General features: G+C 43.9%; 1 protein-coding gene and 2 non-coding genes across 13 annotated transcripts; 1 reads left to right on the top strand and 2 right to left on the bottom strand.

Annotated features, from left to right (window-relative positions):
• Positions 1 to 33036: 33036 nt before the first annotated feature.
• Positions 33037 to 121296, top strand: MAB21L3 (mab-21 like 3). Of its 11 annotated transcripts, XR_012075879.1 has the most exons (12): positions 33037 to 33166; positions 33298 to 33421; positions 33968 to 34032; positions 34902 to 35142; positions 44143 to 44283; positions 46934 to 47225; positions 50928 to 51106; positions 51574 to 51768; positions 56346 to 58007; positions 89123 to 89355; positions 111417 to 111479; positions 118110 to 121296. XR_012075879.1 is itself a non-coding variant. In XM_072967943.1 (9 exons), exons 3-8 carry the CDS (start codon positions 35095 to 35097, stop codon positions 111441 to 111443), a joined length of 882 nt encoding a protein of 293 aa, XP_072824044.1. In that variant the 5' UTR covers positions 33123 to 33421; positions 33968 to 34032; positions 34902 to 35094; the 3' UTR covers positions 111444 to 111479; positions 118110 to 121296. The 11 variants fall into 11 exon arrangements, 7 of the variants coding, with proteins under 7 accessions (XP_072824044.1, XP_072824045.1, XP_072824043.1 ...); XR_012075876.1 differs by having other exon boundaries at positions 33123 to 33421; positions 33822 to 34032; XR_012075877.1 differs by lacking the exon at positions 89123 to 89355 and having other exon boundaries at positions 33123 to 33421; positions 33822 to 34032.
• TRNAT-GGU (transfer RNA threonine (anticodon GGU)) lies at positions 97013 to 97085 on the bottom strand. Its single transcript has one exon. It is a non-coding gene; the product is annotated as a tRNA-Thr (tRNA).
• Positions 121297 to 121584: 288 nt separating the features above from the next.
• TRNAI-AAU (transfer RNA isoleucine (anticodon AAU)) lies at positions 121585 to 121658 on the bottom strand. Its single transcript has one exon. It is a non-coding gene; the product is annotated as a tRNA-Ile (tRNA).
• Positions 121659 to 144179: the final 22521 nt, after the last annotated feature.

Raw genomic sequence — 144179 nt, 5'->3', positions numbered from 1 at the left:
TATGAAAACTGGCTCCATGTCTTTCTCTTTTCCTACAACAGGCCAGCCTATAGGACTGAACCCAGTGTGTCAATAGGCACTTGGAGATTTTTGAAGGAATGCGTGAATCCCTCACCACTCTTTCATGTGAGCTTAGTTGCTACATTAAACTCAAAAAAGCAAACAAGGACTGTATCTTATTCATTTTAGTAACTCTAAGAACTGGCACGGTATTTGGGACATGGTAGGCACTTGTTAAATTTTTGAATGAATCGAATACGTAGACGCAAGACAGTCAAGGCTGGCTTATCTGGCCTATCAAGGAATGTGCTCCAATGGGATACTCTTCCCCAAGATCAATTTGAGAAGAGGGTCTGTGGATTACTTAGCTCTGGGAAAGCTACTTACAGGTGGCTAGAAAAACCTTCATTCCACACTAACATCTGTATTACCTAATCTCACTATTTTGTGCAAAAGGGAGAGTTAGGATTAGAATATGTTCAACAGAGAAATGGTCCCTTTTAACAAGGTCTAAAGTGTCTGCCTTAAAAATAGAAGTAAGCAAACAAATATGGATTATCAAGTAGTGATCTTGCTCACGTATTTATAGACATTACCAAAATACCATTTATCCTACTGAGTGGTAGAATAAATAAATTAGGTGATTTTTTTTTTAACCAAGACATCTCCCTGACCCCATAGGGAGGCAATCTACCGTATGATTTTCTTTGGAGGAATTTTGGTGTAACCATCAATGTTGTAACGTTCAAATCACCTAAAATAGTTCATCTAGTGGAAACAACATGTAAAAGATTCAGAAATGCTGTCAATTTTATTCTAGGCATTTGCGAGACCAGCATATTAAGAATGAAAGTCGTTTGGAGTTAGATCAACGTCTAGATTTCCGTGTTTGCTAGGTGTTCAGAAGCTGGCTCTCACATGTTGACTAAAACATAAGTTGCCCTTATTTGTCAGAGGAATGCTATTTCAGAGAAATGAATAAATACCCAAAAACAACTCAGAGTAAAGCCTAAGGGGAAAGTTGGACAGTTAGGCTACTTGTATTTGCTTCTCCATCCTGCCATGTACAGAAGCTATTTATTAATTGGTAAGTAGGTTCCAAAATGTCTTCAAGGCCAGAAAGTGCATTCAGATGCCGTTGAGCTGTAGGATTCTATAGTGATTGATTTGCCAATATCAAAGAAGAGTCATAGCAAAGCAAATGCATTTCTCACAGTGAAAGAATTTATGATCTTCCCAATCCAGCCCATCAGGGGGGAGATGAGGCTTGATAAAGGTTCAGCTGATAGAGGAAAGAATAAATAGGTAAAAAGTTGAAGACCTGGACAGTGGCAGAGAATTTAGGGGGGTTGGGGGGCAAAGGTAGTGTTGTTTTGTGGAACAAAGTATTTGAGTTAAGCAGAGGTATAAAACATGAACAAATTTAGTTGACACAGGTGTCATAAAATGACATCTGATGTGAAATGAAGTAACTACCTAGGCTTTGTATTTCTTTCAAACCACCCCCAAAAGTTTCAAGTTTATCCTAGAAAATGCACACAAAAAATTTCATTAATTAGTTTCTTATATTCAAGAGATTATTTCAGGGAAAAAAATCATTTACTCATGAGTACCTACTGTGTACTATGTCTTATTCTCGGTGCTGAGTTAAAAAAGAGAATATGTATTGAGCAACATTCTAAATAGTTTCTATTTCTTGGCACATCCAGTCCTCAGAAGAAAACTATGAACTGTGTATTATTATTGAATCCATTTTATGGATGAGAAAACTGAGGCCCAAGTTAAGTCACCTTCCCAAGTCAGGCAACTAATAGTTGGCAAGGCCTGGATTATCTGATTTCAGAGGTCACTTGTGAAGTGACTAAGCTATACTGCTATGATTCTGGAAGGGTTCTTGAATTTTAGCCAGGCCTTGTTTTTACCATGGGCTGTTTGATGATAATGGTGCTGACTACCATGCATGGAGTGTCACTGTATTAATACATTGTATGGTTATATCCTACAAGTCTCATGACAGTGCTGTTAGGTCAGTGTGTATAATCCGTGCTCTGCTGATGAAAACAACGAAGCTTGGGGGCATTTAAGTAACTTTCTCAAGGTCACAGCTAGTCAGAGGTGGTACTGGGTCTAGATCCCATTTTGTCTCTTAATTCAAGAGATGAGGAGGCATTCTGTTTCAAGGTCTATTAGAAGCAGCTCCCCTTTCTCTCTGGGTTTCTGGACAAGCACAGTGAATTGAAAAGAACAGATGCTGGTGGAACCCTTACGAAGCCAAGGCTCAGACATTTCGATTAGGCTCTTTCTGGAGGCAGATCATTTTAAGGGTTCTAATTAGTTAATAAATTCTCCCTGTACTCTAGAACCATCAAGACTTTTTTCTTCTTTCCAGAACTACATCAGTAAAGGAATACATGTCTGCCAAGTCAAAAATATGGATTGAAAAGCTCATGGAGATGCAGACTCCTCATTCATGAGCCAAATCCAGTTCTGATCTCATAGAGAAGATGGACAAATTCTCCACATCTCTGGAGTACCCTTTGGGATTACTTACTTTGGGGCACCTATTAACCTACCATTCCACCAAATACATTTGAGAAAAATTCACTGAGCTCCTACTGTGCACCAGGCATTGTCGTAGGCTCGGAGTTGTCAAAGATCAGTGAGGTGGGTTTTCCAAGCTGTCAGCTTTTCCAGAGTCTTTGACCTAAATGTGATATAGGAGGATTTAATTAAGTATTACAAAGGTGAAAGGGCTTTGGTGAAATTAGAGCCTCTGGGATCCCAGTTTGGGAAACTGGCTAGTGACAGAAATGGATTTCTTTTCCAATGAAGAGCTTCTTGAGAAGTGAGGTCTTAGGCTGAGACTTTTGATAGTGATTTCAAGGAAGTCTAAATAAGTCACATAACTTCTAAGCTATCTCTCACCCTATGCTTTTATTTATGCCAATAATTAATTAACAGCCTGTTATCCAGGGAGAAGAAGTTTCCTATCAGCAAAGGGACACATAAACGTTTCCTCTTGCAAACACTCCCTTTATCAGATTAGCCACATTTCAAAGTCCAGTGCAAAGACAGGGCCTTCCCTACTGCTACCATTTTTTCCCCCACGTACCTCATTAAACATCTTTATTTGATACTTAATGACTTAGTTTTGGAATAGTTCAAAATTGTCCCCAAAGAAATTTTAAGTAGCCTCTGAAGTCTTCACGGTCTCACATGAATATGGTTTCAGAATCAGAGACATTTCTCATTTTCCTCTTCTTTAACATAAAATGTTAATAATACCATCTTTATTTTAAGTCCTTGTGCTGATTACTAAGTAATATATATGTAAAACTCCAGCCACCAAATAGGGAAGACTTCAATAAATTCTATCACTTAGAAACTGTCAAAGAATTTAAAACAAGGATTCAATACACATTTTTTCAAGTGTTTAAAAAACAGTGAACTCTCATGGTGCCGTATGTTTTTGTCCCAAGAACGAAATTGACATGGAGTGTTTCAAAAAAACATATTTTAAATCTGCTCCAGTTCATTTGCTGCCTAATTATGTAACTGGGGAAGGAAGACCACTTCCTTCTTTATCGTCCTTGAAGATCTGTAAGTGCCCTTCCCCCATTCCCCTCCCACTTGCCTGAGGAATCTTGGGTTGAGGAGGAGGCAGTAGCCTCCTCTTGGGAGGAGAGGAAGGACTATAAAAACCATTTTCTCCAGCCCTGGATAGCAGATCTTTTTCCCTTTTGGAACCAGCTTGGAAGGGTAAGTGTGGGAGAGAGGTAATTGGGGGTGGGGGGGGGGTGTGCGTACACGTCTGTGTGTGTTGTTTCCCATCTAGAGCTTTACGAGGGAACTGGGGAGAGGAATAGAGGAATGCCCGCTGCACCGTTCTCTGGGCCAAAAAAGGAGAGAAAAAGATCCTTGAAGATTCTTTCTGGCTGCAGGTATGCTCGGAAAGAGTGTCATCTGGTCTGAGTGCCCTCAGTGTGTAAATCATGGAAGCCCAAGGGAGCCTTAGGTGAACCAACAGGAAGCAAATGCAATTACACATTGTACAGACCACCCTTAAGGTTGATGGACAGGTCTTACTGTTTTGAGAACAAACAAATGTTGCCAGAGTCACTTGTATCTAGTTGTTCACAAGGATTCTGTCCCCTGTCCTTTTCCCTTTTCACTTTATATATTCTCCCTGAGCAATCGCAACATCATACACTCCAAATGTTGAGTTTTATTATTTATAGCGTATCCTTTTTTCTGATTATAAAAATAGCAATCTATTAATTGTAAAGAAAAACCAGTGAAAACCAGCTAACATGGAAAATAAAAATTAGATGCAATTTCGACACCCAGAGAAAGCCATTTTTAACCTTTTCTCCATGTTTGGGTAATGATTTGTGACGTCCTTTTTTCCATGTGTCAATATATCACAAACATTTTTCTGATATTAAATGTTCTTTTACTATGTAATTTTTAAAGACTGCAAAGTCTTTCATCACAGAAATGTATTAGAACTTACTAGCCAATGTCCAATTGCTAGATATTTAGTTTGGGTCCATTTTTTCCTATTATAAACAAGGCATACAGAGAGTTGATGTACCTCTTCTGTTTCTTCTATATAAATTTTAAGATACAGGCTTATTGAGTCAAGGGGCATGATATTTTAAGGTTTTGATGAAAATTGTCCTGTCAGTTTCCACTGCCATCGTTAATATATGAGAGCCAGATTCCCCACTGGCTTCTAAGCACATTACCTTTTTCTAATTTTTGCCAAATTATGAAATTGAGGGAGAGGCCAGGTGAAAGGAGTATCTCATTGTTAAGAGTTTTTTAATTTGCATGTTTTTGGAATTAGTTTTGAAATAGTTTCGTGTTTATTAACCATTGCGTTTCTTCTGTGCATTGCCTGTTTGGGGTCTCTGCTTATTCTATATTGTGAAATTGTGTTTTCTAATTGTGAAGTCTGGAGTTCTTAATTAAGGTTTTCAGGACCTTCAGCATCTGTTCTTCATATCCACAAGTTTAGATAAATGTTCATCTCCTTTCTCTTCTGGTTCCTCTTGTGATTCGTTTTTATATTTAATTCCTTAGTTTACTTGGACTTTATCTCGGTGTAAGAGGGGATAAAGGGACCTGGCTTGATTTTTTTTTTTAATCTTTCCTGAACTGCTGAGCATTTTTCTTTCATCTCAGTCGCTCATAGTGTCCCTACAGATTAAAAATGCCACTTTATCTCAGGATCTGTCAGAATCCAGAATCCATGGTCAGGGTTGTTTGGGCAGAAGACGGAAGTGGGTGGGAGGAAACGGGGCTTGGGAAGACAATAAGGAAACTTCAACTTTATGAACAGTATTGTGTTAATTATACGTTTTTAAAAAGATCAGCAGCAAAAATGACAAATACTTTCATTTGTAAAGTCTGGACGTATGGGCCTAGAAATATTTTTCATTTGCTCTGTAAAAAATTTATGGGAACTGTATATTCCCTGGAAAATTAAAAGAATCACTAGTAATCTGAGCCTAGCACCTTCTTAGCAATTTTATCATTTTATCTGTAAATGTTCTTAAAATGTTCTTACTTCTTTTAAATGAATTTTCCTCATTAATTTTATCCTAGGACACCATCCACTTTATTCATATGTTTAATTAGCATATAGTTCAGCAGATTAATCTCTCCATGTATGTGACTCTATCTTTCTGGTTCCTGTTTTGTATATTGTAATTGTCTTCTTAGTTGATGGGGTTAACTAAAGTGTCTTTGTGTTTCTCTTTCTCTTGTTTTTAGTTTTGTTTTTTTTTTTAAACTTCTAAGTAGTTTAGAAGTATTTTGTATATAAACATTTTTTGTTTTTGTTTTGTACTGGTCAAAAGATGTAGCCAGCACAATTTCTTTTTAGAATATTTAAGATTCTCTTTGCCATGATTTTTCTACATTTTTTATGAACAATGGATAAGACCATGTTTCTATTTTAGTTTTTGCCTAATTGATCTACCAAGGTCTGAGAATGGTATGTTAAAACCTTCTACCACTATTGTGTTTTTGCCAGCTTCTTTTCATACTTCTAGTAGTTTATGCTTTATATGATTATGCTTAATGTCATTAATAGTAAAGAAGGATTCCTTCTTGACTATTACATCATCATATTGTATATTAAAAACAGCAGAAAATTGAAATCATTGTGTTCCATCTGAGAGTCTATAAAGGAGTTTAATCCACGTATTTTTTTTTTTGTCATAATTGATATTCTGGGCTTCTGTCATGTTTTCTGGCTTTTATATTTCCTTACTGTATTATATACTTTCTACCTTTTTCTATATGGATTGTGTTTTTTTATTGTGATAAAATACACATAACATAAAACTTACCATTTTAATCATTTTAAGTGTACTGTTTTGTGGCATTAAGTACATTCACATTGTTGTACAACATCACCACCATCCATCTCAAGAATTTTTTCATCTTCCAAATCTATTAAACTCTATTCAATAAACACTAAATCCCCATTCTTTCTCTCCCCAGCCCCTAGGAACCCATGTTCCACTTCTGACTCTGAATTTGACTACTTAAGTACCTCATAAAGCAGATTTGTCCTTTTGTCACTGGCTTGTTTGACTCAGCAAGATGACTTCAAAGTTCATTGTTGCATGTTGTCAGAATTTCCTTACTTTCTAAGGTTGTATAATATTCCATTGCATGTATATACCGTATTTTGTTTATCCATTCATCTGTTGATGGACACTTGGATTGCTTCTGCCTTTCAGCTGTTGTGAGTAATGCTGCTATGAACTTGGGTGTACAGTATCTATCCAAGTCCCTACTTTGATTTCTTTTGAGTACAATTTGTAGCTCTTCTTTAAAGAAATGACTTTTGAAGTCCAATGCCCATTTTTTACTTGAATTGTTGTTGTTGAGTTGTAGGAGTTCTTTATATGTGCTGTATATCAATCACCGATAGGTATATGATTTGCAAATATTTTCTCTTATTCTGTATTTTGTCTTTTCAGTTTCTTGACAATGTTTTTTTGATGCACAAGTTTTTAACACTGATGTAGTCCAATTTCTTTTTACTTTTGTCACCTATGCTTTTGGTGTCATACCCAAGAAACCATTGCCAAATCCAATGTCATGAAGCTTTTCCCCTGTGTTTTCTGCTAAGAGTTTTATGGTTTTAATGCTTATGTTTGGGTCATTGATCCATTTTGAGTTAATTTTTGTATGTTATCTAAGATAGGGGTCCAACTTCATTCTTTTGCATGTGGAAATCCAGTTATTCTCATGAATTTGAGTAAATTTTTCAGGATGGCTCTGTAATTATATACTTTCTAAATTCTTATATATCTTCTTCATGCTGAATAAAAACATTTTCCCCCCAGACTTTGTCAGTTTGCTTGATTGTAGTCTGTCACTTACTGCCATAGAGAAGTCTGTGGCCATCCCACTTTTGGCCCCTTTTCAGGTTGTTTGTCTCCATCCTGGATATTGGTAGAGTTCTTTACTTATTTAAATTGTAAGGATTTCCTTGAACACATCTAGCTAATCTTGTTCTCTTCATTTACATTGTATGGAATGTGTGAGTCCTTTATCCTCTGGATTCGGGTCTTTTTTCACTGGAGGAAGCTTCCTGTGGTTTTTTATTTAATTACTGTCTGTTCTGTTTGTTCTGCCCTCTTCTTAAGGTGCACCATGTGTTGTTTCTGTTTTCTTTTCTTCATTTTCATCATCTTCCCATCATTTTAATATTTTTGTCCTTTTCCTTTGCGTTAGAGGAGGTTTCTCATATTTGTTCACATGATTAATTTGACTTACAGTAATGCAGATTCTCCTCTTTCTGCTTTTAATTCTGTTTTAAATTTATTTTTGATTATTATTATATTCCTCACAGCCTTTCTTTAACTTAGTCCAGCCAGATCCTTGTTTGTCTACCTATTGCCTTAGAGTTTTATTGTTCATCTTTTATTTAATCAATTCCATGCTTTTTTGAATTTTATATACACCATGAAAATAGAAACTACCTAAATCTTCTTTCTTATAGTAAATACTTTTACAAATATCCTCATGCTCCATTCCTTGAATGATGGTTTTCCTCCATGTTTTGGGATTATATACTATCTTCACAACCCCGTGTTAACTTTTTACTGATGAAGGACAAATCCAGTCCTGATGCTTGTCAGCAAACTTGTTGGATTCTTATTGGATCCCCTCACCTGGAAACTATTAGAATTTTACTCCCTGATTTTAACTTTGGGAGTTGGTTGATAGAAGTTTGCCTGAGTAGTTCAATGTCCCAGGACCTGGGTTTGGGGGAGACTGAGCTGGGGCTGCAGGCTGTCTCAGCAGGGAAGTCTGTCTCCTTCAGGCTGGGCAAATCCTCTGAACCAGGGTCTGGTCTGCCACATTGAATTTTCTGTTTGGCTTGGCTACCATCCCAGATGGTATGTATGCTTGTATCTGGGTTCTTAAAAGTTTATCTTCCCAGCTCTAACAGAGTCACCATCTGGTTGTCTTCCTCCCACCCAGGAAGAAATACAACACCTTCTGAGACTAGTTCCCCACGACTGGACCTGGGAACTGGAAGAGGTGGAGCACCTCTCCTCTGGCTGATGTCCTCTTTCCAAATTAGGGAATATTAATGGATTTTGGCATAACCCATGCCTACTGACTATAACACACATCCCACCCTATCATGACAGGGAATTGGTGCCTTCTAGGTTGTGTGCATCTGCAGTTTGTGACATATCAATACTATCACCCCTTAGTTCCAATGTGAATAAAAAAGAAGCGTCTTTTTCTTTTTCAGTGGGCATTTCATTTGGCTTGAGGGTAAGGGTAGAGGATGGCTTTTGATGCCTGGGCTTGTTTTGTCATTTGATTGGAAGTCTAGTCATTTAGTGCCTCCTAACTTAATATCGCCATTGTTGCTGTCTTTCTTTCTGTGGTTAGAAGGATTTCTTTCTGGATGCAAATGTTGTCATTTTATTTACCAGCTTAAAAACTTGGTGGTCCCCCAGTAGCTACAGGACAGAGTCCAGATGCCTCATGTTAGTCGCCACCATTATCTGGACACTGCTGACCTCTAGGGTCTCAGATCATACCACTTTCCACAGCAACAAACTCATTCTAGTTTCTTAAATGCTTTAGGTTGTATATATATTTCTCTTTTCTAAAATATTAATTTAAGCCTACTTTTTGCTATGCATTATGCTGGACCTTGGGAAACAGTCTTTCTAATAAATTCTAACTTCAGGTGATCTTTTAAGAGTGGTTGAGGAGACAGAGAAGTGTGTCATAAACAATCCAGTTTTGATAACTCTTATCATGTAGGTTAGCAGGAAGCATACAGAGAATGCTTTAGGAAAGTTGTTATGCCCCCCCAATGTTTCTTTTATTTTTTTGTTGCGATATAATTCATATACCATAAAATCTGCTCTTTTAAAATGTATGGTTCATTGTTTTTTTTTTAGCATATTCACAAAATGGTGTAACCATCACCGCTATCTGATTCCAGAATATTTTCATCATCTCCGAAAGAAATTTTGTACCCATTAGCAGTTGTTCCCCATTCCCACTTGTCCCCAGCCACTGTCAATTACAAATTTATTTTCTGTCTCTATAGATTTATCTATTACAGATAACTTCATATAATTCATGGCCCTTTACGTCTGTTTTTTTTTTTTTAACTTAGCATAATGTTTTTGAGCTTTGTCCATATTGTAGCATGCATGTATCAGCATTTCACTCCTTTTTATTGCCAAATAATATTCCATTGGGTGGATATACCACATTTTATTTATTCATTCATTAGTCAGTAGACAATTAGGTGGTTTCTACTTTTTAGCTATTATTGATCATGCTGTTATGAACATTTATGTACAGATTTTAATATGGATGTATGTTTTCATTTCTCTTGGGTATATACCTAGGAGTAGAGTTGCTGACTCTCTGTTCAACTTTTTGAGTACTATAAAATTGTTTCCCAATGTGGCTGTACCATGTTACATTCCCACCAGCAATTTATGAAGGTTGTAACTTCTCCACATCCTCACAACATTTGTTGTTGTCTGCCTTTTTGATTATAGCCATCCTACTGGATATGTAGTGGCACCTCATTGTGGTTTTAATTTGCATTTTTCTAATGTCTAATGATGTTGAACATTATTTCATGTGTTTATTGGCTTATTTGTATGTCTTATTTATTGAAATGTGTATTCAGATCCTTTGCCCATTTCTTAGTTGATTTAATTGTCTTTTTATTGTTGTGTTTTAAGACTTCTCTTATGTACTCCAGATACCAGACTCTATCAGAAATATAATTTGCAAATATATTCTCCAATTCTATGGGTTATTTTTTCACATTTTGATGGTGATCTTTGAAGCACAATAGTTTTTAATTTTTATAAAACCTTACTTATCTATTTTTCTTTGATTGCTTGTTCTTTAGATGTCATATGTAAGAAATAATTGCTATTCCAAGGTCATGAAGATTTATACCTGTATTTTCTTCTAAGAGTTCTATAGTTCTTACAATTAGGTCTTCCATTTTTATTTAATTTTTTATATGGTATTATGTAGGGATCCAAATTCATTCTTTTGCATATGAATATCCATTGTTTCTAGCACCATTTTTGAAAGGATTGTTCTTTCCCATCAAATTGTCTTGACACTTCCATTGAAAAGCAATTGGTGATAGATGTATGGATTTTTCCCCTGATACTCTATGCCAGTATCATACAGTCATGCTTATAGTTGCTTTGTAATAAGTTTTGATCAGGAAGCGTGAGTCCTTCAACTTTGTTTTTCACTTTCAAGGTTTTTATTTTGGCTATTCTTTGTCCCTTTTATTTGCATATAAATTTTAGAATCAACTTGTTAATATCTGCCCCAAGAGGTAGCCAGAATTTTTGTAGATATTGTGCTGAATTTGTAAACTATTCTGGGGAGTATTGCCATCTTAACAATAGTGAGTCTTCCATTTAATGAATATGAAATATCTTTCTAACCTACTTAAGTCTTATTTAATTTCTGTCCATGTTTTTAAATTTTCAGTGTACAAGTCTTACACTTTTTTGTCAAATTTATTTCTAACTATTTTATTCTCTTTTATGCTACTATAAATAGAATTATTTTCATAATATCATTTTCAGATTATTTATTTCTAAGTACATAGTAATAAAACTGACAACTGATTTTGTATATTGGTCTGGGTCTTATAGCCACCAGCTTTACTGAACTTGTTTGTTAGAACTAATAGGTTTGTTGGGTATGCGGATTCCTTGATTTTCTATATACAAGATTATGTGATCTTCAAATAGAGATCATTTCATATCTTCCTTTCCAATCTGAATGCTTTTTTTTTTTCTTTTTCTTGCCTAGTTACCCTGGCTAGAACCTCCAGAATAATGTTGAATAGAAGCAGTTGAGAGTGAACTCCTTGTTTTCTTCCTAACCTTAAGGAGAAAGCTTTTAGTCTTTCACCATCAAATATGATGTTAGCTGTGGGTTTTTAAACAGGTAGCTTTATCAAACATAGATGGCCTAACAAACTATAATTTGTTGATTTTTTTTTCATGATATGTTGAAATAAGCTTGCTTTTCTGCCATAAATCCCTTTTGGTCATGATAGACGGTCCTTGCTACATATTGGTGGATTGGTTTGCTAGCATTTTGAGGATTTTTGAATCTGTATTCATAAAGGATATTGGTCTATAGTTTTCTTCGATTGTGATGTCCCCTATCTAGTTTTGGTATTAGGGTAATATTAACCTCATAAAGTAAATTAAGAAGTGTTCAGAAGAGTTTGTGAATGGTTAGTATTAATTCTTCTTTAATTATTTGGTAGGATCCACCTGTGAAGCCATCTGGTCCTGAGTTTTTTTTCTGGAAGGTTGTTTGATTACTAATTTAAACTCTTTAATTGTTGTATGTCTCTTCAAATGTTCCATTTCTTCTGGAGTCAGTTTTGGCAGGTTTTTTTTTTTTTCTGTCTTTTATAGATATTTGTCCATTTAGGCTATGTGGTTTGTTGGCATACAGTTGGTCATAGTGTTCCCTTATTATTCCGTTTGTGTTTCTGTGTGGTCACTAGAGACGCTCCTATTTTATTGTTGATTTTTGGTGCTTTGAATCTTCTCCCTTTTTTTCTTGCTCATTCTAGCTAAAGGCTTGTCAATTTCATTGATCTTTTCAAACAACCAACTTGTCGTTTCATTGATTTTTTTTTCTGTATTTTTTCTATTTCACTGATTTCCATTCTAATCTTTATTACTATTTTCAGTGTTCTTTAGGTTTAGTTTGCTCTTCTTTTTCTAGTTTCTTCAGGTAGAAGTTATTTATTTGATATCTTTCTTTGTTTTTATTGTAGGCATTTACAGCTACAAATTTCCCTCTAAGCATTGTTTTACCTGCATTCCGTGTTAGTATGTTGCGCTTTCATTTTCATTCACTTCAAAATATTTTCTAATTTCATTTTGGCCCATTTGTTATTTAGGAGTGTGTTTTTTAATTTTTACATATTTGTGAATTTTCCAAATGTCTTACTATTATAGATTTCTAATTCAATTTTATTGAGATTGGAGAATATACTTTATATGACTTATGTCCTTTTAAATTTATTGAGATTTTTATAGCCATACATATGGTCTTTCCTAGAAAATGTTCTATGTGCACTTGAGAAGAATGTATATTCTGCTGTAGTTAGGTGAGTGTTCTGTAGATGTTTATTAGGTCAATTGGTTTACAGTTGTTGTTCAAGTCTCTTATTTCCTTGTTGATTTTTTGTCTGGTTCTTCTACCCATTACTGAAAGTGGGGTATTGGAGTTTTCAACTATTATTGTTGAATTTTCCTTTTCTCCTCTAAATTCTGCCAGTTATTGCTTCATTTGTGTTGGGTCTTATTGTTAGAGATGTGTATATGTTTATAATTGTTACATCTTTTTGATGAGTTGACCCTTTTTTACTTTAAAATATTCTTCTTTGTCTCTAGTAACAGTCTTTATTTTAAAGTCTATTTTGCCTGATATTGGTATATCCAGCTCTTACTGTTTCTTTTTCCATTCATTTAATTTCAGCCTGTTTATGTCTTCGAATCCAAAGTGTCTCTCTCATAAAGCATAGAGTTGGAGTATGTTTTTCTAAAAACTTATTGTGTCAATATCTGCTTTTTAATTAGTGTGTTTAATCCATTTGTGTTTAATGTAATTACTGATAAGTTAGGATTTACATTTACCATTTTGTTATTTGTTTTCTATATATCATGTCTTTTTTCTTCTGCTCCTCCATTAGTGCCTTTTCTGTGCTAGGTATTTTCTGGTATACCATTTTATTTCCTTCTTATTTCATTTACTATGTATTTTTCATTTATTTACTTTCTGGTTACCCTGGGATTACAGTTAACATCTTAGCTCATAATAACTTAATTCAGATTGATGCTAACTTAACTTGAATTGTATACAAAAACTTTGTTCCTGAATAGTTCTATTCCTTACCCCCTCCTTTTGTGCTATTATTGACATACAAATTACATCTTTATACTTTGTGTGCCCATCAACAGATTTATAATTATTGCTTTATAGAGTTGAATTCTTAATCAGATAGAAGAAAAAAGAGAAAATACATATCCATTTATACTCTATTTTATATTTATCTTTATAGTTGCATTTACTGATGTTCCTTATTTTTTATATGGGTTCGAGCTACTGCCTAATGTCCTTTTATATTAGCTTGAAGACTCTTCTTAGTATTTCTTATAAGATCAGTCTGCTAGTGATAGCTATTTTTTTTATTATCTGTGGATATCTTTATTTTTTTCATTTTTTGAAGGATAACATTACTTAATACAGAATTCTTGGTTGACAGGTTTGGTGTTTTTTTGTTTTGGTTTGGGTTTTTTTGGTACCTTGTATATGTCATTCTGCTTCCTGGTCTCCATGGCTTCTGCTGAGAAATCAGCAGTTAATCTTATTGAGAATTCCCTGTACATGATGAGTCACTTCTCTCTTGAGGCTTTCAAGATACTTTGTCTTTCAGTAGTTTGATTATGATGTGTCTAAGTGTGAATCTATTTGGATTTTTCCTACTTGGAGTTTATTTGGCTTCTTGGATATATAGAATAATGTTTTTCATCAAGTTTAGGAATTCTTCAAATATCTGTTCTGTTTCTTTTTCTCTTTTTCCTCTTCTTCTGGGGTTCCTTTGTTTATATATTTAATTGTGTCCCACAGGTCTCTGAGGCTCTTTCCATTTTTATTTATTCTTTCTTTTTCTTTCTATTTATCAGGCTGTATAATTTCAATTGACCTATGTTCAAGTTTGCTGATTCTTCTTCCTGCTCCAATATTATATTAATCTCCTCTAGTGAATTTTCCATTTTAGTTATTGTACATTACAACTCCAGAACTTCTATTTGATTCCTGTTCGTAAATTATATCTCTTTATTAAATAACTTGATGAGGCATTGTTCTTATACTTTTCTTCAGGTTTTAGACATGACTTTCTTTTGTTCTTTGAACATATTTACGATAACAGGCTTAAAATCTTTGTCTGATAAATCCAATGTCTAGGCTTCCTCAAGGACAGTTTCTATTTACTGCTTTCTTTTTCTTGATCATGTGCTATCATTTCTTATTTCTTTGCATGTCACATAATTTTTTGTTGTTGAAAACTAGACATCTTAAATACATAACATGGCAGCTGAAAAAATCAGATTCCTCTTATCCCCAGGGCTTGTCATTGTTTCTATTTGTTACAATTATCGTTGGGTTTTTGGTGACTTCTGAACTAATCCTGTAGTCTGTGTTCTTTGTTGTCTGTGGCCACTGAGATCTCTGCTTACTTAACTTAGTGGTCAGCTAATGATTAGACAGAGGTTTTTCTAACTACCTGGAATCAATATGAGTCTCAGTCTCTGCCAAGGGACCCTGATGTGTGTTAGGGCATGCCTTCAACAAACAGCCAGGGAATTTACAACTCTCCCTTAGCCTTCACTTCCTGCTGGTGCAAAGCCTCAAGTCAGCCAGAGTTGAGAGCTTAGGGCCTTCTCAGGTCTTTTCCTGAGCATGTTTATAGCCCTGGAAATGTGAAAAACCCTATGTACAGGCATAGCCTTCTAGGTTGCCAGAAATTTGTAGAAGCTTTCCAAAACGCCTATGAACATCTCATTCCTCAGCTCTTTTAAGCTGTTGGTAGGTCTTTTGTTTGCCTCAACTATTATTCACCTCTTTAGGTAGTCATAAAGTTAAATAATTGACCATAATTGTTTTACCAAATGCCCTTAGGGAAGTCTGTTTACACTAGGAGAGCTCTGAGTCAGTCAAATATAGACAGCAAGGGAGGTCTCCCAGGGAACTACTAGCCAGATCAAATAATGATAATTCTCTGGAAATGCAGGAACTCCACCCCTGTTCTACTTCCTCTGCAGGCTGCCAAGCTGTTGGTTTTCACAGGGTGTATGGGCTGTTAATTTCCAAGCCTGCTGCGGAACTGGAAAGTGAAATACTGGAGAAGTGAAAAACACCACAAAACTCTCTCTTCTTACCAAGATTCAGCTGTTTTTCTTGAATAAATGCTCCCCAGGTTGCTGCAAGCCTTTAGTTAATTTCCTGATTTCTGAAAAAGTTGATTCTGCTCTTTTTTGACAGTTTTCTCATTACTTTCATGGAGGAGAGAATTTTTGAAAGTTTTTACTCTGCGGTTTTCACAGACGTCACTTGCTTCTGTGCTTTTTAACCTACTGTTTTCTTTTCCTGGAGCACCTTTCCCTTGCTAAATGCCCTCATGGGGTTCTTTTCACCTTTCAACACCCAGTCTAAATGCTCCTTCTTCAGTGAGCTTTTCTTTAACCTGCCAGACAATATTGATCATATCTGCCTTAGCACCATTGAGCAGTGGTCTTGCTTGTAGTTATCACTGTTGTACTTTTTATCATCCTGTATTGCAGTTAGGTGTGTTTCTCTAAACATCACTAAAGCGGGCTCTTTTTGTTTCTCGTCCATAAGTTTGGAACTCTTCAGTGTGGTGCCATGTTTAATGTAAAGAAAAGTGTTCTCAATGTTCTATAACTTAAGTTCACACAACTACTCTGAGAGGTTTTACTAAAGACTTTAAAGTAGAAAGCACAAAATCCACTTATTAAGAGATTAAAACCAACTTATTAATAGACCTCCAAATAGCAAACAGATTTGTCAATTAGGTGCTCTTCTGTCTATCTTACAAAGCAATCTTGCTGGTAGTGGTTGACTTTTACTCAATTCAGGGTTGCAAACTATATGGAGAATAATTACTATGCCCCCAGCTTGTAGAGAAAAGCTATTATAATTCCCTCATGATTACAGCTGTCCTTGTTTTATCTCTAACTGAGTCATCTCAATTAATTTGAAATATTTATAACAGATATTTTGGTTTAGGAAGCTTCTAGAAGTAGTTAATCAAAAGGAATTATGTTGAGCTGTACTGGGCACCCACACTGAAGTACCAAGAGCTTATAGACATGGTTTGTTTTTATGCCATTTCTTTCATTTCCTTTTTGATAGGGCCTTTGTTTGATCAATTTGTTGCCTAGTGTCATTCAGCATTGTCTTTTGTCTTAGATCATTTTAGTCTTATTTAATGATTGAAGTATAGTTAGACTGAGCTGGGAAGCTGAGGATTTACGTAATCTTGCCCTTGATTGGGTATTGAAGAGGAAACCAGAATCTAAGCAGTTTCTGGTGCCAAGAGCCCCAAAGCCCTTAGATCTGTCCAGTGCTAATGATTGGCTATTCGATGTTGTAATAAGGCAAGAATTTACTGAGAAATAAGGTCATTATTTGAAATAAACCACATGAGCTGGGGATGAAGGCTTACTCTTTATTCTTGGTTGATAGTATTCTGGCTGCTTATGACTGATGGGGGTTATCATGGTGATGGGAGAGAATGGATTGGGAGGTGGCTGTGATAGGCACTGCAGTGTGGCAGAAGGGGACTTAATCTACATGTCCTTTTTAATAGGACTTTGTTATGACCTTCCTCTGAATAGGGCTTGTAATATCACATTGCCTTTCCTCATGCTAGGGTCTAAAATGAAGGCAGTAAAAGTATCCTATGGTTCTGCAAATCAGACTTGTCTCTGGGTCAACTCCATCTTCCCACAACCCTAAGGAGGCTTACATACTGATGCAGAGACTTGGTAGTAAGAAAAATTTTAGTGTTTATATGATAAATTTAGAAACTAAAGCAAAATGTAAAGGAGTTATTTCAATTGGTAACACTCATTTGGTACTTTATTCCACTAATTTTTCTTTTTTAAATGAAATGTTTAATAATAAAGACTAACAAAGTTTAGTTATCAAATTTCATTCATTCTTTTCTATTCTTTCTTCGTCTTGTTATTGTTTTCTCTGGATGGGTTGACCTTGATCCCTTTTATTGAAGGAACACCTGCCCAAAAGAACAAATTTAATTTTTGCAACATCAACTGTAGATTATAAACTGCCATAAACCTATGGTAAAAAGCCACATTTTCCTTGGCAATTGGTTTCCTTAATCATATTTCAAGAATAAATATTGTGGTTTCTGAGTAGTGAAGCAGAGAAGTGGGGTCTGAGTGTCTCTCTTGCTGATGAAGCCTCCCGCAGGTGCTCTGGGAGGTTTTACGTTTCTCAGAGGAAGGACAGGGGTTGTCCCGACTCCTCTGTAGCCTTTGTAGTTTTCAACATTTCCTAAAGTCCTGAAGGAATGCTGGAAAGATTTTACTTTAGCAGGTTCCTGATTTGGAGGCCTAAATCAAGAATGCTGTGTTATTAAGACTCATTTGAAGAGCACTACCTGCCAGGTGTCTTGAAGAAAAGTAACAAAGAGGGAATCGGTGGTGGTAAGAGTAAGCCTCCTGTGGTCCCAGGATTGAAAATCCTGAGTAAAGAGGAAAGATAAAGCTGTCCCCAGCTGCTGGTAGAGGTGGAAAGAGCAGCAGAAAAATGTCCCAGGAAAGCAAGAAACTCACCCTTCAGAAGACATCAGCTGAAAGGTTGCTGCCCTTCCTGGGGCAGTCAAGTGACTGGTTTCAGGGAGTTCAACACAGGGTGGTGCCTCTAAGATGCCTGTCTAGCCATGGGAAACACACTGAGGTCTTCAACAGAGGTGTACTAGTGTGCTGTGGCTGCGTAACAAAATACCACAGACTGGGTGGCTTAAACAATGAAATTTATTTTCTCACGGTTCTGGAGGTTAGAAGTCCAAGATCAAGGTGTCAGTAGTAAGTTTCTCCTGAGGCCTCTCCTGAGCTTGCAGATGCCCACCTTCTCACTGTGTCCTCACACGGTTTTTCCCCTGTGCACATGCATCCCTGATGTCTCTCCCTCTTTTTATAAGGACACCAGTCAGATTGGGTTAGGGCCCCAGTCAAATGGCCTCATTTTAACTTTATTACCTTTTTAAAGACTGATTCCAAGTACAGTCCATTCTGAGATAGCAGAGGTTAGAAACTCAATATGTGAATTTGAGGGGAACATAATTCAGTTTATCATAAGAGGGGACAGTAAACGCCACCATTGGCAGGTGGAGAAGAGGAAAGCCCACAAAATAGGACCTGTAATTTACTTGGCAACCAATGACCATCTAAGTATAGTCAAAAGAGCTGAAGTGTAGTTGAAAGAACTGAAACCTCTGGGTTACTTTGGAATTTTATCCCAATTTATCTTTCACCCAGAGCAGCAGGAGAAGGTGACAGCAGCAGGGGCATGATAGGAAAAATGCTAATACTCTTGGGGAAACCAAGGGTTATCAACATATCAAATCAGCCAGAGATCTGTGGGGCACTCAAGAATGTAAGACAGCCGCCAACATCAGAGACTGCAGAGTCTCATTAAAGTACAAGGTAGGAACATGTGGGAAGTTATTAAATTCAGAGAAATGGTCCAAGCATTTACCAAGGTTTTTTGATGCCTCTGTGTGTCCAGCACTGGGGAATTCATTGGAGAGCCAAGCAGACCCTTGGTCCCTGACCTCTTGTGGCTTCCACTCTAGAGCAGGGAACAGATATTGTTCTAAATGCCACACATTTAATCTCAAACTGTGATAAGTGCTCTAAAAGCTGAGGACCGTGGGACGGGATTGAGTGTGATGGAGAGAACGAATTTTGACCCATTGTAAAGGAGTTCCCAGGAACTCACATTGTAGGCTGAGGCTTTCAGGATAAGGAAGAGTTAGCCAAGCAAAGCATTAGAGGGGCATTGTTGCAGCAGAGAGCACTGTGTGTGTTACAACCATAAGCAAAACACATCTTAAAAAGAAAAAAAAACTGCAATGCGAAAGTTTTTTTCTGATTATATAAATGATGCATGCTTATGGCAAAAAATTTTAATTGAAGTATAGTCAATTTGCAATGTTGTGTTAGTTTCTGGTGTACAGCATGGTGATTCAATTATACATATATTGTATTGCTTTTCATCATCTTTTTCATTATAGATTATTAGAAGATATTGAGTATAGTTCCCTGTGCTATACAGTAGGACCCTGTTGTTTATCTATTTTATATAGTAATTTGGATCTCCAAATCCTGAACTCCCAGTTTATTCCTCCCCTCCCTCCCTACTCCCATAACCGTAAGTGTGTTTTCTGTCTATGATTCAGCTTCTGTTTTGTAAATAAATTCTTTTGTGTCTTATAAAAAATGTTTTTCACACAGGAAAATATTTTAAAAATTACCTGAAACTTCACTTCCTTGAGGTAACTGCTATGAGAATATATGCTGTTTTATATGGTGAACAGCAACTTTAAGCTTCTTTTTCCTTTCTAGTTTCTTCCCATCTTCCCTCTGCCTCTTCCCTCTGTCTCCCACCCATGAGCCATCTGTACCTCATTTTGTAATTAATAACAACAATGTGCGTATATTTCCATACTTTTTTTGTGTTAACAAATATATTATACTTTTCCCATGTGTTATTATATGTTATACTGTATATAATATATGGTATTTTATATACAGGACTTAGTATATTATTATATCTATCTCTATATTGTGTGTATATAGATCTATACACTAAATATAAATATAGCATAAAGGTATAGATACACACACACAGATATTAGGTTGTTTGTATGTCTCTGGTTTCAAAAATAGCATTATAGTATGTATCCTCCTTGGCACCGTTAGCGATTTGTTACGGACATTCCCCCCAAGTTAACTGCCAAGTACCTAACTCAATGACTCTCACCCTAATTGACCCCAGGGGACTGAGTTAATTGGTTTGGGGTGGGTCCCAAGCATCTGTGTTTTTCCAAAGCTATCCAGATGATTCTGTGTGTAAACAGGATTGAGAACTTATCCAAATCATTCTTGTAGAGAGTTGCGTCCTGTTGTACGATACAGGTGATCACATTTTATTCAACTGTTCCACCAACGATAGGCAGTCCCTTTGTCTTTATTAGAAATAATGCTGTACTTATATTTCCTGGCCCATTTGTAAAATGGGAGAAGTAATAGTACTTACCTCATTGGGTTGTCATGTAGATACAGTGGCTTCATATTTATAAAATATTTTCAACAGTATCTGGCAGGTAAAATGTGTTTAGTATGTGTTACCTGATGTTATGATCATTATGACTTGTATGTGATGATCCTTATATATGATTATTTATTTCTTTGGATTAGGTTTCCAAGGGTGAGACTTCTGAGTTATATGTTTTAAATATGACAAATATTGCCAGATTACTTTTCTAAAAGGTAACAATGCTTTACCCTTATACTAACAATGTTTCAGATGTACCGCTTCCCCCAGATCTTTGCCAGCAACAAGATTTTCTACTCTTTTTAACATTTGCCAGTCAGATGGATAAAAAGTGATATTCCTTCTTTTCCTGCACTGCAAGATGAGCTGAACACTTTTCCTACTGGTCATTTTGATTTGGGTAGTGGTGGTGGTGGATGTGTGTATGTAAGAGAGAAAGAGAGATTCTTCTTTTATTATCCTTTGCCTATATTTTCGTTTTTATTTAACATTTTTAAAATTGAGTTATAGTCATTTTACAATGTCGTGTCAAATTCCAGTGTAGAGCACAATTTTTTGGTTATACATGAACATACATATATTCATTGTCACATTTTTTTCTCCGTGAGCTACCACAAGATTTTGTATATATTTCCCTGTGCTATACAGTATAATCTTGTTTACTTTGCCTATATTTTCTGTTGGGATATTTATCTTTTCCTCATCATTTGTAACAACTCTTTGTTGACACAACTCTTTTTTCTCTTCATTTCCCTTGTAAATATTTTATCCCAAACTATTATTTACCTTTTTATGTTTTTTTCAGTATCTTTTGTTCACATAATCAGTTTTAATGTTTGAATTATCAAATATATCTCTCTTTTCTTATGTAGCTTCTTGCTTTCTTGATTGAAACCCAATTTCTAGATTATACATAAATTCTCTTAAAATTTATTTCAAGATTAAAAATTGAATTTATTTTACATTAAAAATATGGTGAGGCATGGTGAAGAAAACTTAATTTTCCCCAGGATAAAGGTCTAGTTTTTACAGCACCACTTATTAAATAAGCCATTTTTCTAGCTTAGTGCTTTTAGAGAAATTAAAAAAGGTCGTTGGGGCTAAATCTTCAAAAGAATGTGGGAAAAGAGCAGTGAGGGATGAGAGTTGAAAAGTAGGCAGGAATCAAGTCACATGGGGTCATAGGCATAAAAAAGGGCTTTGGAACTTATTCTAACAATGCAAGTTAAAGAGTTTTGAGCAGGAGTGACATGATCCAATCAAAATTTTAAGGTTAGCCCCCACCCAAGAGTCTCATATCTTTGTGGGGCTCCCATACATATGTACATAATAAAAATTTTTTTTTCTCTCTAGTTTAAAAAAAAAACAAAAAATTGCTCGCTCTCCCTAGTGTGGAAATGGTGCAGAGAGGTGCAGGGGAGGAACTGGAGGAACAACTGAAAGGCATTGTAATAGTCCAGGGGAGATGTGACACTGAGGCAGAGAAGCAGTGGGGATGGCAGTCAGGAGGAATGGGTGGATGGACCCAAGAGCTAATTTAGAGGCCGACAAGATTGAACGGAAGATTGAATGCGGGAGGTGAAGTGCAGCAAAGAGTCAGAAATGACTTTAAATTTGAGATGACGATGGTTCCTTTTTCTGATCGCCATAAAACTGGACAAACAGCAGATCTGGGAGATATTTCAGGAGTTTAGTATGAAGAGATGACAGTAATCATAAAGGAATATAATTATGTGAAAGTCTGTGGCAATAAGCTTGAAAAGTTAGAGGAAATGGATGATCTTTGAGTCAAACATAAACTGCCAGTGTTGACCCTAAAAGAGGTAGAAAAGTTAAACATGGCAGTAGCCTTAGATGTTCAAAAAAAGATTCTTTCACTTCTAAAAAAAACCAGGCCAAAATGCTTTGGCAGCTGAGTTGTATCTAAGCTTTGAAGAAAAGATATTTCTTACATTATTTAAGCCATTCTAAACTATTGAAAAATATAGGTGAATTGCGGCATGGTTTGTTTCCAGGCAGAAACCTTGAAACAAAGGAAACCCCATCAGAAGTGGAGTAAATTGTGATATACTTGTCCTGTGGGCTATTATATAACTATTTGAAGAGTGAATTCTGTCTATAGCAGTAAACATGGCAGGTAAGGGGGTGGGAATTTCCACACTATATTGTTAGGGAGCGAGATACAGAGGAAGTGTAAATAACATTATCCTATTTTTGTAAAAAGAAGTAAAACAGAAGCTGAAATGTCTGTGTGTGCAAATGCAGTGACGATGTAGAAGCTTTTACTTTTCATATTTCAAATGGTTTCACTTGTTACTAGGAGAATACATTACTTTTATGATTAAAAAAATCAAAATGAATCCAGTAAGCTTTAGATATGTTGATTTTGAGAAATCTCCAAGATATCTAAAAGGAGATGCCAAGTGGTCAAGATGCTGTAAAGTCTGATGTTTGAAAGAGAGATGTGGACTGGAGGTCGTCAGTGAGCGTCATGGCAACAGTGGCATTTGAAGTAGTGGAAGTGGATAGGATGGCTCAATGGGGTGTGCAAAGGGAGTGAAAGATAAAATCCAAGACCAAGCCAGAAAAAACTCCAGCAAAGAGATGTTCAGTGAGAGAGGAAGCACCAATGAAAGAGACAAAGATGGGGCAACCTGAAATGCCACAAAGGAAGCAAGTATTTCTGGGATAGCAGACATTGAGTGGTATGAGGTTAATATGAACCTCACTTTGATAGAAGTGTTCTTTGTGGAATCTCAGAAACCCATAAGGGAAAGCCTCTCCCTCCTCCTCCTTATTTCCTTTCCCCTCAAGAACATTATTGCCAACAAATAGTTCAACATCCATCCCAGCTTCTTTCGAATACAGCATGAGGACAGGTATGAGGTACCATTAACTCAGAAAAACATGAATCTTTCTTGGTTAAGCTCACACTGTTACCTGTGAATGGAAGAAACTGACACCAATCTATGTCTCCACAGCCAATGCCTTTGGAAGCAGAACTTTCTAGCAGAGGCATCACTGAGGATATGAATGGAGAAAATTTGTTAGAAAGGCCTGTGTTTGTGATGGACAATACCTGGAATCCCTCAGTGAAGCCATTCTAGTTAAAGTGCAAGAGAGTATGTCCCTTGGACCTTCCCTCTTCTTTCCAGCCCCACTTCCTCATCCTAGTTCTGTGCCTCATCTGGTCCTCTATCTGTGGTTGCTCAGGGTCTCCACCTCATGTAATGCAGGTTGTGTACTGCACCAGGATGCCTGAGTGAGGGGCACGTGGGGCTGGAATCTAGCATGCTCTGCTCACTAAGCCATGAACCTTTGTGAAGGTTGCTTCTTCCTGGAAGATCTTTTTCACGCAGGTATGGTCAGCTCACCAAGCACTGGCCGTGTAGAACTGAGTCTATCCAGAGAGGCCAGCCTTTGTGGCTTGCACAATGGCACTGAAGCAGCTAGTATCAGTCTTGAGTCCCGTGACGACCGTGAACCAGACACAGTGTCTGCCAGGCTACGGGCAATCCCATAGACAACCGGCTGCAGAGTGAATCACTTTAAAGAACAATTTCTATCACATCAGTGTGTTGTACAGTATCTTTCAAAGGCTCTCCATTGCCTACAAGGAAAAATCAAAATATCTTAGCCTTGAATTCAGCGCCTTGTGTAATCTCTTCAAACTAATCTGGCATCTTTCAGGTGTATTGCTCTGATTGTAGCCCCTGCCTATGTCTCTATACCTGTTACCCTGGCTTAGGACGCCCCTCCCACCTACCTCTCAGAGTATTCATCTCCTCGGTGTACATGCTTCCCAGGCCTCACTATAGCAATTCCTGTCTTCGTCCCTCGGGCCTTGACCCTTCAGTACAGGGCTGATGATGACCACTCTTTATACTATGGCCTTGACTCTCCAACTTTACCCAAGGGAGGAACATTTGGAATCAGTAGGACCTTTGCATTTCATGCACCCAAGCACAGGACTTGTACAAAGCAGGAGGCTGATGAGTTTGGTAGTATAGTCTGAAGATTCTTTTAAAATTTCCCAGTATACTTCCAAATATTAAATGCTTGCCCTTGAAATTGTGTAGCTACCTTGAAGATAGACATGTACTGCAAAATGATTTATGAAATGTTCTCTTACTGCCTCTGACCCACATAGATTTTTGTTTCTTTTTCTGATTGTATCTTTCCTGCCCCAGCATGATACATCTTAATAAAACCAACACAGTAATATATATGTTACAGTTGAGCTAATAGTATTTTCCTATTTTCAGAACACTTATAAGGTTGAGTCTATTTTCTAATTATGCAGAATAATATTGGCCAAACTGGAAAGCAAAGACAAAAGAAATATCAAGAAATGAATTCTTTTTGTTTTATTTTAAATAGCACTTAAAGTATTTACACCTTTTTCTGATCATAAATAGTATATGCTCATTGTGAAAAATGTATAAAAACAAATTTGCAAAAAGATATAAGCTCATAATTTTTCCACCATCCAAAAATAACAGGTGTCAATTTCATCTTGTGTTTTTCTGTCCCCCCCTTTTTTTCCTACATACTCTCAAGGATTCCCAAAATATCTGTTTATTAAAATGTATCATTCAGAAAGGCCACTGTCTTACAGTAATAGAACATTTACATATCCAGAGTGGCCACCTGATCTTTCACTCATAATATTAGACTTATTTAAATCTGATATGTTACCTGTATCATTTTAAAATGTAAAGTTACCATTAGCATTTTAATAATTAGCAATATTTGAAATCTAATAATGAGAGTTAAAAACATTCAGTATTGGATTTCTGGTCTCTGATTCCACATATAAGGAGCTTGGAAGTTGCCACTCCATCCTCACAACAATGACAAAAAAGGCTGAACAGACTGAAAAATCAACAACTCTTCTTGGATTTGTAGGGAAGAGATAACACAAGGCAGACCAGTCTCCCCCAAATTAAAGAGACAAGGAAGCTAACACAGGGAGTTACCAAGCAGAGGCATGGAGGTAGAAACCGCCAGAACCAGCACCAGGGTAGGGAAACCTGAACTGTAACTGACGAATTGCTGGGGACACAGTGAGGAAACGCCAGGGACCCAGTCATGGGTGGTGGGGGGGGGACTCCACAATTTTGTGAGATTTACCTCTGGGTTCTCTACCAGATCCTCACAGTAAATGCCAGGAAAACAAACTGCCCTCATGCTTCCTGCAGCGGAGGGGAAAGGAAGCATTCTTAAATACACCAGAGAAATCAATTGTTAACGAGGCCTGTCCTCAGCAGAAACTGGTCAACCAAAGCCTAACCTGCTTGGATGTTATCAGCCCTGGAAGAAGGGAGATACTCAACTGTAGTGAGCACTAGCCTTCCGCAGGAGGGAAGGAGAACAGCCACCTCCAGCCCACTAGCCATCCTGTCCCACTTCCGGACGGAGAAACAAACCTGAGTAGTGAGGTTCACAGTCCAGAAGCACAGGCTCCCTAAAAGGCTGAAACCTGATTACAGGACTAGAGAACGTTTCCCCACCGCCACATTGCTAAAGCCTATTTACATCAGTTCCTTTTAAGCAGAGCATTATGTCTGATTGTCAAGAAAAAATTACAAGGCAGATGAGAATGCAGAAAACACGGTTTTAATCAGACATGGCAGAGATGTTGGAAATATCCGATGGGGAATTTAAAACAACTATGATTAATATACCAAGGGTTCTCGTGAATAAAGTAGACAAGATACAGTAACAGATGGGCAATGTAAGCACAGAGATGGAAATCCTAAAAAATAACCAAAAAGAAATGCAGAGATGAAAAGAGCCTCTGAAAGAGAAATGAATTATACCTTTGACAGGCTTATTAGTAGACTGGACAGTCTCTAACTCAGAGATTTTTTTTTCTTCAACTATCTCAATAGAAACCTGCAAAACTGAAAAATAAAGAGAACAAAGATTGTAAATAATAAAAAAAAAAATCTAAGGACTGTGGGACAACTACAAAAGGTATAAAATACACAGAAGGAGAACACCCGAAGGAGAAGAAACAAAGAAAGGAACAGAATAAATATTTGAAACAATAACGACTGGAATTTCCTCCACCATACCACAGATCCAGGAAGCACAGAGAATGCTAAGCAGAATAAATGCCATGAAAACTACACCCACACATACTACATATGAATTACAGAAAATCAAACATAAGGGGAAAATGTTAAAAGAAGGAAAAAGAACACCTACCTGTAAAGGAACAAAGGTAGGAATTACATCTGACTTCTCAGAAGTGATACAAGCAAGAAAAGGGTGGAGTGAAATATTTAAAGTACTGAGGGAATCGTGTTCTGTACCCTATAAAATTATTCTTCAAAAGTGAAGGAGAAAGACTTTCTCAGACAAAAAATGAGAGACTATGATGCCATTAGACTTGTCTTGCAAAAAATGTTATAAGAACTTCTTTAAGAGGGAAAATAAAATAGTTCAGAAATTTGGATCTACATAAAGAAAAGAGCACTGAAGAAGGAATAAGTGAAGGTAAAATTAAAACTTACTTTTCTTATTCTTAATTGATCTAACATAAAACAAAATAATAATATCAACAATGTATTTGTTTCTATATAGTATATATATATATATAAAAGTGTATATATATATATAATAAATTTATATATACACACACTTACGTATACTTATATATAAGTGAAAGAATGATAGCAATGATATAAGAGATGGAAGTAATGAGATAAATAATTAGGATCATTTTGTTATTATAAGGTACTCACACCACCTGTGAAGTAATATAGTGTTATTTGAAAGTAGACTTGGGTTAGTTATAAAAGTATATTACAAGCTACTAAAAAAATTGTAAAATAAGTTAACTTATTAATTAACTGATAAGCTAAAAAAGGAGAGAAAATGAAATCACATAAAATGCTCAATTACAACCCCAAAAGGCAGAGAAAAGAGTGGAAGACAAAAACAGGCATAAAGAATAAGGGCAATAAATAGAAAACAGTAACAAATATGATAGATATGAATCCAACTATATCAATAATCACTTCAAATGTAAATGGTCTAAATTCACCAATTAAAAGAATCTCAGAGTGGATCAAAAATTAAGACCTAAGGCCTAAAAATACGTTGTCTATGAGAAGTCCACTTTAAGTATAAAGATAAAAGATAAATATATAAGGAAAAATACTCCATGCCTACATTAATCAAAAGAAAGCAGAAATAATTATATTAATTTCAGACAGAGCAAACTTCAAAGCAAGGAACGTTATCAGGGATAAAGAAGGACATTACCTAATGATAAAGGAGTTAATTCTCCAAGAAGACATAGTAATCCTTAACATGTATGCCCCTAACAACAGAGTGTCAAACTATGTGAGACAAAACCCAATAGGACTGCAAGGAGAAATAGATGAACCCATCATCGTAGTTGGAGACATCAGTACCCCTCTATCAGAGAGGGACAGACCCAGCAAGCAGAAAGTCAGCAAGGACAGAGTAGAACTTAACGTCACCATCAATACTGGATACAATTTCCAGAAAGGGGAAGGGGGGTGGAGGGAGTGAAATAAGTGAAGGAGATTAAGAGGTACAAACCTCCAGTTATATCGTAAATGTCACAGCATCAGGAATATGGTCAATAATATTATAATAACTTTCTACAGGGCAGATGGTTACCGGACTCATCATGGTGGTCATTTCATAATGTGTGCAAATGTTCAATTGTTATGTAGTGAACCTGAAATTAACATAATACTGTACATCGCCTATATTTCAATAAAAATGAAACAACCTAAACACTTATCTAACAAAAATACTGAATATAATTGATATCTATAGGCTATTTTATCCAACAATAGCCGAATACACATTCTTCTTAAACTCACATGGAGCAGTCACCAAGATAGACCACATTCTGGACCATAAAACACAAGTTGACAAATTTAGAAGGTCAGGAATCATATAATGTCTGCTGTCAAATGATAATGAAATTAAACTTGAAATGAATAACGGAAAGATAACTGGAAAATCCCCTGATGAATGGAGATTAAACAACACACCTCTAAATAATACATGTAGTCTATCTGGGTGACTGTCCCCAGGCCCAGATGGATGCACTGGAAAATTCTACTAAACATTTAAGGAAAAAATTTTACCAGCTCTCCACAATCTCTTTCAGAAGACAGAAGCAGAAGGAATACTTCCTAACTCATTCTATGAGGCCAGCATTACCCTAATAATCAAATTAGACAAACACATTACAAGGAAAGGAAACTACAAACCAATATCTCAATACTCAAGAGTCAATGGCTTTCCTATATATCAGCAATGAGCAAATGGAATTTGAAATTAAAAATACAATGCCATTTACATTAGCACCCCCCCAAAACAGAATACTTAGGTACAAGATCTATATGAGGAAAACTATAAAACTATGATGAACAAAACCAAAGAACTAAACAAATAGAGTTATTCTATGTTCAGGTATAGGAGACTCAATATTGTCCCAATCTCAGTTTTTCCCAACTTGATTAAATGCAATCCCAATCCAAATCCCAGCAAGTCATTTTGTGGATATTGAGAAACTGATTCTGAGGTCTATATGGAAAGGCAAAAGACCTAGAATAGCTACCACAATGTTGAAGAAGAACAAAGTTGAAGGACAGACAGTATCTGACTTCAAGACTTACTGTAGAGCTACATTAATCAAGACAGTGTAGTATTGGCAAAAGAATTGACAAATAGATTGATGGAACACAATGGAGAACCCAGATATAGGCTCCTAAAAATATAATCAATTGATCTTTAACAAAAGAGCGAAGACAATACAATGGAATCTAGTCTCTTCAACAAATAGTGCTGGGACAACGGGACGTCCACGTGAACACACACACACAAAATCTAGACGTGTACCCTACACTCTTCACAAAAACTAACTCAAGGTGGACCACAGATCTAAATGTAAAACACAAAACTATGAAACCCCTTGAATACAACATAAGACAAAACCTGAATGACTCTGGGTATGGTGATGACTTTTTACATACAATACCAAAGGCAACATCCATGAAAGAACTAATAGATAAGCTGGACTTCATTAAAGTAAAAGCTTCTGTTCTGCAAAAGACAATGTCAAGTGAATGAGAAGACAAGCCACAGACTGGGAGAAAATATTTGTCAAAGACACATCTGATAAAGGACTATTATCCAAAATATACAAAGAACTCAAAACTTAACAATGAGAAAACAAAAATCCCAATTAAAAAACGGGCCAAAGTCCTTAACAAGACGCCTCACCGCTGCCAAACAGGTGGCAAACAAACATGTGAGAAGATGCTCTACCTTACATGTCATCAGGGAAATGCAAATTATAACAATGAGATGCCACTGTACACCTATGGGAATGGCCAAAATCTGAAACACTCACTGACACCACTAAATGCTGGGGACGATGTGAAGCAGCAGAAACTCTCAGTCATTGCTGGTGGAAATACAAAATGGTACAGCCACTTTGAAAGACAGTTTGATGAGTTCTTATGAAACTAAATATATCCTTACCACATGATCCAGCAATTGCCCTTGGTATTTTCCCAAAGGAGCTGGATACTTATATTCACATAAAAACCTGTAACTGGATGTTTGTAGCAGCTTTATTCATAATTTCCAAAACTTGGAAGCAACCACGAAGTCCTTCAGTAGGTGATGGATAAATAAACTTTGGAACATCTAGACAATGGAATATTATTCAGTGCTAAAAAGAAATGAGTTATCAGGTCATGAAAAGACATGGAGGAGCCTTAAGGCATATTACTAAGTGAAAGAAGCCAATCTGTAAAGGCTAAATACTGTATGACATTCTGGAAAGGGTGAAACTATGGAGACAGTAAAAAAAGATCAGTGGTTGCCAGTAGTTCAGAGTGGTTGGGGATGGAAAAGGGATAAACAGGCAAAACACAGAGTATTTTTAGGGCAGTGGAAATACTTTGTACGATGTAATGATGAATACGTTTGTTCAAACCCATGAATGTGCAATACCAAGAGTGAACCATAATGTAAACTAAAACTTTGGGTGATAATGAGGTGACAATGTAGGTTTATCAACTGCAATAATGCCAAATTAATGGAATCATTCAATATGTAACCTTTTGAAACTAGGTTCTCTCACTCAGCATAATTCTTAAATTATGCTTAAATTCAAAGTTTTAAATTCTTACATCCAAGTTGTATGTATCAATAGTTTGCTTCTTTTTATTGTTGTGTGTTATTTTCTAGTATAAATGTACCACAGTTTGTGTTTATCTGTTTGCTTGTTAAAGAAATTTCCAAACCATTTTCCATTCCCCTCAGAAATGTATGAGAGTTTTAGTTGCTCTGTATTCTTGTCGGTGCTTGATATTGTCAGTATTTTTTTTCATTTTCACCATTCAAATAAGAATGTAAGTAATCGTATCTTATTGTGTTTTAATTTGCATTTCCCTAGTGAGTAATGGTATTGACTATCTTTATGTGCTAATGTACAATCCTTGTATCCTCTTTGGTGAAATATCTATTCAGGTCTTTTGCCCATTTTTTGATCGAGTTGTTTTCTTATAGCTGACTTGGAGAGTTCTTTATATATTCTGGATACAAGTCCTTTGTTGGGTATGCAGTTTTTTTCAAATATATTCTCTTAGTCCATATCTGATCTCTTCATTCTCATGACAGTATCTTTGGAAGAACAAATTTTAAAACTTGATGAATTCTAATTTATCAATTTTTTAAAACAGATAATCCATTTGCTGTCATTTCTAAGAACCGTTGACCTAACCTCAGGTCACAAGGATTTAGTTCATGTTTGTCATTTAGACCTATGATCCATTTTGAGTCCATCTTTATGTAAGGTATAAACTTTGTATCCAGGTTTATTTCTTTTCCTGTAATGACCAATTGTTCCAATACACATTTGTGGAAAAAACGTGTCTTCCCTTTGCTGACTTGTGTTTACACTTTATCAAAGATCAAATGGCTAGGTTTGTGTGAGTCTATTTCTGGACTTTCTATTTTGTTCCATCAGTCTTGATGCCTTTATCTTCTCGCTGAGTCTCTTTTAACTAGGAAAAAAAACCAACAACAACAAAAACAGACAAATTTGTCATGTGTCCTGAGCACTAGAGGCTAGAAGGAAAAGAGTCCCCTCTGTGCCCAAGAACAAGCAATAATTAATTCCTCCCATCACCTATTTCTTGCCATGTCCTAACTCAGGTATCACAGAAGCTGAGGTGAACAGCTCAATACAGTTAGCAGTTAGCTTCACGGTATAATAAAGTAATAAAACCAAAAGTCTTCTTCCTTAAAGTCTTCCCTCATTCCCGATGTTATCCTGGTGATGTCAACTGAAAAATATGCCAGCCTCACATGACTGTGAGCAGAGGCAAGGGAGCTGCACCCTGACTTAAAGGAAAGTTTCAGATGAAAATATAACTCTGTTTACCAGGTAGAGAGATATGAAAATGGAAAATACCTTACTATTTAATTTGAAAATAAAGTGTCATCCAAGCCATAGTGTGAGTTTTATTACATCAACAACTGATCTCTGTTAAAAATAAGTTTCTGGGGTGCCTTTGAGCATTGAGCCATTTGAGGAAAATCTAATATGACATTCCAATGCATGGAGATAGAGATGGATAGACACACAGACAGATGGAAACAAATCTAGACAGTCTCCTTCACTTTCCTCTAGCCCTGTCAGGGATCACTGGTTATAAACTGTTTTGGAAAAGGTCATCTTTACTGTTTCATGCATCACGAAGTACTTTATTTTTTAGAGTGGTCACTTTAGCGTTTAATGCAACCAAATACTCACCACTATTTATTAAGCGTCAGTTATGTGTTAGGTACAGGGCTCCATGGGTGATACAGAACAGACAGGGTCCCTATCTTGCTGTTCATGGTTGTGGACTTCCTCACAGCTCAGACAATTATCTATGTCTGGTCCTCTAAGCTGTCAGATTTGAGTCACCCCAGGATTAAAAGAAGTCTTTGAAAGAATACGTCAGAGTTTATTACCTTGGTGAACTTTAACAGATTTGTATTTTTAAGATTGATTTGGATCAAGCCAACTCTTCCCCTTCTTGGGATGAAAATCTTGGCCAATAGGTAAATCAGTAACAAATATCTCTGCTGGTGAACTACGGTGACATTATCTTCCCAGGACTTCTCATACTGATGGTTTAAGGTTTTGAATACCTTGTTAAATCAACTTTAAAGAATAATTTCTTGGAGGGAGGTTATAGCTCAATGGTAGGGTACGTGCTTAGCATGCATGAGGTCCTGGGTTCAATCCCTGGTACCTCCATTTAAAAACAAACAAACAAATCAACCAACCAACCAACCTAATTACCTCTCCCCTACAAAAAACAAACAAACAAAAAAATAACTTCTTGGTCTTCACAACAAATTGAGCCAAAGCTGGTTTGCAAGTTTGTTATTGCATTTGATGTGAGTCATGAGAAATGAGGATATGTATTTCCCGAAGAAGGGGGGAAATCTGAGTCAATTTTGAACCCTCTCACTGACTTAGCACAGAGCCTTAGGCAGTCTGTTGCTCAAGAAATATTTGCTGATACAATATCCAATTAGCCAGAGATCTGTATCTGCAAAGAAAGTTTGTCTTTGCCAGTCCGGTCCGAGTGCTGTGTTTGCGGGACTGCCCTGCATTTTGGAACCTTTGCCCGTAAGGAAGTACATCAATGGAGCAGGGAACTGGTTGTGTTTATACAATATCTTGTTTCCCGGGTCCGGCACCCAGGTAAAATTAGACTGTAGTAAGCCACGTGAGCACGTGCTCCTTTCTTCTTCTCCCAGGCTCCTCGGCTGGTCCCGCTCATTGTTTGCCCTGCTCACATCTGGGAAGCGTCGCTGGACCCTAGAGCGGGAGGAGAATTCCACTTTCAGCGTTTCCACCAGCTGCAGTACTGCCGGAACGGAGGTAGGGCAGCCACGGGCACAAAAGCATGCGAGTTTGTGCATCCGATGACGGGGGTCCAGGGCCTACGTTAGAACAGTGGGAAGGGGACTTCCGAGTTAATGATTGCAGTGAAGCAGAAGCGAGGACAAAAGTAAGAGCAGGTGGGAGAGACAGGAGGGCTTCGGTGAAGCTGATAAGAGAACTCCGAATCGCGAGAAGTTCCGAGGGAGAGGCTCTTGCTCCGTCGGTGAAAAACCGGTAGTTCGAGAACAACTGAGCAGCGTTAAGAAAAGCCGAGGGAAGACGCTGATATATTCGGGAGCACTGGATGGCAAAACAGGGAGATTGTGAATTACAAATAGAAGAAAATAGAAAGCCGAGGCAGTACTAGGGAAGGCTGGCTTTACAATATTTGTATCAGATTGCAGATTCAGGGAGGGGATCTGCGGAAGCTGGACCCAAGGCGGGGAGCAGGGAGGTGGGTGGAGCACGCGGCAGCCCGGAGCTACGGTGTGGCTTTCAGACAAGTGCGGAGCTCGGCAAGATATGCAAATACGGTGGTTGCAGGAGGCAGAGCAGACCCGACTCCCAACACGGTTGCCGGTTGCGAGCACTCGGAGCAGCACTCAGAGGTGGGTTTGGAAAGACCCTTGCCCTTGGAACATTGCCCCGAATGGACCCAGGCTCCCAGAAGTGCTGTAATTTCTTCAGATCATCTGATAGCCGGCTCTGATGTTTAACCAGGTTCAGGGAGATCAAGCCATGGTGATTTTTTTTTTTTTCTGTAATAAAACTCGCCCCAGCCAGCGAGACTGGGAATTTGCTGCCTGAGCTGTTTTCCAACACGGTTTTGCTGGCAAAACCAGACGTGAGCGTTTCCTTGAGGGGCCTGTTTACAGGGACTTTATTTTTACTGTTAGCTTTCAGGTGGGAAGCGGGGGATTGTATTTAAAGGTCAGCAGGTGAGCGGTGGGATCCCTGTCCTGCCATTCCTGGGTGTGCCTGTGTGTTTGTGCCTGTGTGTCCATGCTTCTGCGTGTGTGTGTGTGTGTGTGTGTGTGTTTCTACAAGAAAATCGTTGTGCCCTGATCCGGTTAACCACACGTGATCATTTGTTTGTAGGCAGAATGACGGGGGCCAGGCTGGCGGTTTGGCAGTTTCCTATTTGTTTATTGTAAAGAAAGTAAATCAGTGCGGGATTTCCTGGATTGGAGGGCAAGAAATATTTATAGGCAACAGGATAAGAACAAGGAGATGAGAGGCACTGAGCTCAGAGGTGCATCTAGTGTCCAGATAAGAGCATAAAAAGGTGGGAAGAAGCAACGATGGGGACCTTCTGTCTTGAATGGAACTTTTGAGTATTTGAGTGGGAAATACAACTTGCAAAATAGCCCTTTGGTTAAAGCATCAGTCAATACAACTAAATAGATAAAACTGAGTGGGACTCAAATTGGATTCAACAACTCTCCTTAAATTGTTTTCTTTTCTTAATTTCCCAAAGATGAAAGATGGATACTCGCAATTTGGAAATGAAAACTGGAGTGAAGAATTAAGAAGTCAAGTCTCTGGTCCACGTACACATTCCTGGAGAAATTCCCAGAGACCAGCATCACTGGGAAAGCTACCCACAAGTGCGGCTTCTACGGGGAGAAAACCAGCACGTTGCTGTCCTGCTCAGGACGGACCAAGAAGCCATGAAATCCCTGACTGAAGAAAACTTAGAAGATTGCCTACTGAATAAGGTAAGGACAGGCGCTGGTCTCTCCCGTGCACCCCTCCCATCTCCTCCCGCCCAGCCAACCTTGATTCAAAAAGGATTTCAGGCTGTTTCCAAAGATACAGAAAATGCCCTCAGGAGCCCAAGACTATCACCCATAAAAGTATTTAGGGACTTATCATATTTCAGTCCTCTTTGAGGTCCCAGTGCCAGGGGCATGTTGGGTATAGAATGTAGAATGGAGAGTTAGAACGCAGGCTGGAACTCCAGCTCTCCCATTGATGCATGGGTGGTCACAAGCAAGGCACTTAACCTGTCTGAGCCTCAGTCTGCTTATCTGTAAAATGGGAGTGATAATAGGCTCTTAGTGGAGTCATTGAAAAGAGTAAATAAGAAAGCATTTTGAAAATGGTAAAACTGCAGGATTAAAAAATATATGAATTATCACTATATTTTTTAGTACACATCAGTTAAGAACTAATTTCATTTCTTCTATAGAGAGTCATAGGCTCTTAGGATGTTAGAACTTGAAGGGACCTTAAATGTTATCTAATTTAAGCCTTTCCATTTACAGATGAAGCTACTAAGGCCCAGAGCCACCCTTAAAATAAAAAAATTTGAACTAAAAGTTAGAGACTGGTCTAGGGGTTTCATGCCTTTATAAGTAAACAAAGCAGAGTTCACTATTATAGTGAAAAGTAAAGTTGATGTCTTAGGTAAAACCATTAAGAAAAGATAAATAGGGACAACTTATGGTAATAAAAATTAGCAAACAAAGTGATCACCCATTATTTCCCCCTTGAGGGGCTATAAATGGAAAGGGTGTTGGCTGGCATTTCCCCGTGGCCCTGTTTTCTGAAAGAAAAAAGTCCAAATATTTCAGCCTGGCATTCGAAAAGACTTGATCTTTCTGCTCGCTGCTTCCCAGCATCTTCAGTCGCAGAAATTCTAAACAATAGCTCCACGTGTTGAATCCAGCATCTGCCTGTTTTCTTTGGCGGGCAGAGAATTTTTTTAACTTTTCAGATTCACTACCAACATTTCCAAATAGTGAGATTTTTGCATAGAAATCCAGATTTCCACCTTATATGGGAAAAAAAAATCAGGATATCTGGTAATCACAGGTCCCCGTTTCTTGCCTAGCGCCATGCTCTGGAGCTGTTGTCCAACCTGCGGCTGCAGCGCTACTGGGTCTGACACCTGCCCTCTCCCCATGTATCCCCTACTCTGTCCCCATCAGTGTTTAAGTCTGAGACTCCTGTCCCATAGGAACTGTGCCCTGAGGCCTCAGGCCTGAGCTTACTTGCCCCCTCTCCACAGGGGGAAGATAGCCTGTCTCTTCTCCGTTTTCTGGCTTGTGCTTATCCTTCAGACTCAGCTCAGAGTCTCCTTTCTCTAGAAAGATTCCCCGGACACCCCTGCATGAAATGTTGTTTCCTTCCTGTGACCTCCATCAGAATGATTACTGATAATATTGATTTGGCCATCTATTGTATCTTGGCTCCTGACACCTTTCCTATTATTATCTTGGTGACAACTTAAATATTATATCATTTTATTCTTTATAAGTTTCCAGAGGGAAGAACAGTGTCTTAGGTACCCTGGACATTTACACAGTATCACTGCACATACGTGGTCAGAAGTGTCTTCGAGGCTCATTGAAGCTGATGCAAGACGAATGTAAAACGTGCTGACCCATTGAAGACCCACAGCATCTCATTCACTCTAACCAACAACCACGTGACATGTGTGTACTGTCTCTACTTTTTTTTTGTTTTACCTTCATTTTTACAAAGGAAGAAGCAGAGGCTCGTGGGGATTAAACGACTTCCCCAAAGTCACTCTATTAATGAAGGAACTGAGGTTTTAGCTTACTCTTTTTTTTTTACACCAAATCATGTTTCCTCTGCTAAACCCTCTACATCGCCGTAAACACACACTGGGCACAAAACGCTGTGCCCCAAACACAGGTCCAGGTCCAAGCTGTGGCCTGCTCAGTGAGAGAGAAATTCCATATTTGAGGTATCCTTAAGGATGGTCCTATCTCACCTGCGCATAACTCCAGAGGCAGAAGAAGGAAGTTCCCTGTGCAGACAGGCAAATGCTTAGCATCATGAGGGCTACACAGAGATTTAAACAGGGTGCTGGAGGAGAAGAGAGGAGTGCTGGCTCTGATGGGAGAGGCGTTTCGCAGAAACAGGAGGGGAGACAAAGCCTTAGTGCATGTGTAGGGTTTTAACAAGGGGAGGAGAGGACTTCCAGCTAAGGGAACCCCATTCAAGCAGTTAGCGTGGGCTTCGTTCCCAGTCGCCTGGTCCTGGAGGAGGCAGAGCTGTGCAGTGGTTGTGAGCAAGCGCTTCAGAATGGCACTGCCTGGGTGAGGGTCTCTGTTCTGTGACTTGCTAACTCTGGGACCCATAATACATAAAGTATTATGTATACTTTCTGAACGCCAGTTTCCTCCTCTTTAAAACGGGGATAGTCATAGCATCCACTGTAAAGGCTTATCAGGAGGCTCACAGGTGCTAACCTTGTGGAGTACCCTGCACCCAGCAATGACCCACCGGTCCTGGCTCCGCGGTGCTGCTGCTCCGACTGCATCTGCCGCGTGTGGGCGCTGCAGATCGCCTGTGGGCCCAAGCATTTGGTTCACGGAAGAATTAATCTGAAAAGATGGGGATGTGTTGTCTTATCTGTGTGTTATCATTGAACTGAAGTCTCCATGCCTTTAAATGATTAACCCCGGGAAAACAGAGACAATGTCTGCCCCTTTAAAAAAAAAAAAGAACAAAGCTGATTACTAGATTGAATGCAATTTCAGAATTGAAAGTCTGACTTCCTGTTGTCTGGAAGGAAGTTCTCAGCCTTTTTTCCCTGGTGGCACTCATCATGGGTGACATTCACACAGGCCACACACTCATGGGTGTGGCCAGGCCAGTGTGGCATTCCTGGTAGGCTATTTAGTACACCCCCTACCTCTCTCTCAGGAAAACATGTGGACAATCGAGTGAGTCAGACTGATGTTGTTATAGGGAATAACCTTGAATCCTCAATAATTTGTATTTGAAACAGTAAATCGTTCACAAACTTGAGCTATTAATAGTAACAAATGATGTGGGACAACAGCGAGCCTGACGCCGTGTTTGGAGGGGTGGACGTGTGTATGGACACGTAGACAAGCCCTGGAGGGGGGAGGGCCCACAGAAATGGATGGTACCTTCAAAGGAGCTTCTGATGACAGTTTTTGCATAAACTCCGCTTAATCAGAGTGACTGAATCTGCACTCATAAGTGTGGCATGACTTTCCCGGGGTCAGTACAATGGAAGGGTTAGGTTAGATGATGCAAGCTCATGTAGCGTGGGCCTGGTTAATTTAATAGAATTCATTTCTGCTTTTGCTCTGTCACACCCACAAACGCAGTCTTTTAAAAAGAAAAATGCACCTTTGTTCATTGACCTCATCAACAGAGGAAGTGAGTGAAACTTAAACATCACCCCAGATCAAGTTTGGATTGAATGGGTCTGGATCCAACTTCTTTGTTTTTAATTTCCAGAGTGGTATGAATTTATTTATTATTTTTTAATTTTATAATTTTTATTGAAGTATAGTCAGTTTACAATGTTCTGTTAATTTCTGGTGTACAGCAAAGTGATTCAGTTATACATATGTATTCCTTTTCATATTTTTCATTTTAGGCCATTACAAAGTATTGAATGTAGTCCCCTGTCCCCTGTGCCATCTTCTTAAATGATCATCTTTTCCCCCTTAGATTTGTTTCAAAGCTTTGCCGTGAAATTACTTTAGTGACAAGGCTGCTTCAAGGATGTGACTGGCATCTTAGCTTGCTTCTTGAAGTCTGAGAGGCGGTAAAGGGATTCAGGGATTTGGCTGGCGATAAGTCCCTGCCTATGGTGGAACCTCTTTCTTCCCGTAAGATCACTCCCTGTAAAGCTGCCTCAGGCCCCATTCTCTGGTTTTCCACACCCCAAAAAGGAATCTTCTTGCTAGGCCATGATCTGGACAGCCGGAGGGAAACAGCCTGGGGTTTCTGGGTTGTGGTTTATACCACGGGAGTGACAAGAAGTATGTGGGACTGAACCTAAGAAAGTCCCAGCACAAACCCCTCCTGGGGCTGCTGAATAGCACTGGGACCCTGTTTGGTAAGAACCAACTGCAGGAAGTGTGTCCAGAGACACAGGGAGAAGGGGCTGCCCATCACCTAACAGGAAAGAGGCTCCCACTTGACTCCAGTGGCTAGGGTACTGGGGGCAGGCCTGGCCACGGCAGGGCTCGCCCCCAGCAGCTCTGGCTAAGCCCTGCATCACTGTCAGGCTCCTGCTGTGTGGCCCTTGTGTGCCTGTGGGATGCCAGACCAGTCAGGGGTGCCCACAGAAACAGAGACTGTGGACTTGTTACTTCATCAGCTCCAAATGGAGGGCATGGTTAGATTCAGAAAGAGAATTAAGGTAGGTCTTGTTCCTGGAACTTCTGTTGGAGGGTGTAGCACAGCGTGACAGAAAGAGGAATTAGGGGACCTGGGCATCAGGGCTAGTCCTTCTGCTCACTACCCAGGCGACATTAGAAGAGCCGCCTTGTCACTCTGGCTTCTGTGGAGTGATGCCGGACAAAATGACCTCCGAGTTCTCTTCCAGTTCTCAGAGTCCGAATTACAGCAGAACTGATAGACAAAGAAAATCAAACCAGAATTAGTGGCTGCAGGCCCAGAAAAGTATTTCCTTATTCTGACTTTCATCTTCAGAAGCCAAAACCGATCCAAAAGAGGAATAATGAGTTGGAAATTACAGGTGTCTTCTAAGGAGTGCCTGAACTTGTCTTGCCTGGGAAGAAAATTCTACATCAAATGGTAGCATAATTTGTAGATGAGATTCACAGTGAACTTTTTCAATTGTGCGCACATGCATGCACACACGTGCACGCGCATTCTCTCCAGCTTTTATCCATTAAAAATTATTTTGTAGCATCAATACGGTAATGAATCTTTCGTTAGTTTATTATCTCGGGAAACAGAATGTATATGCATATATAGAAGTCACCACTATGTTACTAACATGCAAGTTCTGTGGACTCACATCAGGGGACTTGAAAGATCTGGAAGGTTAGCCTTAGTTCTGGATACATTTTGAGAACTGAACTCTTTGAGAATACCATTTCCCAACCACTCTGCCTGCCGTGTTCTGTCTAGTTAGCCCTTGTGTAAGTTTTTCCCATTACTCCTGATGAGACTTCTGGTCCCTGAGCTTGTCCAGTATGTCCTAATCTACCAAACTGGCTTCCTCCATTCTCTGCCCAGGCTCAAAAACACGGCCAGCCACAGACACCTTCCCTTGATCTTAAGCCTTCTCCAGATCTTGCCAGCAAATTCTAATCTTAGTGCCTCACTGTTACCCCAGAGGGTAGAGAGGTACTGGAGAACATCTTATAATTGAGCCCACGGTACCCCAGTGCCTCACAGACCCACAGCTGAGTCCTGGTACTGCCCGGCTACCTTTACACATGTGCCTAGCTAGCCCCTCATTCCTTAGAGAGGCCATTTCCAGTGTCTGTCACCCTGCAGTCCCCTGCCTTCTGCCTCTCTGCCTCACTCTCAATGTATGGCCTTGTCTCTACTCTACAGAGAAAATGGACGTCATGCAGGGAACCTCTCCCCTTTATCTGCATCTGCATCTGTCTTTCCTTCCTTCTGACACACCAGGGTGCCCTCATGACCGGGCTTCTGGGTTTCCACGACTCTTCCTACCGAGAAATCCTTGCTCAGGGCCCTTGTTCTCTGCTGCCTCTTCCTTCTCCCATGGCTCTTCTCTCTCAGCATTTAAACATGTTTGAACCTATGTGTCATTTTAGAAAAACCGGTTTTTGCCTTGTTTTTGTTTTGTCCTTCCCCAGCCAACCTTCCTGAAGGAGCCACTTACCTCTGTCTTCACTTGTTCGCCCCCTGTTCTCTCTAAACCCACGGCCAGCTGGCTTCATGCCCGCCGCTTCTCCAAACATCCGCCCTCTTCTGGTTGCCAAAGTTCATGGGTATTTTGGAGACCTTGTCCCACTCAGCCCCTTAATGTTGACTTTCTTCTTGAAATTCTTCTTTCTTTATTTTCAAGACCTCTCATGGTTTCTTCTCCCACCTCACCATTCTCCTCCAAGGCAATCTCTGCTCCAACAGTACAGGAGCAACTGCATTTCTCCCTGTGTGCTCCTATGTTAGGAGTCTACCTCTTTCTCTCTCTCTTTCTCGAACAAACTTCATGCCCTTCTCTTTCAAGCTAACTTCTGCCAATCTTTCAAGATTTTCAAGGGCGCCTGAACCTCCAGACTAGAGGCAGTTTCCTGTCCTGTGTACCCTTAGCATCCCATGCAAACCCATACTTAGCACTAGGTTGCTGTCATTTTAATTTCCAGTTTACTTGTCTGGCTCTGTCATCTCATCGGTCCACTCTTGACAACATGTATGGCCAGAACCTGGTGTGAAGTGAATGGCCAGCAAAAACTGGTTGAATGGAATTGAACCCCAACACACTGGAGAAGTCCTACACTGGAGAGGACCCTTAATTCTGTTTCTGAAAACATGACAGATAACCTGCCCCTCTGTGACAACCTTCTCTCTTCCACTCGCACACTCCGGAAGATGCAGAATCTTGCTAGTTTACAAATGCTCAAGAGAGCCCCCCCTGGTTCCCTTCTCCCATGATGAATTTCCTGAGATGAATACAGAGAGAGGCATGGCTGGCTGATGGTGGCAGGAAGGTGATACTGAAAGCTAGTATCGACACAATCATTGTATTTAAGGTCAGACAAGACACCTGGATTTTGAAGACGATTTCATGTATATCGTGTAGTTTTTATTTTTTGCATAATGTTTCAGTCATACATATACAAGCATATGTTCCTTTTCATATTCTTTTTCATTATAAGTTACTATAAGATATTAAATATGGTTTCCTGGGCTATGTAGTGTAAACTTGCTGTTTATCTATTTTCTGTTTAGTAGTTAGTATCTGCAAATCTCAAACCTCATCATGTATCTCTTTCTTTTTTTAAATGTAGTCTAGTCAGTTTACAATGTTGTGTCGGTTTCTGGTGTACAGCACAATGCTGCAGTCATACACATACCTACATGTATTCTTTTTCACTATAAGTTACTGCAAGATATTGAATATAGTTCCCTGTGCTACACAGAAGAAATCTGGTTTTTATCTATTTTATATATGGTAGTTAATCGTCATGTAGTTCTGGAGAGATTATAAGCTCCTTAAGATCAGGGGCCTCGTTGTATTCCTAGGCACCTGGAATGTACTAGTTTCTCAAAGACGGCGCTCTGTGTGGGGAAATGTACGTGTGAAAACTAGGCCGAGTGCCCTGTTGCACCCCGTGGCACCCCACACTTTCCTGTCAGGGCCCCCACTTCGGTCCTGTGCTTATGTCAGTCTCCGCACTATCAAAGCGCACGGCTGCGGCTGCGGTACTCATTTCTGGGTCCCAGCAGGTCACAGGGTGCCTGGCACATAGCAGGTGCTGCATCAATATTTACTGACGAACTGACGTTGCATGTGACGTTATCAACGAGCTGACCGTACAGATGACCTGCGGCATGTGGGCCGATAGATGCAGACGCGTGTTCGTGTTCTGCGTCCATATGTGGCTGGCTCGCTGGCTGGGCGGAGGTACGAGGTCTCAGGTGATGGGACTAGCTGATGACTTAGTTCAGGCAAATGGATAGGAATCTCCCTGACTTGGGCTTTTTTTCTTGACCATGTTATGGATGTCTCACCACTCTAGAATACATAGAAATAGCCAGTACACAAAACTCGGAGGGAACATGCAAATTCACGGATGGACGTTGCATTTAGATGTATGAGCTCGATTCCTGGCCGGGCTCTGCGGCGTCTCTGAGGGACCTTATAATGCGCCAGCCTGCAGGTGCTGGCCAAGCAGTGTAACCAAGAGCCCCTTGTTTCTGGAAAAAAACCGCAGCCTCTTCCCATCTCTTCTTTATTTGTATTTTTCTGACTCTCCTGGAGATTACTAAAAGTTACTTTGTGTTTCCTACGAACACCTATTTCCCCTAAACCTTAAGTCTCTTCGAAAGTATATACTTTTTGGTGTTCAATTTTCTGCGGGTGTTTTCCAGCGCCAAGTCAGAAGAAACGCCTTTTCTTATGGGTCTAAATGCCAAAGGAGGAGGTGAGCTTCGGGGAACAGGGACCTATCATTTAGTGACGACATAGCAGGAAACAGGCTGTGGCACGTTCACCTGCATAAAATTGTTCAACAGTCACCAGCCTGGACGGCAGGCATTGTTATCACGTTTTAGAGTCTCACCCCAGTTCACACAGTTCACAAAACCCTATAGGACCGTCTGGCCCCTGCCGTCTTTCCAGACTCCTCTCCTATTACCTTCCTTTTTGTTTTCCAGGCTATGACCACAGGGGCCTCCTTGCTGGCCCCTGGGCCTGGCCAAGCTTGCTCCTGCTTTAGGGGCCTTGGAATTTGCTTTCCCAAGCTGTCGTCAGGGCTCACTCAAATGTCCCCTCCTTCGAGAAGCCTTCCCTGGCCACTCAGTGTAAAATAGCAGCCCTTTATTCTCTAGTCCCTTGTCCTATTTCATTGTTCTTCTTGGGACTTACCGTACCCTTTGTTACATTATCCATTCTACACGTGTGTGTCCACATATATGGATACATGTGTGTATATATACACATATACACATGTATCTTATATTTTCATCTTGAGGGCAAGTATCTCTATCTTGTTCTCTGTTGTGCTGGGACCCTAGACGGACACCTACCACATGGCAGGTACTAGATAAATATTGAGCGATGCTTCTCTCTCAGAAGGGAACGTTGATGCACCAACGAGTGTCATCAGACCTCAGTTCATCTCCCCTGGAGTTCTTGGGAGGGCAGGATTTTCTGAGCTGACGCCTTTGGGCACCACCACTGTGCCCTGTCTCGTCGCTTCCTCGGGGCCTGAACCAGGACTAACCGCCTTTGCTCATCCTTTCACACCCAGGTAGACTTGAGGCGCCAGTGGATTTCCCAGATGGTGGAGGAGATGCAGAAAGTTGTCCATCATCTGACCACAGAAATCAGCCGCCAAGACATTCGATTTCAAGCCATTCCTTACTCTGACACATACAATGAGAACATTAAGGTAAGTGGTCCCTTGTCTCTTAAGTGCTTATCCAGGGAGCCAGGAAACTTGGGTGGGTGGTCTCAGTATGGGACGGGCGCTCACACCACTGAGAGGACTTATAAGACCTCACATTCCCGCAGGCATTCTTACTATTGACCATTTTACACACTCATTTCTGAGGTGTTAACGCAGTTGAGGCCCCACATTCCTTCTTTATAGATGATAAAAATTGAAGCCCAGCAAAGTCAAGTAACTTCATCAAGTCATATTAGGCACTCGGGCCAGAACTCCTGGGGCTTCTGATTCCAAAGCACATTTCCACTGTACTGATTAAAGTTCAGTTGGACACACATTCATTTATCAAGCACTCACTTAATGGACTGGGGACGGGATAGAAGGAACTCAACGTTGGTGAGAAAATAGTTGAAAGTGATAGTCTGTGGGTTGCAGGTAGGGGAGGAAGAAAATGAAAGAGGCGGTCCTTAGGAACTGCGCAAGTAGCCTGGCCACCCTGTCCCTGCTGGAGTCCCACCGAGCTGTGAGCCCCCAGGGCCGTGTGTGAGGACCGGCCCTCGTGCAGCAGTGCAGTGTGGGTCAAGCCGTTCTCCCAGAAATGATCTCACTCAAACCCGCACACGCCCTAGTAGAACAGACATGATGGTTTGCATCCTCTTAGAGACGAGAGAAGTGTGGCCCTGAACCGTTCTGAATCCCTATGCTCCTTTATCTCAATTTTTCCTATGATGCATGAGAACGTTTTTCGCTCGTGTTAAACTTCTATGTACTCATGCCCCAGCTCTCACACAAGACCGTGAGTTCCTTCCTTGTAAGAATTATGTTTATTGACTATTCCATTCTTAGCACTCAGCATGGTGTGTGGCCCATGGTAGACACTCCGTTTCTGCTGAATGAATAAGTAAGCAAAAGAATTAGTACCTGAACAAAAGATCACTGCTAGTCCAGTACGTTTCAAGTCTGGAGAGCACAGGGGCCACCCACAAGGTTCCGGGACTTGTGGATTTGGGGACAGTTATCAGATTTTAGGAAATTTACCCTGGGATGAAATTGTAAAATCAAGTTGGATCCTGGAATGTCAGAACGTTATCTGCCCACCTCTACCACCCCACCGACCTAAATAAGACAAATATAGGCCAGTAACTGGGAGCAGAAACATAACATCACTTTTCCTAGGACTGTATCTGAGGAAATTTCCTTCTGTAGTCTCACTTAGAATTCATAGCTTAAAATAGATCTTGTGTTTATAGACAATCGTGTTCTGCATATGATATAAGTTTTGAAAATTGTTATAGCAGGGTATATAAAAAATGCCTTTTTAATTTTCTCTTGGACCAAACTCAGTAATTATTTATTTAGCATCATTTATGAGACTAATAACATGATAGCTGTGTTCTTGAATTCACATGGAAGTGGGTTCAAACAATGTGTAGATTTTTATTTTTTAATAATTTTAAAATAATGTATAGCCTTTTTATTTAATCCCACTGTATGTCCATGGACACCAGAAGTCACATAGGCTCACCATCTAAAGCATCAAACTCCTGTTCCCTGACAACGAGGCAGAATCAGCTGTTGCTGATTTGGGTGTGCACCCCTGAACTGGCCACTGACTGGACCCTGGGTAAAGGTTATCCAAATTCCATCGTCAGAACTTTCCATGGAAGGGAGGTATCTCCAGTGTGTAGCCAAGTGATAGGGGAACACGCGGGGTGGACTAGGCTGCCGTGTGATGTGGTTAAAGGTCATTTCTCTTTGGTGGTACCATCTGTTGACCAGTTTGTCCTATGCCTTGGACTATCGGCCTGACCACTACTTACTCAGTTCCTGTAGAGACAGAGTAGGTAGACTCTGTTCGTGTTTTTCCATTAAACTTGGAATCATCCCAGTAGCTCACACTGTCTTAACAAACAGGCTTTTATTTCACCTGTGATTCTGCGAGGGTTAGTCATTAATACTGTCTGTGAGTCATCAGTCCAGGCAAAAAGATAGGGAGGCATTTTGCAGAATTCTCTCACTTCCTCTCCCAACGCTTCCCACCCTTAACTCACACCAGATATCTCACCCATCCCGGGTCATTTATACTTGACTAAGAACTGGGTGCTGAGAGAAAATTAACCATTGAACAAGCGATCAGAAGACCTCAGCTCAAGCTGCGGCTCTGCCACTTACCAGCTGTGTGTCCCTGGGGAGATCGCGAAGCCCCTCTGAGCCTCAGGTTCCTCATCTGGGAAATGTCAGCAAAGCCCAGCTCATCCTGTGACCGGGAAGATCAGACGGGCTAATGCAGAGGAGCTGCAGTGCTCAGTACGTGCAGAATGCAGTGAGTGCCAGGCCCCTTCCTGCTCTCTCTTCCCCTGTAAACGCTAGGAGCCCTTTGGAGTTCCAGGTCCAGTTCACTCTTTGTCCTTGCAGACCCACGAAACGAAGGACTCAGTGAGTTCATTTCTTTGCCCGAAGCTTTCTGCGGGGCGGTGGCAGGACGGAGGCGGGATCCTCTGACAGCACGCAGCGTGGCCCTGCCCTCCGGTCACATTGCCGAGGGCTGAGCGTGTAACTGCGTGGCCTGGCTCAGCAGGGCGGCTCCCCGAGGACTTCTGTCATCTCCCGAGTCTGTGAACTCACACTCCTCCTCTCTCCTTCCCTGACCCAGGTTTTGGCCCCCACGCAGTTCCTCGTCACCGTCCCGGTGAAAGGCCTGGCGGGCTACCGGGAGGCCCAGCAGCAGCGCTGGCGCTACTACACCCTGCGGGGCGCCCGGCTCCCCTGCCCCCTGCGGGACCCGGAGCGCCTGCAGCAGTGGCTGGAGGTGGAGCAGTTTACCAAGAGCCTGTGGCAGTGGCATGAGGCCGACGTGACCATCGAGGGAGACATCGTGCCCGCCAAGGTCCTCCAGGTGTTCCGGAAACTGGTGGAAAACGCCATAGAAACCTGTCCCTTGTCAGGTGAGCTGATCAGGAAAAGCATAAGGGAAATGCCTGGATGGCCTGTTTGCTCTCAAATTACCGTGCCCCGAAACTGAGGGAAAACTCACGTGTTTTTGTCATCTGTCCAATCCCCATAATAGCAATTAGCTCTGTTTTTTTTTTTTTGTTTTGTTCTGCTGTGACACACAGAGTGGAATTCCTCCTCACAGTACACATCCGCGGACTTGAGCAGATCACTGCCCTGGCATAGATAAGGCAGGCTCTGGGTTCCGCACCCTTTCCAAGATGTTAGCTTGGGTACTTTTGTGAAAAAGCAAATTACTCATAACCCTCAGATCTTTGTTATTAGCACATTTCCACTACAAAACCCTCCCACGGGCCGCAGTATTCCAGTGTGTTGAGACAGCACATTTGGAAACCACTGACTTAAACCAAAACACTAAATCCAGAAGCCATAAAGAACTGATTAAGTTTGACAACCCCCAAATCTTAAGCTACAGTACAGAGTAGCATACGTGCACACACGCACACACACATACTTTTTTCATACAGGGTAAAACGGTGAATTTCCAACTGTGAAAAATGGCTAATTTCCTTAATGAGAAGAGTATTTATAAACCAATAAGGAAAGCTATAAGCAGACCAATAGAAATAATGACAAAAAAAAGATGACTCACAGAAAAAGAATATAAATGGCTAATAAAAAATCGTGAAAATCCCATCTAACACGTTTCAAGAAAATTACATTAAAACACCTAGTAGACTGACAGATGAAAACTTGCAATCATGTTCATGCAGGGGTGAGTGTGGTAAAAACCAGCATTTGCATGCATTGTTCTTGGAAGTGTACATTGGTACCTCCTCTTTAAAGGGCAATCAGTCCATTTTTGCTTTGTGATGTCCTTGGCAATTCAACAATTTCAGTTCTAGAAATACATTCGTAGGGATACACGAAGAAATATGCACAGGGTCATAGTGTCCCACTGTCAGGCTTTGTGATAGTAAGTAGAAATCAGCCGAATGGCAAAGGGAAACTGACTTCTTACCTTGTGCTGCCTCTGCCTAGTGGACTATTAGGCAGCCTTTAAAAGGAATGAGATGTGTCGATACTAGATTGGAGACCCACACACCCTGCCTGTGTATCTGGGGTACGTTTCTCCAAGAAGACTTCTGTTGGATTTTTCCTGGTCCTCTCAGAAGTAGCATCTTAACAAGATGATTTGAGAATGTAATCATTTAAGCCTTAGACACGGGAGGGTGACTAATGCCTTTGAAATTCCAGGGAGGAGAGAAAGAGCTTGGTTTTTTTCCATTTGGGGTTGGTTTTTGATGTTTTTTTAGATCCACTATCCAGAGCCCACAAGAGATTCCGTTTCTCTTAGTTCATGATTTTTCTGAAGGTATGGCTGTTCCTGATTCCAGGTTTGTGAGGAGCGGTTTCTCTTCTGACTCACCACCGAGCGCAGCCCCAGCCTCGGCCCACAGCACCCCTCTCCCCTGTCCTCTCTGTGCAGTTTCTATACACAGAAGCTGTCAGCACCGAGGCTGAAGGCCATCAGGGTATTTTCGCAATTCTCCCACTTAATACTTGCCTGGATGGGTGTTCCTGCTTCGTTTCTAGTTTCAAATGATGCTCTGGCTTTCTGGCAATCTCTTTCACTACTTAAGAAGTAATGTTTTTAAATTTGTATGTCTTACAGGCAGTGGATTTGGGGCTCTCCATTCCAATGTATTACTCTAACCAGAAATCCGTCCTTTTCATTTCCCTTTTAAAATATTTTGTTTACTTTTGCACTTGCATGTATTTCTCATGGATAGAGTAAATTGAAGTAAAAGAGAAATTAGGATCTAACACAGAGCGGGGGTGGGTATAGCTCAAGTGGTAGAGTGTATGCTCAGCATCACAGGGTCCTGGGTTCAATTCCCAGTACCTCCTCTAAAAATGAATAAGTAAACCTAATTATCTGCTCTCCACCAAAAATAAAATAAAATGAAATTGTGATGAGGGTTAAAAAAATTTAACAAAAAATTAAATTAAATTAAATTAAATTAAATTAAATTAAATTAAAAAAAAAAAACAGAACCGGGGTGTGTATTACACACATACAGAGTTGTGAAAAATGCCCGAGCTACATAATTAAGTGAAAAACAAAATTGCTGAACAATATGCAATCCCATTTGTATAGGAAGAAAAGGACTTGTGTGTACTTTTTCTTGTCTAGACAGAATAGTTCTCAACAATTCCGTAATGGAAACAGCTCATGTTTAATGGCTCTTTACCACATATAGAATGCTTACACAGATTATTTGATTCAATACCCACAGCAACCCTATTAGAGTAAGAATCACTTTTCTAACTGTCCTACAGGTAAGAGAACTGAGATTTAGGGAGAGTGAGTAACAGGCTGAAGGTCACAAACTGAGGGAGCAGAGCAGCAGAAGCAGGGTGTGGGCCAGGCAGCTGGTTCCAACACTTGCTCACCCCCGCAGTTTGCAACACTGTTAATAGTGAAAGTGCAAATAAGAGATTCAGACCCAGCCAGGTTGGCGAGGTGCTTTCAGTAAATAATGCTGAAGCGCCAGACGTTGTCATGTTCCTGTCTGGGCATCTCTGATGAGTTGCAGACAATCAGCTCTTTATCACATCCCAGCCAAGGAAAGGAGTGTTTTCCTTTTGAACAACCTAACACAATCAATGAACGAGCTTCCATTTCCTTCTCTGAGCCAGGAAAAGCAAAAGACTAGATCCCAGTTCAAGACAGCTCATCCTTACCTGTCATGAAGGCCACCAAACAAAAAATTGCTGTGTGTCTTTTGAAAGAAGAGGGAACAAATTAGAAATGAATTCTCATATCTGAGCTGGAAAACTTTCCCAGATCCGTTTATTTTCGCTCCCTCTCTTTGCCTGGTTGGAAAAGACAGGGAGGGCTTCCTTCTGCTCACTTGACCCTTTAAGCCAGCGGCTATGACACACTTTGAAGTGTCTTATGATTACAAGGCTTATGATGATAAATACATCGGAGGCGAGGCTGGTTAACGCATGGTGGAAACAAATACCGTCTCTGAGGCTGTGACTCGGATAAGAGACAGGTTAAGCCGAGCTCTACCAAAGGCAGACGAATAAGTAAGGGGTCCGAGGCCGTCCTAAAGGGGGTCATACATCGGGGTGGAATGGAAGGGTTAGAGAAAAATTCTTGGATTTCACTTCCAGTAGCAAAAACTGTACCTTTTCTTTGTATTCTGTGTCTCTTTTGAGTTGAGCCTTCTAAAAAGAACCTTTTAATTTTTTTTAAAAAGTATCATTAAAGAGCTGGGGGAGACTGAAGAAAGAAAAAAGAGAACCCCACTGGGGTGGGGTTGGGTATAGCTCAGGGGTAGAGTGCATGCTTAGCATGCTTAAAGTCCCAGGTTCAATTCCCAGTACCTCCACTGAAAAAAGTAAAAAATAAAATACATTTTTAAATAATAATGATTTTTTTTAAAAAGAAAGAAACCCCTACCAACAGTGAGATTTTCCAGCAATGCTTCTATTAGTACTTACTTCGCTAATTGTCTAGTGTTGACATAAACACACCGCCCTTGGTGAGATACTGAAATTGTGAAAGTTGCCCCACCAGTTACAAGGAGCCGGTTGGAGCCACAGCTCCCAAATTCCTTCTTTGAAGGCTGGGACTGAGCCCAGCTTTGTCTTCTCACTGTCCATCTGTCATTTCCCACCAGGTAAGGTCAGCATGCTGATGGACAGCACTGTGGTTCGCGTTGCCGTGGAAACATCCTCAGGTCAGGTGGAAGCAGAGCTGACCCCCTCAGTGGAGATCCCCACCGCCTGGTCCAAGAAAGCCCAGTGGCCTTCGTGTCTGAAGCGCTGGCCTGCCCCAGAGAGAGTGCAGTGCATCAAGGTATCAGCGTGCAGGGCCCTGGCCCACCAGAGACGCTCTCAGCCTAAACAGCCACGGCACCGCTGGCTGCCAGCCAGCTCCAGAAGGAAACTGGGACTTCACTAGGTCCCCAGAACCTGCAGTGGCCCCCGAGAACCTGTTATAAATGCAGATTCCCGGGCCCTGCTCCGGACCTCCTGAATGAGACTCGGTGGGCAGGGCCCAGCAATCTGTGTTCTCACACGCCCTCCAGGGGACTCGGGGGCAGGCTCAAGTGGAAGAAGCACTGCCCAAGAGCAAGTGGACACAGCCTCCCCAGTTAATTGCCCACGAGCCGGGGCTGGCCCTGAGGCTCCCTCCGTGTCCCCGTGTGGGATGGGCTGCCCGCCCGGCGGCAGGTCCCCGACTCTAGTGGACTGCTTCGGAGATGGCTTTCTTCTCGGCCAGCATCATCCTTCTCATTTCCCACTGTTTTTCTCTCCCCCCAGTCATTTGGGTTTAGCTTGTTGGCCTGTTCAAACTATCACTGGCAGCTGAGCTTCCTGCGGGCCGAGCAGGTGCTGCTGGAGCAGCTGGATGAGGACGGGGGCTGCCGCAGGAAGTGCTTTCAGGCCCTGCGGCAGATGAAGGAAGACGTCTGGTGTCCCGGGAAGAGGCCTGTTCTCACGTCCCACCACCTGCAGGTGAGTGTGTGGCCGTAGTGCAGGCGGCCAGGGCTGCTGGGGCTGGCCGGGTCCCTCTGCATCCTGCATAGGGTGGCCAGAGCCCCTCGGAGCAGGGGTCTGTGTGTGACAAATAGGAGGGGGCACTGGTGTCTGCATTTGCCATCTCACAAATGATCACTCCTCACGGAGGTACACAGCCCTGCCCGGCTGTGGGTGTCCACAGCACCTCTGCCCAGGGTCACTGTCCTCCGCCTCCTCCCTCTCCCCTTCCAGTTCCCCTCTTCCCTTTTTTCCTTTCTGTCTCTCCTTCTCTCTCCACCCCACCTCACTCCCCTCCCCTCCTCCTTTTATTTCACTCAACCGTCAGCAAAGCAACACAAGTGCCCGCTATGCTGCTGAGGTTCAGAAATGAATTACAGCACATGGTCTCTGCCCTGAGAAATCTATAGTCTGGTGAGTTGCTGGAACCTCAGCTGGATCCACATTTCCCCTCATGGGATGACTCACTCAGGCCCTCCTTGAGCCCAAGTGCAGCCACTTAAGACACACACTCTGTGCAGAGGAGGAAACCAGGAAATGTTGGGCAGAAACATGGCGGCAAACCTCAACTTCCCAGTTGCCAATCATCAGGCTAGGGTTTCCCCTTGCTCCGCCTCCCCCTGCCCCAGACCCAACGTTATACAGCCACGAATGCCGTCACTCACTCGCTCAGCCAGTGTTTACCGAGATCCCCGTGGGCCCGTCGCCTGCCCCCGGCACCTGCTCCGTGCCGTGCACCTGGAGGTACAAGGTGAACAGACGCAGACATGCTTCCTGCTCTCGTGGAGCTTGTGGTCCAGCGGGGGAGACAGGCTTGGTCAAACAGTCCTGCAGGTGTGCGGGGAATTGTGCCATGTGGGGAACGCTGGGGAGGAGCGTTGCTCTTTGCAGGCTCAGGGCAGCAGAACCTCACCCGGACTAGGAGATCAGGGGCTCCCCCTTTGACCACACTCTCAACTCCTCTTTCTCAGATTTCCAGCGACACACGGTGAGCTGGACGCTCACGCAACACCGAGTGCAGCACACTGGGGTTGGGAGGTAGCAGACTCTTGCAGACTGCACGCCCAGGGCTAGCGTCCTTCAAGAGCTTCAGCCCTTCTCCCTGACCTTCCGCACAGGGGAGAGCAGGTCCCTGGGGCATGGGGCACTTTCCTTTCACGCTCCTCCCTGTGCCTCATCTCATTCAACTATTTCCCAGCCCTGTGTTCCTCTTTCAGCTCAAAGGCAAGCTATTTAAGGGCAATCAGCGCCCTTCTTATCTCTCCCAGTGCTTTGTATGTAGTCGTTGCTCAGTAAATATTTACTAAGCCTATGAATGAGTGACTTCACATTTTATTCCAGTTTTCCCTCTACAAAATTGCTAGCATTTGCTCTGTTTTCTTATCTTCTCCGATAACCTCTTCTCCCTGACCTGCCCAAGAATCTATCAACGTCTCATGCTGGGGCCTCTCTTTTCTGTTTCATTATTCTCGGTGTGAATGCACACACCCTAAAAACACACCCCTGTTCTCCTGGATTGAAGGCACGTACTTTCTGAAGATAGTTTAATACATTTGCGGGATTTAGGTTGCTTCTTACCTGCCCTTCCACAGGCCACCCTAGGCAGAGTCAGAGCTGGGAGGGAACCTCTTCTGTCTCATATCAAAACTCTTAACCGTTGAGTTCACTGCCCCACAATTAAGATGGACGGAAACGCTTTCGGTAGCACGGGTGTGTTCGGCAAGTTTGAATAGGGCCACCACAGGCCTCGCAGCCCTTGACTGCTCTCAAAACTGCATTCCATCCAGGATTTACTTGTATTCCTGTGGCTTTTAAATCATCTGGAGGATTTCAAGGCAACCCCTTCAAGGTCCTCTGTTTCAGTCTTCCCTAACCCACCCACATGGCAGAGTAAAACTGTGCATTCTCAAGAATGGGCATTTTAAAAGAGGGTTATCTGTTGAGAAACAGAAGTAGCACTGGCTGCCTTTTCCACTAGTCTTCCACTGCTGGTCCAAGGGCAGAATTCTCCCACATGTTGGGACTGGGACAGACGTGGCTGAGGGCAGTGTGGTGGTAGGCAACATTCCAGGTGAAGCTTGAGTGCTCAGATCCTCGCCAAGGCTTTGGTCTAGGCTGTAAAACAGCACCAGGAAGGATGTGCCAGTCGTGGTCCCCTCACTTTAAGGCTGAGCCTCTCCTGTAAGGTCTTCACCTCCTTCCCAAAAAGGCTCCTCCCTCAAAGCGACTGCAGGTGAAGTAAGAACTTACCTTTCATTGGCTCATATATTCTTAAACCCACTCAAAGGCAAACCTGTAAGAGGCTTGGTTATAAGAGGCTTAACTGATTGTTTGCTTAGGGAGATAAAAGCTTAACTACAAGAGGAATTAAAACATGTTTTTATATCTAGGTTATCTTGACTAGCAGGAAATTATCTCCAGCTCATTTACTCAAAACAATAAAGTCTAAGTCAAAACACATTCAGTATCCTGCTGTGAACCTAAAACTGCTCTCTTACTTTTTAGTAAAGACTATATTTTTAAAATACGTGACGTCTAAACCCAAACATTAATTATTTCACTGAGTCAGTCAGCGTTTGTTGACTGCCTCCCGCGGGCCAGTCCCTCTGCTTGAAGTTAGTGACGTCACGGGGAATAAAACAGGCACAGTCCCCTGCTCACGTGGAGTCCACCGGATAGTAGGGGATGGCACAACCACGTGGGAAAATGACTGCTGCTATTGTCACTGCTGCTTATGAGAAGGATGTGACAAAGGGAATGTTAAAGGGTGTCATCGGGAGCTCTGCTCTGATGGATGAGTTTCCTGGACAGGTCGGGGGAGGAAGTATGCTCCGTACAGAAGAAGTAAGATGCGAAGGGTCCTGGGATGGAAGACAACATGAAACGAAGCCAGTGTGGCCAGAAGGGGAGAATGAGGGACAACCTAGGGCAAAGTGAGGCTGGCAAGGAAGGGAGGGACCAGACCTTGTAAACCAAGCCATGCTCAGGATTGTGTTTTTAATTAACAAACACCAGGAAGTATTTTAGACAAGAAGAAACATAGGCTGATTGATATTTCAGAAAGATCACATTGGCTGCAGTGTGGATGGCGAGATAGGATGGCGACATCTTGGGGCAGAGTGAGTGGATGGCTGGGGCAGAGGTCCAGGTGAGACGGCGTGGAAGAGGGTGATGATGTCGGCCCTGAGAAGAAGTGGGTGGATTTGAGAAATACGTTGGCAGGAGGATTGGCAGGACTTGATCAGAGGTGGTGAGGGAAGGGGATGACTCCTAGGTTTGTGTCTTGCACAAGGAGCTGGAAAGGCAACTCTGGAAGCACATAAGGTGTGTGGGGGAGGGCCACGAGTTCAGTTTGGACATGTTGACTGAGGTAACTTTCAGAGTGCCGAGAGAGAGCAGGTAAGGGGCTCAGAGGAGAAGTGAGAACTAGAGGGACGAAATGGCAGCTCATCTATGTGTGGTGGGGATTAAATCCTCCTTTGTGGAAAGAAGATGAGTAAGAGGAGACGAGGGCGTGCAACTGAGCCCCCAAAACTCCAACACCAGGGCAGGTGAAGGAGGGTGAGCAAGCCAAGGAGTAGCTGTACTGCTCAGAGAAACCCAGAGAGTATGATGGCTTGGAAACCAAGTGGAGGATGGCTCAAGAGGGAGAGTGCAGAGGAGAGAACCACATTCTGCTGAAAGGTCAGGTAGGGTGGAGCCTGGAAGAGGCCTGTTGGATTTAGCAACAGGAGGATCATTGGACCTTAAAGAGAGCAGCTTTTGAGGACTGATGGGGTGGATTAAGGCAGGGAATCGGAGGAAAGGAAATGATGACAAATTATTGAGATGATTCTTTGTAGAAACCTGGATTTGCAGAGAGGTGAGAGTGCACCTCTGGATTTGCAGGAGGGAAAAGTGAGATTGCAGGGGCAGGAAAACTTGAACAGATATAAAAGCCAGTGAGAAGGGGAGGGTATAGCTCATGTGGTAAAGCACATGCTTAGCATGCACAAGGTCCTGGGTCCAATCCCCAGTACCCCCTCTAAAATCAAACGAGTAAGCTTAATTACTTCCTGCCCCCTCAAAATAATAATAATAATAATAATAATAATAATAATAATAATTTTAAAAAGCCAGTGAGAAAGAGGGAAATCAATCATTTACTGGAATAAATAAATCTTGGAAGGGGACAGCCCAGCCCTGCAGAGGGATTTGCGCCTGCTAGGAGGGTGCAGAGAGGAAGATGCTGATGAAGGCAGGATGCTGGTTCATGGGCATGCGGGTTTCCGGCAAAGCATCTGCAGGGGATGGGGGACTGAGTATTTAAGGAGAGTGGTGATCATTGGAGATGCCCGTGAAGAGAGAATAAAGTACCAAAGAGGCATAGGAGACCCGCAGGATGAGGCTGAGGGCCCACCTGAGGTCGAGCATCGTGAATCCACGGCAGAACCAGCTTGCCATGGGCGGTCCTGCCTCCTGCTTCTGAGGCCACGTGAGTTGAGTCACGTTCCTGAAGACACTCTCCTCAGTCGCCCCGAAGGATTGATGTCTGACACCACCTCTTCCTTCCACAGACAGTGCTCTTCTGGACTTGTGAGAAGTATCCCGACCCAAAGGACTGGCGGGTCTTCAGCAAAGCGTTCCTGCGCCTGGTGAGGAAGCTGCACAAGTGCGTGAGCCAGCACTTCCTGAAGCACTACTTTGTGCGCAAGGGCAACCTCCTGCAGTACGCCAGCCCGGCCAAGCTGGACGCTGTGGCCCAGAAGCTGGCCTCCTTCCTGAAGGACCCCCGGATCAGCCTACCTTGAGGCTGCCCTCCCTGCCTGGGAGGCTCGTGGACACCGCATTCAGGCTTGACCTCACTCTCTGTGGATCCAAGGCCAGCATCCTGCTCAGGAGAGAAGCAAGGGACGGCAGAAGAAATTACATCAACCTGTAGCACTTCGGGGGGGTGGTGAGGAGGACTGTTCCCCGAGACGTCTGGCCCAGGCCTCCCTGGAGCCAAGCAAGCATTACTGGCCCCACGAACTACCTCTCTTGGGGGGCCCTCACCAAGCCTCCCCAGGCTGCAGATTCTGAACTGATGACAGTTCTGAATGTATTTTCCCTTGCTCAGGCTCTGATTGTCTGACGGGGAGGATGTAGACCAGAACCCCTGAAGGCCAGGCATCACGCCTGCTGCCCAGGAATGGTTCTCCAGCCCACTGACCACGGGCTCGTTACTTTTCCATTTGTAAAATGGGATTGTTAATGTGCCGCCCTCAGAGCAGGGCTGTGAGCCTCCGGGACTGCGCTGCCGCCCTTTCAAGGGGAAAGCGCTGGATCTACACAAATGTCCATTGGTTTAGTGGCCGGTGTTTGCATCATCAGTACCTACGCCACTGGCTCGATGATTACGTCTGAGGGGTTAACATGCCTGTGTTGCCCCTGGGGCCCTCCAGTCGTAAACGGGGGTTCAGGCTTGTGGCCCTGCTTCCCGGATGTTCTCTAAGAAGGGAGGAATGGTTCCGATGAGGTGTCAGTCAAAGGTGAAATTGCAGTGACCCCATGACTGCCCTTCCTTGCTTCCCACACTGTGGGCCAGGGATGGGACCGCCTTCTGTCTATGGAATGAACTGGGTACGTGATCTGCAGGGAGTGACTTTGGTGTTGCTCACCTCTCAGTTCCTTCCTGTGCTCACTTCCTTCACTCACTCACTCACTGATAACATGTGTGCGCGTCAGGCCCTGGGGATGCAGCAAAGAGCAAGATGGACAAGGACTTACCCGAGGTGGATGACGCCTCATGGTAGAGACAGGAAATGAACAGCAGACCAATACACATGATTGTTACAAACTGTAGCACGTGCTCGAGCAGAATATTGGAATAGAGCCACAGAGAGATCCCTGAAGGATGAAAGGCAAACAGCTGAAAGGGAAGGAAAGGGGGCCGAGGGCAGACTTGGAGGGGCCAGCGTGAGTCAGGTCACTTGGCCTTGTAAAGCTGGTGAGGAATTTGTATTTTACTCTGAAATCAAAGATGTGACATTTGACCTCATCAGAGGCAGAAGGGTGCTATGATTTGATGTGCATTTTAAATGCCCGTTCTAGCAACTGTGTAAAGGGGGTCTGGGGACCCATGCGAGGATGGGGACACTGACGGCCCTTGAGCCCACCTGTTTTGAATTTCGCTGCGGTCGTCAAGGCCGCACATCCTGTGAAGCACATTGACCAGGAGCTCCGGGAGTTCTCATGAGGTCAGTGGTTTCTTCTGGCACTTGTATATGCTTCTCCCTAATTACTTAGAACATTTCCCCCAGACATATAATTTCTAAAGACATGAACTGCTGATTTTTTTAAAATCACATTTGAAAATGAAAAGAATTATTTTTACAAAAATACTGTCAGCAAGTGGTGGGGTCTTTGGACTACCAGCTAGGAAATCATGGTTTTAAAAAGTTGAACAAACCTACAGTAAGTTTATAATTTTTGAAAGCATGAAATGATGAGCAAACCAGTATTTTGTTGGGTCGTCAAAACCTGCATTCAAATTCTCATGTTCCTGGATCTTGGGAAATATAGTTTTTGGGAAGGCAGCAGATGTGTTCTTTTAGTGATGAAACCACTGGAAGCAAGTTTTAAAACAGCTGCACAGGCACAGAATGCGACAAAGTGAAAGCTGATTGCCTGTACCGTTGGTTTGAAATGTGTGTATGTGTATGGAAGGGAGTGGGACTGATACACTCCACGGTCTGATTCCAGGAGATTCTTGCCTCGTTTCCCTATAGATTTGTGTGTTTTGAAGGAAGTGGGGCTTTCGGCAGATTCCTGGGCATTCCTAAAGCTGGCCAGCAGAGGGCAGCAGGGGACTGCATATGAAAAGAGCCGGGTTCCCACCCATACTCCCCAGAGCCCAGCAGGTGTCACCCTCTCCAGCCCATAAGTTGCATCTGGCTTCTAAAAGGGGATAGGGGACAGGATTTCAACTGATGCTAAATTGTTGGCCTTTCCTGCCATTTTGGCCAAAATTACAGTCTTTCTGATTAAACCTCATATTTAAAAAGGGAGTCTATGAGAGGATAGTCCATCTATTCTGTTTCCTGGGACTGACTGCACAGCTCTGAAAAGTCTGATAATATTACTCCTTTATTTGGGTCAGCTTTTTTTTTTTTTTTTTAATTCTCCAAAAGCCCTTTCCATTCATTTCCATTCTTCTAGACCCAGGACTGTTTTTTAGTGGAATGATGGGCATTCAGATGCTGAGACTGATCTGCTTGTATTTGCATCCCAGCTCTGACAAGGTAACTGCATGCCCTTGGCAGGTTGTTCAATCTGAGTCTCCATTTCTTTATGGGCATTGTTATGGGCTGAATTGTGTCCCACTCCACCCCCTACCCTCGCCCCCAAGTTCAGGTGTTGAACTTGGAACCCCCAGTACCTCAGAATGTGACTGTATTTGGAGCTGGGGCATTTAAAGGAGTAATGAAGTTAAAATGAGGCCAGAGGATAGAGTCCTAATCCAACAGGGCTGATGTTTAGAAGGGGAAGAGACACCATGAGCAGGCGTGCAGAGGAAAAAAGGCCACCTGCAAACCAAGATGAGGACTCAGGAGAAACCAGCATTGCCAGCACCTTGATCTTGGGCTTCCAGCCTCCAGAATCTTGAGAAAATCATTTTCTGTTGTTTGGGTCGTGCTGTCTGTGGTATCTTGTTATGGTGAGCCTGGGAAGCTAGTGGCTCCTATGCGATTATATACCTCACCACTTTGATGGGGGGGATGGACAGAATACTGGATGTAAAAAGCTCTTCATTTACACCTGTCACGCAGTAGCCATTGAATACACGTCCAGCGTTTTAGAGGTCTGCTCCTCACGTCCGCTGGTCCACCTCTGCCATTTCTGCCAACTACCCCCACTGCACAGATAAATCCTTCGTAAAGGACTTGGAAACCATCACAAGGAAAACCTGCACAAAATTCCACCAGCTATTCCACAAACCCATCTTTTCCTTTGTCTCTCTTGCTGCAATAGAGGAAGCGTCTCTCCTGATTTTTCCATGTGCGATGGGCTGGTGCCTCCCAGGCTCTCCGGCTGTCTTCCTGTAGCACCCTCCACAGCTTCCCCCACCACCACGTGCCTCTCTCTCCCCTTTCTCTCTCTGGCTTCCCGAGTTACTACATACATCCTTACCTCCTCACACTTCTTTTATTGTAAAAAGTCTCATACATGTGAGAGTCTACACTGTTTCAAGAATTATAATAAAACAAATACCAATATACTCACTATCTGGGTGAAAAAACAGAATTCTCCTAGGTGCCCCTTCCATTCCCTCGCCCCCTCCCTCCCTGACATAGATAATCATGATGCCAAATGTTCTGAGTCATCCTGCTGTTTTTCTGTAGTGTTACCACCTGCCATAACTCACTGAACCTAAGCCTCCAGCAATTGTGAGGTGCATCAGTATTTCATGTCTAAGAAAGAAAGTGCTGTTAAGGCTGATGACAACACACAACTGCTTATAAGATGCACCCTTATTTTAGAGAATTAAAAGGTGAACAAGTGTATTTTAGAATCAACAAAATAATGGCCCGCATCCATCCTGATGTCTTTTTCATTTTGTCTGGTTTTAAGTTTTACGTAAATGGAGCCAAACTGAATGAAGCCTTCTGCGATTTGCTTCTTATGTCCACAGTGTGCTTTTGAGACTCCCCTGGGCAGCTGTGGTGTGTTCCTTTTAGCTGCTTTACACTATTCCAGTGTAAGATTATGCCAGTTTATATATTTATGTTACTGCAGTTGTTGGGCATTTGGGTTGTTTCTAGCTTCAGTGATCTGAACTGTTTTTATGCAGTTTTTTTATACATGTCTTCTGATGCACTCAGGTCTTTTAAGGGTCTACACATAACAGTGAAGTTTCAAGGAATAAATGTATGTTTAAATGTATGAGATAATGTCGTCATATTTTCTGAAGGAATAACAGTGATCTAAATTCTTCCTTTTACTGTTGGTGAATTCTCAGTGGCTTTCTCGATTATAATGGAGCACATTTTGTGTCTGGTTTAAGAAACTTTTCCTATTTTGTTCTCTAAAGTTTTACAGTCACGCCTTCCACCAGAGTTAGGAAGTGCCCTCTATTTGTTCTATTCTATTCCATTTCAAGCATAAATTATTCTTGAAAGTTTGGTAAAACTGATCTAAGAAGCCAGGCGGGTCTTGTGTTTTCTTTCACAGAAGATCTTAGACTATTCATTTATTTTCTTTTAGGGATTAAAGGATATTCAGGTTTTCAATTTCTTCTTGAGCCAGTGTTGTCAATTTGTATTCTACTAGAAATGTATCTGTGTTATCTAAGCTTTCAGATTTATTGACCAAATTGTTCATAATATTTTATTATTATCTATTTTAAACTCATGCGTCCGTGCACATCTTTCTTGATAATCAGAGACTCATCAAAGAAGATTAGTTTTGTTGATCCTATCCATTGCAGACTTGCTTTCTGTTTCGTTAATTTCTGCTCCTCTCTCTCTATCCCCCCATTTTCCTTAGCTTTATTCTGATGTTCTTTCTATAACTTCCTAAATTAGTGCTTAGCTCAGAAATCCTCAGCTTTTCTTCTTTTCAAACTACTTAAACGTCCTGTTCATACCACGTCAGTGGAATTTTACAAGTTTTGGTATATTTCACAAGTTTTCATCTTCTTTCAATTCTGTTTATTTTCTAATTTCTACCATGACTTCCTCTTTGACTCACGAGGTGCTTTGAAGTTTTTAAAAAGTCTTGTTTTTGTATGTTTCTTATATATTTCACATATATTTCATATATATTGGGTATCCTGGTTATGTTTTTGTTACTGATTTCTAGCTAAATTGCCTCGTTAAAAAAAAGTGGTCTGAAAGCCTCAGTCCTTTGATATCCCTTGAGGCCAGCTTTTTAACCTAGCATTTCTGCACTGTTCTATGTGCATACAAAGAAGGTATGCAAGTTTAGATGCAACGTTCAAGAAATGTCAGTTAGATCACACACTGCTCAAATTTTCCATGAAACACAGATTTCCTTTTGACTGCATTTTCCACCATTTACTGAGAGAGTTGTTTTAAAATCTCCCATTATGAATGTGGATTTTTCCATTTCTCCTTATCATTCTGTCAAACTTTTACTTAGTATATTTTGAGGTGATATTGTTAGGGACATACAGGTTTAGAATTTTTATGTCTTTCTATTTAAAGATGCTATCATTATAAGGTGACCTGTTTAAAACTCTTGTAAACATTTGCCTAAACATTGATTTTTGTCTGGTGTTAATACAGGGACACCGCTTTGTGCTGGTTACCTCTTGCCTAACATATCTTTTTCCATCCTTTACCTTTCAGTCTATCTATGTCTCCATGTGGTTGATAAGAGTCTCTTGTAAACAACTGATTTTCTAAAAAATCCCATCTGACAGTTGAGGGCTTCACTTCTAATGCTTAGTCCATTTACATCTGTTCTGATGAATAATGCATTTGGATTTATTTGCTTAGCTCTTGTTATACACTTTCTACTTGACCCATTTCTTCCTCTGCCTTCCTTTTACCCTCTAAAAAAGTAATGTTTTTTTTCTTTTTCTTTTTTTTCATCCTTTTTCCCCCTTACTAGTTTGGAAGGCTCATATCCCATCTCTGTCCTTTTAATAGTTGCCAAGGCTATTTATACATATAGACTAAATTCTAGAGTTAAAAGTCAACAACACCTTTACCCTCCTTTCTAGCAAGATAGGCTTGGCTGCTGCCGGGCCCCCTCCCATGGTACCTACTGCTGTAACCCAGGATTTTGCTTCTAGCCTGTCTGCCATCCTCCCACCCCCAACATACAAACACATATATAAATGGGTATTTTATTATTATTTTATAAATAATATTTTATAAATATGTATTATAGATATTTGTTTTAAGTGTTACATTATAATTTTATAATATTATATAAGTATTCTATTTTGTAAATAATAATTATTCTTTTCTTATTTTACTCACATACCTGCCACTCTGTTTACTCGCCATTTCTTCTGAATCTCAAACTTCCAGGCGGGGATCATTTCGCTTCCGCCTGGACTGCATGCTCCAGCATGTGCTGTCGTGAGAGGACTCAAGGGTCAGCTCTCTGTCTTTATTTGTCCAAAACTGTCCTCCTTCACCTTCATTCTTGAGAGTCCCTCTGAGTGTTCAGTTATAGGTTCCCACCGTTTTTCTCAGCAGGTTGAAGATATTTTCCACTCTCGTCTGGCTTCATGGTTGCTGTTTACAAGTCAGTCTTTGTCAGGCTGTTGTAGACAGTTTGTGTTTCTTTGTGGAGTGGCTGCCTTCTCTCCCCTGCTGCTTTTCATTTCTTCTCTTCCCCCTCTCCGTCCTCCTTCCCCTCCTCCTTCTCCTTCCTCTTCTTTTCTCTCTCTCTCCCCTCTCCCCTCCCGTCTCTCTTTTTCTTTGTATTTGTTAGGCTTCCTAAATCCAACGAATTATCTCCAGTATTTTAGAAAAATTATCAGCATTTAACACTGAATGTTGCCTCTTTCCCATTCTCTCCCTATTCCATTCTAGAAGAAAATCCAATTTCAAGGTAGATTCTATCATGCTACCCTCTGGCCTTTTAACTTTCATAATTTGCATATCTTTATCACTCCGAATGGCATTCTCAATCATTTCTTTGGCTCTATCTGCTAGTTGACTAATTCTCTCTTCAGCTGCATCTTCTCTGGTGTTTAATCCATCCGCTGAGTCATACATTTTTAGTGTTATGGTCCTCATTTTCAGTATTTGGTTATTTCTCACACCTGCCTGTTCATTCTTTAAAGTCTCTCATTCCTGTTGTTAAGCCTCTAATAACATTCATGTTGTTAAGCCTCTCTTCTTGTTTAAGCTTACTAAACGCAATTATTTTATATTCTCCATCTGAAATGCAAATATCCAAAATCTTTGGTTGTTTTTGCCGTCTATTTTTTTGTTGATTTTCTACTGATTGTCAGTCATAGAGCTTGTTTCCTTGTCTGTTTTGTAAATTTTTAAGGTGAACTGTTCGTTTTTGCTTGAAACTTTGTCCGTGAGAATTTTTCGAGGTCTGGATTGAAGTTGTTTGAGGTACCTAGAAAGGATGTTTTTTACATTCTGCTGGTTATCTGAGAGCATTGCCAAACCAAAACCATTTAAATTAAATTTAAATGCTTGAGATTTTTCAAGCCAACAGACAGATGAATTCGGACAGAAAATATCTGAGGCTGTGGGGGGAGGACATAGCTCAAGTGGTAGAGCGCATGCTTCACATGCAGGAGGTTCTGGGTTCAATCCCCAGAATCCCCATTAAAATAAATAAATAAGTAAACCTACTGCCCCCCCCCCAAAAAACCCCACTAAAACTGAAAAAAGGAAACATTTGAGGCTTGCTTATGGTTGCAAATCCTGGGAGGATTGTTTTTCTCCACCCAGAGCCAAGGTCAAGCCAAGCTAATTGCCTTCTTCATGGCGAATTTATTCTTATTCACTTTTATTCTGAGGATATAGCCTTCTGAGCTCCAGATGTATGCAGGAGAATACCACTAGGCTTTGCTCCATGGTATTATTTCATGATCATGATCTCATCCATCCCCTAGACTTGCACAGCAGCCAGTGGAAGGCCCGGGGCTCCAGGAGGCAGCATACCCTTAGGTAAAAGCGATCTTTGTTCACTCATCCCCCAGGGTTCCTAGTTTAACTTCATTATTGGAGTCTGTGGATTTATTGCTTTCATTCTATCTCAGGGAACCATTGATAAAGCTTTTAAGATACATATATTTAACCCAGCACTTGAGCTCTCTTAGTTGGGAGGGTCATCGGAACACCTAATCTGCTGTACAACTAGCTACAGAGCCCAGCCCAAGCCAGCTGGAAACTTCCTTCAAACATCAGCTCAGCTGAGGCTCCTGCCCAGCCCTACACGCCAAATCCAGTGCCACTTCTCAGTCCTCATCTTGCGCAGCTTCAGCCCAGTCCACCTCTCCTCCTGTCCCATCTTCTCTAGCTTCCTGTGACGCCCCTCTCTTGCTTCTCACTCTGCTCCTTTCTCATCTCCCTTCTGGCTCCTTCTTGGCCCACCCCTAAATGCTGCCACTCCTCCCTCGAGGGCTCAGCCCTGGGCCCTCTTCTCTTCAGACTCTACACATGCAGCCTAAGCCATTTTACCCACTTCTGTGGCTCCAGATCCCACCTACAATCCCAGGATGTCCCAGTGCATAGCTCCAGCCAGGCCCTCCCTGGGAACTGCAGCTCATCCCTGCAGAACGCCTCCAGCTGACGTTCCACAGGCCGTTCCACCCTAACAAGTGTCGCCCCTGCCCCCAAAGGGCAGAGTCACGTAATCCTTATCGAAAACGCCTCAAGCTCATACTCTGCTTTTCCAGGTCAGTCCTCAGCTCCCAGTCCTGCAGTCATATCCCATCTCACTCACACTAACACCCAAAGGCCCTGGATGAGCCGGAGCCCCCTCCTCTCTAAATCTATCTTCCCCTCCCTTTCCCCTTTCTCACACTCATCTCCAGTCACACTGCTTCCTTCCTTGTCCTTCCTAGAACACTCTAAGCATGACTCCACCTGAGAAACTTTATACTCACTTCCCTCTGTCTGGAGACCTTCCCTAATGTCTTTGTATAAAATTGTATCACTGGTCCCCATCCCCTCCTCACCCAGTCCTGACATGTTCTACACTCCTCTGCTTTATTTCTCTCCATAGCACTTGACACCACCTGGATACTCTATTTAACTATCTGTCTGCCTGCCTGTCTGTCTGTCTGTCTGTCTGTCTATCTATCTATCTATCTATCTATCTATCTATCTATCTATCTATCTCCACCAGAGTGAAAGCTCCATAAGGAAGGGACTTTTACTTGTATTTTCAAGGTTGTATCTTTACAACCCCAGGCACATAGTAAATACCCAATAAATAATAAAAACATTTGCAAAACTTTTTCAAAAGTTGACCATTCAAGTCTCAAGTTTCTTTGACTATGCATTAGGGGTTTTCTTTCTTTCTTTCTTTCTTCCCTTAAAAACATTTGAATCACAGAATTTTCTAGCTTGAAGAGATAGTAGAGGTCTTTACCTTTAGAGTGAAGGAAACTGAGGTTCAGACAGGTTGAATGACTGTTGGGGTGCAAATCACAAACTTTGAGGTAGTTTGTAATTGAAAGTCTAAAATGCTTTTCCTTTCAGAAATCCTTGAAGTTTCTCAAATACAAACCTAAGAAATGTAAGAAATGAAGTCTAAGTCAGACTGTGGCCAGGCATACTTTTTTGGGGATTCTATCTGTGCCCTCTGCTCTGACTCAGTGCGCTCACCCTCCACCCTGTTTCCTCTTTCCTGGTGTCAGGACATCAGTGTGGGTGGGACCCCTTATGGGAGATGGGGACTTGCTTTTGTTTCTTCCCTTTCTCTCTCTCCCTTTCTCTCCCCAAAAAAGAATTAGAAGAATCCTGTCATTTCTTTTTTCTGAATTTGAAGTGTATTGGTGGGTTTAAAAGACACAGGAATGTGGAAGAATTAAGAGAAAGAACCCTAATGGCCACAGAAAGATCCTGAGTATCTCGTGGGCATCTCCTTTGCTTTACAGCTGAGAAGGGAGAGGCCAAAAGAGACGAGGGAAAATGATGTGCTCAAATGTATTATGCCCCAAACTGAACTCCCGATTTCCCCTCTCAAACCTGCCCTCACCTCCATAAATGGAATCATGATTCAACCATTGGCTTCAGCCAGAAACCCCGAAGTTGTTCTTCATCCCCTCCTTCCATCACCCTACACCTTCAATCCACCAGCAGACCCTCTTAGCTCTGCCTTCTAAATATAGCCCAAGGATGAGTCCCCACACCCTCCAAGTTGTCCCCACCCTAGGCTAAGTCACCTTTGCTCCTTTCCAGACTCTGCAGGGATTTCCTAATCGGTCTCCTTGTACCCACTCTCACCACCCCACCTGATCCCACCAGTCTTCCCCACACAAGAGCTGGAGTGGCCTTTCTCACATGCACATCAAATCATGTGTTTCCCCTGCTCCAATCCTTCCAACAGCTTCCCACCAGTCTTAGAAAACACCTGAAGCTCCCTTCCATGGCTCACAAGACCCCCATGGTCCGTTTCCCCCTATCTCTGCCCTCGCCCACTACTATTCTCCTTCACTCCATGCCAGGGACAGGGACACTGGCTCCCTAGTTTTGTTTCAAACACACCAAGTTCATTCGTGCCCCAGGGCCTTTGTACCTGTTTGCCCCTCTGCTCAGAAATCCCTTGCCCCATGTGTTGACACAGCCCACTCCTCCCTGGCCAGTCTTAACACAGTTAGCACCCCATTGCTCTGCCCTCGTCTTGCTTTACGTTCCCCGTAGTGGGTTGCCTGGTCCCCTGTTAGGATGTAAGCTCCGTGCAGACCGAGAGTTGCCTTGCTCACTGCTGTATCTCCCACATCTAGAGTGATGCTGGTGAATGGCAAATGTTCAATGCGTATCTGTTAAATGGATGGAAGAATGAATGATTTTGCTCCCTGACAGGCATCTGCTTCATGGCAGGGCCTGGATCTGAACCCAGGTCTTCTGACTCTCAGGCCAGGCTCGTTCCCCTACAAAGTAACATTTTGAGAGGTTGAAGAATCATATCTATAGAGAAAGAGAAATTACCTCTGGCTCCAGAAGCCTCTTTTCCAGGAAGGGCCTGGCTCCTCTCAGTGCAGGGCACAGCGCGGTGCAGCGGCGCTGGGGTGCTCACTCATGCTGCAGAGGGTCCGCAGGGCACCTCAGCCTCCCGCTGCTGCCAGTGGGGGTACGGCCGCTGCATATTCGTTGCAGTGCTGTTTGCCGAACACAGCTAGCTCAGCTGTGATCCGACACATGAGTTTCGTAGACTGTGAGCAGCACACACACACGCACACGGACACGGACACGGACACGAACACACACACTTTGCATTTAAACAAAGCATGTCAGAAAGGAGCTCAGGTTTTCACCCTCCCTTCCTGCCAAGCCTGGGGACAAACAGTAGTGGGCTTGGCAGAAAGTCTCTGAGTCTAGACCCTTCGTTTCCTCGCATTCAACCAGCTTTATTTTTGGCTGTGTGACTTTCTTTTGTGAGCTTGTATCTTCTGTGTTCAGAGTTGGGAACCTGTGAGTCTCCAGTCAGGACCCTCCCCTTGAACACCGGTACAAAAGACCAGGTCAGAGTGCTCCAGGGAAAGAGACTGTCGTTGTAAATAGCAAAACGCCTGGACAAACTAACGCAGAACTCGTGCTGATCAGGTGAAATGGCACAGAGTGGTGTTAGGGTATTAGGTCCAGCACTCAACACACTGCGTGCTCGCTAGAGAGTGCCCCAACGTGCCGTTGCAGACCTGGGAGACCAGCCCAGCAAGCCAGGCTGCCCTGGGGGAGGAAGGCACCGCTTGCGACATTTGGGGGTGGGGGCTGGGGTCACAGGGAACTGAGCTCGGGCTCCCGCGCCTCTTCCCGTCCTCACAGCCGCGCAGGCGGGCCCCTCCTCTGCTCTTCCTCTTCCTCTTCCCTCTCCTCTCCTCGGCCCACGTGCTGAGATGCGAGGGGCATCACAAACGCTCCCTGCCCTTGCCTCTGTCTGTCCAGGGGCTGCCATTAGTGACTGGTGCCCTTGGTGACCAGGACCCGGGCTCTTAAAGGAGTGAGAAAGAGCAAGAGAAGGGGGAAGCGGGCGCACTGCGGCTCAGCGCGGGAGTCCAGGGAAAGCCCCCCGCGGGCTGGGCGCGGAGGGGATGAGAAGGACCGGATCTGCGGGCGGTGGTCGCGGCGCTGCGGTTCAGGGCAGCAGGGGGCGCCCGCGGCTCCCTCTCGCGGACCTGCCGCCGCAGCCCGGACTCTGGGGAAATTCCGCCCGCCCGGAGCCAGCCAGCCGCGGGGGGCAGCCCGGGACACTGCGGACCTCGGCGCCGCTCCGCCTTCGCCCGCGGTCGCGAGCGCGCAGCACCGGCTCCCAGCGGCCCCACCCAGGTCCTGCATCCTCGGGGTGACCGTCCAGCTCACTCAGTGCCCAGAAAAGCTGTTCTGATCCGCAAAGCTGACCGTGCTGCCTGGGCCCCTCTTTGCAGTGGGGATTGTTTTTTGCAAGAGCGGAGGCCTGGCCACCCCAGCACAGACATCACTGGGTCCTGCGGACCCATCTGTGCCGCTGCAGGGCGCTCAGTCGCCTTCCCTGCAAGGATAGAGGGGCCGCAGAAGACGAAAGAAAGCTGCCGTATTCTCGTAGACCCCCTTTCCTTACATAATGTCTGTAGGAAAAGGAAGGGGGAAAAAGTAGAAGCTGGAGGCGTCCTGGTAGGATGGTGGAGGAGAAACTGGGGGATTGTTCCAGGAAAGGGCGCCAAGGTGTGCTGATAGTTTCGTTGCTCCGAGCGCATTTTGGGGGTGCTTATTGCTTTATCTCTCTTTGAGGTAGGTAGGCATCATCAACCCATTTTGCTGTTGAGCGTTTGGAGGCTGAGGGAGAAAGAGGAACTCCCCCACGGTCACCCTGCTGGATGTGAACAGAGCCAGGTTTTGTGCATCTGTCCTAATGAATTTCTCACAGTACAGGTGACAATAGAGACACGTGGAGACAACGGGCCAGGACCTGGGTTCCAAGTGGAAGCCTCAGCCCTTTCTGCGGTCTCTGCTGCCAGAGGAGCCCGAAGGAACCAAGGGAGGGGCCTGGCAGGAAGGGAACCACACCCTCTGATCTTGACATAGGACACTCCTCACATGGGCATGGGTCAAGGTCCTCAGGGAAGGGGGGATGGGTGGAGTACATGGGGTGATGATGGGAGAGAACATGTTCTTAGAATTTGCCCTGGGCCAAAATTTTCTAAGTGGCACCTTTGAACGCTATAAAAGAAAAAAATCCTCAAAACTCACTTTCTCTGGGGTTAATCATTCACTCTCTCCATAGGCCAGATGACCTTTGCCATGTGGTTGGGGTTTTGTTTGCTTTTCTTAAAAGTCCTGGAGTTTGTAATTGGACCAATGTCCTCTCAGGGAGGAAGAAAGGAATTTGGGGTCCAGGACAAAACTTGGTTTTCTTCCTGCCCTCCATCTTCCAGGAATTCGGAAACATTTTCTCAGTGAGAGTGGTTGTTTTTTGTTTTCATTTTTAAATATATCTTTATTTCTCAAACCCAAAGCTTTATTGCATCAAGTTCTAACACATTGTGCGTTAACAAGTGATTTCTCCTGCATCACATAAGAAGGTCAGGGACCATTACACCAAAGAGGAAACCTCACACATCCTAGGCACCACTAAGAAATTAGTATTTCAAAGGCTATGCAAATATAGAATGGAAAAAAAACTTCCAACTTAGTCTAATTTGTATCTTTTCATCTATAGTAATTTGGAAATTAGTGGGTAAAAACTTAATTTTCCTAAAGCAGCTTTTTTTTTTATTCATTAAAAAAAAATAACAGCTGGCTTGAGTTTTAAAACACCCACAGATCCACATAATTTAACAACTTCCTCTTTAGTGAATGGTCTTCTCACCTCCTGTGCAAACACACATGAACAGTCTGCACCGACTCAGGACTCAGAATGAATTGACTGTCAATAGCTGTGGCCCTGGGGAGAAGGGTGCTACGTGGAGGAGACCCTAGGAGGCAAAGCACACCAAAACCAAAAAACAGATCAAATCCCAGCCACCACCCATCCTGCACCTGATTCCTTTTAGGAGCTTTCTCTTATCTGGGTGGCAGCTGAGATGACCAACAGAGATCATTTTCTGTTTCCTTATCCTGGTCCCCTAATCAGCTTTGCACTTCGAGGCAAGATCAGCTCAGGGTTGTTCTATTTTAACATTCCAATCACCTAAAAGCTCACTGACCTCCCTTAAGAATCAGGGAGGGCAAATTCGCTGTGTGACCTTGGGCAAGCGACTCAACCTTTCTAGGCCTCAGATTCCCCTTCTGTAGAGAGGGGTGCTCCGAAGTCCCCTCCAAGGCCAGTGCTCTGCACCCTTCAATCCGGCGGGTGGCCGTAAAAGGCTCCCCAGCTCTGTTCCACTGACTATTTTTGGCTCAGTGATTAGAGGGCTTGTGGGCCACACCTAGATCTCTGACATTCTGACAGCTGGCTGGACATTTGTCCTAGATATCCTGCTGGGCCTGCAGCCTTCACACGCACCAAGCAGACGCAGTGTCCCTCCCCTCTGCCCCTCGACTCATCCCAGCCTAACCCCTCTGACTTCCCCTTGTCCCTCCCTGGCCCTGGAGCTGGGGGTCGATAGCGTCTTTGCACCTTGCAGTCCTTCAGTCTCCATATTCCTTCGGTTGCTGAGCCCTGAAGAGGCTGGTCTTGTATGAAGTGCCCCTCTTCTCCATAGTCCCCAGACTTCCACCCATTCAGGCCCTGGCACCTCCCACAGGGGGGCTTGCTCCTCCTGCCCCGGCACCCCCAACAGCCCCCCTGCTCTCACCCTCCTCTCTACCCTGATGGACTGTCACTACAGGGTACCACTGGCCCACGACTCTGGCCAGCCTCTCCCACTACAGACTTTTGAATGGTTTCCTGGGCCCAAGTGAACAAACTGACATCTGGGGCTGCCCACGATAGAGGCCCAACCTAATGTCCCCTCCACACGCCCCCTGCGCTTCAGCCCAGCTCAGCGTCCCTCACATAACCAGCTGTTCTTTTTTTTTTTTAAAGAAAATTTTGTTTAAATTATTTATTTGGGGAGAGGGAGGTAATCACATTATTTATTGATTGATTTAAGGGCAGTACTGGGGACTGAACCCAGGATGCTAAGCACGCACTCTCCCACTGAGCTACCCCTCCCCCTCACAGGAAGTTCTAAATACTTACTGTGCATCCAACGTTGTGCCAGACACTGTTGGACTACAAAGGCTTTACAATTATTTATTGATTCCACTAGACAGTTATTTCCAATATATTTTCTTAAATTTTGCACCCCATCAGTAAAATTTTTCAGCATACATATCCAGTATATACATATATATGTTTATTATTAACAAACTTTACATATGTACTGTTGTAGTAGCATATTCCTAATTATAAAGCATACACAAAAAAGACATTTTAAAAGGGTGATAAACATAAAATTAACAGCATTTAGAAAATAATTGTATTTACCACTGAGTTATACTCTCCCCCCGTCCCTCCCCCCACAGCCAGCTGTTCTTTGTCCCCCACACTCTTCCTGTTCTGTCTGGAACACACACAGCTTCCATACCTGCCCATGAAAAACGACTTCTTCACCAGGGCAAATGATCTTTCTTCCTTGAAACTTTCCAAGAGGTCCCCATGAAGGATCAATTTCTCATGGATTCACTGGGTCACCAAACATTTATTGAGTGTCAGCCGTGCAGCAGGTTCTGTTCCCGGCCCTGAGAATTCAATGGCAAATAAGAGTGAGTTCCTGCTCACAGAGAGCTCACTGTTGACGGTGACAGAACACAGACGAGAAAATCTGAGATGCTAATAATTACAATGGAAGAGTTCTTGGCGTCCCTGGCTTTGATTACAGTCTACTTGTAACATGCTTATTCTTGAACAAATACTGCCTTGTAAACCCTCTGGAGGAAGAATCTGAGTCTAATTTATCTTTGGAACCTCCAGGATGCCTAACATCATCCCATCTGTGCGGTGGTCCCTAGGTGTGTGTTTGTGAAAGGAATGAAAGGAAGAAAGCAGGAAGGGAGAAAGACAAGGATTTGGAAAACATTTAACAAAGACCCCTGGCCAGCAGTGGAATGCCTGTTAGTAGATTTATTTATTAAACTCAGAATCCATTCTTATCTTGCATTTGTCAACCTTGCAATCCCTAGAGATGGCTTTTGGTGTGAGACCTTCACTCCAGCTAGGAGAGGTGACATAGGGCAGGGGAAGGGCACTGCGCCAGACCCAGGATTTTGTCCCTGCCTCAGCATGTAATTGTTGAGAGCTTTCGAGCAAGTTCCTTAATCTCTCTGAGCCTTAGTTTCCTCAAAATGGGATCATAAAACCTGCCTCCCAGAATTGGAAAACCAAATAAGACGGCATGTGAGAAACTGTTTCTTAAGCTAAAATAAAGTAACCATAATCTTGACATCAATTCAGGACTATTCTAGGTCCTCGTACTGGCTTTGTTTGGGGGACACTAAGGCAGGCTATCTGAGTTCGTACTCTTCCTTAAAGTATGTCCTCCTAAGATTGTGCCTCTTCCAACCATTCGGGGTTTGTCGCTTCAAGCACAGAAGCCACACCACTGGCTTCCCTAAAAAGCATGCCCCGTGCCTCCTGCTCCCAGAAAAAACCAAAATGAAGTCATCTCTTGCCTTTTGCTGTGATTTGCTAGAGCTGCTACGTGAAACGTGGCTTTCCCACACCCTCTGCTCACCAAGCACAGGTTGCAAAGACCCTGCAAACCTCTCCCTTACCCGCTGCTCCCTTCCGACACAGCCTCAGACTCAGTTTTATATCTTCTGTGCCTTCTGGAATTCTCTCATCCCTGCAGCCCCCATGCTCGTTCCCCTGAGGCTGGAATGGCAGGGAATGACTCAGCTTCCAGACACTGCAGCCAGAATCAAGCCTGAAGCACAACATCGCTCCAGCAAGATGTGATTTCAGTAGGGTGACCAATGGGAAATAAACTTGTCCGGTGCTTGTCCAGAGTTTCCCGATGGGTTCTAGCATTTTAGCAGAAGTTCCTGCAGCATCTGGAGATGTGATTCCATTTTAAAATTAACTCATCTGGGGTGGGAGGGTATAACTCAGTGGTAGAGCACAAGCTTAGCATGCATGAGGTCCTGGGTTCAATCCCAGTATCTCCATTAAAGCTAAATAAATAGACCTGATTACCTCCCTCCCCACCAAAGATAAAATTATAAAAATGAAACAATATTAAGTCCTCTAAAAATGGCTGTTGGCCATTAAGATCTGCTTCTCTGATGAAGGGATATAAGCAATTGCTTGGTATCAAATACCCCTCCCGTTATTTGATACTCACTGAATTGAAAGACGGTGTGAGATACACAAAAATACACAACCTTTAATTAGCGTACTTCTTGTGAGTGTGTTTTTGGCACATTGCCCACTCCTCCCGAACACCTCAATCAACAGGACCCCAGTGGGGGTGCCTCCCGAGGTCCTTGTCTCTGCTTCTCCCATAACACACGTACTTCTTTTGGGAGGGTGAGGATGGGAAGGAGAGAGTCTCTCAGATACGTGGTTTAATGAAGTTTCAGGGAATTAGAGAAAATAGAATTGAAGACTGGCAATCTTCATTCTCACTCCTCCACTCACACCTCCCACTGCTTCCTGGGAACATGGTAGCATACCTTACCCTCACTGTAGAAAAGAAAATCACAAGAAAAGTAATCACGTGGAGAGCAGGCATTGAAAGAGTGGAAGCCTTTTCTGTTGCGGGTGATCTGAACTCTGAGTTACCTAGAGTTAACTGCCAGGAATTGAACTACAGCTTCCCTGCGCTGTGAGCGCCCATTCACTGCTCCACGGGGGGTCCCAACAGCCTCTGGCTTTGAGCAGGATTGCACCTGGATTTACTTTCTCTCCAGGAGACACAGAATGTCACTGCCATCACCATCCAGGGATATAAGCACAGAGCCGAGGGAGAGTTAGTGAGAACTTTGGCTGATAGGACCTTCCACTGAGGGTCTGGACCTGTGGCTTATCTCTCTTCATTAATACACAGCAGGTCATTGCACCTGAGACTCAGTTTACTCATCTGTAAAAATGAGCCCATAGTACATACTTCATATGACTGTTGTTAGGGGAATTTCATGAAATGTGTGTGAAAGCACTTTGTATCAGAAGAATAATACGGGGGGAGGGTATAGCTCAAGTGGTAGAGCACATGCTTAGCATGCACGAGGTCCTGGGTTCAATCCCCAGTATCACCTCTAAAAATAAACAAATAAACCTAATTACCTACACCCTCAACAAAGAAAAAAATAATACAAATGCTAGTTACCATTGTCACAGAGATAACACACACACAAAACATTTAATTTTTAAAAACTTTATTGTAGAAATTAACATACAGTGAAATTGACTGGTTTGTGTGTGTTTGTGTATAGTTCTATGACTTGCAATGCATATATAGATTTGTGTAACCACCACCTCAGTGGGAACATAGAAGAGAATCACTGCCTCATTCATTCACTAAAGGACTTTTAGTCATGCTGTATTATTATTATATCACTATATCTAATTTGCCAATATTTTGTTGAGGGTTTTGTATCTGTATTCATGAGGAATGTTGATCTGTAGTTTTCTTTTCTTGTACTTCTTTGTCTGGTTTTGATATCAGGGTCATGGTAGCCTCATAAAGTTAAGTGAGGAGTATTTTTTCCTCTTCTATGTGCTCTTATTTCTTCTTGAAATGTTGGCTAGAATTCTCCAGTGAGACCATCTGGGCCTGGAGATTTCTATTTCAAAGTATTTTAAAACTGTGAATTCAAGGTCTTTAATCATTATAGGGCTATTCAGATGATCTGTTTCATCGTGACTGAATTGATAGTTTGTGGTTTCTGAGAAATGGGTCCGTTTCATCTAAATTGTCAGGTTTGTGTGTGTAGAGTTGTTTGTAGTAAACCCCCTATCATGTCCTAATGGCCATGGGCTCTGTCGTGGTATCTCTTATTCCTGATATTGGCAGTCTGTGTCTCCTCTCCTTTTTTTTTTTTTTTTTTACATTTTTTTTTATTGAGTTATAGTCATTTCACAATGTTGTGTCAAATTCCAGGGTAGGCACAATTTTTTAGTTATACATGAACATACATATATTCATTGTCACATTTTTTTTTCACTGTGAGCTACCACAAGATCTTGTATATATACTTCCCTGTGCTATACAGTATAATCTTGTTTATCTATTCTGCACATGCCTGTCAGTATCTACAAGTTTTGAAATCACCCCCAACCCCCTTGGCAACCACAAGTTTGTATTCTATGTCTATGAGTCTGTTTCTGTTTTGTATTTATGTTCTTTTTTTTTTTTTAGATTTCACATATGAGCAATCTCATATGGTATTTTTCTTTCTCTTTCTGGCTTACTTCACTTAGAATGACATTCTCCAGGGACATTCATGTTGCTGCAAATGGTGTTATGTTGTCATTTTTATGGCTGAAGAGTATTCCATTCTATAAATATACCACCACTTCTTTATCTAGTCATCTGTTGATAGACATTTAGGCTGCTTCCATGTCTTGGCTATTGTAAATAGTGCTGCTATGAACAATGGGGTGCGGGTGTCATTTTGAAGTAGGGTTCCTTCTGGATATATGCCTAGGAGCGGGATTCCTGGGTCTTATGGTAAGTCTATTCCTAGTCTTTAGAGGAATCTCCACACTGTTTTCCACAGTGGCTGCACCAAACTGCATTCCCACCAGCAGTGTAGGAGGGTTCCCCTTTCTCCACAGCCTCTCCAGCATTTGTCATTTGTGGATTTTTGAATGACGGCCATTCTGACTGGTGTGAGGTGATACCTCATTGTAGTTTTGATTTGCATTTCTCTGATAATTAGAGATATTGAGCATTTTTTCATGTGCCTGTTGATCATTTGTATGTCTTCCTTGGAGAATTGCTTGTTTAGGTCTTCTGCCCATTTTTGGATTGGGTTGTTTGTTTTCTTCTTATTAAGTTGTATGAACTGCTTGTTTCTGGAGATCAAGCCTTTGTCAGTTTCATTTGCAAAAATTTTCTCCCATTCCATAGGTTGTCTTTTTGTTTTACTTATGGTTTCCTTTGCTATGCAGAAGCTTGTAAGTTTAATTAGAACCCATTTGTTTATTCTTGCTTTTATTTCTATTGCTTGGGTAGACTGCCCTAGAAGACCGTTTTTAAGATGTATGTCAGATAATGTTTTGCCTATATTTTCTTCTAGGAGGTTTATTGTATCTTGTCTTATATTTAAGTCTTTAATCTATTTTGAGTTTATTTTTGTGTATGGTATAAGGGAGTGTTCTAGCTTCATTGATTTACATGCTGCTGTCCAGTTTTCTCTCCTTTTTAAATTAGATGTTTATCAATTTGATTGATCTTTTCAAGGAATTGTCTTTTGGTTTCACTGATTATTCTCTAAAATTCTTCTGCTTTGAACTTTATTGATATTTACTCTTATTTTATTATTTTCCTTCCTTCTGCTGGCCTTGGATTGATTTTTCTCTTTCTGTTCTAGTTTCTTTTTTTTTTAACTTTCTTTTTTTTTTCATTTAAAATTAAATTTTTTAATTAAAATTTTTTTAACTTTCTTTTTTAATTTAATTTTTTAAATTGTTTTGTCCAATTATTTTTTTTAATTTTTAATTTTTTAGCTTTTTTGGGGGGAGGTAATTAGGTTATTCTTTTTTTTTTAATGGAGGTATGGGGATTGAACCCAGGATCTCAGGTATGCCAGGCATGCATTCTACCACTGAGCACACTGTTCTAGTTTCTTAAGGTGGATTCTTAAGGTAGGTCTAGTTTCTTAGATGATTGATTTGATATCTTTCTTCTTTTCTAATATAAGCATTTAATCCCCTAAGCTTCCCTCTAAGCACTGCTCATCCCATAAATTTTGATATGTTTTCATTTTCATTTGGTTCATAATATTTTCTAATTTTCCTTAAGACTTCCTCTCTGACTAATGGATTGCTTTTAAGTGTTTTGTTTAATTTCCAAGAGTTTAGAGATTTCCGCACATAAACTTTTATAACCATTAAGTCAAGGAATACTACAGAAATCTAAAAAAGCCATTATTTAAAAAACTCAATAATTTATTGAACACTTCCTGTCTGCAAGGCACTAGGCTAAGTCCTGTTTTGGATCTAAGGCTGCATGAGATTTAGTTCCAGCCTTCAGGAAACGGACTGTCCAGGAGGGAAGCCAAGATGCTCTCAAACAAGTAGGATGCGTGGTGGTCGGTGGTACATGCTTCTACGTGGTACAGAGTAGCACGAGCAACAGGGGTCTCTTCCAGCGGAGGTGGTCAAGGTCACAAGTGTGAGGTGGGCCTTGAAAATGAGTAGGATTTTGGTGGGGAAGCTATAGCTCAACCGGTGGAATACATAGCATGCATGAGGTCCTGGGTTCAATCCCCAGTACCTCCTCTAAATGTAAATAAATGGATGAACCTAATTACCTCTCCCACCTAAAAAAAAAAAAAAGAAAAAATGAATAGGATTTCCACAGTGAAGTTCTTAGGGAAGGCCATTTCTAGTTCGAGGGAACTTGCTTGGCAATAGCTTCTGCCCTGTGGGCACCACTCCTCCAGGTGCCCAGCTGAGTCTGCTGCCACTTTGCACCCTTGGCCTGCTCAGTTCACACACATCTCGGGAATGAACTCATCAGACTCACCAGACTGAGGCTCCTCCAAAAGTTGGGGGCAGCTCCTAAAACCTTCAGAGAAATGGGTATTGTTCTATGTTTTCTGGGCCAGCAGAGGTGAAGGTGGAGTCACAAAGATAAAACTAAGATCAAAAGAGTATTCCCCCTCTCTCATATCCTGCAAACTCACAGAGTCTGTCCTCTAAAGTGAGCTAAGCATGCAGAAGGCAAGGACTCAAGACAATAAAGCAACTCTTGGGAAGACCCTGGATAAGGCTGCCATATTGTGAACATGAGTCAAATTAGCTTTGGGATTCTGGTTTCTCTGGCCCACAGAAGACAGAGAAATACTGGAGTCACTGAAGCCAAAGAAGATTAGAATGACAAGGGGTGGGAGAGAAAATATTTGTTTCAGGCCTGAGGTCTCCAGCCCAATGCCTGAAGGAACAGAGGGGAAAATGTGGGGTAAAAATAGCTCCCATCCCTTCAAGACACAAAAGAAATCTACCAGCAGGAATGAACAGACCAAAGTCCTCAGGGCAAAGTCTTTCATACTTCTTGAAGTTTTCAGTCATACTTCACTTTCTTTCCCATCTTTCTTCAGAAACTGATTTGCAGGGTCTGCTTTCAGCGCATAAGAAAAACATTTCTGAAATTTCGGAATTTGCATTTTTTCCCGTCAACTTATTTTGCACTTGCATTTTTTTTTTTTTACTAAGAAATGATTGTGCAGGTGTCAGTGATTTAACAAGGAGGAAATACTTAAGTCTTCAAGCAAAGATGAAAATAAATAGATTAAATTTTATAGAAAAAATATTTTTAAAGAAAATGGTTAATATCTCATTGAATTTCCATGCGCAAGGTACTTATAAACTCTGTAAGTCTCAGGTTTCTTATCTGTAAAACAGAGATCATAAACCCTACCTCGTGGGGTTGCCATGATATGGGGAAGATAAGATAGCAATCTTAAGAGCACCTTGCATGGCTGGGCAAATGCAGAACCTTGGTATGCCTATGAACAGCATGAATAAATCAATGACACAGTAAATCAGCCCGACACTTTATGAAATGCTATCGTGCAACTTCCATGTAATGCTATAAAATTGGAACTAATATTGGTACCTTAGTATCTGGCCCCCAGATGAAAGGTCAGTATGACCTGTTTTCTTCTTCAAGTAACTAGTTTGTTCTAAAGAGAAGTAATTCTAAGGCAGAAGGAATTTTTATAAAGAACCAGATTCTGATGTCTACAAAGAAAGCAAGATGTCCTGGGGGATTTTATGTTTTTTATAGTGCTTTATAGTTCATAAAAGACTTTCACATGCCTCATTTCTTTTGCTTTACCAAGATCACCCCCAGAAAAAAAGGCTGGGAAGGGAGCAATCACTTTGGCTTTCCAAATGGGGAAGTGAAGACTCCAAGAGAGTAAAGAACTCCCCATGGCTAATAGGGCTAGAAGTAGTCTCAAACCCAGTCTCTTATGTCCAGTTCTAAGTCTCTGTGATCTAGAGGACTACAGTTAAAGCTATTCAAAGGAAGATTGAACCCTTTTGTACATATTGGTGCATTTCTCTAAAATGCTTGCAAGCAATTGAGGAATGGTTTAGACTAAGATCTGATTCGTTGTCATGATGACAGTGTGTGAGACGTCACTAAGTTAACTATCTGTATGTATGTGTCTGCAAAGTCTCAACTGACTGGCCTTTTATAGGTAACATTCACAACTCAGCAAGCAGTGACCAAGTACCAACCACGCTGCCAGGCACTGGTGATACCATGAGGGCTAGGACATCATTGTTGACTCGTGTGGGAGAAGACAAACGTGCCTTCACAGCAGGTGCAATGGGGTCATACACGTATTGCTAGGGAAGCACAAATGAGGGGCACCCAGCTAAGCTTTGAGGACTTAGAGCATGCAGATGGGGGAGCTTTCCAAGAGGAGACAGCAGGTAAAATGCATCTGGAAAGAGAGGTAGGTATTACCCAGGAGAAGCTGGAGGGAAGGTGATGAGGTAGAAAAACAGCCTACACAGAGAGAGACAGAGGGGTGCAAAGCTGTCAGTGGGACGCAGGGTGGAGCGTGTCAAGAGATGAAGCTGGAGATGGGGGCTGAGTCCTCACACCTTGATGCTTGGACTTTACCCGGGTTCAGATGCTGGCCCTGTCACTTAGGAGCTGTGTGGCTTTAAGCAAAGTACTTAACCTTTTTGTGCCTCAGCTTCCTCATCTGTAACATGTGGTTAGGAAGATACCTGTCCCACAGGGTTGCTGAGAGCATTAGAGGAGGCAGTACATGCGAAGCATGCAGACCTGTGCCAGCCCATAGTTAGCACTCAGCCGATGGTGGTGATCGCTGTTGCCGCCACGGTCATTGTTCTTATTATGCTCTCAGTGACAGGGAGGCATTGAAGAGCTATGAGCACTTACTACATGCCTGACTCTAAGCACCAGGAATACAGCGGTTTTACTTGTCATATGATGCTGTATGAGACCTAGACCTTGCAGAAATCCAGGCAGAAAGTGTTATGAATCTGGGCTTCCCTGGTGCCAGTTGCCAGAATGTTCAGGAAGTGGTAATGGTCCATACATCCTTTGCAGAAGGTGCTCAGGAGCAGCTCCAAGCATACGTGTGTATCTGAGAGCCCAGGAAGGCAGGACGTCCAAAATCAGGGCATCAAGAACTCAAGTTGGGAGCCACCTGCTTCCCTCTCTCCTAAAAGGAAAATACCAAATATGCTTAATAGTGAAGAAAAGCATCAAGCCTTCATTCGACTGGACTCACACTTGATCTTGGACAGCTTCTCTTTGCCTCAGTGGCCCTATAGAGTCAGCAGATCTCTGAAATTTCTTCGGATGCATAGAACCCTTCCGTGGGGCTCTGCTTTTTCACACGAAAGAGAAAACCTCACTTCCGGTGTGTCGTCCAATCTGGAGCTTGAACCAGAGAGGGGCGGGCCCTCACCCCGGAGTCGGGCCCACCTGGCTTTCTCCGCCCCGGAAGTGGAGCCCGCCCCGCTCCGAGGGCTTGCGCTGGGCAGGACAGCAGTCACTCGCTGGCCTTCCACCTGGAGCGTCTGTCTGGCTGCTCTGCTCATGGGACCTTCTGAGACAAAAACGGAGCCTGCAAAAGAGGCGGGGAGGAAGTTCCAATTTGCTGCAGGCAGGTCTGCACTCCCCACCCCATTTCTCCCATTGACAACGCAGTGCGCAGAGATAGGCCGCCCTCCTTCTGCGGAACCCCTTCCAAGGCTTCTAAGCTGACTTCCAAGGTCAGAGGCCTCTGTGTAGGTCAGCCGCGTGGCGGTGGACCTGCTGCGGAAACTCTGAGGAGGCAGCGCTGACGCTGAGTGCGGTGGGATGTAGGGGGGTGAGGGGTAGGGGGTGGGGGTGGGAAGGGCTCCCCGTGATGCCCTTGGCCCATGTTCTGCTTGTCCGCCTGCGGGAGCAGCGGGCACTGGCAGCTGGCCACCCCGGCCACCCAGCACCGGGCCATGCAGGTTGGGCTGGCTGACTGCGATCTCTAAGTGCTCGGGGCTCTTCTGAGAAGGAGGCATTATCTTTGATATTCTTATATAATGATGAGGAAATGGCCTTTTATTCCGTGGCTTTCTGGTTGAGCACACCGTACTCTCTGAGGAAATACGCTTTTATTTATTTTCCTTCCAGAATATCAAAGTTGACAGCACAGAGACACAGGTCTGCGGTCATTTTCAGACCATTTACCTCTCCTCACCCCAACCTCCTCTCCTCCTCAGCCACCCCTTGGCCTTCCCCTGGGCCTCCCACCCCCTCACCCGTCTACCCACCTCTTTAGAACTCAGTGTACAACACGTTTAAGCACTTGGTTCAAATGTATCCGTTTAATTCTTACAATAACCCTAGGAGGTAGGTAGGTATTATTGTTCTCATTTCACAGTTGAGAAAAATCCAGCTCCAGAGAGGTTAAGTAATTTACCCAGGGTCACACAGTCGCTGGCAGAGCATAGATTCAAACCCAGGCCACCTGGCTTCATGATTTGTGTTTTTAGTCCCATGCTATTCAGCCTCCAGGTTTGGTGGTTTTCCTGTGTGGATCTACACACAGAACAAATGGTGGGCATGTAATATGTTGCATCCAGGCCAGCGGACACCGTGGAGCCGAGGAGCATGGTTCATCAGCACTGACCACCATCCACGTGGGAAGAGGAACCCTATGGAAGCTTTAGGCCATGCAAAGTGGACAAAGCTCCCCCTTCTCCCTGAGATGTTCCCAGAGCTTCTTGGATAATCCCAGTTTGAGTGCCTAAAATCCCTATGGGAAGCCCAGCACCTCCCCAGAGCAATTCCTGGGGTTCTCAGAGCTTCCCAGCACCAGCCTTGGCTTGAGCAGCTAAGCTATGGATGACCAGGTTCTAGACACCCAGGTTCTGGAGTCTGCTATCTGGGCATGGCCAGCAGTGGGCCATGGGGACCTTCTCCAGGAATGCCCAGGGGTCACATTTTAGGATGTGTCATGGTATACCTCTGGGTCTGGGCCGGTCTGTATAAATGGACAAAGGTATATCTCGTGAGGGTGTGCCTCACTGGTTGTCACTTTGTGTCTTTATTTTGCCCACTTGTGTGTGTGTGTGTGTGTGTGTGGTCGGGAGGCTTATGTCAGTTGTGGGTGTGGACCAAGAAGAGCATAAACTGTGTCAAAGTCATGTGGAAGGGGCAGACTGGAGGTTCGTGGCTGTGCGTCCACATGTGTGTACCTGGGTTCACTCTCCTACTGGCCCTCAACACCGCTAGTGGCTTAGAGCCGCCTGGGCATTCTTCCTTTGCTACTCCAAGGCACCCCGCCCCTGCAGTGTTCCAGGGTGATTTGGGTCCTGCTTGGAGAAGGGAGGCAGTTTAGTTCTTTGGTGGCTTGATTTTGCTCCTGTAGGAATAGCCCCTCCAGCTTTCCCCTTACTCCCCCCGGTGTCTGCTCCCCTTTCCTGCTCTGGCCCACCCATGAGATCTCTACACCCCCCACCCCCAATAAGAAGGGAGCTGGCAAACATTTGGTTCAGAGGCAGCTTTTGAGCCAAAAAAAGACAGTGCCTGGAGCCACAGCAGGATCATGTCCTTGAGTTTCTGCATCCCACACTCCATCCCCTTCTGACCTGAGCCTCTCCCCGCACCCCAGGTGGGCACAACTCGTGGGTGAGGGCCCTCCCCTCTCTAGTCATTCTGCCTGTGAGTGGGGGGCAGCATCACTCTCTGAGACCCCTCCTTTCTTGGTCTCTGGGGATTGTACTCGTAGCCTCCATATTGCCCTCAAAGCTGGGAGAGCTGTGGACCATGGGGGCTGTTACATCCTGTGACTCTTTGGACTCTTAATGGAGAGGGAGATACTAAGCTGCTGCCGGGTTGTTAGGAGAGAAGTGCCAGTTCAAGATGCAGATGTGGGCGATGGGTTCCGCAGCCTGGCAGGGAGAGGCAGCTCTTGGCACCAGCTGCCAGAGGGCTGATGCAGAGTCACTCCCTCTGCAGTTCCTCTGGGCTGCCTCGTGCTCCCTCCTCCTCAGCACTGTGCTTCCTACAGATCCTCAGCCCCCATGCCCAGGGCTTCCCAGGGTGGGACCGTCCTCACCATGCTCTTTGGCCAGTAGGGCTTAGGCAGGGTGCCTGTGGGTGGGGACTCTCTTAGGATAGGAAAAAAATCAGAAAGCTCTGTCATGTCAAATTGTGTAAGCCCTGTAAGGCTGTCTTGTTATCAGTAAAATGGAGATAACAATAGGGGGATGGTGAGCATTAAGTGAGTTACTGCATGGAGAGCACTTAGAACAGTATCTGGTATATAGAAAGCACGCAACAATTGTTTGCTGCTGTGAGAGGTTGCTGCTATGAGGTCAGTCTGGCCTGTTCCCAGGGCGTGCTGCATGTGGGGGTGGGGTGGGAGTGGGTAGGGAGACCTATCTTCTGTGGTATCTAGGCTGGAAGATGGGAGGGGTAATGCCCTTCACCCCTGGGAAAGATTCCTACTGTCCTGGCATTATTGGGTGCATCCAAGATGCCCTCTGGACTCAGCCCAGGGCTGCCCCCCTGTCAAGGCGGGTGAGGGCTGTCGGCATAGCTAAAGCCTGCCCTCTCAGGACAGAACCTGCCTCTACCTCCTCTTCTCTCATCTCTGAAGCCTTTTCTTAAAGGTCAATCAAGCTGAGAGACCCCTCTAGAATTTGTCTCTGGCAGTAAGAGTAGCAGACACGGGCTCTAAAAATAAACCTTAATAAGATTTTAAGGACACACTTTCCACAGCAATTCAGATCACGATTCTCTTTTCTTTCCTGCAGCAATGTGACCTGTAGTGAAACCCATTCCCACGGGGGAGGAAATGTCAAAGGCTTCCAGAGTGCGGGACTGAATCAGGGTGGGGCTCTGCTCTGCAGCCTGGCCTTGCCAGAAGGACCCGCAGTCTTAGTGTTGAGAGGCCCCCTCCCGGTCCCACCCCAGGGGTGCCCGCACCCCCACCCCCTAAATGGGCCCGATGAGCACTGAGCCCTGTAGCAGTATCTCTGTACCCAGAGGCCAGCAGGGAGAGGGAGGTGTCTTTGCTTTGATATATTTTGCTTTTTCCCCAGTATGTGGCTCTGGGGTGGTATCTGGGGACCACCGAGGCTGACGGGTTTACTGGGGCTGGCGCCAACCGAGACTGATCACACAGGACAGTGCGGGGGCTGTGGACCGCCCGAGAGAAGGGCCCGGCGCTGGGGCTTCCCGCAGCACAGCAGGCCGACTGGGACAAGGCAGCCGGGCAAGCTGCAGAGAGGTCTTTTCAACTCCTTCTCACTGGCAAGGCGGGAAAAGGTCAGCGGCGTGCTGGGATCGCTGTCAGGGCATCAGCCTTCTCCCGGGGCGTTCCAGACCGGGAGGGGTCGGGGAGCGGGGAGGCTGCAGGGGGTGGAGGGAGAAGGGAGAAGAGGGAGGGGGCGGGGAGGAAAGTGGGGAAGAATAGGGAGGAGAAAGGAGGGAAAGAGGAAGGAAGCGAAGGTGGAGCCAGGGGAGGGGCGGGAAGAGGACGACAAAGGCCGGCGCCGTGGCTGGCGTTCCCCGCGCTCCAAGCCGCCTGCGCTGCCGCAGAGGGGGGACCCGCCGTCCCCGCTGGGGCACCTGGAGGGGATGCAGGAGCCGCGGGCGGGGCTGCGGTGGGAGGGGAAGGAAGATGCCGGAGAGGAAAACAAAGGGCGCGAGCACCTCGACGGGTTCCGGGCGGGTTTTACTGACGCCTGGGGTGGGGGAGGGCGCGGGCCGGCTCCCACCTGCGCCCCCCCAGCGCCTGGCGGCCCCGCAGCGCAACTGGCCGCCGCCCCACCCGGTCCCTGCCCCGCTGAGTCCACTGAATTGCCTTCCACCTATTGGTATTTTCTCTTAGCTTTCAACTGAATGGTGGAATATTTTCACCATTTCCTTCCTGGAGCTGAGGTTGAGGCCCACTGTCTCCGCTGGCATGAAATACTATTGTACTCTCGCCTCTGTCTGGGAATTTGAGGATGGAGAAGGTGCATTCTGTCATAATTAATTTAGATGGCTGTCACTGTGGTCACAGCAGGCCCCAGGCAAAGAGCAGAGCCTGAGAAATTGAGGCCAGGATGGGCCACAAAGAGAACTTTACTCGCCTGCTGCGACTTGGCAGAGCCCGCTGGCGGTGCCGCGCGTTCCTCTCTCCAGCACCCACCGCACCTCCTGACGCGTGGGTGCCAACCATCTACTACTAAGCGTTTGCTATATTGCCTCTCTTAACCCCAGAGTCACTCCATATATTAGCTAGTATCAGCCTCATTTTATAGATCAAAAAACTGCAATTCAAAGAGGTTAAGTTACTGCACTCTTTCCCAGCAGCAGGAAAAGCTCGGATTTGACCCCCACCCCATCTCTCCTGTATCCCAGGCAGCCCCTCCCGATTCTTTTCTGTGGAATCCTAACATTCCCAGTTCCCTCCATCCCCCTCTTTCTCATCCCACCCACACAGAAGTTTCAGTGACTGATAACAGCCTGAAATAGCCCCTTCTCCCTACCCAAGATTTGCCTTTTAAATAGAATTTAAGCCTTAAGTTAAAGGACTAGGTCCTAAGGGAATTGGTTTAAGTGACAGCCAGGAAGGTGGAGCAGTAATGTGGGCGCAGTAAGTCCTGCAGGGGCCCCGGGAGCACCTAGGGAGGCCGGGCGGTTCCTTCCGCGGCTTCGGCTTTAGGAGGTGGGTCTGGAAATGAGCAGCCGCAAACTTTCAGTTGAGAAGCTACTGCATGCTTGGCTTGTTCTGCCACAATTGTCACCCCTTTATCCCTCACAGCTGCCCAGGAGGTGGTTGCTACTCCTCATCTCACAGCGAAGGACATGAGGGTCTTCTCAGAGGTGAACGAATTTGCCCAGGGAAATGTTGCTAGTAAGTGCCTGAGTTGGAATTGAAGTTCATTCATTCATTCATTCCCTCATTCATTCCCTCATTCATTCATTCAGCAAATTTTTATTCCTTAGCTATTGTTTTTGCTGTGTGCAGAAAAATGGAGATGAGATACAATCCATCTCCCCTCCCTGCTTATGTTCCCAAGCAGGCAAATAGATGTGAACAAATGGCCACAGGTGTGGTATGATAGTCAGTCATATGGTGTACCATTAATACAAGGGAATAGTGGGGGTGGGGTGCTAGAGGATGGCCGTGGTGTCCCAGGTCTCGGTTGAGTCCCTGGGACTCGCCCTGCCAAGTGAGGGTCCTTGGCTTCACACAGGAAACATTTCTAGAGCAAGCCATAGTTAAGTGAAGGTAGATTCATTCAGAGAGATGCATGGGGTGGGGACGTTAAAATAAAGGTAGGTACACACTCTATAGAAGGAATGTAGGCCATCTCAGAAGGCAAGAGAGAGTGTTTACATGCTAACAAGTAAGAGAATTATTCCAGTTACTTTGGGGGAAAGGGTGGGGATTCCCACGACCTGGGCCACTGTCCTCTCTTTGACCTTTCCTGGTTAGCTTCCGAGCTGTCAAGGGGCCCATGGGCGTGTCACTCACCATGCTAGTGCATCACAACGTGTATAATGCAGTGCAAGGTCCACTGGAGGTGGAATCTCCCGCCACCTTGGGTCTCCGGGTCTATTGAGAGTTGACTTTTCTGCCATCTTGGTGCTAATTGCTGTGTCATTCCTTAATGGCTGTGTCCTGTCCCCTTCCCTCCTATCCACAGTGAGTGGGCCACAAACACTAAATCCTGGCCAATTCTCCCTAGGGGCAGGTGCTGGGGAAGTGGAAGGGAGTCAGGAAAAAGGAAAACCTTGAAAGAGACTTATGCAGCCAGGCCTTTTTCTTCCCCCTTCTCCGAGCATTGCCTTGAGAAACACTGTGATGTGCGAGAGGGGAGCACAGTGGCCTCAGATGAGGCCTGTTTAAATGTCCCTTGACTCCCCTGCTCTGGGCCATCTGACTTCACTGTGGCATTCTGAGGTTTAATAGATCATTATGAAGTGCACTTGTATTTCTTGGTATATTTGGGCAACCTAAATGTGCAGGAATCTTTTTCTTTCTTTCTTTACTTTCTTTCCTTTTTTTTTTTTTTTTTTGGCTTTCCCAGTTCAACGGGAGATGATTTTAAAATATGCTTGACTTGAACACTGATTTAAAAAAAAAAATGTGGGTAGCCTGGGGTAAAAATGGAAAAGAGATGAAGCCCAAAGTATTTTCAAGGTGTCTTTCTCTGTGTTTCTATTTTGCAGGTTTTAAAAGCAGAATTAAAGTGTAAAGACAAGGGAAATGTCTGATGCAGCATTTACATAAGAAACACATTCAGAAAAAGAGGCTATGATTCTGAAAGTGGCCTTATTATACTGCACTAAAAAGCTCCCTTGGGATCAGTGAAGGTTTAAATTAGCTGGGGAGAGGAGGAGTTAAAATCCCCCTTTTCAAATTGCAGATCTCTCCCAAACTGAAAATTTCGCCCCGAGGAAATGGCCACACTGTGTTGAGGAGCAGACAAAGCCCTCTTTGAGTGTGGGCTCCACCTTCTCAGGCATTCATTGCAATTCCCTGCCTCCTCCTATACCCGCTTGACAAGTCCCGACACTGCGCTCCTGCTACATCATAGGCCTGGAGCACCTCTCTCAGGGGAGCCCTGGTTGTGCAGTGGTTGTGCAGTTGGCTCTAGAAATGTATCCACAGACCATTTCGTTGACTCGAGAAATCAAAAGTCCGTGGGAATAGCACAAAATGCCATGCACTTCCTCAAGCCCACGTTATGAATGTGTGTATTTGTATATATTTTCCCCAGCATCTATCAAATATTTGCATGTTATACTGCAAATTTCACACAAAGGATAATGCTGCCCACACACTGTTCTGGTTGCCTGTTGCTGCATAATGAGCCACCCTAAACTTGGTGACTTAAAGGGCAACCATTGTATTATGTATTGTGATTTTGTAAATCAGGAAGGAGGGCAGGGCTCAGCTGCGTGATCGCAGGTGACATCCCCTGGGATCACTCGGTGGTATTCAGCTAGTGGTGAGACTGATCTGGAGGGTCCAGAACAGTTTTACTCACACACCTGGCACCTCAGCAGGGCTGGTTAGAAGGCTGGACTCCATGGGCCCCTCTGTCTCCCTCTAGACTCAAGACCTCTCCCTGTAGTCTCTCCAGCTAGCTGTTCAGACTTCTTACATAACAGTTCAGGTCTCTAACACCAAGTGTTCCTGGTATATATAAAACCAAAACTGCCAGACCCTATTTAAGGCCTTTCTTTGGAGTCCCAACATCCCAGTTTGTTCCTCACCCTCCCTCCCTCTCCTTCACTCTGGTCCTATCTCTGGACACCCACTCACTATGCCCAGAACTGGCACAGTGTCCTGTCCTCTGCAGTCTGTTACTGGTCAAAGCAAGTCACAGTGCAGCTCAGATTAATGGAGAGGGGACATAGAGGAAAATCCAAGAATTTGTGTCCATCTCCAACCCAGTGACCAACTACACCCAGTATCAGTAGGGCTTATATTTAGATTTATTTTTCCAGGGATAAGAATAGACTACATAGCTTCATGGAATTTGAAATTTGGAAGGGACCTTAAAGATCACCTAATTCACCATTCTGATCTTACAGATAAGTGAGGCTAAGAGATCTAACAACATGAGAGAGATTGCACAACCAAAACAAGCCTCAAACCCAGGGATTCTGACCCCCAATTCAAGAAGATATGTACTAAATGCCTACTAGGTTCACAGTGCGGCTCTTACACGGAAGGGAAGGAAGAGACACAAAGTTGAATCTTATGCAGTTCTGCGTGTCCAAGAGTTTACAACTCAGTGGAGTCCGGGAGGAGTCAAGAAATGAAGGTAACAATAGAAAAACAAGAAATGCAAATAACATGCCATGAAATTCTATGGAAGAATAAATCTAACTCAGCAAGAGAGTTTAGGAAGGGGTTTCTGAAGACCTAGGTTTGATATGGGTCTTCAAGTATGGGTGAATGGTTAGACTGGTGGCAGTATAGCAAGAGGCTGCCCCAGCCAGAGTGTTGCCAGAGAGTAGGTTCTTGTCTCTCACAGCAAAGAAATCAAGAGCAAGCCCTAGTGAAGTAAAGGTAAGATTTATTCAGGGAGGTACACACTCCGTAGACAGAGTGCGGGGCATCTCAGAAGGCAAGAGAGGCGGCCCCAGACTTGGGGTCATCTAGGAAAGTGAGATCGGCCCCGAGATGTGGGGGTGGTTAGTTTTTATGAGCTGGGTAATTTCATAAGCTAAAAAATGGGAGGATTATTTCAACTGTTTTGGGGAAGGAGCAGGGATTTCCAGGAATTGGGCAACACTTATTGGTCTTTCATGGTCAGCCTAGAAACTGTCATGGCACCTGTGGGTGTGTCATTTGGCATGCTAATATATTACAATAAGGCTATAATGAGGTTCAAGGTCTACCGGAAGTTGACTCTTCTGCCATCTTGGGTCTAATTGGTTCTAACCAGTTTATGTCCTAGGCTCAAATGCTGTGTCATTCTTTTAATGGTTGTGCCCTGCCCTCTTCCTTCCTATCTCAAGAGCACATTGTGAGCAAAAGGAGAGACACAGGATAGATAGCCAGGGATCAGGGTAAGTGTCAGGGTGAGGAGTGAGGACTTAAGTCTGTCTCATCCACACTCTGACCTAGTCACACTGGAGACCCAGGTCTCCTGTTTAGATAGATGTCCAGACCTGCAACAAGCCTGTGGTAGGTCACTGAGATGCTTTACAGCTAACTCTCTAGCCTGGCTGTCAACACTGACTTGCACAGTAAAGTCTCCATGGATGTCTGGGGCCTTCCCCAGAATGACCAAGTTAGACTTTCTGGAATGGGAGCTTGGGTATTTTTTTTTTTAACTCTTCAGGTGATTTTAATGTGCTGGAGCAGTGGTTCTCAAACTCTAGTGAGCATCAGAATTACATGGAGGGCTTATCAAAATGCAGATTACTGGGCCCTGCCCCCAGAGGATCTGGTTTAGAAATTCTGGGGATGGGGCCCAAGAACTAGTGTCTCTAACAAGCTCCCAAGTGATGCCCATGCTGCTTGTCCCTGGACCATACTTTGACAACCACTACTCCAGACAGTCGACTTAGCCAGTTACACCTGAATCCACCTCCTTGGAAAATTGCATAGCCCAAAGCCCTGCTACTCAAAGTGCAGCCCGGGGACCTGCAGTATTGGCTTCACCTAGGAGCTTGTAAGATATGCAGGCTTTCAAGCCACACCCTAGACCCAGAGAATCAGAATCTGCGTATTAACATGATTGCCCAGGTGATTTGAAGGTACAGTACGGTTTGACAAGCTCTGCTTTTGAACTCAGTTTGCTTGCTTGCTTGCTGGCTTGCTTTATTCATTCATTCATTCATTCATTTACATATATTTGAGGGGAGGTAATTAGGCTTTTTTTTTTCATGAAGGTACAGGAGATTGAATCCAGGACCTTGTACGTGCTAGCCGTGCACTCTACCACTGAGTTATACCCTCCTCCCTTGAACTAAGTTCTGAGTGTTAATTCCTTTTAAACACCTAAATCTTGCCAGCTCACAAGATGAGCAGAGGTCCCCAGGCATAGCAGCTATAATGACTCACTGGAGATGGACACTAGCTGAGACATTGGTAACATAGGAACTTTCCTGAGCTTTTTAATATATAAACTATGAATTTGGATAGTAACAGCTAGATAACAAACACAACAGGTCTGGGTTTCTTGGTGGGATTTTTTGGGTTGGTTTTTGTTTTGCCTTTTGCAGTTTACGAAGCACTTTTACGTATGGCTAGTTCTACATCTATTAAAAAATATTGAAATACCCAACTCAAGCACAGGTAAAGAGAACAAACTCTGATCCCTTAACTATCAGGAATACCTACTACTTTAAATTTCCTTCACACTTACCAATGGATGGCCCCAGGCCATTTTCACAGCATTTGGCCCAGTTCCAGACTCGATAAAGTTTCCATTTTGAATTCAGTTATTGACTACCCTCTTCACACTGCTGTCAAAACTAAATGCCACCGGTTGACTCTGAGTTTCTTGCCTAAGGAGATTTTTCTTCCTTTTTTACAATGTGGAGAGTTAATGATTCCTTCGGCAAAGATTCCACCCAGTGGGTCTGGAATTTGCCTTGTTTTCAGGTGGCTTGCTCTAAACCAACTCCACCTGTGCATTTCCACTGGCATGATACTGAAAGCCTTCCCACCCCTTCCCAACATCCCAGACCCCTTGCCTTAGCTTCTAATCCTATTAGTTCAATTTAATCCTTTCCAGGCAAGGGGTGCAATGAGGGTCAGGTTGCTGCCCTATCTCATTTCATCTTTCTCTCTCATTTAAGTCTTTCTGTCTCCTTTTGCCAATCTCATGATCTGTTGGATTTTTCCAAAACCTGAAGTGCGGTCTTTCATAGAAAAGAAAAAAAATCACCTGGGAGGTCACTTCAGGTCTCTCAGGAGTGCAGGCAGGTAGTCAGCGCCAAGCTGGCAAGGCCCCAAGTCAGACAATTCCTCATAGACATTTTTGCTGTTTTCACAACGTGCTATATTTTTCTGTCGTTAACAAAAGAACACCATTGTCTGGGGATGAGAAAAGTTTGAGCATATATGAAAGAAGAAAGTCACATCAATGCCGGTAAAAGATTAACCTCTCTGGATAGAATAATCAAGTCAAGGTACAGGTGGTTGTACCGTGACTGCGTGCAATCATCAAAGTGATCCTAGTCTGCTGGGTCAGGTGGCTTTTCCTGAGAGTGCTACCTTGTGGCAGGATGGAGAGGGGGAGCTCTGCCGGGCGGGTTTCTTTGTGGGTGCGTACATGTGTGGCCAGCTTTGGGGAAAACAATGTTACAAAAATTAATGGTTGTGAACTTAAGCAATCAGGGAGGGATTATCTACTTGCAAAAGAATTTACCACCAGTTTCTTTAAATACTTTAAAGGACCTGGGACTTGGAGAATCTGAGAGGAGGGGCAGCTATTTGCTTGTTTTTTAACTGAGATACAGTTGATGTACAATATTGTATGTTTCCAGTGTACAGCATAGTGATTCACAATTTTAAAAGGTTTTATACCATTTATAGTTACTGTAAAGCATTGGCTCTGTTCCCTGTGTTGTACAGTATATCCTTGTAGCTTGTTTATTTTATACACAGTAGTTTGTACCTCAGTCCCCTACCTCTGTCTTGCCCTTGCCCCACCCCCTCCCCACTGGTAACCACTAGTTTCTTCTCTATATCTGTGAGTCTGCTTTTTTTGTTATATAAACTAGTTTTAATTTTTAGATTCCATATTTAAGTGATATCATACAGTATTTGTCTTTGACTTATTTCAGTTAGCATAATACTTTCCAAGTTCATCCATGTTGTCACAAATGGCAAAATTTCATTCTTTTTTATGGCTGTAGTATTCCATTTTATATATATAGATATATATATATCATATCTTCTTTATCCACTCATCTGCTGTTGGACATTTAGGCTGCTTCCATATCTTGGCAATTGTAAATAACCCCTGCTGTGAACATTGGGGGAGGTGCATGTGTCTTTTTGAGTTAGTGTTTTTGTTTTTTTCAGGTATATACCCAGGAGTGGAATTGCCATATCATACTATAGTTCTGTCTTTAGTTTTTTGAGAACCCTCCATACTGTTTTCCACAGTGGCTACATCAATTTACATTCTTATTAACAGTGTACAAGGGTTCCCTTTTCAAGATGGAGCTCTTTTGAGGGAGGCTGGCTTGCCAGGTCTCTGAGGATGACAGCAACTACAGAGGGATAATGCAGTCTAGAGTCTGTTTCTTGGCCTTGCAGATCCAGAAGCTCATTCTGGAAATATTGCTGACAGGGGTCTATGGGACTGACTACCATTAATCTAACTCACAGGAGTCCAAAGTATAGCTTAGTTGCTAATTTGTGGTTTTCTATGGGAACTCCCCTTTCCATTGATTAAATCAAGCATTTAATTGGGTGCCTGCTATGGGCTCAAATTTCATGCCTTCGTGCTGCATATGTTCTAGTGGGGAGACCTATGAACAGCAGATATCTATATATGTTAGGTACGATACATGGTCTGAGAACATTGGGGTAGGTTAAAGGGAAGAGACGTGTTAGAGTGGAAGTGAGGGTAAAAAAGTGTTCCTGTTTCATTTAGGGGTATCAGGGAAGGCCTTTCTGATCAGAAGACATCTGAGCAGAAATGTGACAGAGCTAGACTCAGAGATTTCTGCAGGAGGGCTACCCCTAGCAGAGTCAGAGTCAGTGTGGAGGTGAGCGTGTGCTTGATGTGTTCAGGGAACAGCAGGCAGGCCAGCCTAGCTGCAGAGAAGCCAGAGAGAAGGGAGGAGGGGACAACATCAGAAAAGCATCCAGGCCCAGATCCCTCGCAGGCCTTTGTAAGGATTTTGGTTTTTGCTGGGCAAGATTTTGAGCTGAAGAATAACACACTCTGATTTATACTTAAAGACATCCTTTGGCTGGCTGTGTCGAAAATAGATGCTGAGGGGTGGGGGAGGAGAGACACAGGGAGACCAGTGAAGATGCTTTTGTAGCAGTGGAGGCAGGACAGGAGAGTGGCTTGGACCAGAGTCAGTGGCAGTAGCAGCTGAGGTCAGGGGTCAGATTCAGGATACATTTTGAAGGTGAACTCAGTGGTATTTGCTGATGGTTTGGATGTGGTATGGGAGAGAAAAGAGTAGAGTCGAGGATGACCCCAACAGTTTGATGTGAGGAACAGAAAGAATGAAGTCCCCACTTGCTATGAGTAGGAAGAAAAACTTGGTATGTGTGTGCTGTGTTGCCGGGGAAGAGACAGGAGCCCCGTTTTTGGAGAGGGTAATTCTGACATATCCATGATACATCAGGGGAAACATGACATGGGATCTCGTGTGTCTAGAAGTCAGTGGGGATATCTAGGCTGGAGATATGACTCTGGAAGTCATGGCAGGTAGGTGGCATCTAAAATCCTGACACTAGTTGAAACTATATCCAGTGAGAGTGTAGGTAGAGAGATCTGAGGTCTAGGACTCTCCAGTCTCTAGTGGTCAGTGGAATGAAGAAAACTCAGCAGAAAAAACTGAGAGGGAACAGCTGGAGAGGGGGGAGGAGAACTAAGAGAGAGAAACCCATGGAGAATGTTGTTCCAGGAGAGACATGACAGCCTGTGTCAGATGCTGCTACCAGGCTGAGTAAGATGGGAGCTGGGATTCACCCCTGGAATTAGGAGCCAGGAAGTCATCGTGAACCTTGACAAGAGCAGTTTCAATAGAGAGGTGGGAATAAATGTTGAACTGGCCTGGGTTCAAGGAAGGATGAAAGAAAGGGAATGAGAAGACTGAGGATGAAGATCTCAAAGGTTTTGCTGTCAAGGGAAACAGAGAATTGAGGTCATGGTTGAGGAGAGGCTGGGGTCAAGGGAGTTTTTATGTTTTTTGTTTTGTTGTATTTTGTTCTGGGAGGGACAATATCAGAGCATGCTTGTTAATGAGGGGAACATTTTTTGGAGTGATGTTCTTGGATAGATGGGAGGAGATGAGGTCCAGGGCACAGATGTAGGGATCAGCAGTAAATAGGAGCATGGCAGCCTGTCCAGAGTAACAGCAAGGAAACCAAGTGCACGAGTACCACGTTAGATGCTATGGTGGGAACAGCACGTATTCTCAGTGAAATGGGCAGCAAGGCATCAGTGGAGACGAAGGACCAAGTTGGGGGAAGTGTTAGATGTTTGAGGAAGGCTGATGTCTAGGATAGTAAGGGTCAATGATCTAGAGCAGTGGTTCCCAAAGTATGGTCCCAGGACCCACAGCATCAGCAGCACGTGAGAACTTGTCAGAGTTGCAAATTCTCAGGATGCACTCTAGCCCTCCTGGACCAGAATCAGTGCCGCCAAGTCCAGCCATCTGTGCTCGAACAAGCCCTGCAGGTGACCCCGATGCACACTCAGGTGTGAGAGGCACTAGTCTGTGTCTGGCCTGTGTAAGGCGGCAGTAAGAGCCTGCTTGAGGTCAGCAGCCATGAATTTAGTGTGAAACCAGTCAGTGCGTTTCATCCCAGCTTATCCTGATAATGCATCCGCCTTCCTGCGATGCCATTAGGAGTGGACCCCAACCCCATTCTAACTCATGCGGCAGGAGGGAAAGTCTGCAGGGAAGGGCTTCTAGTCAAGATGGCCTTAATCTGGAAAATGAACTCAAGGAAGACACGATCCCTTTACGCTACCAGGGTTTGTGGTGTAGGATATGGAAGCTGTCTTCTAACCTTGGAGGACAGTCTGAGGTTGAGGCCAGGAGGTGGGGAGGGCGGAGTGGAAGGATGGAAGGACCTTTGGCTGATGATGTTGGGTCACTGGACTATCGCAGAGCTGGACTGCTGTGTCACGTAACATAGTCCTACTCAGTCCCACCATCCTCATCTGTGAAACAGCCAAACTGACTATAATTGCCACCTCCCAGGAGTGTTGTAAAGACCAAGGGAAGATTATGCCTTTGAAAATAGCTTCTCCCATTGTAAAGCACTGTACAAATGCAAACTCCAAATATAACTTCCATTAGTACATTTTGATTTAAATTCTACACATTCTGCTCATAGGCAACTTTCTAGAAAGTGAGATAATAGTGTTGGTGGGGGCACCAAGGCATTTGGGGCTTCCCCAGGGTGCTCCAAGGTCAAGCAGGCTGTCCCAGCATGAATTGTCTCAGGACACCAGCCAGCCTGGGACAGCACAGACAGAGCCGCTGGTTCAATAAACACACTCAGTCCCCGCTCGGCACACCAGCTGGGCAGCGCAGGCCCAGAAAGCAGGTGCAAAAGAGCAAATCCCACAGCTCAGAGCACTGCCACCCCTCACCCCATTAAATGAAATCTTTCCCCTGTTTCTAAATTCCACCGTCCATTTCAACTCTCCCTCTAGGGTTACAAATGTCATTCTGGGTGCCCCCTTCCAAAACAAGCAAAATCACCCCATTGCCAGAGCAGCCTGACTCATACACACCTTCACCCAACACATTGAGCCCTTGTGTGCCTCAGACCAGAGATCAGTTCCCCAGCAGAGAGGTCACTTCATGTGACCTACCTGGCTTCCACCTCCTCTCCTTGCCAGTTACTGGCTTGGGGGCTTTCCCCTCCACCATCTCTTGTCCCTGCCATTCAGGAGCAAGACGCATTTCTTTTACTTCCTTATCTCAAAGGCTCACTTTCAAACCTCGAGTTAGCCTTCCCTCCCCATAGACAAGCACCACGTGTGCGTTGGGCGTGGCATGAGGCGGTATCCTTTGACCTGTGTAACTTTCAGGTTACTCTTTTTTTTTTTTCTCATTTGAAGTATAGTTGATTTACAGTGTTGTGTTAGTTTCAGGTGTACAGCAGAGTGATTCAGTTATACATATACGTATATACTTTTTCGTATTCTTTTCCATTATAGGTTATTAAAAGATATTGAATATAGTTCCCTGTGCTATAGAGTAGGTCCCTGTTGTTTATCTATTTTATATTTATTTATTATTATTATTTTTTGATGGATGTACTGGGAATTGAACCCAGGACCTTGTGCATACCAAGTACACATTCTACCACTGAGCTATACACTCCCTCTCTCTTTTATATTTAGTAGTGTGTATATGTTAATCCCAAACTTCTAATTTATCCTCCTTCTCCCTCACTCTTAGCTGAGGGGTCCTGATTCTGCACCAAACAGGTTGACACTTAAGCCAATGGCACTTTGAACGTGATTTTATCATTCACTACTTTGCCGTTACTGCTTCATGCTTGGGGCTGAATGTTGCTGGCTCTGCCTCTGCCCTGTCAAAAGCCTCTGGCCAAAGGTGGCATCAGGAGAGACTTGGTGAGTCCACCCAGGGAAGGAGACATTTCACATCCATGTGAGGCGGGGAGAGTAGTAAGAGGGAGAGACAAGATTGCATGTAGTGCCCACAGTAAAACTGCAGTAGTGAAACACTAAAACAATCCACTAAAGGAACAGAGAACACAGCTCTACACAGAGACCAGGTGACCCAGGGACTCTTGGAGACACAGTCAGGCACAAGGGACTTCAGCCTGTCATGATTGAATCTCCCCACACCTGTTTGCAAAGAGCCAGTCAGAACGAGTTGGTGCAAGGTGGCACCTGGATGTGAGGGCCATCCCATACGCCGGGCACTCCCAGACACCGCTGGATGTGCCTCCAGGGACCAGCTCACTCTCCTACAGAGTTGTGCCCTCGGTGTCCCTCTCCCCTCAGGATCCCATGAATGGCTAGGACCTCTAGCAGGGGCCATATTAAACATCGAACTGGGGTCTCTACACAAGCAAGGGGTCCCAGGGTGAATCTGACATCTCTAGGAACACAGAGGACTAGGAGCTTAACCTGTGTGCTTGTCTACTGAACCTTGGGTCTCACAAGGACAGAGGCAATGCACTGCTCATCAGTGGACCCCTGAGAATGAGCCCAGAGCCTGGCATGAGTCAGGTCTCATTGAAAGTTTTTTGACTCAAAGACTACACCTGGGGTGGGCAGACTTTTCTGTGAAGGACCCAGCGGTAACTATTTTAGGCTTTGTGGGCCGTATGGTTTCTATTGCAGGTCTATTTCAACTGTGAAACAGCCACAGATCATGTGTAAACAAAGGAAGGAGGGCGATGATCCAGTGCATTTTTATTTTATGGACACTGACATTTGAATTTCATATAATTTTCACACGTCGTGAAATATTCTTCTGATTTTTCAACCATCTAAAAATGTAAAGCCATTCTTAGCTTGTGGACTAAAACAGGCAAGATTTGGCCCTCGGATTATGGTTTACTGACCCTTGGTCCAATGCATTAAAAAATAAAAGGCCCACTTCCTGTTTTCAATGGGAGTAGACACAGATCTTCCATGGGCACTTCTGGGTCACTTAAAAGCCATTGGGAGATGCAGTGCCTCAATAGCTGGGTCACCCCCACTCCTCTCTGGAGTGTGCACGTGCCCACACACACAGATCCATCTAACACATGATCAGTGTTCTGGAAACCAGGGTGTGAGGTGAGGTGGGCAGTCTCCAGGTTGCCATGGTAATTGCAGATACACTTTTGGGACTGTTGCTGCTTCTAGGTGAGAGAGAGATGTGTAGACTGTCAGTGACTTGAGGCTGATTTATCTTTCTACCTCCTTTACCCTCCATCACACCAGTGCATCTTAGGTCAGGGTGTGAGACCACAAGTTAGTGTGAACCTGGGAGAGAGACAGAGTAACAAGGAAAGATAACAAGTGGTCAAGAAAAGGATTTATTTTATTGAATGAAAGATTCTTTAAATTCTATAGTGCTTTCCGATTTTCAGAAGTTTCACACACATGATTTCATACAATCCCATAATGACCCCCTTTTTGCCCCAACCCTGCTCTGCTCCCTGCTTCCCTCTCCCTGCTGGTAACCACCAGTTTGTTCTCTATACCTGTGAGTCTGCTTCTTTTTTGCTTTAGTTAATAGCTTGTTGTATTTTTTAAGATTCCACGTATAAGTGATATCATACAGTATTTGTCTTTCTCTGTCTGATTTATTTTATTTAGCAGAATACCCTCCAGGTTCATCCACGGCTGAGTCGTATTCCAGCACATACATATCCCACGTCTTCTTTATCCATCATCTGTTGATGGACACTTGGGTTGCTTCCATATCTTAGCAATTATACATAATGCTGCTATGAACATTGGAGGGCATGTATCTTTTCAAATTAGTGTTTTGGGATTTTTTTTTCAGATGATATATACCCAGGAGAGGTGAGTCATATGGTAGTTCTGTCTTTAGTTTTTTGAGAACCCTCCATACTGTTTTCCACTGTGGCTGCACCAATTTACATTCCCACCAACAGTGGATAAGGGTTCCCTTAAGAAAAGGATTTCTAATATTAGCAATGCTTCCTCTTGAATTTTTACATTTTTTAGTGCACTTTAATTTATAGGGCTCTCTCACATACTTTAGTTGACTCTTATTCCCTACAGCCCGTTAAAGAATAATTCGCCTCACTGAGGAAACTAGTCTGGAGGGTTCTGAGGTTTGCTTACTGTCACAAAGCCTTTACATGGCAGAGCCAGGACTCAGATACGGGTATTTTATCCAAAGTTTATCTGTCATTTATTCAGTAAACAAGTTTTGAGGGCGTCAAAGGTCAGGCGATGTGTTAGGCAGGAGGAATATAAAGATGAGTAGGACCTGGTTCTGGTCCTCAGCGTCTCACCCTTTAGCTGTGATTCTCAAGCCTGCCTTCTCATCAGCACCCCTGGCAGTTCTCTCTAATGATGATTCTCAGGCCCAGCTTTCACGGGCTACATGGGGCTCTGCAGTTGGAGCAAACACCCCATGGGGCAGACACCATAGGCCAAGCACCCTCCTTCACCACCACCCCTTCTCAGGACTCCAGACCCAGAGGACGCTCCTTCCGTCCAGGTGCTGGAGGCCAATCCTAGATCAGGATGTAGTGCCAGGGTCCATTAGGTGTTAGGTGCCCAGACATCCTTTAAGATGAAGACAAGCCGCAGGTTTCTTCCTGCATCAGTCAGTGTTTGAAGTGAACTCACTGAAGAGGAATACAAAGTGAAATTCACATTAAATTACTTAAAAAGTCAGAAAATTCAACACCCATTTATGATAAAAACTCTCGCCAAAGTGGGTATAGAGGGAACATATCTCAACATAATAAAAGCTATATATGACAAACCTACAGCCAGCATAGTTCTCAACAGTGAAAAACTCAAAAGCTTCCCACTAAAATCTGGGACAAGACAAGGATGCCCACTATCACCACTCCTATTCAACATAGTCCTGGAAGTCCTAGCCACAGCAATCAGGCAAGAGAAAGAAATAAAAGGGATCTAAATTGGAAAAGAAGAGGTAAAAGTGTCATTATATGCTGACGACATGTTACTGTATATAGAAAACCCTAAAAGGTCCACACAAAAGCTACTAGAGCTGATCGAAGAATTCAGCAAGGTAGCAGGTTACAAAATTAATGTTCAAAAATCAGTTGCATTTCTTTATACTAATGATAAATCAACAGAAAAAGAAAGTAAAGAAACAATCCCCTTTAAAATAGCACCCAAAGTAATAAAATATCTGGGAATAAATCTAACCAAGGAGGTGAAAGAATTATACACAGAAAACTATAAACCATTGATGAAGGAAATTAAAGAAGACTTTAAAAAATGGAAAGATATTCCATGCTCTTGGATTGGAAGAATCAATATTGTTAAAATGGTCACACTGCCCAAGGCAATCTACAGATTTAATGCAATCCCTATCCAATTACCCAGGACATATTTCACAGAACTAGAACAAATCATAATAAAATTTATATGAAACCATCAAAGACATAGAATTGCTAAAGCATTACTGAAGAGAAAGAAAGAGGCTGGAGGAATAACTCTCCCAGACTTCAGACAATACTATAGAGCTACAGTCATCAAGACAGCATGGTATTGGTACCAAAACAGACATATAGACCAATGGAACAGAATAGAGAGCCCAGAAATGACAAACTTTTGGTCAACTCATTTTCAACAAAGGAGGCAAGAATATACAATGGAATAAAGACAGTCTCTTCAGCAAATGGTGTTGGGAAAACTGGACAGCAGCATGTAAAACAATGAAGCTAGAACACACCCTTACACCATATACAAAAATCAACTCAAAATGGATTAAAGACTTAAACATAAGACAAGATACAATAAACCTCCTAGAGGAAAACATAGGCAAAACATTATCTGACATACATTTCAAAAATTTTCTCCTAGAAGAAATAAAAGCAAGAATAAACAAATGGGACCTAATGAAACTAACAAGTTTCTGCAGAGCAAAGGAAACCAGAAATAAAACAAGAAGAAAACCTACGGAATGGGAGAAAATTTTTGCAAGTGAAACCGACAAAGGCTTGATCTCCAAAATATATAAGCAGCTCATACGACTCAATAAGAAAAAAATAAACAACCCAATCCAAAAATGGGCAGAAGACCTAACAAGCAATTCTCCAAGGAAGACATACAAATGATCAAAAAGCACATGAAAAAATGTTCAATATCACTAATTATCAGAGAAATGCAAATCAAAACTACAGTGAGGTATCACCTCACACCAGTCAGAATGGCTGTCATTCAAAAATCCACAAATGACAAATGCTGGAGAGGCTGTGGAGAAAGGGGAACCCTCCTACACTGCTGGTGGGAATGCAGTTTGGTGCAGCCACTAGGGAAAACAGTGTGGAGATTCCTCAAAAGACTAGGAATAGACTTACCATATGACCCAGGAATCCCACTCCTGGGCTTGTATCCAGAAGGAAATCTACTTCAGGATGACACCTGCACTCCAATGTTCATAGCAGCACTATTTACAATAGCCAAAACATGGAAACAGCCTAAATGTCCATCAACAGGTGACTGGATAAAGAAGATGTGGTATATTTATACAATGGAATACTACTCAGCCATAAAAACCGACAACATAATGCCATTTGCAGCAACATGGATGCTCCTGGAGAATGTCATTCTAAGTGAAGTAAGCCAGAAAGAGAAAGAAAAATACCATATGAGATCGCTCATATGTGGAATCTAAAAAACAAAAACAAACAAACAAACAAAAACAAAGCATAAATACAGGACAGAAATAGACTCATGGACAGAGAATACAGACTTGTGGTTACCAGGGGGGTAGAGGGTGGGAAGGGATAGACTGGGATTTCAAAATTGTAGAATAGATAAACAAGATTACACTGTATAGCACAGGGAAATATACACAAAATGTTATGATAAATCACAGAGAAAAAAATGTGACAATGAGTGTGTATATGTCCATGAATGACTGAAAAATTGTGCTGAACACTGGAATTTGACACAACATTGTAAAATGATTCTAAATCAATAAAAAATGTTAAAAAAAAAAAGAGAACTCCATCTCCCAATGTATTTTGTTGATATTTGTTGGGCACTTTCTGAATTTTAATTAATATATCCTTTTTTGTTTTTCGGGTGAACTCCCGCTGTCCTCCCTTCACACTTCAGTTTTTGTAACTTCAGATAGGTTCCATCTGGTGTGATCCAAAGCTGTGGCTCTCCTGGCCCTGCCCTTCCTCCTGGCCCTGCCCTTCCTCCTGGCCCCACCCTTCTCCCTGGCCCCATAGCAGAGGCTCCGCCCACCACCTCCTGATTGGCTCTGCTTTCTCTGACCTCCTAGAGAACACGCCCCCCTGCCTGGCCGCGCAGCTATGAGTCTAGGCGGGAGGGTTTTCTTCCTAGATAAGGGGCTTCTGCCTAATTTCCATGTTTTTTTAACCTCAGTTAGTTGTAGTTTTTATTTAATACTTAGATTTTAATAGTTGATTGCTTCAAGTGGGCTTTGGAATTATTTATTTTGCTTCTGATGACTCTGTCTTCCAACTAAAGTATTAAATCCCTCTGTTTTGGGATTTATAGCCTGGCTACTCTAGGTTCGCAAAGCTTTTCCATTAAAGGTCTCTCTCCTTTGCCAATATTTATTGCTAGAGTCACCGTTTGCCCAGAAGCTATTGTCTGCTGCATCTTCTGGGAAATGAAATTTATGTCTCCTGACACTGATGGGGGTGACATCACTGAAACACTGACTACATCACCAAATGGCATGAACCCTGAGCTCAAGCCTCGAATGGATGGCAAAGGGAAGGGGTGGGAGCGAACAGAGTCAGTTTACATAAACAAACAGGTATACCTCTTCCTTCCCCTCTCCTCCCATCCCTGAACCATCCCACATACTACTTGTACTGTTGGTATTATTATATAATTAAGAAAATCTCTTAAAATTTATTCCCCCTCTTAGAACTAGTATTGAGGGGTCAGGGTCAGTACTGTGGATGGATGGGCAGGAAGGGGGATGCCCAAGCTCTGGGTGGAGGGTGTCTGCTCAAAGGGCAACAACCGTGCCTTCCCTCTGTAGCAAGTCACCCTCATATAAACCATGTGACACACGTTTTGCTCTCCTCTATTGACAGTTGAGCTAACTCAGAGACAGAGACTCAGTTTTGCTAGTCCCTGGAAGACTAGGATTTGAACCCAGTTTTTCTAGCCCAGGGCTGTCTCCTCTGCATCCACAATCTCCTGATTTGGTGGCACATCCCTTGATAAGGGTGAGTGGAGCACTCAGCCCCAGCCCCTCTCGACCTGCCCTACATGAAAGTCACCCCCAGGCTCCAATGGGAGCTGGTTCAGGAAAGAGGGACAGAAAATGCCTGGGCAGTGGTTTGCTGGGGGCTTGTAGCCTGTGCCCACTGTCTTGTCTCTCTCTGTATTTAGCCAGCTTTCTCCCACTGCATCATGTCTATTTTCTCCAAGGAATGTTGGCACCATCTCTACTTTCTCACCTCCCCTTCTCATCTCAACCTGCTGTGTTCTCTTCCCCTCTTCTCCTCACTTCACCTGAATTGACCAATGATCTCTGAACTGCACAGTTCAATGGACAGCTTTGGGTCCAGGGCTGACTTCATGGACATGGGATAAATGAATTTGCACAGGGTCCCTGCACTCAGAAGAGCCCACACTTGGTTTAATGCTCCACTGTTGCTGTCTTGAAATTCTTAATACATTTTGAGTGGGGAGTCTTAAATTCTCATTTTGCACTCAACTCCCACAAATTATGCAGCCGATCCTGTCTGGGTCCTTCAAAAATGTAACGTCAATAGCAGACATCATCCAGTGTCTATGCGGCATGCATTCTTCCTCACTCCCTCCAACAAAATTCCATTTTTTTCAGTCACCATTGGAGACCCCGGATCTCAGGGAGAGGCCATTCCTCAGCTGCAGAGAATGACTCTGATTGATTAAAACATGTAAAACATTGACCAGTTTCAACTGTTTTTTCCTCCTTAAATAGATTGTTGGTTAATCAAACCTGGAGTTATTTTACAGAGACAGCATTACGCATGTGCAAGATGGGAACCCAGGTCTCCAGGATGACCTGGAACCAAGAGTCTTCAGTCTGCGGAACTCAGAGGATAGAAATGTTGCCACTGGAGCCCTTTAAGAAGCAAGAAGTCCTTCAGTAAGGAAAATCTGGCTTCCAGCAGCAGGGGTAGCTCGTATGGACTAATCCAAGACTAGCCAATCAGCTTCCAAGGGTGAAATTCTCCTAACCTCTTAAAAATGGTCCTTAACCCTGGGTCAAAGCGACAGGTTTGAGAGCCTTGTCTCCTGTCTTCTTGTAGGTCGACCTTGTATAAAGTTATTTCTTTTCTTAAAAGCTAGTGCCATAGTATTGGCTTCTATGCATGTAGCGAGCCCTTGCTGGTTAACAGAATCTCAAGAGTTTTGGTTAGGAAGTGATTGAAAGGCGACCATGTGACCTAGCTCTCATCAAAGAAAGGAAAAGAAAAGCTTCTTCTAGGAAAGTTTTGGTGTTCCTGAGGCAGAAAGGACAGACTCAGCTGGCCTGCTCCTTGCCCTTTTGCTCATGCACCCTCTTTCCGCTGTGGACGTAGACATGATACCCTGAGGTGCAGCAACCATCTTGTGACACAAGGAGGAAATCCAGCACACTGCAATGGCAGAGAAACAGGAGCTGGTTCTCTTCTGGGATTGTTGAGCCACTGCCCTGTCTTAGACTACCTCCCTCTGAACTGCATGCCATGCACTGAACAACAACAGCAACATCAAAACCACCGTTTTTTAAGTCCTCGCTGTGTTGCTTTTCTTTTTTGGCTTCCAGTGAACTGTTTTGTAATTGCTCTGACTTCTTGGAAACATTTAAGACAATGTTGTCTCTTCCCTTCACTTAGAACATCCTTCCTTTGGCATTTTTGACACCATGTTGCTGGAGTTTCTGATCCTCTCCCCTCTTCCTCCCCTTAGCTTAGTCGTTGACGTTGGGGTCTGGCAGGATTTAATGGTTCGTTCTTTTATCCATTGCTTGGTATTTACTGGGTATTCCTGTGCTGAGTGTGGCAGATACAGCCATGAAGACAGAGGAGGCACCTGACCTCATGAAGTTTACACTCTGGTCTAGTCTACATCCCCAACCACCGTCACAACCACTGTCCACGCTCCTTCTGGACAATCTCATTTACTTTCTTGGCTTTACCACGTGCAGCTGTTTCATTCCGATGTGAGACTTCAAGTTGACTTACCCAATTTCATGAACAGTCAACAGGTCCTCCTAGAAAAGAAAGAAGAGGCTGGACTGCCCGTGGTGAGTCAGTCATGAAATAATTCGCTCTTTATATTCTTAGCCAAGAGATGAAGAGAAGACATTAAAGAGTTGGCTTCGTCTTCTCATACCTAAACCCTGACTTTATTTTTCTGTAGCGCTCAGACACGTTAGGCCACTCTCCGGGAGTAAATCCCCCTGACAGAATCCTGCCATATGTGGAGATTTTCTTTTATTTCCCATAAAAGGTATGAAAGTTCCCATCAGTTTAACGGTCATTGTGCTGTCAGTACCGCCAGCCCTTCACTCAAGCACAAACTGTGACAGAAAATAAGAGGCACTAGGAAGTGAAGATGTGTCAAATGTCCCCAGATTGCTAGAGAAGGAAGACTGTTACTCTTTATAGTAGCATTTTCAGAAAGTGCTTCATTTGGGAAAAGTTTAAAATGAAAGGGCTAAAAACAAAATGGCAACTTACTCATTCCATTTATCAGACCGTTAGTGGGGGATTTGATCTAAGGTTATAATTCCAATGATAGAAAAGAATTGCACCATAGATCTGCTTATTGTTAAGTGATAAAAAGTTGGGAAAAACTTTACCTATTGTTATCTGTGTAATTCATTACATTCTTAAAGGGGAAACACCATATGATCATCTTGACAGATGCTTAAGGAGCACTTACTAAACTCAACAACCATTTCCTAATAAATAGTTTTAGTAAGCTAGGAATAAAAGGAAAGCTCTTAATTTGTAAAGGATGTAGTAAAACAAAATAAAACCGTCACAACAAACATTATACTGAACAAGGAAACAGAAAAAGCCTCCCCATGAGAGTTTTTTAAAACCCCCTACCGATCCTCTAGAGCTAGGACTACGGTTAGGTGAGTGATGAACTTCCTTCGAGGTACAGAATTTAAGAGCATGCCAAAGTCTCAGTAATCAGTAGAAGAAATAGGATTTTAATGCAATATTTTAAAAAATCAAAATTAATGCAAAAACTCTTTGAAGAACAAAACAGACAAAATAGACACATTTTAAAGATAGACAAGATCAGCATTTCTCCTGATTTTCTCCCTCTCGCCTCCAGCTCTGATACAGCTCTCACATTCATTAAAGTCCTCTCTGTATCTTGATTCCTGAGCTTTTTGGTACCTCCCTAAATTTTGCACCCAAGGCAAGTACTTCACCTCATTTTGGAGTTCACTGAGATGTGAATACACTTCGCTGTTGTCCTCTGAGGCGGCTTGTGCAGGACAATAACCCATCAGTAGAGATTTGGTGGTCTTTGCCCTAGTCTGCCCTTTCCCCTTAACCCCCTCATCCTTTAATCCAACCTCTGCAAAGGGCCTTGAATAGGGGTTTATTTTCAGGAAATATTTAATAGGCCAGCCCTAGAGACGCAGTGATGCCCACACTCCCAGCCTTTGTGGAGTTTAGGGTTGGCTGAAGGAGAACAATTAAAGAGGCAATTGCACTAAAGCATGGTGCGTGCCACGATGGGGCTGGGGGTCCAGGGAGTGATGAGGGCACCTGGCAGGGCTCTTGGCCTGGTTTACCAAGTCAGAGAAAGTGAGGCCCAATCCCAAGCCTGAAGGTTGATTAGGAGCTAAAGGGGCCAGGGAGGCTTTGGAGGAGGCTGCCATCTCCTAGTTGAAGCCGTCTGCTCATGAAAAGGCTTATTTGAGAATGTGAACAAGGTATAGTATGGTTGGAGCTCTCAAGAGGCAAATGTGGTTCAGAAAGAAAGAAAGTGAGAGAAGTAGATGGGGGCAGATTGTGAAGGACATTGTAAACTGTGTTTAGGAGTTTGGAATTATTCCGAAGAGCAGTGAGGAGCCTTTGAAGCAGGAGAGTGCCTGGATTGAATTTATGTTTTAGAAGGACCATTCGAGCTCTGCTGTGAGGAATGCAAGAAGGTAAAACTGTGTTCAGAAGACCATTTAGGAGGTTGCTATGGTAATTACTATAGATAGAATGTTTGTATCCCCCACAAATTCTTGTGTTGAAACCCATTCCCAATGTGAGGGTACTTGGAGGTGGGGAGATGATTAGATCATGAATAAAATTAGTGCCCTTATAAAAAAGGCCTCAGAGAGCTCTGTATTTCCATCAGCCATGTCAGGACTCAGTGAAAAGACAACTGTCTGTGAGCCAGGAGATAGTCTTTCAGCAGACGTGCAATCTGCCAGCACCTTGATCTGAAACTCCCCAGCCTTTAGAAGTGGGAGAAAAACATTTCTCTTGTTTATGAGCCACCTGGTCTATGGCATTTTTTAAATAGCATCCCAAATGGACTAAGTAATCTAGGAGGAAAATGTTGGATGGGGTGGTTGGTGGCAGGGGGCAGGAGGTGTTGATACATTTTAGAAATATTGAGTAGGTGTAATCAACAAGATTTGATGATTGATTTGATGCGGGAGATATGGAGAGGAAAGAATCAAGGATGACATTCCAGGTTTGCAGCATGTGCAGTGGATTTTTTTACATGTTAATCTTCATACCCAGCAAACCTGGTGAATGTTCTTTTCAGTTCTAAAATATTAATTGTAGATTTTCTATGTAAAGAATTATATTAACTGTAAATAAGGATGGTTTTGTCCTTTACCTTCATTTATGTTGATATGGTATCAGTCAGTGTTCAGTCAGGAAAAGAGAAATTGCTCTAGGTATTTCAAGCAGAGAGATTTAATAGAGGGGATTAGATGCTTACAAAACTATTGGGGAAGTGAGAGTAGTGAGAGCTGCTGCTAGCTTTTAGGTTCACCATGGCAACTGTGGTCCTACAAACTAGAAAGTTGTTGTTGCCATCCAGGTCAGGAAACTGCAGGAAGCCACCACTGATGATCACAGCTGTCCTATGGCAGTGAAGGGGGTGGTTGACAGGGTGCTTTGAGAACTTTGTAAATCCTTGTTTGGACCAAAGCCTAAACACACACAAGCCACTGCCAGAGACAGAATAACACAGCTTGCTTCTGACTCCCTTCCATCCCTAAGTGTAAACAAGTGCATCTCATTGGCTGAATGTTAATGGAGTTCAAAGCCCTGGAGATAAAGGAGCATGGGGCGAGTAGTTCCCAGGCTTCCAGCCTCTGGAGTAATGGGCAAAGATGGTAGAAATAAAAGCTGGCTGCAAAAAGAAACCAAGAAAAACCAATATCCAGCTTTAATTTGCTAACCTATTATTTTGTGTGTAAGGTATCCAAAACACTTTCAAAATGACCTAAACTCTCTGAATGCTTCACTCACCATTCCTCCTCCTCTCTGTGTACTCTGTATTCCAGGAGGTGCACAAAATGACATGCAAATTTCCAAACGTATTTCCATGCCTTTGCACTTGTCCCGCCACTCAAAAGTGACCTTTCCTTTGCCTGTGAAGACTCGTCCCATTCCTCCACCACCCTCTCCCTCCCTGCCCCATACCTGCATCAGGCATGATTGACCCTGATCGCTGCAGGACTTCCCCTGCACTTGGTTGCCAGTTCTGTTATGGCAGCTTGTCCCAGTGAATTTCAGATTTTAGTCAAAGTATCCATCTCTTCCAGTAGATGTAAGCATCCCAAGGTAAGGGACTAAGACTTATTGCATGTTAATGTCCCGAGGACCTACTGCAATGTTTGGAACATAATAGGTGTTCACTGAAGACTTATTGACTGTATGAAGGACTGGGTCTAGGTGGTCGCTCAGGGAAAGCACCTGAGGTTGTACAAAGAGCAGCCACCTTCAGAAACAGGTTTACCACTTGTTCCTGAAAGGGGGACTAACCCGTGATAGAATCTTAGAAGGACAGAAATTCATTTTTGTTAATTGCTTATTGATACTAGCTTCATATTCTAAATTCTTATTTTCTGTTAATGTTGACTTTTTCCTTTCTTTTTTAAGTTTCTGCCATCTGTCTTTGCTTCTGAAGCATATAGCACTGCTTCCCATGAAAATATGATTCCCGTGTAACATTCTGGTTGCTCCCATCATCTCAAATTAATGCTGAGACACTTAAGCTGCTGGAAGAATATGGATTGTTACATGTTGTTGACGGTAACATTGACAGTGACACCGAGGCAGGGACAGAGAATATCTTAATAAGTGATTATTTATACAAAATAAGAGAACTGTAGATTTTGAAATGTCCTTAAGGATCTAATCCTTTTGTTCATATAAAAATGGAGATTGAGAATTTCCCATGATTACTTAGCACTGTGAAAAATTGGTTAGCGAGCTCATCTCCTTCTTCAGATGGAGGAAGCCTCTACAGCCAAACCTCTGAGACTCCCCAGCTCCCAGTACAGTGTTAGATGCATAATAAGCAATTAATCAAATGTATTAAAATGGGTGCCTGGGTGTCCTACTTATTAAATCCCTCAAAGCCAGTACTGTAGGGTCCCCTAAAGGACCATTTGCCCAAGGTAACCTGGAAGGTCTTTGATTTTCTTTGTGGCAGCTGCTGTACATTTGCTGATTCAGCGTCCCTTCCGAACCTCATTTCTCTTCCCACCTTGTTTAGAAAGCCCACGGAAGCTAAGTACTTTTCCAGCTTCCCTGCACTGGAAGTAACCAGGTGACAGTTCTGGCTCATGAGACGTAAGCAGAAGCCTGCAGGGATTTTCTGTGAACATTTTGCTTTCCTGATGGAAGGGAAGGAGGACGCAGGTGCTGCCCTGGCCCCTCTTCCCGTCTGGAGGGTGGATGTGTTGGCTGCACCTATGTCAGTCTTTCTGTGCCCGTAATGGAAAGGCCAAGAGAGTCACAGAGGTGCTGGCCCTCGTGTTGCTGAGCCGCCAGACCATCCCCAGCACCACCTACCTCCTGACTTCTTGTTGTGTGGGAAAAACAAACCCCTCTTTGTTTAAGCCAGTGAGTTTCTATTCCTTGCTCCTAAGTGGTTTTCTAATATTTGCTCTCAACTAGCTGTGGAACCTTTCAAAGGTCATTGCCCAAAACAGGAAGGACAGGTCCACGTCTATTAAATAGGACAGAGGTGGACATTACCATAAATCCACTTTAGAAGTTGAGTTTTGTAACATTTACTTGTCACTAATAGATAAGAAGAAGTTTGTCCAATGAATACATAAAATTTGAAAACAAGGGAAACCAGTGGCAGTTGCAGTCTTATATCAGCCTCACCATTCAGTGCATTTTTTTTACTGAGTATGGTTGATATACAATATTATATAAGTTACAGGTATACAGTATGGTGATTTACCATTTTTAAAGGTTATACTCCATTTATAGTTATAAAATATTGGCTCTGTTCCCTGGGCTGTGCATTATATCCTTGTAGCTTTTTTATTTTATATGTAGTGATTTGTACCTCTTAATCTGCTACCCCTATCTCGTCTCTGCCCCCTTTCCTTTCCCCACTGGTAACCACTAGTTCATTCTCTTTATCTGTGAGTCTGCTTATTTTTTTGGTTATACTCACTAGTTTATTTTACTTTTTAGATTCCACATGTAAGTGATATCATATAGTATTCGTCTTTCTCTGCCTTATTTCATTAAGCATAATACCCTTCCAGTTCATCCATGTTATTGCAAATGTAGACAACCAATTGTAAACAATTTTATTCTTTTTTAATGGCTGAGTATTATTCCATTGTATACATACACCACATTGCCTTTACTCATTCAACTGTCAGTGGACACTTAGGTTGCTTCTATATCTTGGCAACCGTGAATGATGCTCATTCAATGTCTTTTTAAATTTTGTGTTAGTTGCACAGTATTGAGAGAATCTTAATTCATACAAATAAGTGGTTGCAAATATGTAAGTTTTTCACCCTGCAATTTCAGGTCCAGAAGTGTGAAAGAAGGCTGTGAGGACAATCTCCCTTCAAAGTGGAGCAATAACAGCAGGTAAGACCTGCTCTCCTTCCTTAACTGGGAAACATCCAGTCTGTCCAGAAAATCTTCATTGTTCAAAGGGAAATACAATGCAGTAAGAGTCCAGATTCTGGAGGCAAACTTTGTCGGTTCAAATGCTGAGCTACCACTTGCTGGCCCAGTTCCGTGGTCTTGGTTCTTCATCTATAAATGCGGGACATAAATAGTACCGATGTTATAAGGTTGTTGGGTGGTTTACATCAGTCAGTACAGGTGGGGCCTTAGAACGGTGCTGGATACATCATAACAACTTACTAGCAATTACAAAATGTCAGTGATGTCCCAGGTTCTCCATTGCCTGTCTCTGTCAGCTATTTACTCAACATTTTAAAATAGACAAATTTATTTGGCTTGGAACACTGAATATATATTTTAGGTCGAATGTCTGTCCTGACCAGGTATCTAGGATTAACCTAGAAGCTTCACCTTGCCAAGGTGAGCTTGTTGTCTATAAAAGGAAGAGAAAAGCCTTCAGACTGTACAGTAGGTGCTGAAACTATACATAATGTGACACAGTCTTTGCATCACAACACTTGCCCGATTGTTTAAAACTTATTATTGTACCACCACCATACGGGGCCGAGCAAAAGTATATTTCACCTGACACTTGATTTCACAGGGCCCATGCGTGCTCTACTTGACACTCACATGTATGATTTTATGCAAGCAGACTTAGGAAGGCCGGCGTTTAGGTAATAATAGTAGTATAGAAAGAACCAGTACAGAGCTGCACATTCTGAATCAATGAACGTTTACAAAATATTTATGCCAGGAGCTGTATGCACAGAAGCTTGCAAAGCTGGAAGCACAATTTAATATCTTGGTTGTCTCCCGTATAAAAACATTTGGTGTGTGAAATATTTACCTGCATTTTTTTTTGTAATTGAAGAATTTTTAAATTGTAGAACACAATTCTAAATGAATTTGAGTCAACTGTCTGTAGGTTTCTAAAGCATCCCCACATAACTATAGGGGTCCATTGGTCAGAGTCTAAAACTCACCTTAATTATTTCAAAAATCTCCTAAAATTTGGAATTCGGGGTTATATAGGTTAATTCATAAGATCTTACCTAAACTCTCCTATTTTGGTTATTCACCCAGTTACACTGGCTCTGTATTCTCTATGAGTCTCTCTCAAAAAGAGCAAATGATCTCATTTGCATTCCATAGAAGGTAGTTCCATAGCAAGGTACTTATGTTAATTAGGATGATTTTGCCAACAAGTCACTGTCAACTTGATTCAAAATGGCTTAACCAATGAGATCATTTGCTATCTCCCATAACACAGAGTTTAGAAGGAAGGCAGTTCCTTGGTTGGTTAACTTAATATTTCAACAATCTCATCAGAGACCTGGGGTCTTTCTGTACTTTCTGCTCATCCATCTTCACTCTGTCAGTCATTTCTCCTCATGGCACAAGATGGCTGCCACAGCTCCAAGGATCATATCTGTGTGCAACCATGTTCAAAGGTAGAAGAGAGACCTCTATACTCTTTGTAGTTCTTTAAAAAGCTAAAATCTTTCCCTGAAGAGTTACCCTCCAATCTCATTAACCAGAATTGGGTTACATGTTTCTTCTTAAGCCAATTCTTAGCAAGGAGAATAAAATTACCATGATTGGTGAGATTATCAAGATTGATGTGCTAGGCCTGGGAATACGGCCAAGTTCAGGAAAGTTCATGACCACACTGAGGAGAAACAAACAAACAGGGATTCTGGGTGGGAAACCAAGAGTGTCTGTTAAAGAGGCTGAAGGACAGCATTCTAAAGAGGACTAGAATCATCATCTCCTGCCTGTCTGCCATCTCCCCTCCTCATTGTGGATGGAAATAGGAAGAAAAAGACATGGGGGGAGCAATCAGAACAAGAGAGAGATAGGTTGCATTTACACAGAGCCAAAACATTCCAATAAAAGTGAAGATTCAATCAGTCTGAATGTTTTATGCAGCCCTGTGCCAAATATTTGGAATAATTAAAAATGGCTTAGTTTGGAGGCTGTCATACTTGCACTGGAGTGTATGGGGGGGTTAGGTATTGGATGAAAAGAAGTGTTCAGCAATATAGCTTTTCTTTTTATGATGTGCTATTTAATATTTTGTGTGTCATGAACACTTTCATGAATCTGCTCAAACTATGGATGGACCCCTCCTCCCCAGAAAAAGAGCCAATGTGCACTCTTTTGCAAAATCTGCAAATAATTTTGGGAGATTCCTTGATACCCTGACATTTATCCAAGGGCTCTAAGCTATAGCCTTGTAATGTCCTTGATGGGTATCGTGATGGGAAAAAAAGATTACATGTGAGGAAATAAGCAAAACAGAACAGTGAAATCAAGAAGTTGGATGGACACTTGTTAGCTGTGTGACCTTGTCTGAATCTTTTTTAAGACCTCCATTTTACCTAATAAAATAGAACTAGTAAAGTTATTTCAAGAACCGAGTGGATCATGTATCAGATTGTTTAAAATTACACAGCACTTTACAAATGTTGGCTTAAAAATGAAATTACCAATAAATCCAAACAGCGTGATGGCTTTTGCTTCCTAGTTGAACTTACTGAATACAAAACTGTGCACCCCATGAGGGCACACCTCAAAGTAGGTTTTGCAGTTTCAAGGAGCAGAAGGTTCCTTCTCCACAAGCAAATGCCATTCTCAAATACGTGGGTTGAGCCCTGCACCTTTTCTTCAGCAGCTGGTTTGAAAAGAAAGGCACCAACCGAAACATCCCTAACCCATGGACAAGCGCTACTCCCAGTGGGTGAAGTCAGGACATGCCAGTGTTGCTGGAAGACTGGGAATGGAGAGCAAATGAAACAGAATTCTAAATGCTCCTTCTGCTGCCTGTCCCAGGCAAGCACCTAGCCCTGGGACCCCTCATCACACTCACCACTGGCACCATCCCAGGCCTTAATTGGTCCCCTCTGTGAATCTACTCGAAGTCTCTCATACCCTTCAAGGCAGGAATGCCATCTCCCATCCCCTCTCCATGGTGCCCACTTCTCACTCTTCCCTTCTACTCCTTCCCATCCTTACTTCCTTCCAGTGTAAGAGGCCCAGCTTCCTCTCTTGTTTCTCAGATTTTCACAGCATTCTTTCCTTCCCATGCCCAGCTGCCTTGGCAGCCACCCCTTCTCCACTGAAGAGCAAAATACCCACCAGATTTTCCCCAGAGACCGATCAACAGAGAGTTACAGAGGGCGGCAGACGTCTGAGGCACTGAGGTCTGGGGTGGACAGACCTGGCTCCTGTCTCTGTCTCTGCAGAGCATGCAGTCAGGGCACAGATTTCCTCCCTGCCTCTCCCAGTGCAAGCAGACAGCTGACTTGGGAAATTAGGAGGTTTTGCTGGGTGATGAAGAACATCACCAATGAGAAAGCAGCAGAAAGTTACTATCAGTTACTATCAGAGGCAAAGCAAGTCCCAGATATGCCAGAGCCCCAGTGATGTTGCTGATAGCACAGCCGTCCCTGGGGACCTGATTCCTCCAGTTGGTGCAGGACCCATGCTGCCTGCTTCTTAGGTCCAGCTTCTTCAATTAGTGGGGTGACTGTCTATACTTGGGAAGCTCAAGGACTGTGAGAAGGGCCAGTTTCTCTGCATTCTGTACTTCTGAGATTGAACTCTATAATTGTGGTGCAGGGGATGAGGAAGGAGGCAGGTCCAGGTCCCAGTCTCCTCCATGTCCATCATGCCCCAACCCCACAAGACTGTGAACCAGCTGCGCCTCCTGATTCAAGCTTTCTTCTCATCCCGTAAACTCCCAGGCCCCTGCCACACGCACCAACAACAGAAGTTGGAGAAACTGATGCCCAGAGAGCTTTCTGGTTTCCCACCCATCCAGAGAGTGGCTGGTGCCTGGGAGGGGTTTTGCAGAGAAGGCGGACCAGCCAGACCGTGCAAGGCACAGGGAGCGGGGCAGCTGGTAGGTGGGTTGACTCCTGGCTTCGGTATCACTTCAGGAGGCTGCTTCAGATGAAAATGGCTTGTCTCCTCAGCGGGTCTCAGCAGAGCCTCCTTCAGATTTACAGCGGCTCGGGAAGCAAGGGAGAAGGAAGATCTGCAGCAAATGGGCACCTTCCCTCCTCTCATCCGACTGTATCCTGGCTTCATGAACAGTCCTCTGGAACACACTGGCTCCCTGACTTGTGGTTATAAGAATGAAAAGGTTATGATCTTAGCAAACCATGTTCATCTTTAGAACCATTTTCATGAACACTGCACAGTCTTTGCAGACTCTGATCCGACCCTTGGCCCCATAGCCCTCTTCCCTTCTCTCTCCCTGTCTTTCTTTTTGCACCCGATCTGGGATAAGCTGAAAGTGTTCATTTCCCTACACCAGTCTCCTGGCCTTAACTTCCAAGGGAGCTTCTAACTACAGGTTTGTCCTTCTCTGTGGACAGCAGGCTGATTGTTATTGTTTGGTCCTTTTGGGGCTGCATGGAGCTTCCTTTCTTTCATCTCTGCTTCATTTGTGTGTGTTTTTATTTAATTTGTCTAACAAAAGCATCACTACAACGTCCCCCTTGTCATGACTCTATTCATTTTCCAAGTTTTTCTTTTTTATTTCCCCCTCCCCTCTCGATAACAAGGACGATTTCAGGTTTGTTTAGTCCTGGAGGTGTAAATATAGGAGAAAGAACATGGCCTTAGGGTCACTAAAGCCTCTGTGTGGTCAGGTCCCCCTGCTGCCACTTGCCAGCTGTGATGCGCAGTTAACCTGTACGAAGAGGTGCTGGGGAGAAAAGAATCTCTCCTTCCTCTCCTAGAGGGATGTCTTGAGGGTAAAGTGAGCATGGGTAAAAGAAAGTACCAAAAATGAGTATAAAACCCATATTCATTCCCATGTGTCAGCATTAGTCTGTACCAGTCACCAGGCTGAGCTCTTTACATGCTACTTCATTTCATCCTCAAGATGATGCAATAAGGGGCAGTGTCATTACTCCCCATGTTTACTCGTGAGTAACTTGAGGCTTAGGGGTGTTGAATAATTGGTCCAAGATCACACAGCATGTTAAAGAAAAGAGCCAGGATTTGAATCAAGTCAGTCTGGCACCAGACTGTGGCTGTTAACCACTGTACCATCCTGACCCCATCATTCAGCTGGATGCTGGTCCTGACTGTGTCACTCCACTCCAAGAAGTCAAGTGAGTGGGAGACAGTGAAAGTCCCAGCATGCTCTCTGAGGGGTTGTTCATTGTGTAGCGGTCTGGAGAGGAATCCCTCGCCAAAATTTTGCTTGAGCTTCCAGGATCAAAACTCATGCCATTGATTAATGGGGCAGCATGGTGTGAAGATAATTAGCATCTGTGTCTGCAGTTAAAGAGCCCAAACTGTAACGTTAGGCAGGTCGGTCTCTCTGGCTTCTTAAATCCTCCCTGGAAAGAGGAGGAGCTTGGACAAGAAAACCATTAGGGTCTGTGTAAGTCACAACAGTAATAATAGCTAACACTTATTAAGTACTTGCTGAGTGCTAGAGATTTTTCTAAGTGCTTTATGTTCAGTCTTACATAGTTCTCACAACAACCCTAAGATGTAGGCACTGCTGTTATCATTCCCTTTTTGTAGGTGAGGAAACTGAGGCACAAGAAGGCTTGCCCAAAGTCACATAAAGAGAAGCAAAGCTGAGAACCCACACACTTAACCACGCAATTATCTCTCCTCTTAACTGATAGGAATTACATGATTAGTTGCCTTGGATGGATGGGTAACCGTGTTTCATCACTTTATAGCCTGCCCCAGCTTTTCCCTACTCCAGGTGAAAAATAGTGTATGTTTTTCATACCCCATCACACTGCCTGGGACATCGTAGGTGATCAGTAAATAATTTGCTTACCTGATTTTCTGGTCATTAAAATAATTGCATGGAAAAAGACATGGAAACAAACAAGAATACACCAAGAAGTAGAAAATAATGAAGCTATATAACTGGGGGAAATGATCTGACTCAGACCTTTTCATATGAACTCTCCTGCCAGAGAATAATCCAAAGATAAAACCCAATATGAGGCCACATAGTTTTTATCTCCATGAAACAACCGCCAAAAAAGAAAAAAAGAAAAAGAAAAAGAAAATCGAATTATCTCAGTTGCAGAAACTTGATTATTGACTTTGGCAGTGCTTTTTCCATCTCTTTGTGCCAATAAAGTTATTAGAATTGAATTGAGAGAGGCAGACGCACAAGAAGAGCTGAGACAAGATGCTGAGCAGTTGAAATCAATGATTTGCGTAGCTGATCCCCTGCCAAAGGCTACACCAGCTCCCAGGAGGAATCCACCACTCTGGCCAGCAGTCCAGCACTGCAGAAGCTGCAGGTCAGATTTCTGGAGGGGACTCCCAGGTGGCTGGCGACCAACAGGTATGGGAAGAAGGAAAAGAGGGCCCTTTCTGCTACCAAGGGCCAGACAAGCTAGCACCCATCAGGGTGGAGAACAGTGGGGCTTTGCTAGACTCACTGTCCTCCCCAGGCTGTGGAAAGGGAAAGGAGGCAGAGAAGGAGGATGGCAGAGAACACAGTGTTATTCACAATCTGTTTGTGACAGGAAGAGAGAGTGGCTTAATAACCCAAAGCCAGATTAATGGAATATTCCTTCTCTCTCTTGGCAGAGCTGGTCCTCCAGTGCTATCACCCATCAAATAGACGGCTGCTGCAGGAGTCATGGAGCTAATTAACAAATCTTCCCCTCAAGTGTGCCAAAACCCATTCCATTAGGACTGCAAAGGTCGTAAGTGTTTAGATATCAACTTAATGAGTAAACCATTAGCATTCTCTGGAAGCCATCGTGAGCGCTTGGCATCCCTTCCAGTCACTTCCTCCTTTGAAATCAGCTACCTCCCCACCTTCTCCTAGGTCAACCCTAAGCATCTTCCTTCTGGTCACATTCTCTATCATCCACTCAATCATGAAGCATCAGAGCCACCATTGAAAGTTTGTGTCCAAATCTCTGCAAATGATTGCACCTTTGTGAATTTCCACAAAGATCCAAGCAAGGGTATTGGCTTTTGATTAGCTGAATTGTGTATATATTTGCTTCCCTGTGTACATATTTTCTACAACAACAATAACAATCACTAACACAATAATAACAAGTATTGAATACTTGTCACATGTCAGGCACTCTTTTAAACACTTAGATTATTTAGGGAATCTGTGTAACCTATGAGAGACAGACTAGGAATACTGACATAGGGGGTTCTCCAACAATCCTACATTGCAGGACAAAGTCTAAAGCTCCACTCACTTGCCCAGAGTTTTCAATCAACTTAAAAGCTCCCCATTATAGATGAATAGTCCACTCTCTCAATCATGATTGGATATCCAAATACTACTGACTATCTGAGAGCTGATAACGTGGACAATAAACACCAAGGTGAACAACACACAAACAAAAACAAAAGTAGTGTGTGGAGGTACTGAGAACATGCAAGGAGAGGAGAATTCAACTCTGTGTAAACTATTTCTTTACAGAGACAAGAGAAGATACTACATCCAAGAAAAAAAGACCAGGGTGAAACAGAAAAGGAAGGTTTAGAGGCTAAAATGAAATTCTTAGAAATTGAAAATAGGAGAAATTAAAACCTCAATAGTTAGTCTCTCAGAAAGTAGAGCAAAATTTCAAAGATATTTTTAAAAAATGGAGAGAAAAGAAAGCAAAATTAGAATACTAGTCCAAGAAGTCCAATTTATAAATAATAGGAGTTCCAGAGAGAGAACAAGAAAAAATAGAAAGTGGAAAGGAGACAATCACAAATGAAATGACTCCCTCAAATTTCCCCGAGATTAGAAAAAGACAAAAGTTTCCAGTTTCAAAGGCTACATGAAATAGTCAACACTTTGGAAAACAATAGATCCACAGTTAGGCTCCTCATTGGACATTTTCAAAAAATTGGTGGAAATAGAGTCTATGCAATTTGAGAGAAAGAAGAAAGTCACATAAAAAGAATAAGAAATTAGAAATAACTTTGGACTCCTCAGTAGCATCCCTGGAAACAAAAAGAAAATGAGGCAATGTATTTAAAATTCTGAAAGGAAATGCTCTCCAACTTAGAGTTCTATACCCAGCCAAATTATCCAAAATGTACCAAGATAGAAGAAAGACATCTGACATACAGTGTCTCAAAAAAACGTATTTCCCATGCAACCTTCCCAAGGAAGGGAAAGGTATAATAGGAACAGAAATTTCAACACAGGAGAGAAGTCAAAGTTATTTCCAGGAGGCTGGAGAAAAAAGATCCCAGAATGACACTGTACACCAACCACAGAGGGCAGTGGCCCAGATTGGAATACCACCAGTTAAGAGGTAGACATGCTGGAGCTGCCCAGAGTCACTCTATTGTCTCTGTAAACCATGGATAGAATGTCGAATTAAGCTTGGCCCATATTCTCAACATGTGCTCTTCTCTACTCTTTGCTTGCTGAGCTTGGTTCACCCCTACAGAAGTACTCCACTGTGACCTGCTCCTAAGAGCTGAAGTAGCCCGTGAAGGACTTAGGGGCAGAATATACAAAGCAGTCCCTTTTCCCTGAAAATTTTCGTGTAGAAAGGTCTCAGAAGCCCATGTGCACAAGAAATAGAAGGAATCTGGAGGGAATATGGGATGAAAACTGCTAGAATACCCAACAATATCTGCTAAGCCTATAATTGGTATGAAGCCTGGAGTATGAATAGGAATTCAGCTTTTAAATATTCACATCCCACTGTCTTCCAGGTTATTTTCAGCTAAAGATGTTCTCTGTTTGGATTCCAGGGCCACACTCACATACTCAGCTGCTGTTCCCAGAGTAGGTCCTTTGTGCTGGCATGGGGGGGGGTGGTCCAAAGAGTGAGGCTTCTGTCCTTCGTTGCTCACTGGGCCAGAATCAGCACTCCTGTGTCAACCATCTAGGCCTAGCATTGAGCTTAATGACTTTCTCTTGGGGGTTCTTGGACCCTTTGCTGACAGCTAACACCATTTCAAACCATATCAATAATTGGAAAGATGATAAACATGTCAGGATCTAGGACTTCTAGGTTCTAAGAGGTTCTTTGACTTTAAGCAATTTGGTCTAATTTCTTCCTAGGGGTATTGAAAAGATCAGGCTTTGTCAAACACAGAAAAGTTCCTGTCACTTCTTTCCCCTCTAGATAATGGGTGCCTATGAAGCTTACATTGAGGGAATACTCAAGTGACTTGAGAAAAAAGATTTGCCTTCAGAGGACCTGCTTGTCTCCACTCAGACAGATGACAACTGACCTATTACATGACAGTTTCTGTTGCTAAAGTTCCACCTAAGTTGGTACCAGCTTTGCCCTAGTAGAAAAACTTTCAATGAAATTTGAGACCTGCTAACTTTCTACACTGCATTTTAGTTCTTTATATCCATGTCTTTTTCTAGACCAAGTTCTTTGAGGGCAGAATCCACATAACTGAGGATTCTGAGGATTCTTTTTTTCCTCCCGATTTTTTTTAAATTGAAATATAGTTGTTTTATGATGTTGTATTACTTTCTGCTGTACAGCATAGTGATTCATACACACACACACACACACACACACACACATAAATATACACAGTCTTTTTCATTATAAGTTATTACAAGATATTGAATATACTTCCCTGTGCTATACAGCAGAACCTTGTTGTTTATTTTATATATAGTAGTTTGTATCTGCTAATCCCAAACCCCTAAATTATCCTTTTCCCTCCCCTTTTGTAATCATACGTTTGTTTTCTATGTCTGTGAGTGTTTCTATCTTGTAAATAAGCTAATTTGTATCACTTTTTAGATTCCATATATAAGTGGCATATGATATTTGTCTTTCTCGGTATGACTTACTTCACTTAGAATGGTCATCTCTAGGCCCATCCCATATTGCTGCAAATGGCATTGTTTGACTCTTTTTTATGGCTGAGTAGTATTCTACCACACACTCAGGCGCGTGCACACACGCGCGTATACACACACTCACACACATATCTCACATCTTTATCCAGTCATCTGCTGATGGATATTTAGGCTGCTTCCATGCCTTGGCTATTGTATTTTAATTTTTTTAGGGAGGAGATAATTAGGTTATTTATTTATATTTATTTATTTTAATGGAGGTACTGGGGATTGAACCCAGGACCTTGTGCATATTAAGCATGTGCTCTACCACTGAGCTATACCCTTCCCCCTTGGCTATTGTAAATAGTGCTGCTGTGAACATTGAGGTGCATGCATATTTTCAAATTAGTGTTTTCTCTGGCTATATGCCCAGGAGGGAGATTGCTGGATCATATGGTAACTCTATTTTTAGTTTTTTGGGGAATCTGAATTCTTTATATCCCCCTTTCCCTACCTCCCAGCGCCCAGTATGGTGCCCGGCACGGAGTAGCTGCTCAGTGTATATTTACGGAGTGAACAAATGAATAAATCATCGAATTCATGCTGACTCCTGAGACAGCAAGACACATAAATCATGTTAGGATAAGGCAGTTCTGCCTGTTTCCAGAAAACTCAGATGCATAATTGAGCATTAAAATAAAGTCTCATGAACATGAATGTGAGGTGAGAAAGCTTTTTAAAATTAGTGACAATGATACATTATAAAAATAAAGAAATTCACTTCTATATAAGAACTTACCTCAATTCAAACTAGGCCAACACAGGGTTCTATGATGGAAGCCTTAGTGGATAGAAGCATGACCTGTTATTTACACAGTAATCATTAACATATTGACAGATACTTCTGAAGTGTTGAGGGTTCTTGAAAGCTGTTGCTCTTTTCAATATTTTAAGCATTCCTTATTGAATTGCATTTTATTTAAAAATACTGTAGAGCCAGAGCATTCATACAGTGCAAGGGAATATAAATTGGCACAAACACTTTGGCAGCATCTACTGAAGCTGAACAAACGTCCAGCCTGTTACCCTGCGATACCATTCTTGGACATACACCCAACAGAATGAGTGCTATGACCCCAATGCATGTAGCCAAGAATGTTTGTGGCAGCACTATTTCTAATAGCCCCAGATTGCAAAAGACATTAGTATCTATCAACAGATAGAAAAACTGTGATATGTATTTCCATAGTGGAATACTTCATAGCAATAAAAAAGAACTCGCTAACCCTTGCACACAATAAAAGACACATTACTGAGAGAAAGAAATTAGATACCAAAGAACATACATCATGTGATCCTATTTATAAGAAGACAAAGAACAGGCAAAACTCTATAGCAATAGAGGTCAGAGGATGGTTACTTCTGTGAGGGATACTGTCTGGGTGGGGCCACGAGAGAGCCTTCAAGTGTGCTGAAAGTATGCTGTAGGTTGGAGTCGTTGGCTTCATGGACATATACATACATACATACATACACAAAAATTCATAAAGCTACACTCTTTGTGTTCTTCAGTGTAAGTTACACCTCAACTGAAAAAATACTGTGAAACTCAGTTCTATTTTTTAAAAAAAAGCTCCATGGATTACAACAAAAATGTTTAAGACAGAGTTCCTGACCTGAAAGAGACACAAAATTAATTACAGAAGATAAGATATACATTCAAATAAACATGCTGTAAAGCAGTGTCTGAAGATGTTGGATGAGTGGTCCAAGTGGATGTCACAGGGTTGCAGAGAAGTGATGGAACAGGGAAGGAAAACGGAGCACATGACAGCTGAGCTCAGCTCTGAGCATCTTCTACATGCTTGCTCCATCAATTTTGTCTCTCTTAAATCTCCTTTAAAGCCTTTTTCCTATGCAAATCATTATATTCTAGTTTCCTCTACTGAACTTTCCTCCTTGGGGAATCCTCCAAGCTCTCTCCTTCCCTTCCTAGCTGAGTTTCTGGAATAGTCTTCCTACTATCACCACTTCCTGCATTTCATTCACTTCTTTACCTACTGCCTCTGGCTTCTCCCAGCATCTCCTACAGAATCATCTTCCACCTGGTCAGCAGTAGGGACCCAGGTGCCAGATCTGATGACTCCTTTTCACTCCTTACATTCCTTGACCTTTGCATCATTCAACACCTTCAAACACTTCCCCTTTCTTCTGAAGTCACCCTTCCTTTGTTTTCTGATAAGCCTGTCTCCTCTTTGCTTGCTCTCCTTGTGGAGCTCACTTTCCTCTGCCCTTGGCGTTCTCTGGTGCAGCACCCTTAGTTTGCTCCTCTGTCCATGTTTGTACTCTCCCTAGGCAAGCTTTCATCTCCACCTGCTGCGGTCCCTGGGACCCGCAATCTCCAGACCACACCTCTCTCTGAGACTTGGATTGCTATACACATCACCTGAGGGGTACCTCAGTTTGACTGCCTCATTTAAAAAGCAAAAGCAGCCTATCAAAAATGTAATCATTGTCTTCTCCAGCACATTTTCCCCTTAGCACCCAGGTACAAGCCAATGACTGGTACCTCCATCCACTCAAAGAAACCAGGAAGTCATCCCGGAGCTCCCCCTCTTTTCTCCCTCCCCCGTATGCCCATGGTGCCTACCTTTGGAACAACCTTAAGGCTTTGTTTTGGTCCCCAGTCATTGCTCTCCTGCAAATCCCAGTCACTGCTTACTCCTGTCCTTGCTCATAGCCTCATCTTCATCTAGGTCATCTCATGATGATCTTCCTACAGTTGGAATTTGATCATACCACTTTCCAGCTTCCCTTCCAAAATCAGCACCCTGCTGCTTAGTCTGGACCACCAGCCTCAATGTCTTCTTTCTGGACTCACCTCCTGCCTCTTTGTCTCAGGTAGCCTGAGCTCCACCCATAGTGAGCTTGAGCACTTCAACTGTTCCACACTCTCTTATCCGCATGAATCTCTCTCTCCCTCTTCTTACCTCCATCAGAGAATGCCTGGCGGTGCTTCAAATCCTGACTCCCGCAGATAGAGGTGGACCCCCGTTCCCCTGCCCCTGTAACACCTGCAATATGGGAGCTGTTTGCCTGTTTTCCCCACTGGCTGGCCTCTCAGAAGGTAGAAATATTTTTATGTCTTATTCATCTTTGTATCCTAAGCACATAGCTCAAAATTGGTGCTCAAAATATTTGTTGCATAAATGAGGAAATGTTCAGTCCTTAGGTATATAGGCTTTTTTGCTTCAAAGATACTTAGCTCAGCAACTGCATTTTGAGCATCATCACTGTTTCTATTTCTGAATCTAATTGCTATTGCACAAAACTGTTCAGGGCAGAAACTGCAGTAAGTGGAATGGTCCAGCGACTCCCTTCCAATGCAAATGCTCCATGCTCTTAGGAAACTGCTGCAGTCTCAAAAGGGTGTAGGCCTCCGGAATTTTAGGCAAGAAAAAGAAATTACTGTAAGGTATGCTGCCTGGAAGAGTCTTACCCCACTGTTGATTCAATCCCCTTTCTCCAGGATTGCTACCTCCTCTCTCCTGCAATTCAGATCAATGACATTAAAAAATCACAAATCTAGGAAATCCAGGACAGTCCCAGGGGCGTATGAATTACTGCACAGGCCAGAAACCAAGGCCCAAGGGGACAGAGTTCTTTAGGTCCTGCCAGATGCTGGATGTCCTTCCTGGTGGCAAGGTCGCGGGGTCATGGGACACACCACACGGAGAGCAGCCAACCATGAATTTACCTGAAACTTCGGTTGACGTACGTTCTGTGCTTACCCTCCACTCCCTCTGGGGTAATGAGTCCTGGGAGTTTATTACTTGCTGGAACCGAAATAGATTCCTTTCACGTACGTAACCTGAAAGCCCTCTTGTTTCAAGGTCACCAGCCCCTTCCCCAACCAGCGCTTCCAGGATGGAGTGAACAAGGACTTGCTCCCGAGCCCTGCGCGTCCCGTGGGGCTTTGTGGGCCTCCAGCAGCCCCTGTCAGCCTTCCGCTTTCCAGACTGAAGGAGACACATGGTGTCTGGAGGAAGGCCGCGGACATAAATACCGAATGATGATTATGGAGCCCATGATGGAAAGAGCTGCCTTTTTAAAAGATTTCAGATTCTAGCCATGAATCTGAGAAGTGAGAATTACTAATAAATCATTGCCAAACAGAGTGGAGAGACAACAGACAAGAGAGTTGAGGTCCCCCCTGGAGCCAGCGAGGTGCACTGTTTCCAGAGCTTCCCTCAGGGGGTTCTGTTTCCAAGTGAGGAGCACCCCTTTGTGTGTGTGGCAGGCTGCCTTTGCGAGGTGGCTGGATGCTGCCGAGCCTTTCTGAGGCCTTGTGTGGTGAGCCTGTTAGGAGGAGGAAGGAGAGAAGGAAGATCTGGTAGAGAAAGAGGAAGCCTCCTCAGTGCCCGGCTCCTGTTTGATGCCAGGCGCTGCTCTGGGTGGTCTGCGCAGGTCATGTCCCTGAGCCTCCGTTATGACCCTTTGAAGGAGCAGAAAGTGAGGAAAAAGGGGTTCCAGGAGGCTGGGGAGCATGTCCAGGATGCTAGAAGCAGTGGGTCTGGACTTCAGAGCCAGGCCTGTTGGAGCCCAAAGCCCGTTGTGTTCGCGGCACTGCCCTGGGCCCCCTCCCTAGAGGGCCGTGTGGCCCCATGTGACCCTCCTGCCCTCCCAGAGGCATGGTTTTTGCCCCTGTTCAGGACAACAGGATGGTTCCCCTTCCTGCCTCCTCCATCCTCCACAGACTTTTATGGCCAGAGCGCACCCAGGCCTGCAGGTGCTACAGGAGCTGGCCGGGCACCCCGCCCTCCTTTCTTTTCCTGGCCTTACCTCCTTGCAGGAAGCATGGGAACAAGATGGCAGCAGTGACTCATCGCTAGAAGAATGAAATCTTGAGTCGGGACAGCCCCGAGTGCGTGGCTGGATTCTCTGACAATGGAAGAATGTCCCCTGAGGTTTGAAGGTCATTACCACTCATGGCTCTAAAAACGAAGGCTGAGAAAGGACCGCAGCCAGGGCTGGGGGTGGGAGTGCAGACTAGGGGGAGCAGGAGTGGAGACCACAACACTTTCCAGGGTGCACAAGGAAGAAGAAAGGGCTGGGAGACCGTTCTGTGCCTGTAATTGGAGCTCTTCATAATGTTAGACAATTCCCAAGTGTTTTTTAATTGGCAGATTAACCTGGCCTTCACAGATGGTGAACTTTCTCCACATCACAGGCCAGGCATGCAGAGGCCCTCACGTTTCAGTGGTTTAACCTGTGAAGTGCATGAGGCATTCTGCCCAAGCACACACTCGGGAAGGCTCCTGGGTCCTCACCCCAGGAGGCGTCATGCTTCTGCTGAGTAACAGATGACATTTGTTATTCTCTCTGCGGCTCCTTCTCCTCCCCCAGGCTCATCCAGGGCCTGACCGTTGGGCTCCCCAGAAAGACAGCTGTCCAGGCAGCTCTGCCAGCCTGGGCTCCTGCACCGTGGCTCAGGGGTGTCCCCCCTGCCCTCGGGTGATGTGGCCCAAGCACAGCCAGCTTCTAAGCTGGGGAGGCGCCTAGGGGTGGGCAAGCCAGAGGCTGGGGCCTGGGGCTTTGGAAGGACAGCAGACACCTCTGAGGGTACCCTCATTCCTGAATGTTTCACTGACCACTTCTGGGGACCAAATTGTATCCCCCCCAACCCCCCCCCAAAATCATATTGTTACATGAGAGTAGGTTCTTGCCTTGTGCAGGAAAGAATTCAAGAGTGAGCCATAGTAAAGTGAAGGCAAGTTTATTTAGGGAGATACAGGCTCCATAGACAGAATGTGGTCTGTTTCAGAAGGGAGAGAGTCCCCAAGGTGTTGAGAGTGGTTTTTATGGGCTGGGTAATTTTTAAAAATTTTTTTATATTTAATTAATTTATTATTGTATTATTTAATTATTTAATTTTGGCAGTGGAGGGGAGGTAATCAGGTTTATTTATTTTTAGAGGAGGTACTGGGGACTGAACCCAGGGCCTCGTGCACGCTAAGCTACGCATGCGCTCTTCCAAGTGAGCTACACCCCCCCCCCCCCGGGCTGGGTAATTTCGGATGTTAACAAGTGGGAGGATTATTCCAACTGTTTGGAGGAGGGGAGGGAATGTGGCCCCCTGCCCACTTTTTGGCCTTTAATAGTCAGCCTGGGATCTGTCATGGCACCTGTGGGTATGTCATTTAGCAGCGAATGTATTACAATGATCATATAATGAGGCTCAAGGTCTACTGGAAGTCAAATCTTCCACCATCTTGGGCCCAGTTGGTTCTCAGCAGTTTATGTCATATCCTCAATGGCTGTGTCATGCTTTTTTAATGGTTGTGCCCTGCCCTCTTCCCTCCTGTCTCAATATGTTGAAAACCTAACCTCAAATATGACTGTATTTGGAGATGGTGCCTATAAGTACGTATTTAGGGTTCAGTGAGGCCGTAGGGTGGAGCCCTGATCTGTTAGGATCAGTGCCCTGGTATGAAGAGACACCAGGCAGATTGTGTCCTCTCTCTCTGTCATGTGAGGACACAGTGAGAAGGTGGCCCCATCTGCAAGCTAGGAAGAGGGCTCTCACCAGAATCTCAATTGGCTGGCACCTTGATCTTGGACTTCCAGTCTCCAGCACTGCGACAAATAAATCTTTGCTGTTTAAGCCACCCAGTCCGTGGTATTTATTACAGCAGCTGGTGCTGACTAGTACAACCCCCAAGGTGTCAGTTGCCACCTGAGCAGACTGACCCTCAGTTTCCCTCTGCTTCTGGCCATGAATTTTCATTGCAGTCTGAGTAACCATTGTGCTACAATATCACCTTGTAAAAATGATTGCCGAGGTGCTATTCAGGGAGAATGTGCTCAGAGAAGGAAATCCTCTGGCCTGTCTTACTGCATCCCCCCTTCCAGGTCAGTATTGTGCCAGCACTAGGGCCCTGACAGTGTCCCCCAGACAGCCAGCTCACAGCTTTGTGTCCCTCTCTGCAAAAATCCTGAAAGTTACGGCAGTTCACAAGGAATCCAGTTTCCTTAGGAAAATGCAGTTTTATCCAGGCTGAAAGAACTTAATGGATAGAAAAAAAGCTGGCTTTAGAAACTGGGTGTGATTTATAAAAATACTCTAGACGGAAGTCCTTTTCACTAGGCCTTCCTTCCTATCAAAAATACAAGGCTTTAAAATTTTGGTATTTTTACTTGAATTTCTCAAACACATTTGTCTTCTGTGAAATAAAGGTACGCGTGGATTTGAAACGAGTACTGGAGTCGATTTCATGAGACTGAATCTGCCTTAGGCTTAGGGAATGGCCAGATAGGACCCAGGGCAACCACCCAGAGAGAATGAGGGAGGGGGTGGGACTGCGGGAGGAAGAGGGTGGGGCTGGGGGGAGGGAGGGGGTGGGACTAGGGGAGGGAGGAGTGGGACTAGGGGGAAGTAGGGGTGGGGCTACGGGGAAGGAGGGGGTGGGGCTGGGGGAGGGAGGAGGGGGTGGGGCTGGGGGAGGGAGGGAGGGGGTGGGCACACCAGGAAGCCTGGTGCTCACCGGTTCAAGACTCCAGCAAGGTAACCCCTCAGTAACCCTCGATGTTATTTGAGCCCTCTGTCTCCAGTTCCAGCAGTAACCATGAGCATTCCTGACCACAGGCAGGTGTGAACAGAGGTTTCATCCCATCTGTCCAGGCCTCATCCCAGCCTCTGCTTTTGGCCCCTAAGGTGCTAAAATGCCACCCTGATGCTGCACTCCCCTAGCCCCATGGCCCAGAGGCACCACGAGACCCACACAGATGTGTTCTGCTCACCTTCTCATCACAGAAGCACACTCGAGATCCCCTCTTGGCCTCCATGAGAGTGTTGTGCGAACTGGAGCTTGGAACCCCCTATTTTCTCCTTGGATCCCAGACACAAACAGGAAAAAAGCCTGCATGCCTAGGACGTTTGTGAGCTCCAGGGCCCACAACATTTCTTAGGCCCGAGAATGCAAGTCTGTCATTATGGTATTTGCAGAACCAGAGACTGTAGTTAAGGCTTCAAGATGATGCTTATTATAACCCTTTCTTGACTCTCATGCCAAAAACACCACATGAAGAGTCTTTCTCAAGGAAATTTGCCAGAGAAGGCAGAATGCATCAGATCACAGAGAAATTGTTTTGGGTTAGTTTCAAGCTGTAGAGTCTGTGGGAGGAAAAGGCTTCCCCGAAGGCTGCCCTGGGGAAGGGGAACCCACACAGGGCTGTGCTTTGCGTGACTCAAGGGGATGCCATCCCCAGGAATTATGATGGGAATGGCACCCCCTAGGAGTGAAGACCTGGCAGTCCTGATGCCACCCATAGGAAGTGGGCAACTACAGAAGACATCGAATCCTGAATTAAGGATTAGTGATGGGGGAGAGAGGCGCTTCCGAGGACAGCTGAGGATTCTGAGCTCTCCTTGCGGAGCACAAAGAGGGAGACAGGCAGTCACCAGAGCCCATCACATCAAACTCCCAAAGGAATCACGTCGGGGTGGGAGGAACAGAAGCACTTTCACACCAGTGAATTTCCAATTTTCTAAAACCGTTTCGAACCCATGTTCATTACTCAGTGATCAAAAGTCATCCTGCTGTTTTGAATGTCTCCTTTTTAAAAAACCCATAATGCAATTGGAGACATTGCATTCACATCATTAATGTAACTATTAATGATATTAACTACGAAATTTAAAAAACCTAAGCTATGGTAGCATTTCCTCTTTTATCTGCTATTCCTTCGCCCATGCGGAGGAAAGAAAGTGACCTGCACGCAGTCCTGCTCTAGGACTGCTCAGGAAGCGGTCTAGGGATGGATGGGGAGAACCAACAACGGTCAGGGAGATGCTCTGTCAGCAAACATTTATTGGACACCTGCTATGTGTCGGGTGTATAAAGATGGTTTCTGCTTCTGTGTCATTTTAGAATCATCCACGAAGCAGACACCAAAACAATTTGAGGTGTAAGAAATGTACGGGGGAAATGCCTGTGAAAGATTAAGGAGAGAGAAGCAGGAGCAGGTGAGGAGAGTCTTCAGACTTGATGCAGGTCTAACAACACCTGTGAAAAAGCGCAGGAAGGAGGAGGGTCAGACCCAGGGCAGCTCTGAGCAGGTCTCAGCCAGGCCAGCGGAGAGCTTCCCAAACCAAGGCTGCTGGAGGGAGGAGCTCCCCCTGGGGCAGGAACAGACCAGCTCCAGGACCCCCGGTGTTCTTGCTGGCTGAGGACAGACTGGGAGAAGTGGGAACGCCATGATGGATACAAAAGGCAGCAGCTGGAGGCTGTCAAGTTCATTGCCCATAGCAGGTGCTTTTGTAGATCTGAGTGGAGCACTTCCACGGCCGACACAGCTTCCAGGAGCTCTCCGTTTAGACAGATACACGTACACGTCACGGCTCTAGTCCAAGCCTGCAGGCGAGCCCTTTGGGGTCAGGTGTCTGTTCCATGTTCAGTCAGCCACAGCCTGGGTTGGAGGTAAAACCCACGGTATACAGCATGGCTGCCTGGAGAGAGAGGGCTGTGATACATGAATAGGCACCGCCGGCAGGTCCAGGAAAGAAGGGAGATGGTTGATATAATGCAGTTATGAACAAGGTGCAGCGGCAGGAAGGAGGGAATTAACAAACTGCTTAAGAAGGAGAGGCCAGAGAAGGTTTCAGGACAAAGGGATGTGGCCGTTGGGTTTTAGAACGTGACCGAAATTGATCACATCCACCGGAGGAGATGCAGCGGGATCTGTCTCATTGAAACCTGAATTCACATCCTGGCTCTGCCACTTATCAGCTGTGAGACCTCAGGTAAGTCTCTTAACCTCTCCTAAGCCTTAGTTTCTTCATTTGTAAAGTGGAGATCACGAGAGCACCTTTTTACAGAATTATTATGCTGATGCACCTGGTTTCATTAGCAGAGTGTCTGACCTACAGTACGTGACCCATAAACAGTAACAGTATTCTTGTCGTTATTATTTCTCACATCCCAGGCAGTGGGGACGGCCTGTCCTGAGGCGGGAGAGGACGAAGGGCAAGCCAGTCCAGGGAGCCAGTGGTTCTCTGTGACCGGATCACATGGTAAAAGGGAAGCAGTGGTAGAAAACAAGGTTGGGGGAATGAGCCCGTCAATGAAAAGCCTCATGGGCTGTGGAAGCGATTTCAGGTTTCACGGTAGGTGATAAGACGCTGTTAGAGGACATCTCATGGGTAAGGAGAGGCTCAGATTTGCGTTCTTCTGTTTTCTCTCTGACAGCAGGGCGTTCAGTGGATTAGAAGGAGAAGAGACTGGAGGGGGGATATGGGTTATGAGGCTTTTATATTAATCCAAGCAAAGGATCAAAGGACGTAAGAGAGAGAGAGAGAGAAGCAGCAGGTTTAAAAGATATTTAGGAGGAATAACTGATAAGCAATGGAAACCATTTGGACCTACTGGGGAGGGAGGCATCTTGGGTGAGGAGTCTGCCTGGTTGAATGCCTGGGCGGTTGGAGGCACAGTGCACGTGATAGCAACTCGAAGGCAGGTGCAAGTGATCAATAGAATTGAACTGAAGGTATTGAATTTGAAAGGCCTGTTGGACTTCCAGTGGGGCTATTGGGCAGACAGTTGGATGAAGGGAGCTGGGGCTCAGACGAGAGATCTGGGGGCACTTGGAGACTATGGCCACAGTCCAAGTGAAGACCTGAATAAGAATGACAGTGGGAGGAGTGAAAAGAAGAGGGTCTGGCAAGAACAACCACTGAGCCTGTCGTTTGCCTGGGGATCTCATTGAAAACACATGGTGGAATTATGCTCAACGCCCCTCCTACCTCCTGAAGCCCCTTGAATCCACAAAGAGGCTGAAGGAATAAGCAACCAGCTGCGATTGCGAGAGTGAAAATCAGCTCAGACTGAAAGAGAAAAAAGGAGTCCTCTGGTGAATCGGGCCAGGAGGACACAGATCAAAGCTGCTGCAGACTTCACAGGCAACTTTGTTTCTTCCAAGGTCATGCAGTAGCTATAAAATGAATGACCACCACATTCTCCCTGGGGGCACCCCAAGCCCGCTTTGCTAAGTCCGACCAGGACTGAGGACACTCAATGAGTAAGGCGCCTACATGGGTGTCATGATAGTCCTTCATCTCTCCGCTTGCCCTGGTCCCGAATCAGAGCATCCAGTCCAGGGCAGATCGCTGTTCCCCTCCCCACTCCCCGCCCCCTGGAATCCTTCTGCAGGAACACACATCTCATGGCGGATGCTTCCCACCTCCCTCTTGGCCACTGTTTCTCTGAAGTGTTCTCCTTACGCAACAAGCCAGGAAATCTAACTGTGATGTGTGTGTGTGTGTGTGTATGTCCCAGACTGCAGGTTGTCCCTCGTGGTCTTTGACTGATTCAGTTTTTACAAATATGCACATCCTCAGATCAGAAGTAGTGCAGAGGACAATATGCTACCCAGCAGGATGGTGGGGGGCCGTGGAAGCCCTTGAGAGAACGAAGTATAAGAGGAACAACCAGACATCCGGCATGGGGAGCAGACCTAGCCATGCCTGCTGGGAGCTTGTCCCCTAGAGGGCTACTCCTCATCTTGAAAGGGACATGGGTAAATGGGAGAGCATTTTCCAGGGAGAATGAGAGAGTCCTAAGATTTAAAAAAGTCCAAAATAAGTCACATGAGGAGTGCTCGTAAAAACTGGAGGGAATTTGTTTCTTGAAAGGGCGATGCGAGGAAACTATCATCTGGTATCCAAGAGGGCACAATATTTAAAAGGGATTAAACCAGCTCATTAAGGCCTGTAAGGATAGAATAGGGCCAGTGGTATTGTCCTCAGCAGAATATGGGGCAAGGCAGATTCAGACTCAAGAGAAGGAGAATTTCCTTCTGTAGGCAGAATGGACCGCAGGTTGACTGAATTGCTTTAGAAGGCCTGGGCTCCTTGTCCCAGGGGGTATTTAAAAAGAGGCCGGACAATGTCTTGGTCAGGCTGTGGTACAAGGAATCTCAGCCTCATGGGGACTTTGGACTAGATGACCTTTAAGGTCCTCCTACTCAGAACCTGTGTCTGAAAGCAGGGGCCCTGAGACATCAATGCCTAGATCTCCCTTTTCAGGGAGGTGAGGGGCAACGGGGGAGGTGGGGTTATGGAATCAGCCCAAAGCCCTCTATTAAGGGACATTCCTTCCTCAGAAACCATTGCGATCCCACGTGACTGGCCGTCTGGCTGTGGCTGCCTGAACCAGCAGCGGGCAAGCAATTTTGCAAGAAGTTTCTAGCCAAGCAGGAATGTGAGCTATAGGTTGTGGAGAGAGGGCTGGTGGGCTTGGGGGCAGAAAGAGAAACTGCGAAAACTCCACAGAGAGTAGGCTGTCAAGCGGGCTGTGGAGGCAGCAGGGCTCCTGATGCAGTGGAAGTTGTGGGGCAGGATGAGGTTACAGAATTTCCAGCAGCAACACCAGGAGGAGGGGAGGGTGGTTTCCATAGTGACGTGGAATTGAAGAGCCCATGGGGCCAAGATGAGGAGAGAGAGAGAGAGGGAGGAGATTATTGCTATCCTGGGGTCCTGTGGTTCTGGCTCTGGTCCCTCTTCTGGCCATGGTGGAGCCAAGTCTGCTGCAGTCCCTGGGTTCCGATGAGCGTCCAGTAGTCTTTGCAGCCAAGCACAGGCATGCAAATAAGGCCCCTACTTGAAGCAATCTGAGTGAGATCCTGTTTCTTGAAACTCAAAGCGTTTAAGAGAAGGCCTGAGAAGGCAAGTCTGTCACCTGTCAGTGTTGGAGAGAGCTTGTGCAGTGGTGCAGACTGGAAATCAGCATCAAAACCAAGGGAGTACAAATCCTTTCGTCAGGGACTCATCTCCCCTCAGCCTGATCTTCCATTCCTTCATCCTTAACCCCCCAGAAGCCAGCAGCTCCTGTGTCTCCTGCAGCTTCTCTCCTGTCAAGATAACAGAGAACCCTGGAATGAGAACGCAGTGCCCCCGGTGGGCAGGGACCCACCAGGTGGACAGAGTCCTAAGTGTTTCAGCCAGAAGGAGTTTGTCCACAAAGGGAGTGCAGCCTCCCTTCTGTGAAGTGAGAGGGTATCTGAGGTGAACAAACAGCCTCGAATCCTCCCATCAATCCTGGCCTGTTCTCTAAACGTCTGCAGTGGGAGCCAACAGCCCCGGGAGCCCAAGGCTGCAGAGGCAGCCTGGCGACCTCTCGCGGGGTCCTCTCTCCAGCGGCCAGATTTCTCTGTAAGACTGCAGCGTCATCCTGAGGATTCATTAAAGTGTTAGTGATGAAGTCTTTTTTGACCCCTACCCTCCAGGGAACAGGGCTCACCTCCCGCTTTGTGACCGCAGTACAGCACTTAACAGATGTCCCCGACCGAGCCCTGCAGTGAGAGCTAGTTCCCGCAGCTGCTTCAGCTCTGACAGCTCCCTGCCCATCCATTGTTTTCATTTTCTGAACATTGTTATATTTCAACAAGTCATCTCCCTTGAGAGCCAAGGGCCTCATTTTTTTTTCCATGTCCCCAACACTCAGCCCAGTGCCTGGCGTAGCATGGGGCTCAATAAACGTCTGATGGATGAATGCCCTTCAGACGAAATAACCAAACTGAAGCTGCAGAAATTGTTCCCTTGGCTCTATATTCATCCCACATGTCTGATTTCTGGAGCCCCCTCCGTACCCCCAGCAAATATGCATCCACTTTGAAACACAGGATGTAGTATGAGTTTAGGTGTCATCTTCCTGAGACCCTCTTCTTGAGCTACTCAGCTGTTGGCCACGTCTCCCCCAGGCTCCAGGCTCCTGAGAACAGGGACACGTTACCCAGCTTTCTTGTTCAGGCTTCAAGACTTACAGTTGGAAGATGGGTCTTCATCCTCTGGGTTTTGCAAGGACATAAAGTATTAAAAAGGCAGGGAGTAAGGCCATGAATTCATGTCCCATTAAACAGAGAGGGAGCTGTTAGCACTAAGGTGTGATCTGTAAGGAGAATGATTATAAAAGCATGTTCTTTGTATCTGTGAGACCGGGCCCAAACCCAGCTCCACCATGCCCCGTTAGTGTGGTCGCGGACCAGTTTCTTAAATTCTCAAAGCCTCTCTTTCCTCCTCTGTAAAAGCAAGCACTTAGCCTAGACTTGCCACAGAACAGGCTCCGAATATGTGTCGGCTGCTATTTATTGCGGGTCTCAAGCTTATAGACACAGGATTCAAAGACATCTTAAACATCACTAGAGCTTGGAGTTCTTCATCCACCTGGACGAAGGCGCCTGGAGAGGAGTGAGGGGGAGGGGTGAGAACTCAGGGGGACACACTCCTCACTTTAACCAGAATTGCTCTGTGTGTGTGTCAGTTTGATCGAGCTTTTATGGAGATTTTAGGGGAAAAGGAAAAGGAAGTATGTTCCCTGCCAAAATTAATCCAAACTGCCATCGGGTGCCAGGATCTCCTCTTCAACGTCCTGGCCAAACGGTTGTCCAGTCTTTTCTCAAACACTTACATGCTCTCTATGAGGCCCCAAACTAATTTGCTTAGCAATTTCTCTTACTCTTTCGAATTTTCAGGAGCTCAAACAAATGATTAACCAAGTTTTATTGCCTTGTAGAAGTCCCGCCAGACCTACTTAAATGAAAAGAGCATTGTTCAAAATTAATCGAAATCCAATACGCTTACAGTCGTGCCACAGTTCTCACCGAAAACGGTTGTTCTCTGTCGGCGATGAGTGTCTGGCTACAATCTTGGCCACAGTGTTAATTTGCCTAGCAAATCTTTTCAGTTATCGCAAGTGGAAAGATCACAGTCAGCCCAAAGCCTTGTGCAAATGACCGCACATTCAGAATCAATGGAATCTGAAATAAGATTTTGGTGTTGCTAGAACAATGAATTCCCTTCTGCAGCACTGCTGATTGGACAAAGCATTTCTTATATGATGTATGGCTTCAGCCGGTCTGAGTTGAGGTAAGAAGCAAATGAAATTCTACAGGTCAGCATGCTCTGTAAACTGCGAAGCTCTGAAAAGGTTTGTCATGAATAAGTTATTAGACTCCAGGTCTCTTCCCTCTAACTCACTGCCTGGCCTATCTCCTTAGGCCTCGAGGCCTCTCTTGCTCCAATAGGATGGAAGATGACTCAAGGGAAAGCTGCCTAGCCACAGTGAGAAAAATATCCCGCACATCTGCATGCCTCTGTCTCTTCCAAGACCAGGAGGATGCTGGCAGCTGGCAGGCGATAACACAGAGGGGTACAGAAATGGTGAACGGGGGAGCAGGTGTGTAGTGCTGTCAGGAAGGTGCCACTGAAGGGTCCTCATTTGCATGAAAACCTGCCCTTGGCTTTGCAGTTGTCTCTGCTCTTTGCCCTGCTTGCTGGCCTCACCCCATTTCCATTTTCAGGTTTATATCCATCTTTCAAGCCCACACTAACTAGCTCAAATGCCACCTCCTTCAGGAGTCAGTCTAATTATCTCAAGTTCAAGTCACCCCTCCTTCTCCTCTGAGCTTTTAAAGCAATTTGTATTGCCTCTGTATTGCTCCTCCTTCTGCATTGCCTTGCATTGCTGCTCGGGAACAAAGCATTTCATTCCCACGAGTTTATAAGCAATCTGAGACCAGCCCTGTGCAATTTTCATCTTACCTCTCACCCTGTTTTATGTCGAGCAGATTGTGGCAGGCACTGCTACTCTTCCCATAAGCCATTCTCTTCTTCTTCCTTTTAATAAGTCTTAGCTGAATTCATGGCTGCCGAGCTAGAGCTACATTTCCCAACTCCTTTGCAGCTAGGCACAGCCCTACCTGGTTTCCACAAAGGGGTAAGAGCAGAAGTTAGGGGAACATCCACTTCACCTTCCTAATATTAGACTAGCTTGTCCCTTTTGTGTTTCCCCTTTCCCATGGGCTGGGACGCAGACATAGCAGGGATGGCAGAGCGACAAGCTGAAAGGGACTTGGGACTCTATCAAAGCTCCCCACCCCTTGGACAGCTCACCCTACACATCTTTGTGAGAGACAGATACAATCCTATTTTTCTCACACTATTCTATTTTGAGATCTCTATTAAAATTGCTTTGCCTCATCACTAATCAGTGTACACGTTCTCAATGCAGTTTCAGTGTGTCAAAGAACAGATGCATAGATTAACAAAAGAATAAAGAAAATGAATGCACATATTAGTAAATGACCTGTTGCCAATTGCAGTTCTGCTTGAAATGACATCTCCTAATGGCATCTCTGATTTTCCTGGCAGAGAAGGAGCCAGGGAAGAGTCTGAGGGAAAAGAGGGAGGATCTGTGCTTCAGAAGTGGGTCCCCAGGGAGTGAAGTGATGGCTTTGCTGCTGATTCACTGTGATGTGAGGCTCTACTCCCCAGGGACCTGCTCTCTGAAAACTCAGAAGGGAGTTTTCTACTGTCAGGAGTTCAGTTGAAAAAGCTTGAGCTGGCAGTGTGCAAGGATTGTGTCAGATGACAATAAAAGGCACTCAATGAATCTATCCTTCTGTGACAGTGTTCTTGAAGAAATTCAAAGTATTTTGCCTGTGTGACCAGTTGCATCTCTAAGGGGAAGCGGCATCATGTGGTGGAGAAAAATCTTGTGTGCTCCATGCTCCTCGCGGGGTTAGACTGCAGATCAGATGACGTGTGTGCGAAAGTGCTCTTAAACTATTAAGCACAGTAGTGTTTTATGAATGTTGTTTTATCTGCCAGGAAACTTCCTTCCATTACCTATCCATGTGATTCTGGTTTGGCTGCTAATGGCTGTCCCCTCTCCTGGGCCAGGATAGTGAGAAAGTGACCCAGGTCTGGCCAATCACAGTCCCCAATTATCTGGCACAGTGATTCATCTGAGAGGCGAACACATGACCCAGGCTGAGCCAATCAGAGTTCTTCCCTAGGAAGAACTTATATGGCTTTGTTCTCTCGGGTTACCAGCTCAGATGAAGTCAGCCTGGAGCTCTCTCCAGTCCTGAGTTCTGAATGGACGAAGCAGATTTCAGAGAGGGAGACTGACTGATGGTGTCCGAGACAGTCTCCACCTCTGTCCTCCAGAATTAACTGAACACATCATATTCATTATATGAAAAAAAATCCCCTTTTTCCACAAGATGACATAAGTATCTTTCACCTGGAATCAAAATAATCATAATAAAATACTAAATACAAGTAATGCAACATTATCCAAAAGACTTGTTCAAATGGACTGTGAGAGCTTATTTAGAAATTTGAACCAGGGACAATGCCACTTGAGACTCTAACCAGAAATGGCCATTCTTGGTCTGGAAAAGGCAACCTTTTTGACCAATCCTGTGGCTTCTAGGAGGACATAGGCATAGTGGCGAAGGTGGAAGAGGAACCCAACCAGTCAGTGAGTCCAGTCTAGCCCAGCTCAGTGATCACTGGGATGATAGTTTTGACTGAATATTTCCAAGGATGGGACTGTCACCTGCTCACAAGGAAGACCACCCTACTGCTTAGATATAAAATCAAATCTGGCCCCTTTAGGCTATTCTTTGTCTTTGTGTCCCTCTCTGAAGATGCACAAGACTTCAGCCTGCCCCCACCTACACCTCAGCCCTTCTAAGTGGACGGCTCTTCTGATATGTGAAGGTAGATAACATGTTTCCTGAATCTTTTCTTTTCTGGACTGAAAAAGCAGTTGTGCTCAGGTTAAGCTCTTCCTCAATCTGATTTGCCTCTCTGGGTACTCACCAATGAGCCAATGCCTCTCTTCAACCGTGATACCCAGAACCACATTCACAGCGGCAGCCGGCCTGTGCAGAACCCATCCGAACCATCACCGTCCTTGGTCTGGATCTGTACACCCTAGAAATGCGACCTCAATTTATGTCTTTTTAATTCTTCTCAGACTGTGGATTCATCTTGAGCTTCAAGTAAACTAAAACCCCTAGTTCTTGCTCATGAAGGGTTGTTAACCTGTCTTTTGATTGTGTGGCTCACTTTTTGAAACTAAGTGAAAGAAGTTACATTGATTCTGATTTATTCTTTGTGGTCCATGATTTCAGATTTTAGAAAACACTGAGTGTGGAAGCAAGCATGTTTTTCACATTGTTCCAAGTTGTGTCATTTGTGAATTAGAGAAGCTTGCCTCTGACTTTATTCAAATAATTGATTAAAATATTGACTATTACTGGTCCAAGAGCAAGAAACTGGGAGGCCAGGGATTTTTTTTTTTTTTTACAGGGTTAGGGCCTTCAGCCAACTATGAATCTGCCCAAGGATACACTGCCCAAACCACCTTTCTCCATCTGGTGTCCATCATGAGAAATTTGTCAAACTCCTGAGCTGACCTAATTAATGCATTTATGATCATTCTCCCTAGCATTGGAGAAAGACCTAGACCAACAGGCATGGGACAGGCTCACTTTGTGGGTGGGGCGAGAGGAGCAGCACAATGAGCCCTGCAGAGAGAAGATCAGACCAGCACAGGTGCCCCGAGGACTTGGGGGTCCAGGAGCTTTTGAAGGAGATGTAGAGGAAATCAGGACTCCATTCCATCCCATTCGCCAGTTACCCAGGCAGGACTCGTAGGGACATAGGCTGGACTTAAGCACCAGCATGTGGTTATTTAGTGCTTAATGGTGATGAGGTTGTGTGGTACAAGCAAGGTGCTACAAAAATGCTCCCAGAGCCAGAATCAGCCTTCCTTCATTATGAGGGTTTCAGGTACCTCTGAACACATTCAAGCCTCTGAGCCCTTGACCTGGGGAGGTGAGACATAGTGTTATACGCTCTTGTGGGCTGGGGTGTGGGGCTCAGCAGAGCACATTTCTGGGGAAGGTTATACAAGACCCACAGCACAGTGACAGGGGCGGGGTTCTGACGGGGGAGTCATGCCCTGGGGAAATGCTCCAAGACAATACTGGGCCCAGAGAAGCCGGCCGGGGCTTCCATGGGGGCTTCTCAGCCCTGCGGTTTGGACTGAGGGTTGAGTGTTAATTTCTTTCACATTGAACGTTTGTGAGAAACGGGAATTTCAGAATTGCACCAGTTCCATGAGGCTACTGCAGCGACTTATCCCAAATTAGATGATTGAACGCAGTAATTTATTTTCTCACTGTTCTGGAGACAACAGTCCAAAATCATGGTGTTAGCAGGGCCAGACTCCGTTCCGAGGCTCTGGGAGAGAAGCCACTCCATGACGCTTTTTTAGCTTTCAGTGAATGTTAACAATCCTCGGCGTGCCGTGGCTTGTAGCCACATCGGTCCTATCTCTGCCTCTGTCTGGACATCACCTTCTCCCCTTGGTGTCTTCTCTCCTTCCCTTGTCTCCAATCACCCTCTGCCCTTCTGTTACAAAGATACCAGTCATCATATTTAGGGCCCATTGGATAATCCAGGATGATCACATCCCAAGATTCTTAGTTTAGTTATGTCTCCAAAGACCCTTTTCCCCAGTCAGGTATCATTCATGCATTCTGGAGATTAGAACGTAGATGTATCTTTTGGGAAGCCATCATTCAGCCCACTAAAAGAATCCATCTTTCGTTAGCACCAGATCTTCTCCCATCTTAACTCTGAGCAGTACTTTTGCTGCCAAAAGCAATCAAGAATTGCAGCTGGAAATGAGCAGTCTGTTTATTACCACCTCTGGATAGAAACCCAGCATGATGTTTACTGGGATTCAGAGAAAACACACACACACACAAAGGAAATATTTCATTGTAAGTTCCCAACACCAAACCCAATCTTGTTCTCCTTAGCTCTTTCATCAACTAGAGTGATTATAAGCATGATCTGTGTGTGTGTGTGTGTGTGTGTGTGTGTGTGTTTGTGTGTTTTAACAAGTCATTTGATCAGGATCCATTATTATTTTTGTTTGTTGCTTTTGTTTTGATGTAATAATTTGAAGCCCCCTTTCCATGTATCGCCAGATCACTGCATCCTCCCCTAGTCTCACTCTTGCCCTTGACTATTCCTGCACCAATCCTAGGCCTTTGAAGCCAGCAAAGAGATGATTCAGGCACCTCCTCTTACCTGTAAACTGGACTTCCCTCGCCATGATGGCCCCACTCCTAATTGCTGCTCCCACCCATCATATCCACCTCCAAGGGGCTGCTGCTGGATAGGCTAGCACTTGAGGGCACTTGGGAGGAAGGTCAAGGAGCATGACAGTGATGATGGCATAGGGCCACTGCTTGAGCCGTCATGAGTTAGGTTCACTTATTCATCATCCACTCGGGCAGATCTCTCTGAATGACAGCTCTGTGCAAGGCACCATTCTAGGTCCCAGGAGATGGGATGGGGGGAGTTGTAAAGATGACCCCTGCCTCTAAAGCACTTAAAGCAAGCTCACAGCATCCTGTCTCTTAGACTGAGAACTTTCAGTCTAAAGTACAAAGGGAACGTTATGTCAGTAGAGTGACCTGGGGAGCACTGTAAATGCCTCTTTTGGTTCTTCACCAGCAACATTCACACACATCATCTCATTCCACCTAATGGTATCACCCTGGTGACGCTGGTAGCCTCTCAGTTTTTAGAGGAGGAAGTGGAAGCCCAGGTGTTAAACCCATGTTCTCAGCCAATGGGCAGCAGAGATGGAACCAGAGTCCAGGTTTCCTCCACTATGTCTGGGGATCCCGCCACTCTGCCACAAAACATTTGTCTTTTCTCTTCTGTGCCACTCACAGCCCTCCTCCTTTCTCTCCCTCAGTGCTTCCAGGACCCATGTTCTTAGTGGTACCCCGTCTCCCCACCCTGAGATGGCCTGGGCTCCCTGCTCCTTTATCAAAGGGCTCCTCAGTTCTGTAATTTGATAACTTATGCTAATGGATGAAAATAGGTCAAACATGGCAAATTTCCAGTCCTACTTTAAGCTTTGGGGAGATGAAGCTTTAATGAAAAAGTAATACAAAGGCTATTTAATCAACATGCTGGCTGAAGGGTAAACTGCTTCCATCATTATGCAAACATTTCCCCAGCGCCAGCATCTTGGAGGAAATGAGCTGGGAAGTACAGGAAGGGTGTGGTGTGGTCCCCAGTGCCATGGCACAGAAAGCTTGGAGTGGGGGGCCAATCAGAGCTCTGCTTGAGTCCTGGCTGTGAGACACTGGGTAAGCGACAAGCTCTCCGAGCTTAGTGTTCTGTGAAACAGAGATAAAAATATCTGCTTACAAGGTTCTTCCGAGGATTCGATGGGCTAAAGCACACAGACATGCCTGCCAGGGGTTGGGAGTTCAATTTTTTTTTAACGTGTTAGTTCCTTTTCTTCTCGGAGAGCTTACGCTCCAGTTGGGGAGGTAAACTCACTAGGGTGAATTGACTTGAGGTTAACTAGGCTCCAACAGCTTCGCCCTTCCTGAAACTGCAAAAAAGCCACACCCTCTGGGGAAGGGGTAAGAAGATGGGGCAAAGGTGAGCGGACAGGAGTGAGAACAGGGACACAGGGGACAGGGCATGGTGCTGAGGAGGAAAGTATGGGTGTAGGTAGAAGACACAGGTGCAGGTGAGAGGACAGGGGCCCGGGTCTGCCACCAGGTGGGTAAGGTCAAGTAGGTATGGACGGGGACTTGGGGGCAGTCAAAGGGGGTGGTGGCAGGAAGCGCCCCGCCCCTCCTCGGGTGCCTTCTGGTCTCCCTTGCACTCTTTGAAAACATGTTTGACTTACAAAAATAATGCATACTTGTAAAAATAAAAAGTCCAAGCAATGCAAGATTTTCTAAATTCTTTACGAAATACCATGGGCCGCTTCTCTCGTGCCCCTATCCCCGGGGCTGCACCGAGCCTGTCAACGATCTGGTAACATCCTTCCATACCTTCTCCCAGGCCCAGCTGAACGTATTTTACATGTACTGCTTTTGATTTTAAAGCAATGGTTCACTCTAAGAATTGTTCTGAAACGTGCTTTCTGTTGTTGTTTTTCACTCAAAGTCTATCATAACCCACTTTCCGTGGCAGTGAATACAGCTCTACCTTGTCATTTTGAAGACCGACATGGTCTTACAGAGCATAGATAGATCATAATTTAACTTTTCCCCAAGAAATTGTCCCCAGTTTTTCACTATTATAAACAATGGTAGGGTGGGGTGGGTATAGCTTAGTGGTAGAGCGCATGCATGGCATTCATGAGGTCCTGGGTTCAATTCCCAGTATACTTCCATTTAAAAAAAGATTATTAAAAAATACATTAAAAATAGTGCAGTTTGTTAATTCAATAAATGTGGGCTGAGCAATTACTGGGCACCAGGTGCCAGGCTGTGCTTCAAAGACACAAAAATGGGTGAAAAAGTTCACAATCCCAGTGACCAAGGAGCTTGCTGGTAGTTGGGAAGCAGACGCCAGTGCAGTAGTGACACAAGTAAGCGTAAAACTGTAACCATCACTGGGAGGCACCTAACACTCTCAGAGATGGAACAGGAGGGTGACCTCCTCTGGAGACAAAGCAGGGCTTCCACAGGAGATGATGCTGGAGCAGCAGCAGTCAGCCTGTCGAAGGAGAGCTGCAGTTCTGTGCAAGAGAACGGCTCCCAAAAGCCTCGCGGTCAAAGGACTGATGGTAGACCGGTGGGCGGAGCTAAGAGAGGCCAAGTGCAGGGCTGCCGGCAGGGCCTTCTAGACCAGGTGGAGGAGTTTACCCTTCATCCCCAGCGCCACACAAATCCACGCGAGGGTTTCATCGGCAGGGCGGTGCCACCAGATTTCACTGTGATAGGCTACTCCCACCGCGGGGAGGGGAGGACCAACTGGGAGGGAAGCAGAGGGATGCCGGTAGACCCATGAGTCCGGGCTCGGGCCAGAGACGATGGGACCTTGGACTATGGTGATGGCTGTGAAGGTGGAGGTAAGTGGAGATTTTTAGACATATACATAAAGTAGAATAAATAGTGCTAATCAGGTTTTGGTGACAGATTCGTTATAGGAGAGTGAGATGTAAGAATGACTCGTAGATTCTTGG

The sequence above is a fragment of the Vicugna pacos genome, chromosome 9, assembly GCF_048564905.1.
Source record: "Vicugna pacos chromosome 9, VicPac4, whole genome shotgun sequence".
NCBI lineage: Eukaryota > Metazoa > Chordata > Mammalia > Artiodactyla > Camelidae > Vicugna > Vicugna pacos.
The sequence above is the reverse complement of the archived record's forward strand: the minus strand, read 5'-3'. Positions and strand labels throughout refer to the sequence as shown.

Coding starts and splice junctions, on each gene's coding strand:
- MAB21L3 (XM_072967939.1), top strand. CDS start 35,095: ATGAAATCCCTGACTGAAGAAAACTTAGAAGATTGCCTACTGAATAAG. Junction 51,107..51,573: donor AGAGAGTGCAGTGCATCAAG/GTATCAGCGTGC, acceptor CTCTCCCCCCAG/TCATTTGGGTTTAGCTTGTT. Junction 51,769..80,641: donor TCACGTCCCACCACCTGCAG/GTGAGTGTGTGG, acceptor CATCCTTTGCAG/AAGGTGCTCAGGAGCAGCTC.